The sequence below is a fragment of the Camellia sinensis genome, chromosome 3 (assembly GCF_055761805.1).
Source record: "Camellia sinensis isolate YWXY chromosome 3, ASM5576180v1, whole genome shotgun sequence".
NCBI lineage: Eukaryota > Viridiplantae > Streptophyta > Magnoliopsida > Ericales > Theaceae > Camellia > Camellia sinensis.
Genome location: NC_138963.1, coordinates 101,336,780 through 101,480,958, shown reverse-complemented (window position 1 = coordinate 101,480,958; position 144,179 = coordinate 101,336,780). Strand labels below are relative to the sequence as shown.

General features: G+C 40.5%; 3 protein-coding genes and 1 long non-coding RNA gene across 6 annotated transcripts; all 4 read right to left on the bottom strand.

The window, feature by feature from the left end:
- Positions 1-56,535: 56,535 nt before the first annotated feature.
- Positions 56,536-58,066, bottom strand: LOC145821082 (uncharacterized). The gene is made up of 3 exons (XM_082917675.1): positions 57,479-58,066; positions 57,298-57,396; positions 56,536-57,089 (listed from the first exon to the last, which is right to left on the bottom strand). Exons 1-3 carry the CDS (start codon positions 57,881-57,883, stop codon positions 56,673-56,675), a joined length of 921 nt encoding a protein of 306 aa, XP_082773801.1. The 5' UTR covers positions 57,884-58,066; the 3' UTR covers positions 56,536-56,672.
- Positions 58,067-83,127: 25,061 nt separating this feature from the next.
- LOC114280214 (ETO1-like protein 1) lies at positions 83,128-85,466 on the bottom strand. The gene is made up of 3 exons (XM_082917674.1): positions 85,225-85,466; positions 83,925-84,234; positions 83,128-83,358 (listed from the first exon to the last, which is right to left on the bottom strand). Exons 2-3 carry the CDS (start codon positions 84,073-84,075, stop codon positions 83,159-83,161), a joined length of 351 nt encoding a protein of 116 aa, XP_082773800.1. The 5' UTR covers positions 84,076-84,234; positions 85,225-85,466; the 3' UTR covers positions 83,128-83,158.
- Positions 85,467-86,141: 675 nt separating this feature from the next.
- LOC114318055 (uncharacterized) lies at positions 86,142-88,225 on the bottom strand. Of its 2 annotated transcripts, none has more exons than XR_014363127.1 (5): positions 87,927-88,225; positions 86,746-86,785; positions 86,570-86,607; positions 86,313-86,467; positions 86,142-86,206 (listed from the first exon to the last, which is right to left on the bottom strand). It is a non-coding gene; the product is annotated as an uncharacterized LOC114318055 (long non-coding RNA). The 2 variants fall into 2 exon arrangements; XR_014363126.1 differs by lacking the exon at positions 87,927-88,225 and adding an exon at positions 86,944-87,899.
- Positions 88,226-91,036: 2,811 nt separating this feature from the next.
- On the bottom strand, positions 91,037-135,511 carry LOC114279490 (uncharacterized). Of its 2 annotated transcripts, none has more exons than XR_014364359.1 (4): positions 112,917-114,217; positions 112,366-112,455; positions 112,161-112,228; positions 91,037-91,472 (listed from the first exon to the last, which is right to left on the bottom strand). XR_014364359.1 is itself a non-coding variant. In XM_028221737.2 (4 exons), exons 1-4 carry the CDS (start codon positions 135,426-135,428, stop codon positions 91,331-91,333), a joined length of 969 nt encoding a protein of 322 aa, XP_028077538.2. In that variant the 5' UTR covers positions 135,429-135,511; the 3' UTR covers positions 91,037-91,330. The 2 variants fall into 2 exon arrangements, 1 of the variants encoding a protein (XP_028077538.2); XM_028221737.2 differs by lacking the exon at positions 112,917-114,217 and adding an exon at positions 134,760-135,511.
- Positions 135,512-144,179: the final 8,668 nt, after the last annotated feature.

Genomic DNA, 144,179 nt, shown 5'->3' with positions numbered 1-144,179 from the left:
TATAGGTGATTCTTATTGTGAATATCTCCTTATACTCGTCTTGATTTTATGTATAAATCAAGATATAAGTAATCATTAAAGGCAAAGCTTATCCTTATATCCTTGCATACAACATATGTTGCAGATATCACTCTCACCATAGGAATGGGTAGAGAATTTTAATCTCTTGGTGATTTCTGGCGAGCCACACACAACTTAGTTGTCCCTTTGAACTTAGTTCTTGGGATTTCCAATCATATAAGTAGAGGTACCATTATGATGACTCTTATGTAATAGGCTTTAAGCCCATCCCCTTTGATGAACAATACACTTGCTCTTTTGTCAAACCTTTTGTTAACGAATCCATAATATTCTCTTTAGACTTTATATAATTTATTGAGATGATTCCATTTGAGAGCAATTTCCTTTCGGTATTATGTCGACAACAAATATGTTGTGATTTACTATTATGCATATGATTCTGTGCCCTGCCTATTGCAGATTGACTATTACAATGAATGCAAATAGCTGGCACAGGTTTTGGCCACATTAGAATGTCTTCTAAGAAGTGACGAAGCCATTCTACTTCTTCTCCTGCTTTGTCTAAAGCAATGAACTCATATTCCATTGTGGATCGTGCAACGCATGTTTGTTTCGTGGATTTCCAAGAAACAGCAGCGCCTCCCAAAGTAATGACATATCTACTAGTGAATTTTGAATCTTTAGTATCCAATATCCAATTGGCATCGCAATAACCTTCGAGTATCGCTGGATACCCAGTAAAGTTCAAACCATGATCACGGATAAATCTTAGATATCTAAGAACCCCGAATGATCGTTTTTCAATGGTTTTCTCTGGAGTTACTAGTGTACCTACTCAATTTACTGACTGTATAAGCTACGTTAGGACGAGTACAATTCATTATGTATATTAGGCTTCCAAAGATTTGGGAGTATTTTAACTGAGACACCGTATCACCTTTACTTTTTGATAAATAAAGACTGATGTCTACAGGTGTTCTAGTTACATTTATATCATCCTTGATAAAATTTCAAGAATTTTCTCAATATAATGTGATTGAGATAATGCATATCCGTCAGATGTTTTAGTAATTTTCATTCCTAATATAACATCTGCAAGCCCCATATCTTTCATATCAAATTTTCTATTAAGCATTTGCTTAGTTGATTTGATCATGTTTTGACTGCTTCCAATGATAAACATGCCATTCATATAAAGACAAACTATAACATATAATTGGTCAGTGTTTTTAACATAGACGCACTTGTCACATTCGTTTATCTTAAACCCATTACTAAGCATTGCATGATCAAATTTTTCATGTCATTTCTTAGGTGCTTGTTTTAATCCATAAAGAGATTTTACAAGCCGACAAACTTTCTTTTCTTGCCTCGGCATTATAAACCCTTCGGGTTGCTCCATATAGATCTCTTGATTTAGATTACCGTTTAAGAAAGCTGTCTTAACATCCATTTGATGTATTTCTAAATTATACAATGCTACTATAGCAAAAAGTATGCGAATGGAGGTTATTCTTGTCATAGGAGAATATGTGTCAAAATAATCCAGGTTTTCCTTTTGTCTGTAACCTTTTACTACAAGTCTTGCTTTATACTTGTCTATTGAACCATCTGTTTTCATTTTTCTCTTAAATATCCATTTATACCCAAGAGGTTTAGAACCAGGTGGAGGATTCACCAATTCCCAAGTATGATTTTGCATAATGGATTCAATTTCATTATTAAAAGCTTCTTTTCACAAAGGGGCTTCAGGACCTATCATTGCTTCCTTGAAGCTTTGAGGTTCATTTTCTAACAGGTATGTCAGAAAATCTAGACCAAAGGATTTTGATGTTCTTGCTCTCTTACTTCGTCTTCGTTCATCATCAGTTAAATCCTGTTGGTCGAGATCATTACTAGTCTCTTGTGTTTGATTGTCATTAGTCTCTTGACTTTGTGTACAAGCATAAGTTCTTTTCTATGAACTTAATTCTTGTCCTTTCTTGTAAGGAAGGACATGTTCAAAAAACACAGCATTCCTTGACTCTATAATAGTGTTTACATTTATATCAGATATTTCTGATCTATAAGTCAGAAACCGATATGCACTACTATTCTGAGCATAACCAATAAACACACAATCCACTGTTTTTGGTCCTATCTTAGTCTTTTTAGGAACATGAACTTCTACCTTTGCCAAACACCCCCACACTTTTAAGTATTTACAGGAAGGTGGTCGACTTTTCCATAATTCATAAGGAGTGTTGTTGATTTTCTTGTGGGGTATTCTATTAAGAACATAATTAGCAGACAATATTGCTTCCCCCCACAAGTTCTACGGTAAGCCTGAACTTAGTAACATGACATTCATTATTTCTTTAAGGATTCTATTCTTCCTTTTAGCAATTCCATTTTGCTGTGGAGAATAGGGTGTTGTAGTTTGATGAATAATGTCATGTTGTGCACAAAATTCATTTAATGGTGCATTATATTCACCACCCCTATCACTTCTAACCATTTTAATGGTTTTTCCAAGTTGATTTTCAATTTTGTAGAGTTTAAACATTTCTAAGGTTTCATCTTTACTTCTAAGTAAATAAACATAGCAATATCTTGTGCAATCATTGATAAATTTAAGATCACATAAATCTGTATGAATTAATTCTAGAGGTTCGGTTTTTCTTTCAATCGATTTAAATAGAGCCTTAGTTAGTTTCGCTTCTACACAAATCTCACATTTGTGATTAGGATCAATTTTAAACTTTGGTATATAATCCAAACCAATTAATCTACGCAAAGCATCAAAATTCACATGTCCTAATCTACCATGCCATAAATTTGACTCAAGAATATAAGCAAAAGATGCGTTATTCTTTTAATAGCAACTTTTGGTACAACCATCATTACATTCAATTGGAAGAGACCATCACTCATGTATCCCTTACCAACATACATACCACTCTTTGTTAATACAAATTTATCAAACTCAAAGACAAGTCTAAAGCCATTTTTACTTCACAGAGAACCAGAAACCAAATTCTTCCGGATGTCAGGTACATGCAGTACGTTGTTGAGGGTAAGTTCTTACCCTGATATCATCTTCAAGATCACCTTTCCTTGTCTAGCCACAGTAGAAGTAAAAGAACTTCCCATGAAAAGTTGTTCACTATTTGCAGCCTCATTGTAGGTTGTGAACATGTTCTTGTCTGCACAAACGTGACGAGTTGCCCTAGTGTCAACCCACCATTCCTTGAGATTTCCAACCAAATTAGCCTCAGACACCACAGCAGAGAGGTTGATGTCATTTACCCCGTCAGAGATGCAATCTAATTCTGTCACATTGGCTTGACTGGTAGTCTTCTTACTTGTGCTTCCACGATCCTTCTTAGGGCAGTGGCAATCAGAAGCTCGATGTCCAGTCTTGCCACAGTTATAGCATTTTCTTTTGAACTTCTTATTGCCCTTGTTGTCGCCTTGTTTTGGACCATCTCCAGTAAACTTCCTCTTTTTGTAATGTGGTTTGTGAATTTGTTTAACCACATTAGCCTTGGACTCAATGGGATTTTTTTTCATTCCTTTTTTCAGCCTTTCGGTTATCTTCCTTAATTCTCAATCTTACAATCAATTCATCCATGGTCATCTTCTTGCTTTTATGTTTTAAATAATTTTTGAAATCTTTCTAAGCTGGTGGTAACTTTTCCACTAAAGCAGCGAAAGACTCGCTAAGAGACATACCTTCAGAATGAATATCATGCAAAAGTATTTGAAAATTTTGAACTTGAGAAATTACCGTTTAGGAGTCTACCATAACGATGTCCAAAAATTTACCGACAACAAATTTCTTCGTGCCGGCATCCTCTGTCTTGTATTTTTTCTCCAAAGAATCCCACAATTCTTTTGCTGATTTCAAAGGGCAGTAAACATTATACAACATGTTGTCAAGGCCATTGAGGATGTAGTTTCTGCACAGGAAATTAGAATGCTTCCAAGCATCTACAGCGGCAACATCTTGCCCATCACTTCCACCCTCTCTCAATACTGGAGCCTCTTCGCGGAGAAGCGGGGCCAAATTTAGAGTTGTAAGATAGAACAATATTTTCTATTGCCATCTCTTAAACTCAGTGGCATTGAATTTTTTTGGTTTTTCTCCATGATTTATTGGAACTTGAACATGGTTCTGGATAGGGACCAAAGTTGCTGTAACAATTAGAGTATCACTTCCAGTTGCTGCTTCAGTTGCAGTAGCCGTCATATTTGATTACAAAAATAAAAAAAAATCAAAACAAAAATTAATTTTTTAGTTACTAAAACCAGAAAATAAATTATAACACAAAATAATTTTATTTTCCTTATTACTAAAACTAGAAAATAAAATACCATAATAATTTTTTGTAACACAAATTAATATTCTATAATTGTTAATGATACCAGTATATTACTATTAGTTGTCGAAGAAAATAGGCAGTATACTACTACTATCTGTCAAACAATATATTACTATTATTTGTTTTCCAACTAGAATATCACTTTTATGAAAACACAGAAAATTAAATATAATGAAGACACCAAGAAAATTTCTTTCTTAAGATTGTTGGACAATGTTCACTGTATTTAAAAAAATAAATTATGTTTGTGTACTAAACTACAAACAGAATACAAAAGAAAAATAAAGGAAAGGAGAGAGATCATTTGATTACAAAAATCAAACCAATAAATAAATAAAAATAGATTTTTATTTTGTTATAAAAAACAAAATCTAACAAAATCAAAATCTAATTTAAATAAATAAAATAGAAAATTAATTAACAATTTACTTGATTAATTTCTTGAACAATATTCTGATCAAGTCCAGTGTTTGACACTGTGTCCTTAAGACAGATTCGTCTTCTCTACGGTGCTTTCAGATTTTCGGACATCTATCTTCCATGATAAAATGATCAACAACGAATAAATGCAGCACTACAATTTATTCTCACAACGAACACACTAAGTGTTTACACTCTTTCTCACAAGAAAATAATGCAACAATATGCAGAGAATAGTTACAGAATTATTTGGACGAAAAAATTGAATAAAAACATCAAATGAGGGCCAGTCTATTTATAGTTGTAGTGGCACCCTTTTATTTTGAATTGAACAGATATTGAACCTGTTGGGTTTGAATTGGTATTGTTTGGGTTCAAATTAACAACCTGTACAGAATTCCAACCAGGTTTTTTTGAAATTTATCAGATTCAATTCTGTTCGGGTGGCCCAAAAAGATTAGTATTGGGCCGGAAAAACCTAACCCAACCTAACCTCACATCTGCGCCCAAGCCCAGCTCGCCCGACTGGACGGCAGTGACGTGCGTGGTGATTTTTGGGTCTAATGGGTCTAACTCATTTTGCTCATAACCTTTCTCTCTACAAAACTTGGGTGCCCCTTGGGGCCTACCCCAAGTTCCAACTCCAAGCCTTATAAACCCATTCAAAGTTTCCCACCAAATCAATGTGGGACAAGCCATTATTCAAACCTTTAAGGATTTTTCACTAAAATTACATTTCCATGGAGCACATTTTGGCTTCAATTTTTCATTCACCCGATAATAGTTTTGAACAACCAAATATACCACGTGAATCACAACGCGACATAGAACGCGTTACCACTTTGATTCGCGAAATTTGACGCATGGGTCCCACCTATAAATTAGACCAAAGTTTACCAAAAATTCTGTTTTCCAGAATTTCCAAAACCATTTCTAACAAAAACCGACACTCTAAACCATTCAAAGAAGAATTTGGCAGCCACAAAATGCAATTTGTGTTTCCTAGTAGATGAGTTGCAGCAAGTACAAGGGGCGCTCACATTGAGGGACATGATCATTCAGTTTGCCCCGCCGTCCATGGATTCAAGGATCAATGGAGGCAGTTTTTTCGACTCCGCATTGGAACAAACCGGATGTCACATTGAAAAGGGAACAATGATTTGTGACCATTGATATTTATATGTTGTTTTAGAAAATTTGGAATGTTCCAATATTGTACTGAAAATATCTTAAGCAAAGCAACTCGTGTTAGACCTTAAGATATTGGCATGATCCTAGCCATTGATGGGCTAAAGTGCCTATATATTTGGAGGAAGAGTCCCGATTGTGCGTCAATTATTCTTTAATTAATACAAACTTCTTATCTTCGATGCTATTTTAACATGCATTAGCAACATAAAAAAGTGGGTTCTTTTTTTTCTTGATACAAACATAATGATGCACGAGTGATGGTGCGTAATGCACATTTTATTTAAACATGAAATATTGCTATTAATTCGTGTGATTAATTTTCTTATTTATGTTTTTATATATTATGCCATACCTCTTTAATGAATGGTATAACAAGAGAGGCCAATGCTCTGCCATTAATAATGTTAGTTATACTTTATTGTTGGTAACGTAAGGGTGGTTGAGTTCTCGTAACGTTGATGTTGTGAGGTATATTGATGATAATTATTTATTGAGAACTTTTGATATGGCTCAATGTGTGTATATGAGGAGGTTTGGGCAGTGTTTGTGGAAGAGCTATGGATGTATTATATATAATTTTGTATTCAGTTTATACATAAATAATCATGCAGCCTATGAGGGTATTTTTTTTATGGTGGAGTTTTGAATTAACCTACATGTGCAGGATTGATTTAGTCAACATGATTATTAGTTGAGTTATTATATCTTGAGGGAGACAGACCAATATGAAACACACTACTGTACCAAGGAGTGGTGGTGTCTAAGTCCTAGATTTTCAAAAGTTAATATGAGGCAGAAACTAAATAATCTAAGCATGAAATTTTATAAAGAAATATCATTATTGTTCATTTAATTATCGGAAAATATATATATATTTTTAACAATATTCTTTACTTTTTCAAAATATAATATAATTCAAAGTGAAAGTGACAAAACCAATGGGAACAACAAACCCACTCTTCGTATTTTGCATTCCTTACATGCTTTCCATAATCAATAAAGCTTGAGGGCTCGAAAATTCCAAGGCTCGATTGCCCCGAAATTGAAAACGACGTCGTTTTTAAAACAAAAAAAAATTGCTCTCGTTAAACAGGGAGAAGAGAAAAGAGAGAAGAGAGAAGGGAGAAGGGAGAGAGAAGACGGAGGAAGAGAGAAGAGCAACGGCATGATGGCGTGATGGCGACGACCGGATGATGGGCTGCGTGATGGCGACGACGGGACGACGGGCTGTGTGTGTGTGTATACACAGATCTGTGTATACAAACAGAGCAATGGCGATGGGAGACGGAGACGGCTTCTTCATCCTCTCCTTCTTTCTCTATTCTTCTCTTTTCCCCTCATTTTTTTTTTGATTTTGATTTTGATTTTTTTTATTTGTGTATTTTTTTGAGTTTTTGAGAAGAATAGATTTATTGGTGATCTGTTCTTAGCTTTGGTGATCTGTTCTTCTCTATTTCTCTGCAAATTGGTGATCTGTTTTGGAGTATTTCTCTATTTCTCTATTTCTTAGATTTGGTGAAAAAACCCATAATTTTTTTGAGTTTGTTTGTTAAATTTTTCTGTTAATTTTTTTGAGTTGTTGATTTTGAGCTCCAGAGCAGCAGAGCAGAGAGGGGGAAGGAAGAAGAGAGTGAAGGAAGAAGAAAACGGGAAGAAAAAAAAAATCAAACGACGTCGTTTGAAAAATCGGAGTAGTCGAGCCCCTGTCCAATCGGGCTACGTAGCACGTCTGTTCCATAATATACATTATATAACACAAAAAAAATATTTTCAAAATACAATGCTCCCCCAGCTTAGAACAATATAATGGATATTTTTCAATTTTATTTATTTATTTATTTTTTTAAAAGGGCACTTGGCCAAATCAATAGATACGGTTCGAAATTGGACACAAGCAAATAAGAGCATTACCACTTATTATCACACATCTGGATATAACTAGCTGTCTAATCCTCAAATTCGAAAACATTTCCTATACACATGTACAGACAAATGGTGAACAAACCACTAACTCATCAAGCAATTTTATATAATTACTTTACAATACATGAGGATATGGTGATACAATATATATCCCTAAAATGAGATGTAATGCCAACTTTTAGATTTACTTGCTCAACCACTTTAAGACCAATTTATTTAATTGACTCCGATAAGTTAACTTTAAAAAAAATGGACAAATTACATTGACTTTCCCTAAAGTTTTGGTTTAATACAGATACCTTCCTCACATTTGAAAAATTACACTTATCTCTCTGTCATATTAAAATGACATATTTGTCCCTCACCATTTTTACTGAATTTTTTAATATTTTAGGTAATTTTATTTTTTATATTTTAGATACACATAATTTAGATGTACTTAAGAAGTATAATATTTTGTGATTTTATTTTTTAAATTCACCAAATACAAAAAAAAAAAAAAAAATACAAAAATTCAATGCATTATCTTATTTTGTTGTATTCAATGGATTTTTTTTAAAAAAATTTTATACAAATTTTATACTTTTTAAATATATCTAATGTAGGTATAATGGTGGAACTAAAAATAAAAAATTTATATTTATATATATAAATTTGTACAAAAAAATATCATAAAATGTTATTATAGTGATATTGTTGTAAATATAAATCATGTTTATGGATATTTTATTTTAAAGTGAAAGGTCATCATTAAGCTATATCTTGCTTGTTTGGTAACACTTAATTTCAGTTTAAATTAGCTTTTGGATTAAAATAAGCCATTTTGGAGTGTTTGGTTGAATTTATGAGAGATAGATTATAGTTTAAATTAATTGATTTTGAGCTAAAAGTTGTAAGCTGGGTTTGAGGTGCTTTTTTTTTTTTTTTTTTTTTTTCCAGCTTATGCGCGTAGTTGGTTGTGAAAGGGCGAAATGACTTAACTGCCCCTCCAAAACTTCAAAAATTACCAAAATACCGAAACACTGTTTACGTCCGGAGAGAGAGAGAGAGAGAGAGAGAGAGAGAGAGAGAGAGACGATTTTCGGTGGCCTGAGAGGCAGTTTGCGGTGACGATTTCTGGCTAGGATTTCGAGCTGTTCTCTCTCTATCTCTCTTTCTCCGGTGTTGGTTCGTTGCTCTGTTCTCTCTCTGTCTTTTTCTCTCCGGCATTGGTTTGTCGCTCTGTTCTCTCTTCGTCTCTTTCTCCGATGTTGGTTCATCGTTATCGCAATCTAAACCAATGTTGTTGTTGCAATTTATGTTGTTGTTGGTCTCTCTCTCTGTGCCTCCATCATCGTCCCCCATCCCCCATCGCGATTGGTCATGCGAGGTGATCTCAAACCCTAGTGCCGCCACGTCGCCGCCGTGTCTGCCGGAGATAGGGCTTTCAGCGTTTTTTTTTCTAGGAGGTTTTCAATGTTATTTTAATAATAATAAAAAATAATAATAATTAAGCATTTTAGCCATTAATGAAATAAATAGTAGGATAAATTGATACTAATTATTAATTTTGGTATTAATTGATGCTAATTAAGCCATTAATTGACACTAATTAATTTATAATGAAAAAATGAAATAATTTTATACTAATTGAAACTATTAGTGAAAATAATAATTTTTGTAATACTAATTATATTAACTTTTATTAATGAAATAATTTTTTTTAAATTAAAACTGAAAAAAATGACAAAAAAATCATTTTTATATCATATAAGGGCAAAAAGGACAATTACACAGTAAAAAGTTATTTTATAACTTATCAACCAAATACTACTCTGCTGCTTAAATTCATAATCCCACAGTTGCACCAAATAAGTTAACAGTTTATGTTCACAACTATAAGGTATAATCTGTTAAGTTATAATTTATAATCACTTTTCCACAGCTCTACCAAACGGGGCCATCATTGTGTTTGAAAATTCTATATAAAATTTATGTTTGTATATCATTACTCAATAAGAATATGTTCAAGTAGAATTTAATAATGAAAATTTGTAAAATGTAGTCATAATAATATGAAGAAGAAATTGTAAGAAAAATGACAAGATGGCCATTCAAAAAATTTTAAGACATGACATGAGCAATCTATGGGATAATTTGTAATGAGATTACAAACCTCACGAAGAGAAATGTATTCAAATATGAGAAGAGATTTGTATTAAAAAGAAACCTCAAAGGGTGTCAATGTAATTTATCTTAAAAAAATTAATAATTTATCCAAAAGATAATAACCACATATATCTTTTATAACGGGATCACAAGGTTGATTTATTTAATTAATTCACTATAGTTAAATAAATAATCCACAGCCACGAAATTACTACTCTAAAAGCTACACAGTATTTGGGATCTACTGTATCTCAAGCGGACTAGACCATCATACTGGCCATGAGCCTATCCGTACTCGTCACGTACCTGGTGCCCGAGCCAGAAAATAAACAATAACGGCCGAAACTCTGCAAATCAACAACACCGGCACAAAATCCGAAAATTAACTACACTGGCAAATCCGAAAATTAACTAAGTACAGTAAACACACACCCAGTTCTTACATATTTAAAGTTAAAAACCAAACACATACCAAAACTATTTTTCAAATATTTTCTAACAGTTATCCGATTATATCAAAATTCCCTTTTGACTATTGTACAGGAAAGAAATAAACCTTCTCGTATAATCCTGTTGACCAAGTCTGCGCTCCTCCGTACGACGTCGCCTTATCACCTGAAAGCACAAACATGAGCTAGCCGGCGGGTGTGTGCCGGAAACCTCTCCGATGCCTAAGTCAGCAAACTTGACAAATAGACAAAACTCTGTGAATTTAGAAAGCAAAGTTGTGTGTTACCTCTCCAAAGGTGATGTTTGTGAGCTTTTATAGATTTTGTGTGGCACAATCCTAGTAGGACTTCTATTCCTCCATGCAGAGTCCTCCTAGGATTCATACTCCTGAAAGATAATGCTTATCCTTCAACACCCCCCTCATTGCTTAAACCAAGTGAGATGGTTCTATCATGGCTGAACTCTAATATGACCGAAGTAAAACACGACTATGTAAAGCCGTAGAATGAGCCGAACTAGTTCTTCTTTTTACTTCTCTTACGTCAGCTTCTCATGCACAGCACATGGCATGGTCGGACCGAACTAACGAAATGTGACCGGTATAACTCCAAGACCGGTCTAACTCAAAGGTACCGTTAGACCGATCTAACTTCGTTCTTACGTCGGACCGGACTATCTCCGCAGCCTTACGACCGGAGTGACTTATATGGTCATTTTACTCGGCCCTTTGTACTGCGGCCCATAACAGCCCATTTACCTAACTCGGCCCAATTTTTCATATAAATTACCCTCTCAATTGCCCCATAATTCCATCTGCGTAGCTTGATAGGGATTACCTGTCTATAAACCGGGATAAAGTTTTAGCCTTTCCAGCCGAGCTAATACTCCAAGCATGTAGAGCCGGGCGAGCACTAAGCCGAACTATCCTTATCCGGTCAGAACGTCGCTTCAATCACAGAAACTGAATCGCTTCCTTTTCCAATGACACGTGGCACGCTCTGATTGCCTGAGGACGGCTGTCACGCCGTCTTCGTACTTCGTGTTTTTTGAACAGTCCCGCCCAATTTTTGGGCTTTCAAACAAAAACAAACCCTGAGGCCAGTCTCTTCACTTTTTGCCATCTATCTTCTTCCTTTCCTTCGAGCTCTTCCTTGTTCTTCGTTTTTTCTGAAAGAGCTCGTGAACTGCCGCTTTTTGCTTCCGTCTTCAGCTCTTGCTCCCTCATCTGGTTAGTATTATACATCTTACTTGCTCTGTTTGTTTTCGTATTTGTTCTATGCGTTTTGTTTTCTGTGTTTTTTGTAAAATACAAAACACATTTCTGTTTCTATTTTTCATGGGTCTTGTATCTTCTGGAAAAAATCTTCATAAGAAAACTATGAATATCCTGAAGCAACCTGTAGAACGTAGTTTTGATCCAGAAACTTGTCCCAACCGAACTAGGACACTGTTTGGGCTATATATATGTAGATCAATTTAGACAATAACCGAACTAGAACTCGTAGAAATAACAGTAGTTTCAGTAAGTTACCACCTCCTGATTCACTTTAGCTGAGATAAGCTCACCGAACGAAGTTTGAACTTAGTAAACTAGGAACCTCGGCCTTCAACCGAGCTAAGCCTTTGGGGCTAAGCCAGCTTCCTTAGTTTCTAAACCAAACTCAGAAAGCTGCCCCTAGAGGCTCAACCGAAGTAACAAAACCCATTGTTCAAACTGAGATAACCAACCTCATAAAAACCGATCTCGCGAACCCTATGCTCAATCCGAGCTACCAAGCATTTTGTTGAATCGAGATACAGCATCCTCCATAGGCCGAAGTAAGACTTTTTATCTTTGCTTTGATTTTGTAGCAAGGTCTGCGATCTGTGCTTAACACCTTTGTTTTCCACTTTGCAGATTTAGGTTGCCCATACATTCTTCTGCACGCTCAACCGAGCTACTGAGCACATTCTTCCGACCGAACTAATTTATTAATAACTTATACAATAAATAGGAAAGTATAGGTATCTAGTAGACACTCCGGGCGGCCTAGCCGAATTCAGAAAAGACTATAATATACCTGATGACGTTCACCTGATTTTAGCCGGAAAGGATGTCATTCCTTGGGGTAATGCAGGCTTTGTCCCCTTCACCCTCTTATCCATAATCGAAACCGGACTACGATTTCCAGTCCAACCTTTAATTTGTGAGTTTCTTAGGCAAACTAGACTATGCCCTGCCCAACTATCCACCAATTCATACCGCATAATAATGGGAATAGCCGAACTAAACCGGCAAGCTGGTCTCAACCTTGGTCTGGCCGAAATCTTTCACCAATACACCATTGGTTCGAAGGAAGACGGCTGGGTATACTACCTCAGAATACGCTGCCGACGTGAGAAAATAATAAAAAACACACCGGATAAGGACTTAAATGACGACGATTTTTTCTGGGTGTCTGGGAACTTTGAGGATCATCAAGCCCAGATTCCTAGCCGACGTATAAACTGGAAAAAAGGAGAGCCTGGTAAATTTACTTCGATTTTCTTGCTTGCTATTTTATACTTCGGTTTTTTAATCTTTCAGCCGGACTAACAGTTCTTCTTTTGCAGATTCTGCCCACCTTCATTCTTTATACAGCTACCCAAACCTTGCGACTTTGCGCGCCGCACTACGGTATCCAGAACGTAGTTGGGCTAAGCTGTTAAAGTTCGAGCCGACCTACAGATACAGCGGTCGCCGAAAGGCAAGAGTGACCGACTTTCTTCTTGAGGAGGCCCCAGAACCGGACCCAACCTTGCCAGAAATCAGACTAATCCCACTCACAGCTGAAGAGGAGATGGCTAAAAAGAACAGAGTAAGGGCCCTCTTGACCGAGACCAACAGGGCCGAAGTACCACCATCAAGTCAAACCCAAGAAACGGTGGTGGCCCTTCCTATTCAACAACCGTCCTCATCCCGCCGAACCAAATGCGCCCGGACTGCCGAAACTGAACAAAGTTTGGTTGATGAAGAAGAAACTGCTCTTCCACCAAGCCTGCCACCGAGCCCCCGACCGGAGCCTTCTTGCCGAACTACCACTAGCTGGGTACCAAAACTTACCTTCAACAACCGAGATATCCAAGACTCTGACTCGGTTGTTGCTGAGAAGGATCACCAGTTGGCCTTCAACCTGGCCAAGAGTGTGTGCCTCCCCAAAGATATGGAGCACCACCAAAAGCAACTAAACACCGAGCTGAAGGCCATCCGGTCTTCAACAAAATCCATGATCCTGGTAAGTAGCTCTGTCCGTTTTTCTGTCTAATTTTTTCAACTTTCACTTCAGCTCAAGGGAAGTCTATGTTTTGTCAGGCTATTCAGAAAAACAACATCACTCACAGGAAAGTGTTAGAGCTCAGAAAAACAACAAGGCAAGCCGTGGCAGAAGCCGAAGCAAAGACGGCCGAGCTAGAGGAGGCCAGAAAGCAAATGGCCGAGCTACGATCTGAGAACGGTCGACTGGCCGGACTAGTTAATTCGGCCGAAGCAGAAAAGCAGAAGGCCGCCATTGTGCTAAAGGATAAGTATCTGCACGAGCTGGTGAAGCTTGAAAAGAAGAAAGATACCGAGATAACCCAGCTGAAGGAGAGCGCAAAAGGAGCCGAAAAGCAAGGCTTCAAGAAGGCAGAGGATGCTTATATCAAGCAGTGCGAAGCTGCCAAGGAACTCTTCTTTAAGTGCGGCTGGAGGGCAGCTGTGGAGAAGGTCGGTCATGATCCACAGACCGAGGTTTTCAACCCTCCAGCCTACTTCATATCGAACTCCCTAGTGGAGTATGCTGATGCCATTCAGTAGCAATTTCTTGAAGGCTCAGACTTTGACGAAGACTCTGCCTCTGAGGATACTCCGGTTGTCAATGCGGACCAGTCAGTTCGGCTGGAGCCCATGGTGGAAGACCTGACTATTGAACTACCAGGTGAAACCGTGGTTCTGACCGAAACCACCCTTGTGACCGAGAGCAAGCTCTCGCCTGAAACCAGTCTTCGTGTTGATGCCGATGCTGCGTTTGATGCCGAAATTGATGATCTTTTCAACTGATTGTCTTTTTGCTTTTCTTTTTTTTTTTGCTACTTTTTTACTCTTGTAACCGGGCTACGGCCCCTCTTTTGTACTTGCTTCCTGATGAATGAAAATTTTCATTAACTTTTACTTCGGTTGATGTGTACGTTTGTACTTGTTATGATTTTTCCATGGTCTTTCTTAGTTTCAACTGTTATCTCGGTTTTAGCTGGTTAAACTAACTATGCTTACCAGCCAACCACTCCTTAGCCGACATAATTACTTTGGCTGAGGAGTACTCAGAGTTGGTTTAATCCAGCTAACCACTCTTCAGCCATACCCTTACTTCGGCTAAAGAGTACAAAGAGTTGGTTTAATCCAGCACACTCTTCAGCCATACCCGTACTTCGGCTGAAGAGTACAAAGAGTTGGTTTAATCCAGCTAACCACTCTTCAGCCATACCCTTACTTCGGCTAAAGAGTACAAAGAGTTAGTTTAATCCAGCCAACCACTCTTTACTACACCCGTACTTCGGCTGAAGAGTACAAAGAGTTGGTTTAATCCAGCCAACCACTCTTCAGCCATATCCTTACTTCGGCTGAAGAGTACAAAGAGTTGGTTTAATCCAGCCAACCACTCTTCAGCCATACCCTTACTTCGGCTGAAGAGTACAAAGAGTTGGTTTAATCCAGCCAACCACTCTTCAGCCATAACCTTACTTCGGCTGAAGAGTACAAAGAGTTGGTTTATTCCTGCCAACCATTCTTCAGCCATACCCTTACTTCGGCTGAAGAGTATAAAGAGTTGGTTTAATCCAGCCAACCACTCTTTAGCCATACCCTTACTTTGGCTGAAGAGTACAAAGAGTTGGTTTAATCCAGCCAACCTCTAAGTTAGTTTTTCCAGCCAACTTAGAATAATGTTTGGTTATTTCGACCAAACATCCTGCAGCCTGGATCCTTATCCTGGGCTTAGGAAGGGTGTTGGTTTAATCCAGCCAACCTCTAAGTTAGTTTTTCCAGCCAACTTAGAATAATGTTTGGTTATTTCGACCAAACGTCCTGCAGCCTGGATCCTTATCCTGGGCTTAGGAAGGGTGTTGGTTTAATCTAGCCAACCTCTAAGTTAGTTTTTCCAGCCAACTTAGAATAATGTTTGGTTATTCTGACCAAACGTCCTGCAGCTTGGATCCTTATCCTGGGCTTAGGAAGGGTGTTGGTTTAATCCAGCCAACCTCTAAGTTAGTTTTTCCAGCTAACTTAGAATAAAATGTTTGCAATATTCCTAACTTCACCAAAGCTATCTTTTACAGAGAACAACTCATGCTGAAAAGAATCGATTGTTTTATTGAAGAAAAAGAAATTACACATGTTTGAAAAGAGAAATGCTAAAAATAAAATAACTTGAGATTAGCCGTGTTCCATGGCCTAGGGATTGCTTTGCCGTCCTTGTCCTCTAGGTGGTATGCCCCTTTGCCTGCTAACCCAACCACTTTGTAAGGACCTTCCTAGTTTGGCCCTAGCTTGCCATCTCCTGGTATCAAGGTGTTTCCCATTACTTTGCGTAGTACCCAATCTCCGATCTTGAATTGTCTTGGATGCACCGTTTTGTTGTATTTCCTGGATAACTCTTGTTGATACGAGGCAATGTGGACTAGTGCTTTCTCTCTTCTTTCTTCCGTAAGGTCGAGTTCTAATGCTATGGCTTCTCCATTCAAGTCTGGATCGAAATTTTCGCTTCAAATTGTGGGGAGGCCAACTTCCAGTGGGATTACTGCTTCCATTCCGTAGGCTAAGGAGAATGGTGTTTCTCCTGTTGATCGTCGAGGTGTGGTGCGGTAAGCCCATAAAACGTGAGGAAGTTCATCCGCCCAGTTGCCTTTTGCCTTCTCTAACCTTTTCTTCAATCCATCCAAGACGACTTTATTTGATGCTTCTGCCTGACCATTTGCTTAGGGATATGCCGGTGTAGAATTGTAGAACTCTATCTTGTACTCTTCACAAAACCCTCTGAAGATTCTGTCGTCGAACTGAGTGCCGTTGTTTGAGATTAGGGCATTTGGTATGCCAAACCGAGTGATGATATTCTGCCAAACGAACTTCTTCACATCTTTTTCTTTGATTGATGCCAATGCTTCTACTTCCACCCACTTTGTGAAGTAGTCTGTTGCTGCGAGAAAGAACTTCTTGTTTCCGGGTGCTGTGGGAAGTGGTCCTACTATGTCCAAGCCCCACATTGTGAAAGGCCATGGGCTAGTCAATGGAAGGAGTTCTCTAGCTGGTTGATGTATTTGATGTGCGAATTTCTGGCATTTCTCGCACCTCTTCACATATTTCTCCGAATCTGCCTGCATGTATGGCCACCAGTATCCTTGCGAAATGGCCCTGTAAGCTAGCGATCTTCCTCCTTGATGGCTTCCGCACACCCCTTCGTGTATTTCAAACAAGAAGGCTTCCACTTTACTGGGATGAACACACTTTAGGTAAGGTCCTGAGAATGACTTTTTGTATAATGCCAAAGATGGGGAAAGCCAAAATCGCTGCGACTTCGCTCTTATTCTGTTGGCTTCTTTTTTCTCTTCTGGTAAGATGCCGTCTTTTAAGAACAGGATGATGGGATCCATCCAAGAGGGGCCTAGTTCTGTGCAGCATACTTCTTCTGCTTCTGGGTCTTCGATGCTTGGTCTTGGTAAGTAGTCGATGAGTAATGGATGAGGGATGGAGGTATCTGCCATTGAGGCGAAACCTGCTAGTTCGTCCGCTCTGTTGTTTTCCTCCCTGCCGATTTGTTCTATCCTTACTACTTCGAATTTCTTGATCTCTGTTCTGACCAATTCTTGGTACTTGGCCATTCTATCATCCTTTGCTTCATAGTCACCAGAAATTTGATTTACCACCAGCTATGAGTCGCTGTAGACCATTAGTTCGGTGGCCTTCATGTAATATGCTGATTTGAGTCCTGCGAGAAGCGCTTCATACTCCGCTTCGTTGTTTGATGCTGGGAAGCCAAGGTTGATTGCTTGCTCCACAACCAGGCCGTCTGGTGAGATGAGGACTATGCCAAGTCCTGCACCATGCCGGTTGGATGCCCCATCCACAAAGAGCTTCCACATCTCACCAACGAACAACTTCCAGCAAATGGAGGGGTCGGATGATGTCGTGGGGTCAAGAATGTTGCTGGTGTTTTCTTCAAGGTCCATGCTTGCTGTCTGTCCCTCGCTATCTGATTGAACCAAGTCTTTATTTGTTGGTGAGTCTTGGTTCGTTGAAGCTTGGTTTGTTTCTTCCTTGCTGTCTTTAGTCTGGTCTGCCTTGGAGTCTGACTGAGTACCTTCTGTTAGGGATTGCGCTATTCCGGCGTCATCTTCCATCCCTAGTTCGGTTGTGTCAGTTAGGTCGACTGGGCAGATATGATGACTTCCAGGAGTAAACTCTGCGACGAAGTCTGCCAAAGATTGGGCTTTTATTGCGGTCCTGGGTTGGAACTTGATGTCGAATTGTCCCAACTCTACTGCCCACTTCAAAATTCGCCCAGAAAAGTTCGCCCTCTCAAACAAAGCTTTTAGTGGGAAAGCTGTGAGGACGACTATGGTGTGGGCGTGAAAGTAGTGTGCCAATTTCCTTGAGGCCATCATCAAGGCTAATGCCAGTTTCTCCAGTGGCAAATACCTTGTTTCAGCTCCCAGCAATGTCTTGCTGACATAATAGATGGGCAGACGTTGAATTCCTTCTGCACGAACCAACACTGCGCTAACTGCGTGCTGAGAGACTGCCAGGTACAAGAAAAGTTCTTCACCAGGTACTAGGGTAACAAGCAGTGGTGGGGAAGACATATATTCCTTCAAGCTTTCCAGAGCTTGGTCGCATTCTTCATCCTACTCAAACTTGGCCTTTAAGGCATGAAAAAATAGTCGTAGTCTGTCTGACGACCGGCTGATAAATCGGTTGAGTGCAGCCGCCATGCCGGTGAGATGCTGCACTTCTTTTACTGAGTTTGGTCTCTCCAAATCCTGGATTGCTTTGATCTGAGAGGGGTCTGCTTCTATACCCCGGTTGGTCACAAGGAAGCCCAGGAATTTGCCAGATCCTACTCCGAAAGCACACTTGGACGCATTGAGGCGCAACTTGTGCTTCTTCAAGATCTCAAACATCTCGCCTAGGTCCTTGAGATGGTCATTCTCGTCCTTACTCTTGACCACCATGTCGTCGATGTAAGCCTCCATTGTTCTGCCTAACAATGGTTCAAACATCTTGGTGACCATCCGTTGGAATGTTGCCCCTGTGTTCTTCAGGCCAAAGGGTATGACCTTGTAACAGTATAGTCCTCTTGGAGTTGTAAAAGATGTGACCTCCTGATCTGGCTCATGCATGGCGATTTGGTGGTAGCCTCTGTATGCATGTAGAAAGCTAAGTCGGTTGTGCCCCGTCGTTAGGTCCACCAGTTGATCTATCCGTGGTAGAGGAAAGCTGTCTTTTGGGCACGCCTTGTTGACTGTTTTGCAGTCGACGCAGACACGCCATTTGCCGTTCTTCTTTGGCACTACGACTGTGTTGGAGATCCATTTTGGATAGTGTACCTCTCTAATTGCTCCTGCCTTCAGCAGGTTTCCTACTTCCTCTGCCACTATTTCGGCATGGTGAAGTGCCGATCTGCGTGCGCGTTGAATGACTGGTCTGGCGGATGGGTGGACATTAAGTTGGTGACAGATGAAGTTTGGGTCAATGCCTGGCATGTCGTAGGGTGTCCAGGCGAGCACTTCGATGTTAGAGGTTAAGAATTCCAAGACCTCTAATCTCTCAGTGCTGGACAACGACGAACCGAGCAAAAAGAACTTATCCGGGTTCCTTTCATCTATTTTTACCTCTACCAAGTCCTCCACTGCTTTCTGATCCGTCGCTTTGTCGACATCTGCAAATAGCTCATTACTCTTAGGTTCTTCTACCGAATGAACGTATCCTTTGGCAGCGCGGCTGCCATTCACCGTGACGAAGCATTTCTTTGACATGATCTGATCTCCATAGACTTTTTCAATTACTCCGGTGTCGTTGGGAAATCGCATCACTTGCTGGTAGGATGACGCCACCGATCGTATGGCATGCAGCCATGTTCTGCCCAAGATGATGTTGTAAGTGGAGGGGACCTTCAGTACCCAGAACTCCACTTGTTTCATCACGTTTCCTGCTCTAACTGGAAGAATTATTTTGCCGACGGGCCATTCTGGCATAGAGTTGAATCCAATTAGAGGTGATACAGCAGGCGCCAAGTCTTTGTCTTGTAGCTTCAGTTGTTTAAATGTTTCGTAGTACATGATTTCACATGAACTACCCTGGTCAATCAGAATCCGCTTGGCGTCAAAATCCTTGACTCGGAGAGTGACGACCAGGGCATCATTGTGAGGACAATATATCCGTTCCAAGTCTTTATCCGAAAAAGACATGACGTTTGCTGCCTCTGTCTTCCCCTTCTCGGTGGCAGGTTGGGCACTTAGCACCTCTCTTAAGTATTCAGCCTTTTTGATTGATCCTCTGAGCTCGCATACAAGCTCAGGTTCAAAGACCCCATGAATTACATTTATAATGCCTTGAGGCAGGGCGTCGATTGGCATCCCATTGGGGTTATTGTGATCCTGGGGGGCTGGTTGCGTTCCTCCTTCAATGTACTTATCCAAGTGTCCTGCTGCCACAAATTCTTCCAGGTGTTGCCTCAATGGTGTGCAATTCTCAGTGCGGTGTCCCTTTTTTTTATGGAAGGTGCACCGTGATCTTTCGTCATAGTCTTATTTCGCTCAGAATCCGATATATCAATTTTTTGAACACCGTGGTTATGGCAGTGCGGATTCTCAACCATCTTTTATCCAGGTCTTCTCCGTTATCTCGTTTGCCACGTCCGTTTCTGTTCTGACGATCTACTGCATTGACCTTTGCTGAGGTTTTCTTTTCTGGTACTGCGGTCGCACCAGATTTTGCTTTGGCACGTGCGCCATCCTCTTCTACCCTGATGTGCTGATGCACTCTTTCCATCAGGGCTTCCATGGTGAGGGGTGGCGTCATGGTGATCGAGTCCCTTAGTCTGTTCCCAACTGGAAGGCCTCTTTTATACTGTGCAATGGCGAGATTGGTGGGGCAGTCCCCAATTTGATTGAATGTCTCCTAGTAGCGACTATTGTAGGATCTTAGGGTCTCTTTATCGCCCATGTCGATAGAGAATAGCTGGTCGATCTCCACTGGGGTTTTGGTGTTTGTTCGGAACCTTGTTATGAAGGCTTCTGCCAATTGTGCCCAAGAGGCTATGCTGCCCTCTGGAAGTTTCTCAAACCAAGTCAAGCCTAGGTCACCAAGGCTTGATGGGAAGAGTATGCATATTAAGGCCTCGTTTCGCCTGTATACAGCCATGACTTGGCGAAAGTGGCTCAAGTGTGAGTAGGGATCTGTCTTCCCTTCATATGTAGTGAATTTTGGCTGAAGGAAGCCTGATGGTAGGGGCGCGTTTTCAATCGCCGGAACAAACGGCGAAGTCTGTAGTCTTGCTAATGCTTTGTTCGTTGGTTCGTAGGCAGGGCGCGGTATTGGCATTCCAACCTCGACGCTTCCATGCGTCCGAGGAGCCAACCGCTGTAAGGCAGAAACTTTGTGTGGATCCCGTGCCCTGGCATCCACCTTGCATCGTGCTTTTTCTTCGAGCACGGTTCGTAAGTCGGATGATCTGGGTAACTCTGTCTGTCTATATTTGGTTTGGTGCGTATGTAAGGGCCAATACGTGCTTCCTTCAGTGTATGATCTTTCAGATCTCGTCCTCTCAGACCTGGAGTGACGAGTTCTGGAAGACCAGGATTGAGTATCGCCTGTCCTGAGGCTTCTACTCTCTCCTTGCGAGGGTGTAGTATTCCTACTACGATTTTCTGAGTGGCGAGGGGGCGTCTTGTTTTTGTGCCCCTCTCCTGTCGCCACTTCTTTTCTCTTCATCTGGCTCTTCAAGGCCTCCATGTCCGCTGCCATCTTCCTTATTAATTCATCTTGCTCCTTCACGTGGTCCTCCAGAACTTGAGGATCAACCCTCCGCCTTTGCCTGTCAGGACTTTGAGAATGAGATTGACGGGGGCTGTGAGTCCGTCTCCCCCTTGTATCCTTCCTGGTGTTATGTCGTTGGGGCTCCAAATCTGCCATAGGAAGGATAGAAGGTAATCCTTCACGCCTTGCTCCCCCATCTGGAGTTTGCCCGTCGATGGCGGAATGTGGCAATTCTTCAATGTGCGCCATTGTTCTTTAAGAGGTAAATCTTGATCAAGAGGTTTTGTCCTGTCTGTTCTTCCCACAGACAGCGCCAATTGTACGGGAAAGAAATAAACCTTCTCGTATAATCCTGTTGACCAAGTTTGCGCTCCTCCGTACGACGTTGCCTTATCACCTGAAAGCACAAACGTGAGCTAGCCGGCGGGTGTGTGCCGGAAACCTCTCCGATGCCTAAGTCAGCAAACTTGACAAATAGACAAAGCTCTGTGAATTCAGAAAGCAAAGTTGTGTGTTACCTCTCCAAAGGTGATGTTTGTGAGCTTTTATAGATTTTGTGTGGTACAATCCTAGTAGGACTTCTATTCCTCCATGCAGAGTCCTCCTAGGATTCATACTCCTGAAAGATAATGCTTATCCTTCAACACCTCCCTCACTGCTTAAACCAAGTGAGATGGTTCTATCATGGCTGAACTCCAATACGACCGAAGTAAAACACGACTATGTAAAGCCGTAGAATGAGCCGAACTAGTTCTTCCTTTTACTTCTCTTACGTCAGCTTCTCATGCACAACACATGGCATGGTCGGACCGAACTAACGAAATGTGATCGGTATAACTCCAAGACCGGTCTAACTCAAAGGTACCGTTAGACCGATCTAACTTCGTTCTTACGTCGGACCAGACTATCTCCGCAGCCTTACGACTGGAGTGACTTATATGGCCATTTTACTCGGCCCTTCGTACTGCGGCCCATAACCGCCCATTTACCTAGCTCGGCCCAATTTTTCATATAAATTACCCTCTCAACTATAATTATGTAACATAACACAAATGTTCTTTTACCAATTCCTCATTTTTAACTTTTGTCAAGTTAAACCAAATAAATAATTATTATTATTTTTTTTAAATCATTCATTTGCTCCAAACTAGTTAAAATTATCATTTTTCTTTTCTTGTCAAAATCCACCAAACAATTCAAATATCTCAAATATGAATTTAAGGTATGAAAATATTACGATAACATAACTCAACTAAAACTAGTGACCAAAAACCAAATCACATCAAGTTAAAAGCTAATCTTAGCTCAACTTTATTTCACACTCAAATAACTTAATCTCATTTATTTTCCCCAAATCTCATGCTTGTTCAACTTTACCATTTTTAATCCCATAATATTAAATGTAACACTTGTGCTATAAAACTCAATGAGATGCGTTTAATTTCATTATTTTTATTATTGAAATCCTTTGGTTGGTGTATTATTGTATCAGTTGAGTAAAATCCAATTTAGACTTCGATAGGGATGTTCGTTTGTGCTCAAATCTGTCAGAAAAGTGCCCTAGAACTTTGAATTTCTGAACAAGGTGTCGACTCTGGCACTCATGGAGTCGACACTCACATTCCTGTTATTTCCTCTTAAAGCTTCCGCTTTCGAGTGTCGACACTACATCTTCCTGGTGTCAACACTGCTTGTTCTAAGTGATCTAGGTGCAACACTGCTTGGAGGTGTCAACACCTGGGCCTTCTGGTGTCGACACTCCACCTGTTTTAAACATGCTTGAACACACTATTGCACTAGGGTGTCGACACTCCTCCTTGAGGTGTCAACACCTAGCAAAAAAATTGGAAAATTTGCTACATTTTTGCCTTTTTAAAAGAAATTTTAATTTGCGTTTTTAATAATGTTAGGGCTAATAACCCACCTTTTTGCCCTAGTACTATATATAGACTCTCATACACCCTATTTCCTCACTTTTTCTTTCTCTCTCTTTCTTCCTCTACTTCGTAACCCACCACTTTCTTAAAAAAAAAACTCTCCAATCTACCTCACTTTGAATTGTCTACTCATCTTGCTCCTTTGAGATTGATTGTAGATCTAGTCAAGGGCTTCATTGTACTAGGAGCAAATCATTGTTTCAGCATTTTTGACTTTTAGGGCTTTTCTCCTCTTCTTCTCTAGTTGAGGTAGGGATTACTATTACTATAATATGTTTGTATTCTCATGGATATGTGGTATTTTGTAGCTATGGATTTTGGGACCTATTGGGTTTTGACATAGTTATATGGTATAAAAGCTAGCACTTGTTCTCTTTGGTTTAAAACATCGAAGTTTATATTTCTAAGTAGAAAATAATGCAAAACTAATTTATATGACGCTTAAATCAGACAATATGCATGCAAAAATGGTGACTAAATTAACCTAAACATACTATTTATTTAATTTAAATAGAACATGCAAAGGAAAGCTGAAAGTCATACAAATCTAAGAACCTACACGATGAATATGCTATGTTAACACCCTAATATATTAAACACTAAAATAAAAGACTAAAGGCTATTGAAAATAAATAAAAACAGTAGACTTACCTGCTGTTTTGAAGAAAACGCAAGAAAGGGTGAGAAAACTTTATTTTCTTGCATGCAAGCCTCCTTCAAGCATAGATTTCTGATTATAGTTCAACTATTCCAAGCCTTGAGTTGTTTTTGAGTGCTTAGAGTTGCTACAGGGAGGGTATTTTCGGAGCTAAGGCAAACAAAGAAAAGAAGGTAGTGGTTTGCCCTCAAAATCTCACAAAAAGATCTAAAAAATTCTTAATTTTCTATCCTTTATGAAAGAGGGAGTGGGGGTGGGGGTGGGAGTTGGGGGGGAAGGGGGTTTATAGGCACACTAGACTTAGGGAGAAAACTAGAAGAGACTGCTAGGGTTAGCCATCAGTTTCTCCTTAATGCTTCCCTTCAAAACCGTATTGACGACCTTGCAAAATTTTCATTTATGTCTGTCAAGGGAAAGTATGGCCGCACATAGAAAGTGCGGTTGCACGAACAAGCTGCGGTAACACAAGGCACGTGCAGGCAAACGTCCAGCCGAGGGTCCAAGTATCAACTTGTATGCCTAGGTGCTAGTTTGCATGGCTAGGTGCGGTTTTGCATGGCTTTTGTCTACCCCAAATTGCCTCTCGATCAATGTTTTTGATAAAAACCAGTCATAATTTTGTAAAATGCCATCAACCTAGATGCAATTGGGCTTCTTCGTTTCTTTCGGGATCAGAAAGTTGGTTTTTAGCTGAAAGCACGTTCAGGGGTAAAATGGTCATTTTCATAAAAATGTTAGTTTAGCCTGACTTTCCGTGCTCCTTTCGGAAGATGATAAGCCCTACAGTATCGGACTCCCGCAGTTCTGAATCTGATCTCACAAGTGCAATGTGAAATAGATAAACACCAAAGAGTCCAAATCCGAAAAATCTTTTGAAAAATCAATTTTAAATCAAATTGCCAAAAATAGACTGCTTTGCCAGATACAGAGTCGCAAATATTTTTGAGAAATTTAGGAAACCCATGACTTGTGCCAAAGGCCACGTGTCCGTCATCACCAAGATTGTCTTGGCTCGGGAACTTAGGTACGAGAGGGGAATGTCATGAATTGAGCACCCCCGCTCGCCCGATCAAAGATTAGCCTCTACTAATCATGATGTGAATCTTATTTACATTATATGCTCTTGTTCCAAATTATTAGACTAACTTTACTATATGATGCGCACACAAGTATAGACTAATTTGTAAAAATTGGAACGTTTGATTTCATGTTTGTTTTTTAAAAGAGTTTGTGGATGTGCCACTTGAAAAAGTGGGCTTAAATGTACATTAATCAAACTATTTCAATTCAAGCAACTAGCTTTCATCCACAGGCATCCAAACAGTTTATGACTTAAGCAATTAGCCTCATAGTGAACATGCTTTGACATGGCAACACTAACATACAAAGCAATATGCTAAAACAAACAAATGCTTACCTAGTACTCTAAGCCAAAAAAAGATAATAGAGTTAGATTAATGCATGATCCTAACTATGCAATATGACTGATACAACGCATGCGATATGCAATTATTAGGCTCGGCTACTAATATGGCATATGAATTAATTTGATAGCATGCGGTCTAAGCACGTATTCAAAGAAGTGTTAACTAATAGTGCAAATTAGAAAGATGCGCCGAGCTCAATGCATGCAAGACAATGGATGCAAGGCATGAGAGATGCTAAAGGAAACATAATGCTCTAAACTAACCATCATAAGCAAGTAAATAAAAGGAGAAAGACGTGGGGTTGGAAGACATACACATTATTACAACTGTGCCCTGGCACAGGAGGGTCCGAATAAACTAACTAGCTAAGCTAATTGACTAGCTATTACAAAACGAATTAACCAACTATTACAACAATAAATAAACTAACTATGCTAGCTAGTTATTACAAAACCAATTAATTAATTAACTATCCTATGGAACTAACTAATTAATTACACTAATTAATTAATTAAAAATAACTAATTAATTACAACATGAATACGACATGAAATAAATAATTAAGCTAACTAATCAGCCCTCGGGAAGTGAGGAATGCTCATGCATGTGCGGATTTCCACTCGAAAAGCCTATTGTTCTGCTGCCAGAATGCTTCTATTGCACACTAGAACATCTTTTCACCTCAACCTCTGCTCTGTTCTGTTCCAAAAAGTTGCTGCTCAATTTGACAAAAGTGGCCGACAGGCCAGAGGTGGTGGTCGGCCGACCACAAATGCCGTCCAAAAAAGGTGGCATGCCGGCCACTGAAGAATGGTTCCCCTAACTACAACAGAAGGCATACAGAGCACAAACAAGGTATTTCTCAAGGTATGTTTGTACACCTTATCATCAAAACAGTTCAAAGAAGTGGCAAGCTCAATTCACAAGCCATCAATCGATGCAATTTTATTGCATGATGGCCTATGAACCAAGATGTACAATTTCAATAAATGCAACAAGAAAGACTCCCAAACCTTTTCCATATCATGAATTGATCAAGGGAAGTGGTTAACTTTGGGAACTTGAATCATTTCATTACTAGCAAGTATGAAATGCCTCAAGTTTCCATGTGTTCAATTAACATCCGATTGAACACCTAATTACTTATTATCTTGCATCATTTTTTAGTCCCCATTTTATTACTCCATTTTAATTACCAACCATTCCCTAGTCAAGTAAAAGTGAGCTTTAAGTCCTTTAATGGAAAGGAGCACCAAACCAAGAGTTGTTTTAGGCATGAGAGAAGTGTCATGCCGGTCGTAATGAACCCCCAAAGGGATTAAACCATTAAGCATAAGACCTCAATCTCAAACTTAAACAAATAACTAGTTTGAAACAACTTTCAAAGCAAAGAAAAATCCAAGAAAGGAGGAGGTTGCATAGGTGTTTAAACATGAAAACAAGTATGGAAAGTTTGAAATAAATTCTATCAACTCAAATAAGTTGGTGGCTAAGGCCTAAACCACCAAGCCTATGAGGACAATTACACTACAAGCATGCTATACAAAGCTCAAATGCAATGAACAACTAAAAATATTCCTAAAACAGTGCTAATTAGTTCTAAAACATGCTAGAATTAAGACAAAAATAGCTAGAACAATAAACTAAAACAAGAAGTATGTTAAGCTAGTAAACAAACACATGGAAGGGAGGCTACCCCCTCCATTTTTGGGACAAAAAAATATGGATTTAGCCACTAAAAAAGCTCTGAGATTCAGTGTTAAAAAGCTCAAAAAAAGTGGACAAAGAGGTGGGAAACACAAGGGCAAAGGCCGAAAAAATGAGGTACAAAGAAGGGTGATCCACCCCTCCACCCTAAAAGGCCTTACACCACAAGTTTCAGCCCAAAAATACAGAGTATAAAGAGCACAAACATAGTCTAAAAAAAGTATGCAAAATAGCAAATAAAGTAATGAAATAAGCCAAGGCTTATTGTAGCACGTCCGCGAGGGACCCCGCGCTACAGCTCGGACTCGATTTTGTGTCACGGTTCTTAATCTGAACCAAAGAGTCCAAATCTGGCAAATCGTTTTGAGAAGACAATTTTTTTTTAGAAAAAGAAGTGCCAAACATGGACTGCTTTGCCAGATACAGAGTCGCCACCTAAATATTTTAAAGTGGGAGAATTTAGGAAACCCTAACTCGGTGCCAAAGGCCACGTGTCCGTCATCACCAAAGTTGCCTCGGCTCGGGAACTTGGGTACGATTGGGGAAGGTCAGCTATGAGCACCACCTCTCGTCCGATCCGAAGATCGGCCTCTACTAATCATGATATCCGTTTTTGAAAACGTTATGTGTTCTTATTCCATTTATTAGCCTAGAATTACTATGTTATGCGCACAGCACACAAGTATAGACTAGATTGCCTAATTTGGAAATAAGCCTTGCATACCCGTTTGTCTTAAAAAAATACTTTGGAATTTGCTACTCGCAAGTAGGCTAAAATACAGATTTCAATGAGCCAATCCAACTCAGACAATCCAACCTTCACCCACAGGCATTCAAACAGTTTATCACGTAAGCATCTAGCCACATGGTAAGCATGCCGTCATAATAGCATTCACACGCATGCGGTATGCTAAAGCATAAAATACTTACATCGTACTCCGTGCCAAAACAATAAACTAGTTAGTCAACATGCATGGTCCTAGGTCATGTCAAATTGACTAATGCAATACATACAGGATGCAATTTAGAGTAGGCTCGGCTGACCTAAATATGGCATGTGAAATGCAATCAGTTGATACACGTATTCAATTTGGAATTGAAGTACAAATGCAGTTAGCATGATGTACCGAGCCTGGTGCATGTAAGACAAATGTATGGATGCACGCATGCGTAGCATGAGGTATGCTAATTTAAACATGCCCTAATCTACCTTCATAAGCAGGTAAATGAAAGGGAAGAAAGAAGTGGGGATTGGAAGACACGCACCCACACGCACCCACACTTATTACAGATTTGCCCTCGCTCGGAGGGGCCAAATAAATATTACAGATAATTAACCTACAAGCTAATTAATTATTACAAATCACCTAATTAATTAGAAAATTAGCTAAGCATAAGAAAAGCAATAACAGGGGCCTCGGGAAGAGGGTTCGATGCACGCGTGTTTGGTCCTGCTCGGAAGTGCACTGTCATGCGCAAGCTGCCTTTGTTTTCCCTGTTATCCTCCTCTGAAGGCTGCCAAAGTCTCAGGATTGCTTCCCTGGACATTGGGAGACACCACCGGCTGAGTAGAATGGCCACCGGCAATGGTATATGATCACCGGCTGTTGGTGAGGCTATCGGCCCAGAAAGGATTGCCGGTCGGCACCATATGTAGTCGATCGACAGAAAGTGCTTGCAGAACCTGCAATTGACAGCAGCAGAGGGCAAGGCAGAGCATGGCAATACAATTCAAGCAATGTATGCACCAAACCTATCCCTTATCATGTGTATGACTCAAAGGGACATGGTCCTTGGTTCTCGGACCATCAATCGCGCATTTCAATGCGTGATGGCCCAAGAGACCAAGTGTGCACATTTTGATATGGAATGCAATGCACATAAACAAACCAATGGGACTCAACCTCTATCACAAGCATTTGAAGGGGCCAAGCATGCATGCAAATGGAATGCAATCCTAAGCATGTGAACTAAGGATGCGACATAGGAATGCAAGGATGCTACCAACACGCATGCGATGTGTAGTGCCAATGTGCACACATGTGAGGCATACAACAAGTTAGACAACTTGGCAAGGAATACATGCTAAATGTAATACCACCATAGAATGTAACAACATACCAAAGGGGCCAAATGTATTACAACATGCAAGGTAAGCATGCTACAACATATAAGAGTGGCCTTAGACTAAGTTAGGCAGCCCTAACTATGCCCAAAAACAGTGGCCAAAAACTTAAGAAATGGGACCAAACACACTTGCACACATGCACATGTTAATGGGCCTATACTTAAGCAAACAAAGGCAACTTTCAAGCACATTGAAAAGAGGCTAAGCATGGACTAATGACATGCAATGTGAGCTTTGGAATCATGTTAAGATGGTGCCAAACCAAGCAAACAAGATAGGCTAAGCATGCAACATGGTCCAAAACTTAAGGCTAACAAACCAAAAATGCAAAGGAGCTATGTAATACATAGCAAATATGACTCAAGCAATTTAAAACAGAGCTAAAGCATACAAAAACATGCACTAAAGCTTCACAAAGCTAAGCCTAAAATATGTTAGAACAAGGGCTTACAACCTAGGGCATATTAAGGCCTACACATGGCATTACAAGGTAGGTATGCTAAGCATGCATGGTGTACCAAAACCAATTAAAAACAGATGCATATTATGACATAATAGGTGCAAAAATCAGCTAAGGCATGGTAAACATAAAGCTTAGCTAGGTGCTCCCTCAAGAGGCAAAAATGGTCCATTTCAAGGACAACAAGGAGAGGGGGTGGCCCTCTCCTCCCTAGGACCTCAAGGCACCATCCTCACCTCTGAAATCCCTCAAGATTTCAGTGGTGAGGAGGCCCAAACACCAAGGTCCCGGAGCTCACTCAAAATAGCACAAAATGGGGCCTCTCAAGGCCTAAGAGGGGTCAAACACCTCCAAATTAACCACAAAACACTCTAAAAAAACTATTTAGAGGGCCCAAAAAAATAAATTTTTTACATTATACACTAAGCTCAAAAATAGTTCTAAGATAGGCAAAAATACAATGCAAGAAAGGGGTAAAAGGGGGTAAGATTGTTACCCTTGAAGACCTCTTCAACAATGGTGGAGCAGCTACTCCTCCAAGCTCAAAATCACCCAAGAACCTCAAGAACAACCTCTTAGAACCTCAATAGCCAAGGGAAGGTGTAACACTATGTGTTTGTGTGGAATAGTAAGACACAAATGCACTTATACACACGCAAAGGTAAAAAGAAAGAGAGAAATGGAGATAGGTGAGACACAAACCCTAACCCTAATCCAGAGCTCTCCTCTGCATCTTTTCTAACCTTTTTGTCCAACCCTCAGGCCAAGAGAGGAGGGCTCCTCTTATAGAGAAGCCAATCTTGTAAAGCTTACAAGGTAAGCTAACAAGAAGGCCATCCCTCCATACACGTGTATAGAGGGGAACAAAATGCCATACAGCTGTATTAAAATATCTGCAAAAGCAGATGAACAGTAGTCGGCTGCCCAAAATTTCCATTTTGACAAAATGGACTACTGACCGGCAACAAAGAGTGCTGACCGGCAATACACATTGTCGATGGCAACAAAACACCATCCAGTGGCCTCTGGCCGTGGCCGGTGATGTGTGGGGATGCCTCACAGGGCATTCCCTGCCCCTCCAAGGCAAAACACAAGTGTTTGGTGCAAAACTAGACACTAAACAGTCGAGTCGAGAGATCCTGAGGCAAGGCGCGCAAGCCGAGACCTCTGGGAACTCAAGACGAACACAAACATGGATGATCACCGAGTGTTCAAATGGTGACATCCAAGTCTTGAGGACGGTCAAAAATGGGGTGTCTACAGTTGCCCCTCTTTGACAGAACTCGAAAGTCATAACAATGACGGGAGTGAATGTCAAAGCCCAGAGACGACCCATTTTTGACAAGGCCGAAGACTCAGACAATCATGCAAGACAAACAAGGTATGCGCCCAAAGGCAGGGGCAAAATGCAAGACAATGCACAGAGCCAAACATAACTTATGATCATGCAAAGAAAGCTGTAATGAAGCATACATGCGACAACTTTAAGCTAGCGTACACCGACGCAACTACATTACAAATGTAGAAAGGATGTAAGAGAATTATGTAATTCTCGATACGTCTCACTCGGAGGATACAATACCTGTGCGGTTCGTCTGGTTGCACCAACCTCAAATGAACCGTACATACAATATCGTGCCTGCGAAGAAAACAACTCAACAGGTACGATGTTATTAGCAACATGCATGACAATGCAAAAATGGATGCAAAATGATATGCAACATATACAAAACAATGTATAAACAATGCAAATAAAGAAACAATGCAAACTATATGCAAAGCAATTGAATCATGATCCAATCATGAGCGGTTCGAAACCACACCTACGTCAAATAGATTGATGGAGGTAACAAGTCCTGTCTACCATAGAACGGTCCACTGAACTATGAGTAATGTAGACGGACACAAGAACAAGTATTTGGGGGGGGGAATGACATAAGTGGGAAAACGACCCGCTGGGGAAAGGACTACGATCCTAATGCCGGATGCAAAAATTACACTACAATGTAATATATATGGATATGCTGGGGAAATGGCAATGGATATGGCACGCGGGCCAAACCAAATTTTGCCTAGGCAAGGCATGTACGCATACAAGCCACATCTAACATAGAACGGTCCACTGAACTATGCTTCGACACGAGAAGTATGGGCACATACCAGACCAAGCTTATCATGGAAAGGCGCAAGCCATAGGCGGAGGTGATGTAATGAATGCATGCGATCTTCAATGCAATAGAAATGGCACGCGGGCCAAACCAAATCTTGCCTAGGAAAGACATGTACACAAACAAGCCGCGGCTAACATAGAACGGTCCACTGAACTATGTTTCGACATGAGAAGTATGGGCACATACCAGACCAAGCTCAACATGGAAAGGCGCAAGCCATAGATGGAGGGTGATGCAATGAATGCATGCAATCTAAAATGCAATATGCACTATATTCTAATGATGCATGACAATGCAACTATTTACGATGATGCATGACAATGCGCGTTTTTTTTTTTTTGAGATGCAGATGCATGATGATGCATGATTTCGAAGTGCGCGACAACATGCGGCTTTTGAGATGCACGTGAACTTGAATATGCGACGACGCGAGTCGCTTGAAATACATATATAATGCAACTTATCGAAAGTCGTTCGGGCACGACAAACACCGAAGGACTTGCACCTTTAGAGGATTTAGGGTCTCCTAGACCGTCAATATTCTCGATATGTCTCACTCGGAGTACATCATACCTGTCCGGTTCGTTTGGTTGCACCAGCCTTAAATGAACCGTACATACAATATCGTGCCTACAAAGAAAACAAACTTAACAGGTACAATGTGGTTAACAATATGCACGTTAACGTACTTGAAGATGCGTGACAACGCAAAGCAAGTGGGAAGCATAACAATGCCGTGAAGGCACAATGATGTAATTGGAGCACGCGGTCTATGCAGGCAACGAAATTGATCATAAGCATGCGGTCTACGCAAGCGATGAAATTGAACATAAGAATGCGGTCTACGCAAGCAGAGCATGCGGTCTACGCAAGTAATGGAATTGATTACAAACATGCGGTCTACACAAGCAAAACATGCGGTCTACGCAAGTAATGAATTTGAACAAACATGCGGTCTATGCAAGCAAAACATGCGGTCTACGCAAGTAATGAAATTGAACAAACTTGCGATTTACTCAAGCAAAACATGCGGTCTACGCAAGTAATGAATTTGAACAAACATGCGGTCTACGCAAGCAAAACATGCGGTCTACGCAAGTAATGAAATTTGAACAAACATGCAGTCTACGCAAGCAAAACATGCGGTCTACGCAAGTAATGAAATTGAACAAACATGCGGTCTACGCAAGCAAAACATGCGGTCTACGCAGGTAATGAAATTTGAACAAACATGCGGTCTACGCAGGTAACGAATTTGAATGCACGTGCAGTCTACGCAAGCAAAACATGCGGTCTACGCAGGTAATGAAATTGAACAAACATGCAAAATGCAATGAGATGCGCAAAACCGCGCGATGCGTTTTAGACAACGCGAGCGCACAAGACAGTGCGATTGATGTGCGATACGCATGGGGCAACCTTTGAGTTTTGTAAAAGCCAAAAGGATACGAAAAGGATACACCTTGCACGAATTCGAGTGCCACGCAGAGAAGACACGACTTGAGGTCAAAACGGAGGCCGGTTGAGCGTCGGGAATGCACTGTTTTGCACTGTTTTGAGCAATGAAGGCCCTGAACCACAGATATAACCCAAACAAGGATGTAGGAGGATCAAAAACCATTGTAGGAGACCATCGGATGCCCACCGGCCATCAGAATGCATCACCGGCCGTCCATCGGCCTTCATAAAATTCCATCGGCACAATATATTGCCGACCGGCAAAGAGTGTGGCCGACCGGCAAAAACTCCCTGTATCGGGACAGTTCTGTCATTTCGCTACGGGTTTTTTAAAATAGGGCTTCTAGCCCTATTTTGTTCACTTCCTTTTGGTCGAAAATCCTCTCCTTCTCTCTCTAGAGTGTTCTCCTCCTTCGATTCTCCCTTTTTCTTGTGTTCTAGCTCCCATTTCGTTGTTCGATTCGCGATCTCCTTCGCGTTTCGGACATTTTCAACCGAACGAAACTTCGTTTCGGTGTTTGTTTTTTGATTTCCGTGACTCGGGGCTTGTTTCCCTCGTGTTTTCCTCGATACTCGTACCTTTTCCATACTCTGACTTTTCCGGCCTTTTCCGACCCTCTCGGGGTTTGACTTTTTGTTGACTTTTCGCCTTCTTGCCCGGTTTTTCGTCTTCCGGCCATTTTCACATTCTCTTTGAGATGGCGAACGATCTTCCACAGGGCGGGGCTCCTCCAGAGCTCGAGATGGATCCTGAGGCCGACCCCTTGCCACTTCATATCCGGCCGTTCGATCCGGAGACCTACAGGCTTGCGGTTCATGTGATGCTCCTCGATGGACTACGCCAGTTCCGGAGCTTCGAGAAGGGCGTGGCACGCGAGCTCCTCCTGCGTGAGCCTACTTCCCATCTGTCCTTCGGCGCTTCCGAGGTAACTTTCCTTCTCTGCTTTACTTTCTACAATGTAGGATGCAAAACTGCCGTAGCTGGTTATGCTCTTTAACTGCTTAATTCTGATATACTGTATACTGTAGTTGATTGTAAACATACGTGCAACTGATATCTGTTTGAGACTGACACATGCACACACACTGCACTGACCCCGAATCACCCGAACACACGGTGCGCACTATATTTCACTGCGTACACACTGGTACCCGGTATCTGCTTGAGTCTGAAAACATGCACGCATGCTACGTTTGCACTGAACCATTCGAACACACTGACGCATCACATGTTGTAGTTCACTGTAAGCACACCGGCACCCAGTATTTGTTTGAATCTGTTAAAACTTGCACACATGCTACATCTGCCCTGAACCACCCAAACATGCTGACACATCACACGTTGTAGTTCACTGTATGCTTCTTAGAACTGCATTTTGAATATTGCCTTGCAATTGTTGTTTTTGATTACAGGGAGATTCCCATACCATCCGCGGGTATGGGAACACCGTTGCTCGGGACTGGTACCTAGAGTTGCTAGACACGGTTCGTGACATCGTCGACGAGGCTGGTTTTGGCATCTTCTGCAGGGGGCTCTCTCGACTGACTACCTGCAGGCCCTTGCTTGCTGCTCTAGTGGAGAGGTGGTGGGATACCACCAACTCCTTCCACTTCTCCGTCGCAGGGGACATGATGATGACCCCTTACGACTTCTCGATGCTTACTGGCATTGGGGTAGGGGATGATCCGATCCCCTTCGACACGGATATGGATGAGTGGGACGATGCCCAGCTATACCTGCTCGGCACGCAGCCTCCCCTCGCTCGAGCGGGGTTCGTCAGGTATTCCTGGTTCGAGAGCCACTTTCGGGTCCAGCCGGCCTTGGCAGAGGAGGCGCAGATGTCCCCAGAGGAGGTGGACCAGTATGCGCGAGGCTTCATCATGTTCCTCTTCGGGACGACTCTCTTCGCCGATCGGGCAAACACCGTGCCCTTATGCCTGTTGAGCGCGTTGGTGGACGTCAGGCAGATCCGCCATTATGACTGGGGTGGCGCCGCTCTGGCCACTTTGTATGGTTACATGAGCTCTTCTTCCCGCCTCAGCGGACAGCTTCTCGGTGGCTACTGGCGAGCCTGGGAGGTACGTCCTCTTCCTTTTTTACATTTCTGCTTCCTGCTTTCTGTATTCTGCACACTGCACATATACTGTACACTGCCCCACACTGATTGTACACTGCACACCCGGCACACACATACTCTGCTTTACACTGACTGTATACTGCACACACTGTACACTCCGCACAACACACGGTTCTGCTATTTCTGCTTTATTCTGTATTCTGCCTTATCTGATAGTCATACTGATATCTGTTTTGCAGTTGTGGGTGTATGCCTACTTTCCTAGGCTTGCCCCAGTACCCGATGAGGAGATCCCACTCGGCGTCCCTTTCTCTCATCGCTTCGATGTGCGATGCGTGCGGAGACCACGGGAGCCTCTTATTTTCTTCCGCCGATACTTCGACACCATCACCGCCACGGAGGTATGTTCAACTTTAGAGTTTATTATTATTTTGGCTTTGCTTCGCACCGTATATTTTCAATAACGGTAGATAATAAACTGCATATTATTTTCAGATCACCTGGCAGCCTTGGGCTCCGTTGCCGGCTGTGGTGAGGGATCACTATGAGGGCGCAGAGGAGACTGCCCGTTGCCGGATTCTGTTGGAGGGCCCGGTCTGTCGGGCTTGGTACCTGGGCGAGCGTTTCTTACATCAGACCCTGGGTTTACCGGAGCAGATAGTTTCGGGTCCGCCTCCTACACATATGAGGCATACAGAGGGGTTCTCTCTTGAGCAGATGAGGGACTACACCGTCGGCTGGGGTACAGAGCATCACAGAGGCGAGGGCGACTACGCAGAGTACGTCCGGACCTACATTATGCGACCCTTGAGCGGTGGTCGCCGAGCTGAGGGGGAGAGGCCAGCGGCGCCGGCAGCTGGAGCGGGAGCGGGGGCTGGAGCAGGAGTGTCGAGGAGAGCTCGAGTGCATGGCAGGAGCGGAGCTCGGGGAGGACGGGGGACTGGCTGGCTGGCCCTGCCCACTGTACTGTCATATAGAGGGCAGGATGGGGCGACTTACCAGATCCCCTTTGCTCCTCCCCCGGCTGATCATGAGCTAGCCGGTATCCCCGACTTGCCTCCGGTATGTATTACTTCATTTTGCATCTTGCATTGACATTTTATTTCAGTTTATTTGATATTTCGCAGAATACTGATATATCTTACTCTTGTAGGCGTCCTCCGAGTACACCCGATAGTCCGTGGAGTTGAATGCCTCCATGATGGGGATGCTACAGCGGACCTTTGACCTCTTGGCCCTCTATAGTATTCCGGTATGTTCTTCTGACAATGGCCTCAAACCATTCATACACTGCTTCACATAACCTGATGCACGACACAACACCTGACACACTGATCTCACAGCATCTGATACACTGCATACACTGCATTTATACACTGTACTCTGCAATGATGAACTGCCCACGGCATTCACACAGTGTATACTGTATTCTGCACTGATACACTGCTCTCGGCATCCACACACCGCACTCATACACTGCATTCTGCACTGATACACTGCATTCTGCACTGACACACTGCTCTCGGCATTCTCACACTGTACACTACATTCTGCACTGATACACCGCTCACAGTATTCTGATGTATTTGCCTTTTGTGCTTTTCAGCCTCCCTTCCAGATTCCTCCGGTGGGTGGTGCTCCGGCTGGGCCCTCTATTCCTGCTCGAGGAGGGCGTGGAGATGTTGTACGTCCCCGTACCAGGGGGGGACGTGTTCATGTCGGGAGTAGTTCTCGGGCGCCGACCCCTGATGATGATGATGATGACGATGATGAGTCCGAGGCAGAGGCAGAGGCCGGGTCATCTGAGAAGGCTGGAGATGACTCAGACTCAGGCTCAAACAGCGACGCTGATGACGATGCCCCTGGACCTTCGTCCAGGAAGAGGGCGAGGGCAGATCCCCGGGCCCAAGACTACTGATGATGACCCAGATTGCTGCTTTTCTTCCTTTTGTACTTTTTTTCTTCTCTTTTTTTTTTCTCTTTGCTGGTAGTTAGATTACCTTGTACTGCCGCAGGCAGATTTTTGTTTTCCTCAAAACTTTGTACTTGAAAAAGATTATGAAATGAAACGAAATTTTTATCTAAAAAAAAGTGTTACATTTACATATCTCATGTATTGCATCATGTTACACCTGAATGTAAATGAAATTGATCTGTGGTTTGAATCTTGAACACTTGTATTATAATAATCAGATAACCAAACGGCCTCATAGCAAAACAGCCCAGGCAACACACTGCTCAAACTGAACGCACAGCCTATACTCTGTTGGGGATTAGTCTGCATATAGCCTCTAACGCCACACTCGGTTCATTCTGCACACAGCAAATCCTGAGCAAACGGCCCAATCTAACAAGACGTCCTTCAAAGGTGAAACCTGCTGGGGCTGAAACATGCTCGGATGCCCCAAATTTTCCCTTCCTTCTTTCGGTTCGCCCAAATGTAGAGAATGGCACGGCATTCCGAGCCTAAACGATTAACTTTTGGAAAAGGGGTTTTCTTAACCTGGGTATCGAGCCTACAACTGGATACAGCAAAAAAGGACTCAACAAAGGTACATGACCTAAACACAACAAGGCACGCTCGGAAGAGACCTAAAACAAAGGTTGAGGTAAACAAAACAAAAGACACGACATACAGACGCGTTAACGAAGACGGGGGACCTCAGATCACTTGGAGCCAGTTTCTCTGGGTATTGTTTCCCACCCTTTTCTGATTTGTGATTCTCACGTCACTTGACCCTTAGGCTCGGTTTTTCTTTCAAAAACCCTTTTCCTCACTTTTCTCTCAATTTACACCTCTCTATTCTTTATTCTCTCATTTTTCATCCCTCCCAGGGTGATTGATGGATAAATAGGAAGGTGTGGGTTCATTCTCAACACCGCTAGCTCACAGCTATTTCTTCTGGTGGATAGAGTGCCCTCCTGGCAAGTACGCGGATGACGGGGGAAAGACAGAACACCTGACTCAACTGTGCCCCTAGTTCATCATTTTGACCATTTTTGTTTTGGTTTTCTACTAAAACAGTTTTGATCAAGATGAGAGTCGGATTAACGTACTTGTTCGATTTTTGATTTGAAAACCATGCAAGTCAGGCTATAAGCACTGAAAATTTTCCTTTTGGGTCCAAGAAAATGGTCCAGTTTTGGAAAATGGAATAGTTTTCGAGAAAATAGCCAACCTCAGTAAAAATTTTCAAAAACTATTTTGCAAACAGTCAGTGCTCAACGAGCACAGAACTTACTCTTTGAGATGCGCAACCTCGGATCGGAGGCAATGGAAAATTGCCCCTGGCTTGAAAAGGGTGGATGGCAACGGAAAGTTGCCCCTGGTTTGAATGGCGTCTTGCGACGACTCGTGGCAACGGAAAGTTGCCCCTTGTTTGGATGATGCCGCAGCAGTCCGCAAACAGTCTTCACTAGTGATGATCATGACCGAACTCCCTCGGACACAGAGAAGACGAAGATGGTCAAAACCAATATATGGACACAGTCACTTTGAAGGTGTTGGCGACTGGACTTTGGGATGAAATCGAAACCATTACATAGACCGAGACGCTATGAAAGCGTTGGGGGCTGGACTTCAAGATGACGTTGCCTACGTATCCCAAACATGGGAATCAAGCCTTACGTAGTTCTGGTTAAGGTACACTCGGGTATTTTAACCTTCACTTTTCAGGCTCTAACTTTTGCCAAGGTGCCCGATGCGGGTTTTCGACCTTGCGAGCTTCTTTTCATTTTCTTTTTTTTTTTTACCTCTTTTTTCTTTTCTTTTGCATTATTATTTTTTGTTCTTCTTTTTTTTTTTTTTGTATTTTTCTCTTGCTCTAACTTTTGCCTAGGTCGCCCTTCCGGGTTTTCGGCCCAGCGAGCCTCTCGAAGGGTAAAAGTGTAACAAGTCTATCCCAAAAGGTTTTTGAAGTTGAAGCCTCTCTATATCTAGGAGAACGGCTGTTGCAATGATTTGTAGGAGAATCCATCATGGCAGATGGCAAACACGGTGTCCTAGGCGCACCAATGCACATGCAATGCAAAGAGACACATGAATGAAATCAAAACAGGATATCACGAGTTCGAGTCAAGCTCTCTAAATCCCCAGCAGAGTCGCCAGAAACTGTAGCACGTCCGCGAGGGACCCCGCACTACCGCTCGGACTCGATTTTGTGTCACGGTTCTTAATCTGAACCAAAGAGTCCAAATCTGGCAAATCGTTTTGAGAAGACAGTTTTTTTTAGAAAAAGAAGTGCCAAACATGGACTGCTTTGCCAGATACAGAGTCGCCACCTAAATATTTTAAAGTGGGAGAATTTAGGAAACCCTGACTCGGTGCCAAAGGCCACGTGTCCGTCATCACCAAAGTTGCCTCGGCTCGGGAACTTGGGTACGATTGGCGAAGGTCAGCTATGAGCACCCCCTCTCGCCCGATCCGAAGATCGGCCTCTACTAACCATGATATCCGTTTTTGAAAACGTTATGTGTTCTTATTCCATTTATTAGCCTAGAATTACTATGTTATGCACACAGCACACAAGTATAGACTAGATTGCCTAATTTGGAAATAAGCCTTGCATACCCGTTTGTCTTAAAAAAACACTTTGGAATTTGCTACTCGCAAGTAGGCTAAAATACAGATTTCAATGAGCCAATCCAACTCAGACAATCCAACCTTCACCCACAGGCATTCAAACAGTTTATCACGTAAGCATCTAGCCACATGGTAAGCATGCCGTCATAATAGCATTCACATGCATGCGGTATGCTAAAGCATAAAATACTTACATCGTACTCCGTGCCAAAACAATAAACTAGTTAGTCAACATGCATGGTCCTAGGTCATGTCCAATTGACTAATGCAACACATACAAGATGCAATTTAGAGTAGGCTCGGCTGACCTAAATATGGAATGTGAAATGCAATCAGTTGATACACGTATTCAATTTGGAATTGAAGTACAAATGCAGTTAGCATGATGTACCGAGCCTGGTGCATGTAAGACAAATGTATGGATGCACGCATGCGTAGCATGATGTATGCTAATTTAAACATGCCCTAATCTACCTACATACGCAGGTAAATGAAAGGGAAGAAAGAAGTGGGGATTGGAAGACATGCACACACACGCACCCACACTTATTACAGATTCGCCCTCGCTCGGAGGGGCCAAATAAATATTACAGATAATTAACCTACAAGCTAATTAATTATTACAAATCACCTAATTAATTAGCAAATTAACTAAGCATAAGAAAAGCAATAACAGGGGCCTCGGGAAGAGGGTTTGATGCGCGCGTGCTTGGTCCTGCTCGGAAGTGCACTGCCATGCGCAAGCTGCCTCTGTTTTCCCTGCTATCCTCCTCTAAAGGCTGCCAAAGTCTCAGGATTGCTTCCTTGGACATTGGGAGACACCACCGGCTGAGTAGAATGGCCACTGGCAGTGGTATATGATCACCGGCTGTTGGTGAGGCTATCGGCCCCGAAAGGATTGCCGGTCGGCACCATATGCAGTCGATCGGCAGAAAGTGCCTGCAGAACCTGCAATTGACAGCAGCAGAGGGCAAGATAGAGCATGGCAATACAATTCAAGCAATGTATGCACCAAACCTATCCCTTATCATGTGTATGACTCAAAGGGACATGGTCCTTGGTTCTCGGACCATCAATCGTGCATTTCAATGCGTGATGGCCCAAAAGACCAAGTGTGCATATTTTGATATGGAATGCAATGTACATAAACAAACCAATGGGACTCAACCTCTATCACAAGCATTTCAAGGGGCCAAGCGTGCATGCAAATGGAATGCAATCCTAAGCATGTGAACTAAGGATGCGACATAGGAATGCAAGGATGCTACCAACACGCATGCGATGTGTAGTGCCAATGTGCACACTGTAGACACCCCATTTTTGACCGACCTTAAGACTCAGACGTCACCGATTGAGCGCTTGGTGATGTTGCATAATGTGCTTGTTCAGAAGTTTCAGAGTCGCGGCCGTGAGCCCTGCCTCCGGACTCCCGAACCCTTTTCTGTGCCTTGTCTCGGTTTGCGAACCAGACTCGGTTTTCTCTGTTTCTTTTCCTGAGGGGAGAGAGAGGTCCCGTAGACCATCTCTCAATATCCGTAGGCTACATTTGGTGGCCGTAGGCCATTTTGCCCATTTCGGAGTCCGGTTCCCGGTTTTCGGAGCCGTCAGGCTGTGTGCCTCGGTTCGGGACCGCTTAACCATCTCCTATTGCTCTGATTTTTGGCATACATCTTATTTCATACATTTTGAGGGACACTGGGGGCTGAGAAACCCACTTCGAGGTCAAATACAATTTTCGGTGCTTAACAGCCCATTTCCGGGACCCCGAACTGCGTGTTTTGGCTCCGGAACATTCGTTTTGCAACGGTTTTCGCTCATTTTTGGCAGGTACCTCTGTTTTATCACAGGGAAGGTCACTGAAGGGTGGGAGGCCAGCAATTGTTGCGACAGCCAGTTATCTCTCCTCCCGAGCCTCCCGGCGCCCGTTTTTCGCACTTCCGGGCTAATGTTGAATACCTTAGAGCTAGCGTTGCCAACTTTCGACCACATATCTGTGATCTACACATCAGAGAGGCCCCTAAAAGTTCATGGCCGGCCATTAAGGTCACCTGACCCTTTTGACCCCTTTCTTCCGGGCTAATGTTGAACCCCTTGGACCTTTTTTCTCGAACTTTGAACCACATATCTGTGATATACACACCTGAGAGGCCCCTAAAAGTTCATGGCCGGCCAGTAAGTCAACTTGACCCTTTTGACCCCCTCTTTCCGAGCCATTGTTGAACCCCTTGGGCCCACTTTCTTGGATTTTCAATTACATGGTTGTGTTGTACACACATAGGGCTACCTCCCCAATACCTGGCCGGCCAGAAAATATGGTTGACCCTTTTGACCCCTAGCCGGCCGGCTAGGGGGTGTGGCCGGCCGGCCACCTCCGGCCAAAGTGAGCGGCCGGCCGTGCTCTCCTCACTGTGCCCCTTCCAGCTGTGAGGCAATATCCCCCAGATATTTTCTATATCCGGGGGATATTTTGGGAGAGAGTTTTGCTCTCCTTTGCACCCCCCTTTTACACCCCCTTTCTTGACCTTATAACCAGCTGAGGACCTTCTTCTAGGGGGTTAGAAAATTTGATCTTAAGAACTCCATAGCCAACTCCATCTTCATCTTCTTCAATTCTTCAAAAACCCTAAGTCCATTAACCTCCATTCCTTCTATACCACCAAGCTCTACCACCACTATCTCATTTCCAGCAGCTAGGAAGGGTTCTTGAAGGCCAAAGGAGCAGCAAATCCATCCAAGAAGCAACCAAAGTCTAGATCTTCAAGGGTAAGTTCCACTTTGATCCTTTTGACCCTTTCCTTTGATCTATTTCTAAGCCTCATTTCTTTTTGGTTTCAAGCTTCGGTCCTAACTGAAAAGGACCATATTTTGAGCTCACCATCACTTCTCATTAAGGGCTCAACCTTGTTTGAGCTCTCCATAATATACTTGCTTCATTGACCATCTTGTATGTCATAGATTTGCATGCTATTTTTGACCCATGGGAAATTTATTTTCGAGCATGTTATAAACTGATATTAGGCTTATTTTGAGCCCCTCTTCAACATTGGAGAAGGGCTCAACATTGTTTGGTGTTTCCATATGTCACTTGTAGTTATATCCCCTATTTTAGCCCCATTTTTGCATAAATTAATAGCTCTCTTTGCTTCTGTTTTTGGACCTTGGTCCGAACTGAAAGTGGCCTTATTTTGGCCTATACTTCATGTTTCATTCACACTTTTTTTCTGTTTGGTGATTATTTTATACACTTCATGTTTTAGCACCTTTTGAGCCTTATTTTGCATCATATTTTTAGCATGTTTGTATACTGATTTTGAGGCTGCCATATACTGTAAATGTTCATATTTTTGGTCCATATTCAGTGTTGTAGAAGGAAATTTTTCAGTTTGAGTTTTGCTTATACCACTTGCTTCTTTACCCCTCTTTTGGCCCCCATTCTTGCATGCTATGCTTCCCTTACCTGTGCTTGCTGTTTGGCCATGTTCATAACTACGAAAGTGCATCTTTTGGGACTGTCTAGCTTCTGTCTTTGCATCGCATGTCCATATTGTGTATGTTTGGCATAGCTATAGGCCATTTCGGGTGCCTAATGTTGCATTTCGGGACATTTCCTTGCATTTCATGTCATTTCGCTTCATTTCGGGGCTGTTTTCCCCCATATTTTAGTGCTGAAATTCCATTAGTAGGCTTGCATATCATTTTTGTCATATTTCATCACATTTTTGCATCGCCTCGGTTTGCGTGCCCGTGTGCGCGCACTTCGAGGCACCTTTTTTTTATCCGCCGGCATCTTATGTGAGTGTGGCTGAGGCTCTCTCATGTTGGTATAAGCCCACTTGTCATTTTCCATGTCATTTGCATTGCGTATGCGCTGTCTCGGTTTGCGTGCCCGCGTGCACGCATTTCGAGGCACTTCATTTTCTGCCATCGGCATCCGATGTGAGTGTGGCTGAGGCTCACTCATGTTGGTGTAAGCCCATTTGTCATTTCCATGTCATTTTATCACTGTCTCGGTTTGCGCGCCCGCGTGCACGCATTTCGAGGCACTTCATTTTCTGCCATCGGCATCCGATGTGAGTGTGGCTGAGGCCCACTTCATGTTGGTATAAGCCCACTTGTCATTTCCATGCCATTTCATTGCATTTTGTCATCGCCTCGGTTTGCGTGCCCGTGTGCACGTACTTCGAGGCACCTCATTTTCATCATTCTGTCATCGCCTCGGTTTGCGTGCCCGCGTGCACGCATTTCAAGGCATCTCATTTTCATTGCATCTATCATCGCCTCGGTTTGCGTGCCCGTGTGCACGTACTTCGAGGCACCTCATTTTCATCATTCTGTCATCGCCTCGGTTTGCGTGCCCGCGTGCACGCATTTCGAGGCATCTCATTTTCATTACATTTTATCGTTGCCTCGGTTCGCGTGCCCGTGTGCACGCACTTCGAGGCATCTCATTTTCACCATATCTGTCATCGCCTCGGTTTACGTGCCCGTGTGCACGTACTTCGAGGCATCTTATTTTCATTGTATCTGCCATTACCTCGGTTTGCGTGCCTGTGTGCACGCATTTCGAGGCACCTCATTTTTTAGCACTGTGTATGTTAGGATCGCATCTTAGTTACATTTCATGCATATCATGCATATTGCATCGTGTCCGGAATAGGAGTTAGTCCGGGCACGGGAATCGAGGTACATTTCGTACTCCGAGTGACGGAATGTGTCTCAATTCCCCAGTCACCGACACTCCGGATTATCCATGATGGAGTTAGGTTTTAGCTGTAGTCTCATGTGCATTCATCCTATATTGAGTTGTGCATTTCGACTCCTCGGTCATCATGCCTCGGTATGCGTGATTGGTGGCACGAGGATCGAGGCATGCATATATTTGTGCAAATACATTGCTATGCCCCTTTCCTGCTCTCTGTTGCAGCAAAACCAGGAATCAGCAACTTTCCGGGACTTGGCACACTTTTCAAGAATAACAGGTGTAAACAGAGGCTAATTGGGGCATTCCGGTGGATTTCCGCGCAAGACAATCCGGACATGCATCATCCATCAGAAGCAAGGCAGTCCCTGGCTTGCACGCCAGTTTATTTGCTTTCTAGTTAATTTATTAATTAGAATTTTGTAATATTTTTGGACTGTAATATTCTTTTATTTGGGGACTGTAATATTTGGACTGTATGTTTATTCGGACCCTCCGAGTGAGGGCACAACCGTAATAAGTGTGGGTGAGTGTGATGTATGTCTTCCAACCCCACGTCTTTCTCCCTTTTATTTATCCGCTTATGATGGTTAGATTAGGGCATATTTAAATTAGCATACAGTATGACAGCATGTTTGCATCATCCATCTGTATTGCATGCACCGGACTCGGCACATCATACTAACTGCATTGTGCTTTCAATTCTAAATTGAATACATGATAGTTGTAGCATTTCATATACCATCTTAGAATAGCCGAGCCTGCTATAGTTGCATTTTGCATGTGTTGCATTAGGCATGTTTGTATACTTAGGATCATGCATGATTTCTAATTAACTTCCTTTTTTTTGGCTTGGAGTACTCGGTAAGTTTTATGCTTTAGCATCCTTGCATGCGTGTGAGTGACTGCCATGAATAGCATGCTTACCATGAGGCTAATTGCTAATGTGATATAACTGCCTGAATGCCTGTGGGTGAAGGTTGGGTTATTTGAATTGGAATAATTCATTAAATGTGTGTTTTAAGCCCACTAGATAGTGGCAAAATCATGTTTTCTAAGCCCACCTGAGGGTGGCAAATCCACGTCTTAGCCTACTTGCGAGTAGCATCATCAAACCATTTTCAAATAAACAAGCATGAAATGTTTTGTTCCAATTCGGGCGATCCAGTCTATATTTATATGCTGTGAGCATCACATAGTAATCTAGGCTAATAACCGGAATAAGAACTCACAATGTTTTCAAAAATTGATATCATGGTTAGTAGAGGCCGGTCTATGACCGGGCGAGCGGGGGTGCTCACGAAGTGACCTTCCCCAATCGTACCCAAGTTCCCGAACCGAGGCAACTTTGGTGATGACGGACACGTGGCCTTTTGGCACCGAGTCAGGGTTTCCTAAATTTCCCAAAATAAAATATTTAGGTGGCGACTCTGTATCTGGCAAAGCAGTCCATGTTTGGCACTTCTTTCAAAAATCTGTTTTCTTAAAAACGATTTGCCGGATTTGGACTCTTTGGTTCAGATTTAGAACCGTGACTGCAAAAGTCGAGTCCGAGCTGTAGCGAGGTCCCCCGCGGGCTTGTTACAGTTTCTGGCGACTCTGCTGGGGAATTAGAGAACTTGACTCGAACTCATGATATCTGTTTTTGACTACACTTGTGTGTTTCTTTGCATTGCATTTGCATTGGTGCGCCTAGGACACCGTGTTTGCCATCTGCTATTCCTGAACGGTTTGCCGGAGGCTTGTCTTGTCAAGGCATGACCATAAGGCTGACCGGTTGTGGGCTCTGCCAGTATGGGAACACAAACCCCGGTTTTACCGGGGCACCCTTTTTGACCATTCGACCTAGTGCATATTCGGATCCATAGTGACTATTCCAAATTAGGACAGGTTGCTTACCCGTTTATAGGTTGTTTTGAAACCGCTGTGTGCATAGTGAAACCCTAGCTCCTGACAAAATAGGACAGGGAAACCCTACCCCAAACATAGGGGTGTTTTGGCTCTCACTTATCTGTTATGTGCTTTAGAGTGCGTCTCTACAGGGAATGCATGTATCAGGTATATGAGTTTGGGCATCAGGCCTGCGGGCTTCAGTTCAAGTATCGGCAGTATCAGGCCTGCGGACATCAGATCAGTATATGAGTTTGAGTATCAAGCCTGCGGGCATCAGTTCAGTATTGACAGTATCAGGCCTACGGGCATCAGTTCAGCATTGTCAACATCAGGCCTGCGGGCATCAGTTTTCTATTACGGGTATCAGGCCTGCAGGCGTCAGCCAGTATTTGAGGAATATTTATCTGCGGATATCAGATTCTGTTTTAGGGAACAATGATACAGGGATGATAATCAGTGTTTGAGGACAGTGTATACTTCAGCTTATTGACTGTGTGTTGATTATGCCCGACTAGGTGTCTTGCATTTTATTTTAAGCTGTTATGCTGCCCGTTTATCTGTTTATTTATTTCCTTTTCGCTTTATTTATCTTTTGCTAGGTCAGTTTTAGCACGATTGCTTCCGACCCAACAGGCATTCCCCAAGCACCTTGGACGCGAGGTCGTCGACTCCACCGATCTGAGGATCTAATCGACGGACAGCCAGTGTTCCATTCTTTACCCCCTGTTACAAGAAGGAAACAAAGGAAGCGCAGTACATCTGAATTGAGAGCACCAGAACAGTGGTATCCCCCACCAGTGAACAGTTGGACTGAGATCCCCCTTAAGACGAATCTGTCAGTAGTTCAGACAAATCAAGACAGTATGGCGGCACCAACAGGAATTGAGGAGATGATGCGCCAAATGCAAGAAACTATGCAGGCCATGCAGCAAGATGCCGTTCGCCGGGATGAACTCGCTAAGCAACAATCTGAAATTATGACCCATCAGGCTGAGCTGATTACCAGACTGCAACAGCAGAATGAGGCATCTGCTTCGCAACAAGTCCCTCCCCCGACAAGGCCCCCATTACCTGAGAAGGCTCCTGCCATTCATGACGTTCCTCCGAACACCCAGAATACCGTACCAACCATCCAGACTCTGCAAGAGGACACAAGTCTTCCAACGGGGCCAACTCCGCCCCCGATTCCACCACAACTGTCCAAGGTCCATACACCCAATCACCCGGACTCTCCATCCGAGCTCGAGGTTGATCAAACAGCTCTGAAATTGAGCAAACTGGAGAAGCTTTTCAAAAAATCCCAAGGGGCTAAGGCTATGCCGGATATCGGAGATGGATATACCGAGGAGGCCGTGACGCTCCCCGATAGATTCAAAATGCCACAAATAGACCGTTTTGACGGGACTGGTGACCCCATGGTTCATATCCGACTGTTTGCGGATGTCTTGCGGCCAATGGGCCTCACACGACAACAGAAGCTCTCATTATTCGGCCGAACCCTGTCGGGTGTGGCCTCCCATTGGTACACAAGATTATCGGATGAGGTAAAGAAGAACTGGGATGAGATGGCCGAGGCCTTTGTCACACAATATTCCTATAATACTCAGATCGAGATCACAACTCGTGATCTTGAAACGACGAGGCAAGAGCCTAAGGAATCTTTCTCGGACTTTGTGGTCCGATGGAGGGCGAAGGCGTCAACAATGACTCTAAGACCCACAGACAGAGATCAAATCCGGATGATTGTGCGCAATCTCCACCCGAAGCTGATGCAAAGAATGATCGTAGTCCCCTTTCCTACTTTTGCAGATTTGCATGATATGGGGGTCCAAATTGAAGACGCTATGAGACAAGGTCTGTTTGACCAGGACAGAGAACAACCGAGGAGGACGTTCAATCGCAACAACAACGCAGGCCCGAGCGGCGCTGCAAACGCGAGAGCCTCGGAAGTCGGTATGGTCACCACCACTCTCCCTCCCCCTCCAAGACCCATGACTGCCACACCATTCTCCGGCGCGTCCGGAAGTAACTCACAAAACAGCCGATTCCAACCCCGAGGCCAAAGAACCTTTACTCCACTATACATGCCTCTGACCAAAGTTCTAGGAATACTGATCAGAAAGAATCATTTAAAACCCCTAGAACCAAAGCCATTACCAAATCCACTTCCCCCCTCATATGACCCGTCAAAATACTGTGCATACCACCAACAACACGGTCACGACACCGACCGTTGTTACAGACTACGTCATGAGATCCAAGATCTTATTGACAAACAGGTGATCGCACCTCCTGACCAACCCAATGTTACGACCAACCCTCTCCCATCACATAACCAAGCTCCTCCTCCCAAAAGAATTAACTTCATCCAGACTGGGGTCGTGTCTTACGATCCTAGCATCTATATTACGCCCACCCACCTACCCAAGCCGGAGGTGCTCCTCCCCGCTTGCACTGACCTTTTGTGCATGGTGGACGTCTCCAAAACCCAACCGGAGCCGGTGGTGGTGACCATCGAAGACAAGGCAGGGCAGATTTTGGGAGAGACCGAGTCTGTTAAATCTGGGACTGGGCAGAATTTTGCTGAGGGAGCTTATGATCCGAGCAGGCACATCCTATCAACGAGCCGAAGTGGGCTAATTGTAGAATTTCCCGAGACAGGAGAATTGTGCATGATCCGAGAGGATGGATCTAGGCTATGGGCAGATGAGCCGACAACCATAGAAGAGGACTTTGCTAACTTACAATTTCGCGATGATCAGGAGTTGGAGGACGCGTCCATTAACTGGAATGATTATGAGGGATCAGAGGAGGCCACCGGATGGCTTGAAGATCAACCGGATGCAGTGGGGGAAGCCCAATCAGAACAGAGCCCGGCAGAGGCAGAAATATCAGTTGTGGCCGGAACGGCCGAAAACCAAGTTGTACCACCGGAGAGCGCCGGTGTTAAGAATTCCGCTCAGGACATGGGCATTACGGATGTCGGAACTGTTGAACAAACAACTGTACTGACGCAGTTGGAACAAGGAAAGTTTGAGGAAGCTGAGAGAGCCAGAAAGGCGAAGGGCCCTGAGGGGACCGAAAGTGCTGTGTGCACAAAGACAGACAACGCTGCGAGCATTTGGACAGAGAGCACTGAAAGTGCGGGTAGATTGGAGCCGGACAGATGTCTGTTGGCTGCCAGCGGAATGTGGTGGGAAGATGACGATTTGTGTCTTGCCCACACCGATGAAGACTGGGGAAATGGCCAACCAGATGATACTTGGTATCTTGACGAAGTGGACCACATGACAAGAAGTGGGCGGTACTTCAAGCCCCCACACTTAGACCAACCCGAAGCATCTAGGAAAGACAGAGAAGCGGAGAGACAGAAAGAGAAGCAGATCGAGGATGAAGCGGTGCTGAAACAGTTAAAGAAAATACAAGCAGACATCTCTATCTGGGGACTGCTAATGGCATCACGAGTGCACAGGGAAGCTGTCCTATCTGCCATGGACAAGTCGAAACTTTCTATAGACACCACGCCTGAACAGCTGGTTGGGCTGGTTTTTCCGGGAGGAGGTTCCCCGGCATTAACTTTTTCAGACAAGGAGCTACCGCCTGAGGGCGCAAATCATAATAAGCCTCTCTACATCTCTGTGGAATGTAGAGATAAGTGGATACCGGTGGTACTTGTTGATACCGGGTCTGCGATTAATGTCTGCCCAACCAGAACGGCATATGCAATCGGGTTGAAGCCCGTAGATTTCGTCCCAACCACCCAAGTGATCAGGGCATATGACAATACCAGCAGAGAGGTGATGGGGACTGTTAAAATTCAAACTAAGGTTGGTCCAGGACAACACAGTATCGAATTTCATATCTTGGACGTTCCCGCAACCTTTAACTTACTTTTGGGGCGACCGTGGTTGCACCAGGTCAAAGCAGTCTCTTCCACTCTTCATCAAATGCTGAAATACCCTCACGGGAAAGGGGTAGCAATCGTTTTTGGAAATTCATCGATCCACCCCCCGCCGGAGGTGTCTACACCCGTCTTGGAGATCGAACACGGCACGGAGGATGTGTTTTTGTCGGGGTTCACTTTGGCCGAAGCTCAAGTAGTGCAGAATGTCATGGCTGCGAATGAAGGCATGTATGTTAGTGCACAATCCATATACCTCATGAACAAGCTGAAGCATACCCCTGGGATGGGATTAGGGAGAAGCGGCCGGAAGGGCGTCTCAGTATTGGCCGAAGTGCCACACAACCCCCACGCCTTTGGACTGGGTTATCTGCCCACCAAGGAGGATTGGGTGAGAAAAGGGAAAGAAATGGCCGAAAGGGCCAAAGCAAAGAAGGCCGGGAAGCCATTTGATTTAATGCACAGGCCCATCTGGGGTACCCTAAACGGACGTTTCGTCCGGGAGGGGGAAGATTTTCCATTCTGCGGCTTCCCGGAGCCATGGCTAAACGCGAAGGGGGAGCGCGTGCCTGGTTTTGAAATCTTCTTCGACATACAACTATCTGGGGATGAAGTTGCCGAAGCGCAGACAGACCCACCAATTGAGGTTGAAAAATGTGAGGCAGTGGATCCTGAGAGCACAGAGCTTGAAATGGGGGTAGCACTGGCGAGTCTACTATCAGATCCTCCGATCGGCCAAGAGTGCTTGGGGGATAACTCTTCGGTTTCTGTGATTGGAGATGAAATAGCTGCGGGCTTTCCAGCGTCGATCTTGGATGCATCTATCGCACCTTCTCTCATCTGGCAATATGAAGAAGGCTTTTTATCTAGCAGTTTCGGGTCAGGTAGTGAGCCGGAATCTGATTCTACCGAATCTTCTGCGTCGGAATCAGATTCCAGCTCGACTGAGTCTGAGTCCGGTATTCCTGGGGGTAATAACCCGGATACCACAGTCCTGTCTAAGTCGTCTTTTTCATTTTCTTTTGAGTCTGTTGTAACAGAAGAATCTGACGGCTTGGAAGTATTTAATGAGAATGATGTGGATGTGGTTTCTGAGTATTTTTCTGTGCCTTTAATTTATTGCTTAAATCAGGATTTTCAAAATTTTGATGAAAATAGTGAGGAAGAAATTCCTCCAGTTTTGCAACGATTAATCGATCAAGAGCAAGAAAGATTTGTTAAACCTTTAATCGATGAAATCACTACTGTGAATGTTGGTACTGAGAAGGACCCGCGGCTGGTCCAGATCGGGTCCACGTTGTCTTCAGAGGAGCGCGAGCGCTTAGTCGCTTTATTAAAAGATTTCAAAGAAGTTTTCGCGTGGTCCTATGAAGACATGCCTGGAATCGATCCTGAGATTGTACAGCACCGGATCCCTCTTGATCCAGAGGCCCGCCCTGTCAAACAGAAGCTCAGAAGGATTCGCCCGGACTGGGCCCTCAAGATTAAGGAAGAGGTCACCAAGCAAATTGACGCAGGATTCCTGCTAGTATCTGAATATCCAACTTGGTTGGCCAACATAGTTCCGGTGCCAAAGAAGGACGGCAGGATTCGGGTCTGTGTAGACTTCAGAGATTTGAACAAGGCCAGTCCGAAGGACGACTTCCCCTTGCCACACATCGATGAATTGGTGGATTTCACGGCAGGACACGCCTTGCTTTCATTTATGGATGGTTTCTCAGGCTATAATCAGATAGTGATGGCACCCGAAGATCGGGAGAAGACTGCGTTCACTACCCCGTGGGGGACATATTGTTATAGAGTGATGCCATTCGGGCTGAAGAATGCTGGAGCTACGTATCAACGGGCAGCAACTACAATATTGCATGATATGATCCACAAGGAGGTCGAGGTGTACGTGGACGACATGATTGTCAAGTCCAAAGATAGAGAGGGCCACTACACCGCCTTACAAAAATTCTTTCAAAGGATCAAGGAGTTTCGGCTGCGACTGAATCCCCAGAAATGCACGTTTGGTGTTACAGCAGGGAAGATGTTAGGGTTTCTGATCACACAAAGGGGCATCGAGGTCGACCCTTCCAAAATCAAGGCCATCTTAGAAATGCCACCACCAAGGACTGAAAAGGAGGTGCGAGGCTTTCTGGGTAAAGTGCAATTCATAAGACGGTTTATTTCTAAATTAACCTTGACTTGTGAACCACTTTTTGGTCTCCTGAAGAAAGGAAAGAAATTCCAATGGGACGGCCGATGTCAAGCAGCTTTTGAGCAGATCAAAGAATATCTACAGAACCCACCCGTGTTGTCACCGCCAGAGCCGGGGAGACCGTTGATACTGTACCTTTCGGTAACTGAGACTACCATGGGCTGCATGCTCGCGCAGGAGTCAGAAGACAAAGTGGAAAGAGCCATTTACTATCTGAGCAAAAAGATGCTGGATTACGAGACCCGCTATACACCGCTGGAGAAGGCTTGTTTGGCCTTGGTATGGGCAACCAGGAAGCTGCGGCACTACCTGTTAGCCCACTCTGTAATGTTGGTTTCGCGTTTGGATCCCATCAAATATCTCTTCGAGAAACCAGCACTTACGGGTAGGCTAGCTCGATGGCTGCTGTTGCTCTCCGAATTTGATTTGAAGTATGTAACGCGCAAGTCAGTAAAAGGCAGAGCGGTAGCGGAGTTCCTTGCCGACCACCCGGTTGAGGGGGATGAAGCGGTTGAGTATCTATTCCCAGATGAAGCCATTCTGCACGTCGAAGATGAAACCTGGACAATGTACTTTGACGGAGCGTCAAACCAGTATGGGTATGGGATAGGGGTGTTGCTGATAGCGCCTGATGATTCCCGTATCCCTCTAGCATTCAAACTCCGGTTCAAGGTTTCCAACAATGAAGCAGAGTATGAAGCATGTATTGCTGGCCTAGAAGCAGCCCTAGAACTAGGGGCGAGACGAGTGGACGTCATTGGGGACTCGAACCTCGTTGTGTCTCAAGCAAAAGGAGATTGGAAGGTCAAAGAGGAAAGGATGATAACCTACCACCAAACCTTGGATCTGTTAATTCCTCGGTTTGAGAAGCTAAATTTCACCCACCTCGTAAGAGAGAACAACAGGTTTGCAGATTCACTAGCAACTCTATCTTCTATGATAGACATCCCGTCCGGAGTCCGGATGCGTCCAGTCATTATTGATCAGAAGTTTGCGCCAGCGTACGAGTCGATTTCCGCCATAGATGAGGTTCAAGACGGCAACCCCTGGTACTACGACATCTGGAACTTCTTGGAAAAGGAGATATATCCACTAGGGGCAAATGCCAAGGATAAGAGGGCTGTCAGAAGAATGGCTGCTCAGTTCGTTATCTGCGGGGGAAAGCTGTACAAAAGGGGTCATCTGGGAATGCATAAGCTCTGTGTAGAAGCTGAAGAGTCAAAACGCCTGATGGAAGCCATCCATGGGGGGGAGTGCGGTGCACACATGAATGGAGTAATGCTGGCCAGAAAGATCCTCAGGCAAGGCTACTACTGGTCAACCATGGAGGAGGATTGTATTAGCTTTGTTCGGCGATGCCACAAATGTCAAATTCATGCAAATCGCATGAACATCCCGCCGTCAAAACTTTACAACATGACTTCGCCGTGGCCTTTTTCGGTCTGGGGAATTGATGTGATCGGAGCTGTTACCCCGAAGGGGTCCAACGGGCATGAGTTTATCCTGGTAGCGATAGATTATTTCACAAAGTGGGTCGAGGCCCAATCATACGCGGTGTTGAAGGCGTCGCATGTCGCAAAGTTCATCAGGAACAACATCATCTGTCGCTACGGGGTGCCAAATGAGATAATTTCAGATAATGGTTCCCACTTCAAGAAAGAAGTGATAGACTTGTTGGAGAAATACAATGTGGCTTTTCATAAGTCATCTACATACCGGCCGCAGACCAATGGAGCGGTTGAGGCCGCCAACAAGAATATCAAGCATATACTACAGAAGATGGTGGAAACCTATCGAGATTGGCCAGACAAGCTGCCATTTGCTCTGTGGGGCTACAGGACTTCAATCAGAACTTCTACTGGAGCGACTCCATATTCATTGGTCTATGGAATGGAGGCTGTTCTACCCATTGAGATTGAGGTCCCATCATTACGAGTATTGGCTGAATGCCAAATAGCCGAAGCAGATTGGCAGCAAAGCAGATTCGAAGAACTCATGCTCTTTGATGAAAGAAGACTGAAAGCGCTGTACCACATCCAAGGTTATCAACGCAGAATTGCCCGGGCTTTCAACAAGAAGGTTAAGTCCAGGAATCTGAAAGAAGGAGATTTGGTGCTCAAGGACAACCGAGCTCCCATCCACGACCCAAGGGGCAAGTTCAAACCTAATTGGACTGGTCCTTACATCATCAAAGCTATCTGGTCAGGTGGGGCTGTGGTTCTGATGGATCTAGATGGCTTGGAGTTCTCACAACCGATCAATATGGACAAGTTGAAGAAATACTATCCTTGAGAGGCTCGCTAGGCCGAAAACCCGAAAGGGCGACCTAGGCAAGATTCAGAGCACAAAAAATTAGAAAATATGAAAACTGAGCTCGCAAGGTTGAAAACCCGCAAAGGGCGGCCTTGGCAAAAGTTAGAGCGCAAAAGGAGAGTGAAAATACTCGAGCGAACCTAAGCCTGAACTACGTAAGACTTGATTCCCATCTTTGGGATACGTAGGCAGCTTCGTCTTGAAGTTCAGTCATAAACTTTTCCCCGATCAACTTTGTCCAATTCGATCATCTCAGTCATCTTTATCTATCAGCATTTACCGTGATCTCCGGTACAGTGCTGTTCAAACTAGGGGCAACTTTCCGTTGCCGCGACGGTGCAGAGTTATTCAGACAAGGGGCAACTTTCCGTTGCTTTGGAGTGCCGCATTGTTCTTCAGACTAGGGGCAACTTTCCAGTTGCAAGGATCTGGGGTTGTGTATCTCAGTGACAGATTTTCGGCATGCCCAGTTCTGATCCACATCGAAAATGGTTTTGAAAAGTTTTAATAAAAGTTGACTTTGTTCAAATCAATCTTTTTATGACTTAGACCATTTTTGGACCAAAAGTGGAAAATTTTCAGTACCATAACTTTCAATTTCATTGATTTCAAAATAGAGTTCTCCTGCTCTTGCATTACAATCGAGGTTGCTTATTTTAGTACAGTCATAAAGAAAACTTGAAAATACTAATAAGCAATAAATTTGGGGCATAGTTGAATCAAGTATCTCTGTGTCCCCCTCCAGAGCTGGACGGGATATCTGATGCCAAGCTGGGCCCAACTTGTACCTCCTTTTTTTTTGAGCCAATCCACATATTCATCTAACAAAGCGCAACTGAAGGTTGAAACAGGGGCCAGAAACTCTCTAGTCCTCCATGCCGTGGCATATCTCTGGCCGGCCAGCTCCCATGGATGACCGGCAATGTTGCAGTGTGTCCCCTCGGCCTTGTCTTGCCCTTCGAAGGAGAACTCCAAGCATTTCCATGCAACGGGAAACTCAAAGGCCTTCATCCCGGATGCGTTCCGATGCCCAGATCGTCAGAAGTACACCTTTTGTTTTTGAGCTTTTTGCTTATCGAGTTGTTGTACTTTGTTTATCGAGTTGTTTGTCGAGCGGACGTGTTTTGTGTTTTGAGTCCTTGCTCTCTGTTTAAGCAAATTTTGTTAAAGTCTTGTTTGTTTGCATTGTTGCTTTTTGCTTATCGAGTTGTAAACTTGCTAAAGATTCTGTTATATCTTAGTAAGTTGGGTTGTTTAGTTTGTTGCGTCGGTTCACTACCTGATTTGGTGATTACAATACGCATTACCATTCAAATTCATTTCTTGTGCAAAACAAATTGATGCGATACGATATTAAAAGTTCAAAATACAAACACCTTTTCGAAAGCTATTTCATTTCATCATGCTTTACAACAAATAAAGGTACAAGTTTTACAAAAAACAAAACTGCCTAACAATGAGCAAAAGTGCTACAAACTACTAGTAAAAGAAAAATAAAGCAGGAAATAGCAACATCAAAATCCTCGGGAACGGGAACGAGAAGCCCGCCTGGTCCTCTTTTGTGGAACAACCTCCACACCATCATCAGAGTCGGAGCTGTCGTCCTCAGGATCCTCCTCAGCCTCGCCTCTGTTCCCCGAGCCAAAACCGGAGCCTCCCTCCTCGACAGATGTCTCGAACTGACGGTCGGTAGCCTCCTCCTCCTCCTCCTCATCAGACTCCACCTCCACAACATGAGCCCTGCGTCTGCGGACAGGCCCCCCTCGAGCTCCTCGAAATGGCCTAGATGGCCCGGCTCCTCGGGAAGGCCGAGATGACCCCTCCCCCTGATGAGGCCCGGATGGCCCAGCTCCCTGATAAGGCCCAGATGGCCCAGCTCCCCAATGAGGCCCAGGTGGCCTGGTCTGTGGCTGACCGGACCATGAAGGCATCTGAAAACAAAGAGCTCAATTCAAATACATCAGTCCGAATATATACATCAGATGCAGATACAAGCAAAAGCTACGTAAAGTGGGTGCATGTAAATACAGTGTACAAGTGAGGTGCGTGTCAGGTGTGCTCTACACAAGTAGTCTATCGATGCAGTAGAAATCAGCATGTCATCAGAAGTATGATAAATGCCAAAAAACTGAAGGGTACCTGGATGCCCGCAACAGACAACTGTGCCTCCCTGCGTAGGACCATACCCTCGAGTGTGGCCACCAGCTCAACCATCTCCTCCATGTACCCTCGCGATGGCTGCAAAAATGAGTTCATAATCATCAGTGAACAAATGAGTATTTAAACATCTGAAATGATGAATGACGAAAGTGGAGCGTACCGGCGGTGAGTCCGGATCAATGGCATATCGATCACTGGGCATCCGAGGCTCTAGTGGAACTGGAATCGGAGAGCTAGTCCCATACTGCCACGCCATCAACTCAGTAGGCATATCTGGCCATCCCAGATGAGGATGAATCGACGGGTTCGGAGGAAACGGTCTACTCTCACCTCTAGATGCGCCAGCCCTGCTAGAAGAAGGGATGTCTGTAGCCCGAGCCTGAGCCTGATCCGAGGATGACGTACCGGCAGGTCTCATCATCGGAATACGAGCCTCTGTCAATGGAGGCATCAAATATATGTGACGATAGGTGGCGTAGCCCCCCTCCGCAACATATAACAAAGCATCGCTGCCTAGCATGGCGCCGACTACCTCTGAGTAAGAGAGCCCGTCAGCGGTCCGCATACTAGCCGGAGGTACCGCGGGAACATCCTGGGAAAGATACCCTCGTACCTGGCACAGAAAGCGCTCCCCCAGGAACCAGACTCTGCCGACTGGCCCTTCGAGCAGGACCCTATACCGGGAGATGCCTGATGCTCCGGTATACTGAAGTAAGAGATCATCACCCAGAGGTGCCCAAGGCTGCCAAGTAATCTGTGGATGATAAATGTATAAACCAATCAGAGAACGAGAATATACAGAGCAAATCAAAGATGAAAATGAAAAGGACTGAAACTTCTGAAGTACCTCTGAGTGTCGCACGGTGTCGAAGTACTGTCGCAGGCGAACCAAGGTCTCTCGAGGCCTCGCCCGGTGCGGGCCCTCAAATATCAATGAATATGGGGTCACGGGAATCCCCACCACCTCCAGCACTGGGGCTAACGATGGGAAATATACATAAGCCCATAACTGAGAAGAGCAGTGCAGAATGTAAATGCGAAATGCTGAGAGCAAGATGCAGACTGTAAAAGTACGATGTGTGTGCAATGTACAAGTAATGAAGAGCAGAAATGTAAATCGAGGGGACAGAAAGTACCTCCCAAGCTCTCCAGTAGCCGCCAAGCAAATCACCCCGCCCGCGGGAGGTCGCGCTCATGTAAAAGTAGAGGGTAGCCAGGCCAGCGCCACCCCAATCATATCTACTGACCTGTGATAGGTCAACCAGAGCGCTCAACAGGTATAGCCCAATGGTGTTCCCTCTGTCGGCGAACAGGGTAGTCCCGAAGAGGAACATCAGGAAGCCACGAGTATACTGCTCTGTCTCCTCAGGAGTCTCGGGCATCATCTCAGCCCGCCGAAAATGGGAGGAAAACCAAGTATAGCGGACTCTCCCAGAGACCCTGTCAACAGGTGGGCGAGCCCCCAACAAATACATCCAGGCGGCCTCCCACTCGCCCATATCCTCATCGTATGGGATGGCCCAACCTCCGACATCAAGGCCGGTCAATACCGCAAAGTCAAAAGGGGTCATGGTCATGTCCCCGGTAGCAGAAAAATGGAAGGAATTGGTGGTGTCCCACCATCTCTCTACTAGGGCTGCCATCAAGGTCCTCCTAGCAGGACAGCGTGACAACCCGGCGCAGAAGGGCCCAAACCCTGCCAAGTCTACCAAACCCCTGACGCCCTCCGGGAGCTCAGCATACCAATCCCGCGCCATGGTAGAACCATATCCTCGCACACTGCGGGAGCCACCCTGCATTCAGAATGAATATATGTGTCAATAATGAAGTAAATGGGCTGTGTGCCAATAAGATGAAATGGGCTGTGTGCCGACAAAGTAAAATAAACTACATGCAAATTCTATCTACCTGGGCTGCGTGTTCAGAGAATTTGAATTTTGGGCTGCGTGTTCAACTTTCAGTTAATTTGTGGGCTGCGTGTTCACTATCTACCTGGGCTGCGTGTTCAGAGAATTTGAATTTTGGGCTGCGTGTTCAACTTTCAGTTAATTTGTGGGCTGCGTGTTCACTATCTACCTGGGCTGCGTGTTCAGAGAATTTGAATTTTGGGCTGCGTGTTCAACTTTCAGTTAATTTGTGGGCTGCGTGTTCACTATCTACCTGGGCTGCGTGTTCAGAGAATTTGAATTTTGGGCTGCGTGTTCAACTTTCAGTTAATTTGTGGGCTGCGTGTTCACTATCTACCTGGGCTGCGTGTTCAGAGAATTTGAATTTTGGGCTGCGTGTTCAACTTTCAGTTAATTTGTGGGCTGCGTGTTCACTATCTACCTGGGCTGCGTGTTCAGAGAATTTGAATTTTGGGCTGCGTGTTCAACTTTCAGTTAATTTGTGGGCTGCGTGTTCACTATCTACCTGGGCTGCGTGTTCAGAGAATTTGAATTTTGGGCTGCGTGTTCAACTTTCAGTTAATTTGTGGGCTGCGTGTTCACTATCTACCTGGGCTGCGTGTTCAGAGAATTTGAATTTTGGGCTGCGTGTTCAACTTTCAGTTAATTTGTGGGCTGCGTGTTCACTATCTACCTGGGCTGCGTGTTCAGAGAATTTGAATTTTGGGCTGCGTGTTCAACTTTCAGTTAATTTGTGGGCTGCGTGTTCACTATCTACCTGGGCTGCGTGTTCAGAGAATTTGAATTTTGGGCTGCGTGTTCAACTTTCAGTTAATTTGTGGGCTGCGTGTTCACTATCTACCTGGGCTGCGTGTTCAGAGAATTTGAATTTTGGGCTGCGTGTTCAACTTTCAGTTAATTTGTGGGCTGCGTGTTCACTATCTACCTGGGCTGCGTGTTCAGAGAATTTGAATTTTGGGCTGCGTGTTCAACTTTCAGTTAATTTGTGGGCTGCGTGTTCACTATCTACCTGGGCTGCGTGTTCAGAGAATTTGAATTTTGGGCTGCGTGTTCAACTTTCAGTTAATTTGTGGGCTGCGTGTTCACTATCTACCTGGGCTGCGTGTTCAGAGAATTTGAATTTTGGGCTGCGTGTTCAACTTTCAGTTAATTTGTGGGCTGCGTGTTCACTATCTACCTGGGCTGCGTGTTCAGAGAATTTGAATCTTGGGCTGCGTGTTCAACTTTCAGTTAATTTGTGGGCTGCGTGTTCACTATCTACCTGGGCTGCGTGTTCAGAGATTTGAATTTTGGGCTGCGTGTTCAACTTTCAGTTAATTATGGGCTGCGTGTTCACTATCTACCTGGGCTGCGTGTTCAGAAAATTTGAATTGTGGGCTGCGTGTTCACTATCTACCTGGGCTGCGTGTTCAGAGAATTTGAATTTTGGGCTGCGTGTTCAACTTTCAGTTAATTGTGGGCTGCGTGTTCACTATCTACCTGGGCTGAGTGTTCAGAGATTTTGAATTTTGGGCTGCGTGTTCAACTTTCAGTTAATTGTGGGCTGCGTGTTCACTATCTACTTGGGCTGCGTGTTCAGAAAATTTGAATTGTGGGCTGCGTGTTCACTATCTATCTGGGCTGTGTGTTCAGAAAATTTGACTCATTGGGCTGCGTGTTCAAACTTCCATTTAAAGTGTGGGCTGTGTGTTCACCTTCGAATTTGGGCTGTGTGTTTAACAAATCAGTGTTTGAGCCATGTGTTTTAATGTGGGCTGTGTGTTCGCAATTAATTAATGAACCGAGTGTTCGGGAGTTTGAATGATTGAAACTACATGTTCAAAGATGTAAGGAAAGTACTATGTCACAAGCTGAATGTTTAAACATGGCAAGGGTGCGAAATGTAAAATACAGAAGATGAGGTAAATACCTCTCGGGCCTCATGAGAGAGATGCTGCTCCGGCTCTCTGAGAAGCAGATCCGCGGGTGCTCTCTCGTCAAAACTGGTAAAATGACGGAAAACGGCACGAGGGAGGGCATGCACTGGTGGACGATACCTCCCGGGAATAAAAGGTCGAGTCCTCGGAGGAAGAGTCATAGGATCGAAATCATCCCCAACGCCCAAAAAACCTCCACCGTGAGAAGAAGTACCCGCCATTTTCAAGAATCTGCAAAAGGGGAGCAAAAATGAACAAAATGCGCAAAAATTGGAAAAAGTCAACAAAAGTCAACTCTCGGGAAATAAAAAGTCAACAAAAGTCAACTCCCGAGAAAATATTCTGAATTTTAAGATGAACTTACCTCAAGTGTTGAAAATGCAAAAAGAAGCTCCGAAGCCGGAATTTAATCGCTCCAAAGTGTTTAAAACTAAGTGTTTTTACGAAAACAATTTGCGCGAGGCGTTGGAAAACGCGCGTAAAACTCAAAACTGGAGAGAAAAGTGTTGAAAGAGGCAAGGAATGAAATGGGGTTCGGCTGCTATTTATAGACTTCAAGCCTTGGATGACATGCATGCAAAAAGGAGGCAAAAAGACGAAAATACCCCTGGGAAAAGGGCACGGCCGGCCGGCCTCTAAAAATAGCTGGCCAGCCATCTGCTTTTTGCAGAAATGGCCGGCCAGCCATTAGCTTTTTTAGAAAACGGTTGGACACTCCCCCTTGGGAAGATAAACGGCCGGCCATGCTCCCCACATACTCACCTAGCTCTCTGCAAATTTTGAGGAAGATCGGAGTTCCCGGGACCTGAAAAAGTTCAAGAAACGTACACTTCCGGTCGCAAAATTGCTCCGTCCGGACTTCGGTTTCAAGTTCTGATGTGTGTTTCATCATCATCCATCGAAATCAACGTGTATCCTTTTTTGAATGGGTTATAACCTTTCAGAGAAGTGGATCAGAGGTCGTGATCAAGTTACCTTCGCCGAAACACGCGTTTCCGTACTCGTTGTTTCATGACAAATGAGCACCCTGTTTCATGCTCGTTTTGTACTATCTCGCATTCTCATAGACATACTCGCATTGTCATGTACATTTCTCGATATTTGTATACCTCTGTGTTTGAGCATGCGTCGTCACACATATCTCATTCTTGCATTACGATGCATCCACTCACCAGCACTGCGTGTGTCAAACTTTCGGAATCACATCGAATATATGTTGTTAGCATATTGTGCTTGTTGCAATTTCTCTCTCTTGCAGGCACGATATTGTATGTACGGTTCAATTGAGACTGGTGCGATCAGACGAATCGCGCAGGTATCGTATCTTCTCCGTGTGAGACGTGGCGAGGATTGAATAATCCTCCACATTCTTAACTGCATGAAATGTAGTTATTGCTTTGCATTCCTGCTTAGAACTGTTGCATCTATTTGCGAATACTTGCTTCATTACAGCATGCCGCATTTGCATGATCTTTGGGTTACCTTCGGCTTCTCGCGTGTCATTTGCATTTTGCCCCCTGCCTGCGGGCATGCCTGCGGGCACATCTCTGTCTATCCTGTATGTTTGTCTAAGTCTTCGGCCTTGTCAAAAATGGGTCGTCTTTTGGCTTTGACATTCACTCCCGTCACCTGTGACTTCCGAGTTCTGTCAAAGAGGGGCAACTGTAGACACCCCATTTTTGACCGACCTTAAGACTCAGACGTCACCGATTGAGCGCTTGGTGATGTTGCATAATGTGCTTGTTCAGAAGTTTCAGAGTCGCGGCCGTGAGCCCTGCCTCCGGACTCCCGAACCCTTTTCTGTGCCTTGTCTCGGTTTGCGAACCAGACTCGGTTTTCTCTGTTTCTTTTCCTGAGGGGAGAGAGAGGTCCCGTAGACCATCTCTCAATATCCGTAGGCTACATTTGGTGGCCGTAGGCCATTTTGCCCATTTCGGAGTCCGGTTCCCGGTTTTCGGAGCCGTCAGGCTGTGTGCCTCGGTTCGGGACCGCTTAACCATCTCCTATTGCTCTGATTTTTGGCATACATCTTATTTCATACATTTTGAGGGACACTGGGGGCTGAGAAACCCACTTCGAGGTCAAATACAATTTTCGGTGCTTAACAGCCCATTTCCGGGACCCCGAACTGCGTGTTTTGGCTCCGGAACATTCGTTTTGCAACGGTTTTCGCTCATTTTTGGCAGGTACCTCTGTTTTATCACAGGGAAGGTCACTGAAGGGTGGGAGGCCAGCAATTGTTGCGACAGCCAGTTATCTCTCCTCCCGAGCCTCCCGGCGCCCGTTTTTCGCACTTCCGGGCTAATGTTGAATACCTTAGAGCTAGCGTTGCCAACTTTCGACCACATATCTGTGATCTACACATCAGAGAGGCCCCTAAAAGTTCATGGCCGGCCATTAAGGTCACCTGACCCTTTTGACCCCTTTCTTCCGGGCTAATGTTGCACCCCTTGGACCTTTTTTCTCGAACTTTGAACCACATATCTGTGATATACACACCTGAGAGGCCCCTAAAAGTTCATGGCCGGCCAGTAAGTCAACTTGACCCTTTTGACCCCCTCTTTCCGAGCCATTGTTGAACCCCTTGGGCCCACTTTCTTGGATTTTCAATTACATGGTTGTGTTGTACACACATAGGGCTACCTCCCCAATACCTGGCCGGCCAGAAAATATGGTTGACCCTTTTGACCCCTAGCCGGCCGGCTAGGGGGTGTGGCCGGCCGGCCACCTCCGGCCAAAGTGAGCGGCCGGCCGTGCTCTCCTCACTGTGCCCCTTCCAGCTGTGAGGCAATATCCCCCAGATATTTTCTGTATCCGGGGGATATTTTGGGAGAGAGTTTTGCTCTCCTTTGCACCCCCCTTTTACACCCCCTTTCTTGACCTTATAACCAGCTGAGGACCTTCTTCTAGGGGGTTAGAAAATTTGATCTTAAGAACTCCATAGCCAACTCCATCTTCATCTTCTTCAATTCTTCAAAAACCCTAAGTCCATTAACCTCCATTCCTTCTATACCACCAAGCTCTACCACCACTATCTCATTTCCAGCAGCTAGGAAGGGTTCTTGAAGGCCAAAGGAGCAGCAAATCCATCCAAGAAGCAACCAAAGTCTAGATCTTCAAGGGTAAGTTCCACTTTGATCCTTTTGACCCTTTCCTTTGATCTATTTCTAAGCCTCATTTCTTTTTGGTTTCAAGCTTCGGTCCTAACTGAAAAGGACCATATTTTGAGCTCACCATCACTTCTCATTAAGGGCTCAACCTTGTTTGAGCTCTCCATAATATACTTGCTTCATTGACCATCTTGTATGTCATAGATTTGCATGCTATTTTTGACCCATGGGCAATTTATTTTCGAGCATGTTATAAACTGATATTAGGCTTATTTTGAGCCCCTCTTCAACATTGGAGAAGGGCTCAACATTGTTTGGTGTTTCCATATGTCACTTGTAGTTATATCCCCTATTTTAGCCCCATTTTTGCATAAATTAATAGCTCTCTTTGCTTCTGTTTTTGGACCTTGGTCCGAACTGAAAGTGGCCTTATTTTGGCCTATACTTCATGTTTCATTCACACTTTTTTTCTGTTTGGTGATTATTTTATACACTTCATGTTTTAGCACCTTTTGAGCCTTATTTTGCATCATATTTTTAGCATGTTTGTATACTGATTTTGAGGCTGCCATATACTGTAAATGTTCATATTTTTGGTCCATCTTCAGTGTTGTAGAAGGAAATTTTTCAGTTTGAGTTTTGCTTATACCACTTGCTTCTTTACCCCTCTTTTGGCCCCCATTCTTGCATGCTATGCTTCCCTTACCTGTGCTTGCTGTTTGGCCATGTTCATAACTACGAAAGTGCATCTTTTGGGACTGTCTAGCTTCTGTCTTTGCATCGCATGTCCATATTGTGTATGTTTGGCATAGCTATAGGCCATTTCGGGTGCCTAATGTTGCATTTCGGGACATTTCCTTGCATTTCATGTCATTTCGCTTCATTTCGGGGCTGTTTTCCCCCATATTTTAGTGCTGAAATTCCATTAGTAGGCTTGCATATCATTTTTGTCATATTTCATCACATTTTTGCATCGCCTCGGTTTGCGTGCCCGTGTGCGCGCACTTCGAGGCACCTTTTTTTTATCCGCCGGCATCTTATGTGAGTGTGGCTGAGGCTCTCTCATGTTGGTATAAGCCCACTTGTCATTTTCCATGTCATTTGCATTGCGTATGCGCTGTCTCGGTTTGCGTGCCCGCGTGCACGCATTTCGAGGCACTTCATTTTCTGCCATCGGCATCCGATGTGAGTGTGGCTGAGGCTCACTCATGTTGGTGTAAGCCCATTTGTCATTTCCATGTCATTTTATCACTGTCTCGGTTTGCGCGCCCGCGTGCACGCATTTCGAGGCACTTCATTTTCTGCCATCGGCATCCGATGTGAGTGTGGCTGAGGCCCACTTCATGTTGGTATAAGCCCACTTGTCATTTCCATGCCATTTCATTGCATTTTGTCATCGCCTCGGTTTGCGTGCCCGTGTGCACGTACTTCGAGGCACCTCATTTTCATCATTCTGTCATCGCCTCGGTTTGCGTGCCCGCGTGCACGCATTTCAAGGCATCTCATTTTCATTGCATCTATCATCGCCTCGGTTTGCGTGCCCGTGTGCACGTACTTCGAGGCACCTCATTTTCATCATTCTGTCATCGCCTCGGTTTGCGTGCCCGCGTGCACGCATTTCGAGGCATCTCATTTTCATTACATTTTATCGTTGCCTCGGTTCGCGTGCCCGTGTGCACGCACTTCGAGGCATCTCATTTTCACCATATCTGTCATCGCCTCGGTTTACGTGCCCGTGTGCACGTACTTCGAGGCATCTTATTTTCATTGTATCTGCCATTACCTCGGTTTGCGTGCCTGTGTGCACGCATTTCGAGGCACCTCATTTTTTAGCACTGTGTATGTTAGGATCGCATCTTAGTTACATTTCATGCATATCATGCATATTGCATCGTGTCCGGAATAGGAGTTAGTCCGGGCACGGGAATCGAGGTACATTTCGTACTCCGAGTGACGGAATGTGTCTCAATTCCCCAGTCACCGACACTCCGGATTATCCATGATGGAGTTAGGTTTTAGCTGTAGTCTCATGTGCATTCATCCTATATTGAGTTGTGCATTTCGACTCCTCGGTCATCATGCCTCGGTATGCGTGATTGGTGGCACGAGGATCGAGGCATGCATATATTTGTGCAAATACATTGCTATGCCCCTTTCCTGCTCTCTGTTGCAGCAAAACCAGGAATCAGCAACTTTCCGGGACTTGGCACACTTTTCAAGAATAACAGGTGTAAACAGAGGCTAATTGGGGCATTCCGGTGGATTTCCGCGCAAGACAATCCGGACATGCATCATCCATCAGAAGCAAGGCAGTCCCTGGCTTGCACGCCAGTTTATTTGCTTTCTAGTTAATTTATTAATTAGAATTTTGTAATATTTTTGGACTGTAATATTCTTTTATTTGGGGACTGTAATATTTGGACTGTATGTTTATTCGGACCCTCCGAGTGAGGGCACAACCGTAATAAGTGTGGGTGAGTGTGATGTATGTCTTCCAACCCCACGTCTTTCTCCCTTTTATTTATCCGCTTATGATGGTTAGATTAGGGCATATTTAAATTAGCATACAGTATGACAGCATGTTTGCATCATCCATCTGTATTGCATGCACCGGACTCGGCACATCATACTAACTGCATTGTGCTTTCAATTCTAAATTGAATACATGATAGTTGTAGCATTTCATATACCATCTTAGAATAGCCGAGCCTGCTATAGTTGCATTTTGCATGTGTTGCATTAGGCATGTTTGTATACTTAGGATCATGCATGATTTCTAATTAACTTCCTTTTTTTTTGCTTGGAGTACTCGGTAAGTTTTATGCTTTAGCATCCTTGCATGCGTGTGAGTGACTGCCATGAATAGCATGCTTACCATGAGGCTAATTGCTAATGTGATATAACTGCCTGAATGCCTGTGGGTGAAGGTTGGGTTATTTGAATTGGAATAATTCATTAAATGTGTGTTTTAAGCCCACTAGATAGTGGCAAAATCATGTTTTCTAAGCCCACCTGAGGGTGGCAAATCCACGTCTTAGCCTACTTGCGAGTAGCATCATCAAACCATTTTCAAATAAACAAGCATGAAATGTTTTGTTCCAATTCGGGCGATCCAGTCTATATTTATATGCTGTGAGCATCACATAGTAATCTAGGCTAATAACCGGAATAAGAACTCACAATGTTTTCAAAAATTGATATCATGGTTAGTAGAGGCCGGTCTATGACCGGGCGAGCGGGGGTGCTCACGAAGTGACCTTCCCCAATCGTACCCAAGTTCCCGAACCGAGGCAACTTTGGTGATGACGGACACGTGGCCTTTTGGCACCGAGTCAGGGTTTCCTAAATTTCCCAAAATAAAATATTTAGGTGGCGACTCTGTATCTGGCAAAGCAGTCCATGTTTGGCACTTCTTTCAAAAATCTGTTTTCTTAAAAACGATTTGCCGGATTTGGACTCTTTGGTTCAGATTTAGAACCGTGACTGCAAAAGTCGAGTCCGAGCTGTAGCGAGGTCCCCCGCGGGCTTGTTACACACACATGTGAGGCATACAACAAGTTAGACAACTTGGCAAGGAATACATGCTAAATGTAATACCACCATAGAATGTAACAACATACCAAAGGGGCCAAATGTATTACAACATGCAAGGTAAGCATGCTACAACATATAAGAGTGGCCTTAGACTAAGTTAGGCAACCCTAACTAGGCCCAAAAACAATGGCCAAAAACTTAAGAAATGGGACCAAACACACTTGCACACATGCACTTGTTAATGGGCCTATACTTAAGCAAACAAAGGCAACTTTCAAGCACATTGAAAAGAGGCTAAGCATGGACTAATGACATGCAATGTAAGCTCTGGAATCATGTTAAGATGGTGCCAAACCAAGCAAACAAGATAGGCTAAGCATGCAACATGGTCCAAAACTTAAGGCTAACAAACAAAAAATGCAAAGGAGCTATGCAATACATAGCAAATATGACTCAAGCAATTTAAAACAGAGCTAAATCATACAAAAACATGCACTAAAGCTTCACAAAGCTAGGCCTAAAATATGCTAGAACAAGGGCTTACAACCTAGGGCATATTAAGGCCTACACATGGCATTACAAGGTAGGTATGCTAAGCATGCATGGTGTACCAAAACCAATTAAAAACAGAAGCATATTATGACATAATAGGCGCAAAAATCAGCTAAGGCATGGTAAACATGATGCTTAGCTAGGTGCTCCCTCAAGAGGCAAAAATGGCCCATTTCAAGGACAACAAGGAGAGGGGGTGGCCCTCTCCTCCCTAGGACCTCAAGGCACCATCCCCACCTCTGAAATCCCTCAAGATTTCAGTGGTGAGGAGGACCAAACACCAAGGTCCCGGAGCTCACTCAAAATAGCACAAAATGGGGCCTCTCAAGGCCTAAGAGGGGTCAAACACCTCCAAACCACAAAACACTCTAAACAAACTATTTAGAGGGCCCAAAAACAGAACTTTTTTATATTATACACTAAGCTCAAAAATAGTTCTAAGATATGCAAAAATACAATGCAAGAAAGGGGTAAAAAGGGGGAAGATTGTTACCCTTGAAGACCTCTTCAACAATGGTGGACCAGCTGCTCCTCCAAGCTCAAAATCACCCAAGAACCTCAAGAACAACCTATTAGAACCTCAGTAGCCAAGGGAAGGTGTAACACTATGTGTTTGTGTGCAATAGTAAGACACAAATGCACTTATACACACGCAAAGGTAAAAGGAAAGAGAGAAATGGAGATAGGTGAGACACAAACCCTAACCCTAATCCAGAGCTCTCCTCTGTATCTTTTCTAACCTTTTTGTCCAACCCTAAGACCAAGAGAGGAGGGCTCCTCTTATAGAGAAGCCAATCTTGTAAAGCTTACAAGGTAAGCTAACAAGAAGGCCATCCCTCCATACACGTGTATGGAGGGGAACAAAATGCCATACAGCTGTATTAAAATATCTACAAAAGCAGATGAACAGTAGTCAACTGCCCAAAATTTCCATTTTGACAAAATGGACTGCCGACCGGCAACAAAGAGTGCTGACCGGCAATACACATTGCCGATGGCAACAAAACACCAGCCAGTGGCCTCTGGCCATGGCCGGTGATGTGTGGGGATGCCTCACAGGGCATTCCCTGCCCCTCCAAGGCAAAACACAAGTGTTTGGTGCAAAACCAGACACTAAACAGTCGAGTCGAGAGATCCTGAGGCAAGGCGCGCAAGCCGAGACCTCCGGGAACTCAAGACGAACACAAACATGGATGGTCACCGAGTGTTCAAACGGTGATGTTCAAGTCTTGAGGATGGTCGAAAATGAGGTGTCTACACTTATACCTCTTGAAAAGGAGAACCCTTTCTAGGTGTTAAACCAACACTTGCACACCCTCAAGAGCTCAAAGTAAGCTTAAAAGTACCTCAGCTCAAAGACCACAAGGTTTGGTTTAGAGTGTATAGGCAAAAGTTTAAGAATTTGCAAGAGAGAGAGAGAATTTTGCTCTAAAATGTTCAACCTCCTAAAATGGAAGGGAATGTCTCTCATATATAGAAAACATTGAAACTCCCTCAGAAATATCAGTACATACACATATAGGCAAGTGCGTGCATCTGTTCAAACAGCTGGCATAGCTGGTCAAAATATCTACCAAAACACATAAGTGGCCGGTAGCCCACATTTATGGCCGGTAACCAACAGTGGTGGCTGGTAGGTCCTAAGGTTTTTTAAGCTTGAAAAACCATGGTTTTGGTCCAAAAACAAGGCAAAAGATGTATAGGGTTTGAAGGCTCAAAGATGTGGCATTCTGCTGAGGATTTCGAGTACTTTGACAAGCATATACAAATTCATCATTGGGTGCGCAAGTGGTGATGCCCAAATCGTGAGGGCAGTCAAAAATGGGGCGTCTACATTTGCTGAAACAGGGTGTAATAACAACTTTAAGCAATTTCCAGCATTTCAATGGTGGAGATATTACCATTTCATCATCGGTGTAATGCCCCAATATTTCACCACCATTCATAATGCTAACACAAGAGTATCATGACCAATTGCGATAATTCAAAGCATTAAATAACCTGTAAAGCATGACAAAGTCATCTTTTCTCCCTTAAACTATTCATATGGTTACATCATTCTTTAAACACATTATCAAAATAATCAATAGTTCAAAGCATAAGAGAGGATATAACAAAATACCCTAAGTGCTTACATCTTTTCAAGGATTTTCCTTGAGTACACAAAAGATGGAGCTCTAACTCCACACAAAAGTAGCCTAAGGCTTCATCACATGACATAAAAAGGAGCATCTACACTCCCATCCACATTACTACTCAATCCACAACTACTACTCAATCCACAACATCTCCTAAAAGGTTGTTAGTTTTGGGGTGAGCAATTGCCTAGTAGGAAATAGATTAACAAATTATATAATTAATTGAGATACATATGATCATGTAGTGCAATGAATGAGAAAACCCATGTTCGTTCCTTTGTAAAACCACAGAGATCAATTTAAACAATGTTCCTAACAAATTTATTTCTTTTCAAAATCATGGGGAATAAATACGCTATGACGTTCAGATACAAGAGCCATAAACTGTAAGTACAAAAATATATATATACAAATAAGTATATAGAAGTACAATCCCACATTGTCGACTTTAGAAATGGCAAGACATTAGGCACCCAAGACCTCATCCCTCCACATTTGCTGACTCCAAAAACGGTAGGCTCGTGGACACCCAAAATCATGTTTTCCACATTCACCGACTCTAAAAATGGCAGGCTCGTGGACACCCTAAAACCTTTGCCACATTCATTCGGCGATATGCACAAAACAGGGCAATTGAGCACCTCGACTCCCCACGTACGTACTAATATAAATAACACAACACAAACCATGACCCAACTCATAACCCGGACTTATACGCTATATATCCCCCTCCATATATTCCAAACATCAACAATTCCAAGCCACAAGTATCATTAATGAATGCATATAATGCATGAGTTTATAAATCTCAATTTTCCTAAGGTCGTTTTCAATTCACAACAATCCAACAATTTAACATTTCCAATTAAGGTAATTTCTCAAGTTATACCCATCATCATCTCAAGATTTTGTGAGAAAAGTTCCCAATATTTTATAATCTCCACTTAATAATCAAGTCAATACATTCAATTTCATGATTGGAAGGTCAATTGAAACAATTCCCTTTATATTTAGCAATTGAAAGCTAAGGTTTTCAAGAAAATTGGATTTTTCCCCTTTCCAAGCTTTTAAAGGTCAATTCTTATCACCCATAACATTATCATCAACACAAAACATAAACTCTTTAAGTATTTCATAAGAGATGACCCTTTTTGATCAAACCCATTAAAGAACACATCACTCTTCACACTACTATATATCTATATAGATACAATGAAAATACCACATATTTATCCCAAATCAAAGATATAATGAGTTAAAAGTACCCCTACCTCAACATCAAAGGCAAAAGATGAATACCCTACTTTAAACTTCAAGAAATAAGAAAACAATAGGTAGGACTTTTGATCTAGGCTTGTTCTTCAATCCTCTTCGAAGATCTAAGGTGGATCTTGGTAGAAATCAAGGAAAATCAAGTGTTTAGGGACTAGGGTTTCGGAAATGGGTGTGTGTGTGTGTGTGTGTGTGTGTGTGTGTGTGAAAGAGAGAGAGAGAGAGAGAGAGAGAGAGAGGGAGGAGTTATGGAAACAGTGAGAGAAAAGGTGTTTGGATTGACTTTTAAGTGTGCTGTCCTAAATAGACCACTTGAGCAAACTTTTCATCACTCGAGCGAAGTGCAAAATATAAAGAGATCGCTCGAGCGAACTTTCCAATGCTCAAGCAATAAATGCATGGTTCAGAAGTTTTACAGAGCTACAGTGAAAATACTATGGATCTTATTTCTACGCTCAAGCGACCACTTTACCGCTCGAGCGGTCTCGCCTACAAACTGGCAAGATACTAGAAGCCTCACATCTTCGCTCAAGCGACCGATTGACCGCTTAAGTGGTCACCTAGACAAATTATTACAATCGGGAGGCTTACAAGAGCCCAAAGTCTTAGGATCAGTCAAAATGGGATGTCTACACATGCTAGACATAGTAAAGAAAAATATACACACAATATGCAAAGACAAAAGAAACTCACCTAGTACTTATTCGCACCAAGCCAAGCGCAAAAGGATTAACAAATTGCATGATCTTATATACAAAGTACTAATGCAATGACATGCATAAAAATGAACCTAGTGAGCTTGTTTGCTACTATATGTCATGTGAACCATCTCAAGCACGGGAGTGTGGACAAACCACATAAAAGTAACTAAAATCATAAATTACAATGAATTGAGCTCAATATGCATAAAAAATGGTTGCAGGGCATGAATAATGATGATAAAGAAAACATGATGCTAAGAGTAATATGGAAAGCTTAAAGTAACTAAAAGGGAGAGGAAGAGGGAGAGGGAGAGAGAGAGAGAGGTATACATAAGTAAAGAAAAAGATAAAGAGAAACATATGAATCAAAGCTATGAAAGAAGAAGCTATTCTAACAAAACTATCAAAGAAAAGAAGTAATAACTAAAATAAATGGAAGCTCTATGAAAGAAGAATTTTAATGAAAACTATCAATGAAGCAATAATCAAGACGAATAGAAGCTAAGAATCATAAAAATATAGGAAGCTACCTATTTACCAATTTAAAGAAGCTACCACTAAAATAAGTAGAAGCTAGAAAATAAAGAAAGGGGTGAGTCTACTCTCTTCATCATAAAAGCTAACATGAGAGAATAAACTTCTCCAAGCAAAGTAAAAGAGATAAACAAATGAGATGAGCTCAACTTCTCAATCATGACAATGGATATAAGAAGCATAAACTCCCTCCAAACATTAAGTAAAAATGGAAGTAATCAAGGAACAAATTCATTCTCTTATTAAGAAATGAATGATGAAAGAATGGAATTCGTCATGATCATACAAGCTCTCAACTACAAAGATGAGTTCTCTTCTCATAACCATGAGAGTAAAGATAAGAGAAGGCAGAATCAAGCATGAATAACCAAGAGATAAAGAATGAACTCACCCTCATCATCATGAGAATAATCATGAGAGGATGAGTTCCTTTAATCATCAAGTGATAAGAATAATGGAATGGGTTCACTCCCTTCATCATAGCAATGAACATGAGAGAATGCACCCTTTCCATCAATCACATGATAATCGTGGAAGCTAAACAAAGCACAAAACTAAAGTTAACGAATGAAAAACAAAGAAACATGAAAGAATCTACACCTTTTACTCATGGAAATGAGCATATTAATGCTCTAATCCATGTCAAAGTAGATGGAGATAGTAGATTACAATCAATTTCTAAGAGGAAGCCATGTTTGACGTCCAAGAAAATGACAAGAAATTGAAGGAAAGTGCTAGAAAAGAAAAGAGAAGCAATCTACAACTATAACTATGGAATTAAAACAATGAAACTCAATGAAAATAAGAGAAAGCTCATTCTCTACATCATGGAAAATATATATAAATGCCTAAATCCATGTTCAAATGGATTGAGAGAATAGCTTTATCCCTTTTCAAAGAAGAAGCACATGTTTGGCTTCTAGGAAAATAAGAGAGAGAGTGAAAAGAAAATGCAATAAAGTAATGAAATCAAACCATTAATCAAAGAACTAGCTAATTAACCACTACACAATCCTATTACTCCACTAAGAAAGCAAGAAAACACATCAATAGCTAGTGTTTGGAAAGTGAGAAAATAAGAAAGAAAATGCGCGAAAGGTGAAGGAAAATGAAGCAATCAATGCAAAATTGAATGGATTGGTCTAGAATCCACAAAGCCATCTAATCAATTAAGAAAGCAAGATTTTACAGTAATATATAGTGTTTGGAAAGCGAGAAGATGAAACAAAAAGTGCCAGAAAGTAGAGAATTACATTACTATTTGAAACCCATGGAGAGGTAGCAAGTCTTTCTTCTATCTTTATGCTCAATTCACATTCAAAACACTATAATCTCAACAAATAAATGATGTTTTTGGAGAGAGAGAAAGGAAAGGAAAATAAAAGAAAATGAGAGAGAAAAATGAAAGAAAGTGTTGAGAATACCTCTAACAATGGAGAAAGGGCTTAATTGATTTCAATTCCCTCCTTCAAGCTCCTCTCATGGCTTTGAGATTGCATCTAAATCTCTATAATTGAAGCCATGGATGAGAGATTTAAGATATATGTTTAGGTGTGTATCTATACAAGAGAGAAAGAGAACTAAGTAAGAGTCCAAGAGTCTAAGCCTAAAAAAAAAAAGCCTCTCCCTTGAATTGGGAAGGGGGGTATTCATAGAGCAATAGGCTTAGGAAGGTGCCATGGGGGGCAATTTCTCGAGAATTACAGAGAAGGCATCTTTTAAGATGCTTGGGGGACCATCTTCTAGAAACCGTTTTGTGTGTCACCAATATTGTACAACTAGACAACTTTCTTGTAGCTGGATAACTTTTCCACGAACGTGGCTTTAAGCTGCGGCCGTGGGAAAGAAAATGAGTAATTGTTTTGTTCAGCTTTGTGAGTTTCTAGAAGATGCTCCCTCTTTCTACTCTTTTTTATTTTGTTCTTGCTCATGTTTTGGAAGATATAAGATTTTATAAAGCTAGGAGCTTGAACATTGCCGAATGTTTGGAATCAACATCTCAAAAATCATTTTGAAAATGGTTTTACGGGTCTAAAAAATCATTTTTGGCCAAAATAGGTATAAGGTTTTAAGGGTCTAAAAAATCTTCATCCATGGTTATACTATAGACATCGAAGCCATACATATTTGTTTTCATTATCGGGAAGTTTCAAAGAAGTGCCCAAGTCTTAATGGTAGTCAACATGGGTGTCTACAGGTATACATTAGTAGAGTTAGTTTGTTACTTGTTAGTAAGGAAATAGGGCGATACAAAGAGTATCAAACTTCTTCTCTCCATAGGATTTAAACTCATAATCTCACATCAGAAAGTGGTGTTATACAACCACTAGGCCAATGGCTTTGGTTGTCATTTTGATTAAAATGAGTAAATGGTCATGTTGGCAGTAGTGTAGCCAGGAATACCATTTGATGGGGTCATTCAACAAATTGTTGTAAACACTCCATTTTTTACTGCCTTTAAGACTTGGGCGCTTTATTCTAAACACCCGATAATGAAAGTTACACTGTGCAATCTTTTGAATTCTCAAGGAAGAAATTTAGATTCAAGCTCTAATCCCAAAACCTTCCTACTTGTCTTATTCTTACCTCAGTGGTTCATTTTTTACCATTGTGCCACCTTATACTGAGTTTGAAACAGGGGAATGGGACAGCACATTAGGGCCCAGTCGTGCCCCATTGGGAGCTGGCCGTGGCTATTTGGACCCGGCTATGCTTCGCTGGCGATACACACTGTTTTGGGCGAGAGCCCGCCAACTATCTTTTTTTGAAGATATTTTCGACTTGTTTTGCTCAAATTCTATAAAAACGAGGTTATACCTCTGTTTTGAGGGCTGAAAATTTTCAAAAGAACATATACACACAAGAGAGGGCTCTTTCTTCCTATACGAGTCACCTTTGACCCAACCTATTACTCTTGATCAATATCCATACAACACCTTAGATCATAACCATAGAACTTTGGTTGGGGCTTGGGCATCACAATTCAAGCTTGAGAGTGTGCTTGAACCAAGTTTGTGTTACCAACAAGAGCTTACTTCCTTAAGAGGTATAAGCTTACCACCTTCTCTTTTACTTATTTTTTCTATCTCTTGTTAGCTACTTCTTGTGTTTTTGTGCTGTTTTGAATCCATTTCAAGTATTTAAACTTGGATTGGATAGCCACCAAAGGGTAGAGAAGGTTAACACCTTCTCTTGCACCTTGTTTCATAGCTCAAGCCTTTGTTTTTACACTCTCTTGTTTGCCTTTTAAATTGATTTTTAGAGCTTGGAAAATGTTAAAAAAATATGGTTTGAAGTCTCAAAAATGGAGAGGTTAGCCACCTCTCCTTGCTTTTTGTTCACTAGCTTTGCTTTGCCTCGCCTTATTCTTTCCTACCTTTTTCATGCTCTCCAACATGATTTTTGGTTTTTAGCATATTAGGGGTTGTTTTAGGGTTGTTGCAATTTATCTAATTAGTATATTCTTGGATATCAAAACTTGTTGCATTGTAAGTCTTCACATCTAGCTTGTTATGTTGTGTTATGCATGTTTCGGTAGCTTTTCTACGATTAATTAAGAATCAATCTCGTAATCATGTCTGCAATCTCTCTCCTTTCTTCTTTTCTTCTTGTTTGAGAGTTATTTCAATTGGTTGATGGTTATTCAAAATATGAGCTAGAGACCTATGCTCAATGGCTTAATCTCTACAGAGGTTCATCGTCAAAGGCATGGTCTCTCCTTTATATTTAGGAGTACCTCTCGCTTGGCGTTCTTTTCGTTTAGCGGACTTAACCATCACCTTGGACAAATGGATTAAAGAATGGACAAGACTAATAAAATTGGCTTAAAATTGGATCAACCTACGTAAAGAAAATGAATAAGGTTGCTTGGGCTCGGCCGGATGTTACACCGAGTCTATTGTTTTAAGAGTCATCACATGTCAATTCATGGTGTTTTGACGACCCTTGAAGCGTCTTTACTTCCCCCTTTGAGCTCACTCCATGATAAAGGGGAGGGGTTGGTGTTGATTCATTACATTCATTGATTTTTTTTCCAAATCGTGGCCGAAATCATCAAGCAAGCAACTTGCTCATTGATGGTTTTGAAAACGACTTCATCTTTCTCTTGAGGCTTTCCATGGCAGAGAAGTGAAAGAGGGACAATCAGAGCTCATAAAATTCTGTCTGCACTGTTTTCACCTTAGAGCACAAAAACGGAGCTTTGCATAAAATTAGGGCACGACCGACCCTATTTGGGCCCGGCCGGGCTTCATTGAGGGCTGGTCGGGCCCCAATGTTTGGTAAATAGAGTATTTTGCAGAAACAAAGGGCAGTGGCTAAAGGTGAAATAGGGCAAATTCCAAGAAAGGCAGACAGAGTTGCTTCTGAAAACCGTCACGTGCATGCCATCCTTGTACTTCTTGGTTCTATCAAATGTTGTAAATTAATGCTCTCATTATCGTTGTAATTAAATATAATTGGCATTATTGTAATTATTATGAATGTTTATTGTTAAGTAACTTAGGTAGTTAGTTTTATTGTTCATCCTTGTTGTAATATATTAGGTAGTTAGCTTATTTCTTATTATTAGTCTTCATTGTAATAGCTTAGCTAATTAGTTGTTTATTCATTCATTTGGTTTTGTAATTGTTAGTTTAATTCGAACACTTGGACATTCATTCAAACCCTCTTGCATGAGGGCAAAATTGTAATAAGTCTGTATGTCTTCCAACCCCCATTTCTTTCTCCCTTTTATTTACCCGCTTATAATGGTAGTGTAGAGCATCATGTTTCTTAGCATTTCTCATGTTCCCATACACTCGTCTCACATGCATTTAGGTTCAGCTCACTTTCATTGTTTGAATACGTGATTTATCACATGTCTTGGAATTGGATCATATACCATGCTCATAGTCGAGCCAATAAAAGTGGCATAAATGTGTGCGTTGCATTAGTCACGTTGTATGGTTTAGGGACATGCATGTCTTCTAATCATTTTTCTCTATTTGGCTTGCCTTGGAATACTAAGTGAGCACTTATTGTTTTAGCATATCACATAGTATGTTTGTGTTACCATATCAAGCATACTTTCCATGAGGCTACTTGCTTAAATGATATACCTGTTTGAATGCCTGTGGATGAAGGCTAATTGCTAAAATTGGGACAAGTTGATCAATGTACATACAAGCTCGCTTCTTTTTTTTAAGTGACGAGTATCAAAAATAATTTTCAAACAAACACGAAATCAAAGCATTCCAACTTTTGCAAATTGGTTTATACTTGTGTGCAACACATAGTAATGTTAGTCTGATAAATCAGAATAAGAGCATATAATATAAATAAGAATCACATCATGATTACTAGAGGTTGATCTTTGATCGGGCGAATGGGGTGCTCAATTCATGACCTTCCCCTCTTGTGCCTAAGTTCCCGTGCTGAGACACTTTAGTGATGATAGATAAGTGGCCTTTGGCACGAGTCTCGGGTTTTCTAGATTTCTTAAAAATATTTAGGTGGCAACTCTAAAATCTGACAATGCAGCCCATTTTTGGCATTTTTGATTCAAATCGATTTTTCAAAAGAATTGTCGGATTTGGACTCTTTTTGTGTTTTCACTGTTTCACATTGCACTTGTGAAATCAGATTCAGAACTACGAGAGTCCGAACTATAAGGCTAGTCGTATCCAAAAGAAGTATGAAAAGCAAGCTACAATTGTCATCAATGATTTCATGTCATAATCTTAGTTCTACACAACTTATTAACATTAACATTCACATGATACTTCATAAATTTCACATATTCCCAATTAAGTTGACAAAAGAAATTCAAACTAATCAAATTACAAGTAAAACAAAATATTAGGACATTAATATTATTTAATTAAAAAAAAAAACAAGCAATTTTTCACACTTCTACAATTGTCTATGATGAATTTTCATTTTCTGAAATTGATCACCATTTTTATACATATTTGTAGACACCCTCTTTTGACCGGCCTTAAGATTTGGGTGCTTTATTCCGAACAACTGATGATGAAAGTCGCAATGTGCAATCTTTTGAATTCCTCAACAGGAAAGCCAAAACTCCAACTTTAATCCCAGCCTAATATATGTTTTGGCCAAGCTATTTTTTACCCTCTTAAAACCCTTCTTCAAAATGTTTTGGTTGCGTGGTTCCAAACATTTCTATAATGTTCCAACGCTCGCGTTTCCAAACACTCGATGATGAAAGTCACAATGTGCAATCTTTTGAATTCCTCAATAAGAAAGCCAAAACTCCAACTTTAATCCCAACCTAATATCTGTTTTGCCCAAGCTATTTTTTACCCTCTTAAAACCCTTTTTCAAAATGTTTTGGTTGCGTGGCTCCAAACATTTCTACAATGTTCCAACACTCACGTTTTCGAACTCTAAATATTTTCTTTTCAGTAGACCAAGCAAAGGATAGAGTGGGAGTGAATGGAAGGGGTGAAATTATCTGAAAATACATGTTTTTCCTTTCAAGTTATGCTAGCCATACACTATTGATCTAACGGTATATTTTTCTCACTGGCCGTATAACAACTTATGGTAGGATGAAAAATGTGGATGGCCAGATGAATAATTGTACGGTCAGATTAATTGCCCGGGTACAAAGTATTTTCAAAAAATTCAACTTTTTCTACAAGTTTTACACAAATATCTTAGATATTTTCGACCAAAAGTCTATATAAACACATTTTTTATTCATTTTCAAGGGTTACAAAATTTCCAAAGATCGAGAGACTTGTTGAAGAGCCATATCCTCTTATTTCATCTTCAACCTCTTTTCTTCTTGCTTACATCACCTAAACACTATGAAAACCTTGGGTTAAAGCTCTTGGCTGAGAATTCTAGGACACACTCAAGAACTTTGAAGGTGCTAGAGTAGAGTTTGACAATAAGGAATCTCATTCTCTCTTTAAGAAGTGAAATTTTACACTCTCTCTCACTTACTCACTTACTCACTCACTCTCTCTCTCTCTCTCTCTCTCTCTTTCTCTCTCTCTCTCTCTCTCTCTCTCTCTCTCTCTCTCTCTCTCTTTCTCTTCATTATCAAGCCTTGTGCTTCATTATTATTGTATTCTAATCATATGTTAGATCCTCATGGATATGGGGGGAACTAGGATATAGCTACCCATCCATTGAGTTGATTGAGTTCTTTACTTTTTTACACCCTTACACTTATTTCTTGCTTTTTAGTGCTATGATTTGCTGTTGTTGTATGTGGATGTGTGAATTAGAACCTTATGGGTGTGGAGGGAGTTAGGAATTAGTCACCTATCCACAAGTTTGATTATGCCATGTAGTTTTCTTCATTTTGCTTACATTTTCTTAGAAGCCAAGTAAGAGATCCCTTGTAAAAAATGTTGAAAACTCTGTTCTCAATTACTTTTGAGCATGGAAAAGGATGTGACATCCCTATTCCATGAGTAGGAAGAGGAGTCTTCAATAATCTTTGATAAGTCTCTTACTTTCAAAGAAAGACTTTCACCAAGAAATGGTGGCAATCTACTTTCTCTAATTAATAGTATAGATTTAGGTATTAATTTACCCATATTCACAAAGAGATGAATGTAGGTTTCCATTTATTTAATGGTTTTGATTTCTTCTAACTCCAATTTCTATGCTTGTTCACCTTTTCATTTGATAATTGTTGTAAATATCATGTTGTACATAGCTTCTTGTGTTGTTGAATGATGGGTGAAGGCTCTCTACCTCTTCCTTGAAACATCTTAGTGATAAAAATGGGTAGCAAGGAGAACATCCATTGGAAAATGTGTTGTTTGTTCTGTTTTGGTTATGCTGCTCAAAAACAGAGTTCTTCCAGATTTTATGTATGGCCGTCCAGATAAACTATATGGCCATTAGCTTTTTCATTCGGCTAGATCATTTATTTGGCTGGCCAAATGATTTTTCCAAGCAAAATAGGGCAATTTCCGGTGGGTGATCTCCTAGGCATTTGCAGTTATTATTTAAGCTTTGTTTTATATTTTCTCATAATTTGTTAGATTCAGTTTCTATTTGGCTGAATTGATTCATTGTTGTAACCACACGTCTTTCTATTCAATTCATTGTTGTAATAATTTTTAACCCCATATCTTTCTATTAATTCATTGTTGTAATAACTTCCAACCCCCATTTCTTTCTATCCCTTTTATTTTCCTGCTTTCCATATCTATGTATAGGATCATGTTTTTATTTGTCATATTCATGCTTTGCATCCATTTATCATGCATTCAGATTCGCTTCATTTGCATTTATGGGATTTATCATTTGAAACGTGATTCTGTGCACTACCTCATGCCATGAGATAATTTAGATGTCACATCTCAGTAGCCGGATCTTTAGTGGCATCTTTGTCTGTGTTGCATTAGCTACTTGCATATAGGATCACACATATGTTTCTAACGTATTCTTTTAGCTTGTCATGGATGAGTACGAAGTGAACGTTTCCAGTTTTAGCACCTTGGTTGTGTATGTTATTCCTGCTATGTCCGGCATTATACCATGCGGCTACTTATTTAATTGATATAAATCTATGATTGCCAGTGGATAGAGGTTGTGTTGCTTAAATTGGAATGATGTTGATTCTTATGCATGTGAGCTTTGTTCGCTTTGAGTTGTACATTTATCTAAACGGTCTTTCAAAATGCATGAAATCAAAGCATACCAAAATGAATGACACAATCTATACTTAATTACTTCACATAGTAAACCTTAGCATTAATAATAATCAGAACATGAGCATATATTGTTTACAAAACTCATGCCATGGTTTAGTAGAGGCTGATCCTTTGATCGAGTGAGCGAGTATGCTCAATTCATGCCCTTCCTCCTTCATACCTTGGTTCCCAAACGAAGACATTTCTAGTTGTGACGGATAGTGGCCTTTGGCAAGAGTCAAAGGGCTTCCTAGTTTTTCCAAAAGATTAGGTGGTGATTCTGAGATCTGGTGATCTATTTATGGCATATTTTGCAATTAATAGATTTTTTATAGATTCATCATTTTCTATTTAACATTGCACTAGTGAAATCAGATTTGAGATCGAGAGTCTGAACTATCAGGCGCGCTCGGGTACCCTCGGGACAACTACAATATTCAATTATTTATGAATTTGATCACAGAGAAAGATTTTTTCACAGTTAATCTCTCTCTCTTTTTTTTTTTTTTTTTTGTCTCTATTAACTTTTTTGCAAGGTCAGTATCATTTAATTTGGAAAACTTCTTGTTTGAGAGCACATCAACAATGTAATTTTCAAGTCAATTAGGAGAAGTTTGATTTTATTGTTTAACTTTACTAGGTTCAATTTGTAAAATTACAAACTTTTAGTTTCTTATTTCTAAGTTCAATGGGTCAATTTGCAAAATCTTAAAATTTTTGGATAAAATTTACATTTACTCCACAAAATTTTAGAAGTTCAGTGGTGTTACTAAGGGGTTGTTTGGGATGATCTAAATAAGTGCATTTTTTGACTTTTTATGAAATATGGGTTGGGTTTGGGTTGGATTTGAAGTCACTACTGGAAAAATGACTTTTAGCGGCCGTTTTAAAAACGCCGCTATATGTATAAAAAACGCCGCTAATTCCTTTAGTGACGCTTACCACCAAACGTCGAGGACGCGGCCATCGCTATAAGTTTATGACGCTTTAAAAACGTCGTAAAATTAGTATAGGCAGCGTTTATAAAAACGCCGCTAAATGTGGCAGCCAACGGTAATATGACGTCACACAGGCATTCAACGACGCTTCAAAACGTCATAATAGCTTTTTTGTTATTTTAAAAATATAACTATAGTGACGTTTTGAAAAACGCCGCAATAGATTTTTTTCCTTTTTTTTTAAACTACTAATTTTGTAAGATTTAACTTTAAAAATATACCTGTAAAATAGCAATAATGAATAAAACTTTGTACAGACATATTTCTGTGAGATTACTATTCCCTCACATCTATAAGTTCAATCCATGCAGTAGCTGATCCGTTCCTAAATAAATTAACACTCACTCTACCGTAGTTTTAAGTGTTGATTCTTGATGAATCCATGCCATTTGGAAAAGTATGAAGGAAACAGTGGTGACAGTCCATGATATTGATTACCAAAAAATTATAAAGAAGATAAACATGGACAGTCCATGATATTTTATTCTATTTTGTGTTTTGGGGGTTCATGGCTCTCAACTGCTGTGAAGTTCCAGCATCTCATGGCTTGGGTCAACAGAGACAGCAACTCGATAGTCTCGCAAGGCACCCATAACATCACCAATATGCTCGTGAAATGCTGCCCTCAAGTGTAGCAGGTTGAGGTCCGCTTTGAATGCAATCGCTCTTGACAATTCCGGTATCGCTTCTTTTTCCTTGTGGTTGTCCATCAACACTAACCAAACCCAAAAACAAAAAAACACAATCCGGTTCAATACCAAATAACATGAAAACAACTTTACACGACAATAATGTTAAGAAAAATGTTTGGTAACTTGAATTTGTGTCGTCCAAATGGCTCGAATGTATCAAAACGACGTCGTTTTATCCCCAAAACGATGTTGTTTTAAAACGACGTCGTTTTGAGACATTCGAGCTATTCGGGCTATGAAAATTCGGACTACCAAGCTTTGGCGAAGAAAAAGAATCATTTTTTTTTAAATATCTGATCGCTCTCAAAAAGTGAGGGATGTGATCTTCAAATCAAAGGGTCCAAAATTATTTGAAATACAACAAACAAAATTCATGACTTCTGATTCCAACCAAAATCATTTTCCTTGCAGAGAGAACACACACACGCAAACACACACACACACACACACACACACACACACACACGCACACACACACATCAAAACCTACGGTGTTGAGGAACTAACAGGTACTTTTGAGCTTGCTTCATGGCAACATCAAATAGAAAGCCTTAAAATTTACTAAAGAAACTGTAGGAAAATGTCTAACCTGCAGCCCGATATCTATAAGGATAGACGCGGAGGGGATCTAAATGAGTGACCATCTCTAGATCAGCCTTTGTGAGTTCACGTTCACTGTATTCTGACCTCTTCTCATAGGCAGACACATTGTTCCGAGCCTTCTCAATCAGTTTAGTCATTTCCTCATATGCAGCGGTCTTATTGTTTCTGAGAAAGTGGACCCGAGCAAGACCCTGGTGGGCTCGGGTGTGCCGGATTTTAAGGGCATCGATGTAGCAATCAGCTGCCAAGTCTAGTTTCCCACAGTCAACATAAACACTTCCAAGATTGTTCAGAGCCTGAAAATTTCAACAATCAGACAAGGATTAGCCAATATTAGAAATTTTGGTTTTTTTATTTTTTATTTTTATTATTTTATGCTATGCTACAGGAACAGATTGAAGTCAAGAAAAAATCTCTAAATCAGCAATGTACTTGTTAGTTGATAATTGTGCAGCTTGGATTTTAGTCTTACTCAAGTTTAATCAATCCAGATATTTGTCAATAGTCAAAATCTATGTAGTTTGAATCTAAATTTGATGAGACTAGAATTATTTTTTTCTCAAATTTGCTTTGAACATGCTCAAAGTTGAAAATCTCCCATAATCCCCTCTTTCTAACAAATGATTACCTTTTTCACAGAACTTTTCTTGAAAGAATGTTACTTTGTTGCCTTGTTATGCTATTTTAGTGGATGAATCCTTTAGTTTTTTATCGTCGGCTAAATTCTGATTACCAGTTACCATATGACTTCCTCAAATCCTAGTCCTGTCACTCAACTCTTACTCTGTTATTCCATTCCATCTAATTACAGATTAAAATCTATTTTGTAGTGTCTTCATATATGTTTTGCCTTTCTCCCCCACATAACCGAGTTCTAGTTTCATTCCTGCTGTGATGTTTCCAATTAAAGCTCAGTGGAATTTTTTTTTTCAAATCTGTAGAAAACATTTTCCAATGTCTGGTTGATAGTGGTAGTGGTGAGGTTAGGGTTGCAGTTGTGGTGGAGGTGGTAGCAGCAGTAGTGTGGTGACATTGGTAAGACTGTAGTTTAGAAAACATTTCCCACCTTTCAACAGTGGAAAACATTTTTCCACTCAAAAGTTTGTTTTCTATTGACTTTCATTTTCCATCGTACAAATGCCAGAAAATATGGAAAAAGTTTTCCAAAAAATACTTTCCACCCAAACAAACGGAGCGTAACTACTATTCTAGATGACTATTCCATAATGATTAATTGTATTGCAAGTTGCAGCCTCGATGAAATATAGGGTAAGAGAAAACCATACCTGACCCTTTCGAAGCCGATCTCAGGGGCACTTCAAGGCATCTTGAAGAAGTGATATGACAGTAGAAGAACAAGATGAATCATGGCTAGAATCTTCCAATGCATAGGCTTTCAAAAAGAAGGCCTCAAAAGATCTCATAAGACTTATAGAGTCCTCTGCTTTCCGTAGCCCTTCCTCACAATGACCCATATCATATAAGATCCATCCCTCATAAACTAGACATTCATGTTCTCTTGATGCGTGTTGGCGAGCCAACTGTAAACTTTGCATGATTGCTTCTGGACAATTTAATCCGATCAAGAGTAATCATGAGATTAGTTCCTTTAACAATATATGTACTAGAGTGTATAAGTTCGAGGAAATTGATTCTTTATGGGATATTTGTCCTCCTTTTAGGCTTCGATTTCTCCTCCTTTTAAGGGGATTCCGCTTTTTATTTTCTTTAATAAAATTTCATTTGTTACCAATAAAGGAAAAAAATAAACAAACAATATATGTACTAGAGTAGTAGTATTTTCCTTCTGTTTATTGGACAAATCATAAAAAAATAGTCAATGTTCTCAATTGAAAAATCAAAGGAGAAATTAATATCAAATAAATAGGAACTTAGGATCAAAATAGAAGGATTATCAGCTGCTAAAAATAACCCAGGATTCATCGTTCGCTTGAGAAAATTGTAAGTCAGGATTAATAAAGGTAACTTTAAATAAAGGCATTTCTTTCTCTTGTATTCATGGATTGAAATAAAGAAGTTGTCTATCGTACCGAAGGAGTCTATGTCTCCAATCTAAAATAAGGTTTAGTGACAGAGATGTGGATGAGATGTTTGGTGGAAAATATCCATTACTTGCAGCTACTGTATGTATATAGGGTTTTGCCAAGCAAGAAAACAGAAAAAAATAATAAAAGAAATACGGACAATTTACCCATTTGCAGTGATATAAAGGGATAAGCTCTTCTCCTCTGAATCCCAACCTTTGCACTACAGTAAAAAGAAAAGCAAAACATAAATAAACATTTATACTGGAAGAAAAAAGAATGATCCAATCCACTTTTCTTCTGTTTTAATAAACAAATATATAACACACCATGTTTAATGTACTTTTAACTAATTGGGCAAATTAAGTGGTAGTACTGCCCTGCTTTACAGAGATTGCTATCTCCTCCATTTTCCTCCTCAAAACCTTCATTTCTGCCAAGTCAATACCATTCTCTTCTAGGATCTCCCCATAAAGTCGAGAAACTAAAGCAATTCATAACACCATACTCTCAATAACCCTTCAAACAAAAATATATACATAAAAACACAAAGAGACGCATATATGTGGATTTAAATGGGAAAAACCTGGTGTGTGGATATTGGCATCAAAAACAGAGGAACACCTGTGATTTTTAAGAGAGAAAAGGTGAATCTTTGATACGGGTTTAGAAGGAAAAGTAGAGAACATGAATCTTTTGGTGTGGACAAGGTACAACAATAAAAAAAATATACAGGTAACAACATTATCTAGAAAAGAGTACCTCAATAACTGATAACCGATGCTCTGTTTGAATTCTTGACCTAAACACACGTTAGCAACAGAATAATTAAACACAAGAAATAGTGGAATAAACCAATTTATGGAAAGTAGCAAAAGAACCCAAATGCGCAAACTACAGGGCCAGACAGATCATAAGCAAGGTAAGGAAGGAGGGCCAGACAGATCATAATATACTCACTTGCCAAGTTTTTGCCATTCCACTGCAAAGGATCTCCGGACATATGAAATAGAAGTCTTCATTATTCAAAGATCGCATAGTCATCATCGACAACCTTGGTAATTGACTTTTGGGGTTTAAGCAACCAATTCTTATGGGCCACGATCCTCTTCCTAATCCAAATCTCACTAAATGCCAGTATCCAATTCTAAAGCACCCCATATAAAAGCAATAAACATATTTATGGAAAAATTAAGGTGCAAGACCTCACCTTTGTTCCACATGAAATCAATACCTTCCTCTTCACTCACATCTGCAGGTGAAGGGATACATCCCAACTGAATCCAAGTATTAATTATAATCTCAAGCCTATCTTGACAACGAGAAATGGATAATAAGAAGCAATACTACAAAGCATTCTAAAGAGAATACAGACATTTCCTTCATCCCTGAAACAATGGAGCATTGTTGGAGAATATGTACTCCAACGGGGACTCATTTCCAAGAACATCACACAAAGGAGTTGGGGAATTTGTTTCTGTGGGTGGCTTGAAGCAAGCAATGGCACAGTAAAAATCATGTGGTTTGTTGCAGGCAATGGCACAGTAATTACTGATTATCCATTGAAACTGGTTTTGAATTTTGATAGCAAGACAACCAAAAAAAAAAAGGGTTGATTAATGAAGGAAAAAAAAAATCAAGAGAATGTAATGCATAAACAAGTTATCTAATGGAGGCATGATATCCAAACATTTTTAGGAATCTATCAATAAAACATTTTTTGAGCATTGGCTTGTCAGGCACAACTTACCTATGGGAGACTAAAGCCAAAAACTTGAGATAGTACATGAGGGGAACTCATCAAATAGGGAGCAAAATTTACATTCTTTAAAAACACAAAGTAGTCTCAATATGTGAGCAACACCTTTATTGAAGTTCTCATATACACACCCAATAATGTCAATAGAATGACTGTTAGTGTAGTACAAGCATAAAAGGCCAACCTTAGTTAATGTCTGCAGATGAACATGCTTCAAACCTTGATAAACTCCAATGAGGTCGATTGCTGAGAAGATTGGGCACACAACAAAAGGCAAACTTGCTTGCAACCTTTCATATTAATGAAAAATTATCAGTTAGGGAGCCAAGTAAAGCATAAGTGCCATAATCACATCAGCAAATTGGATACATCACATCAGTTAAAAAGTCATAAATTTTTTATACCTTTCAATCACATATTCATGGGGAGCACAGGTTATATAAAATAGAAATTTTTAGCAAACTAATCAATATTAAACATATTGCAATATAATGTAAACAGGGGAAAAGAATTCTACAATGTTGAATTGCAACAGTAAGATGTACAATATGGTCAACTTAGCTATCACAAAAGGCTGGGACGATCATAGAGGCCGATCATGACAGCGAGCCAAATCGGGACTGAGGAGAGTAAAGCGTCAAGGAATGTCTCGGCGAGGCCTGGGCAGTGTAGAAAATAGATCAAATCGAAGAAGCTCTGCTCCATTATCGATCGGTGTCTATACAGATACGTGGATGTACATGAGAGAATCGATAAATATACATATATGTATATGTATATACAAAGTGGAAGAGATAAGAAGATGAGGTGCTAAGCCATGGAAGCTTGCATAGATGGTGGTGGCGGTGGAGCTTTGAAATTGAGAGAGAAGAGAAATCAAAATCGCTCTGAGATGAAATCAAAGATGAATCTCTGAGAGAGAGATCTAGAGAGAGAATCGAAATCGGGGTGGCAGTGCTGACCGATCTGAATCGAAATCGCGGTGGCGGTACAAATCGATCTGAAATCGGTGAATCTGTGAGATTTGAATCGGTGAATCTATGAAATCGGTGAATCGATGAATCTCGCTACCTCGCCGGTGCAGATGGCGGTGGAGGTAGAGCTTTGAAATTGGTGAATCTGTGAGATTTGAATGTGAGATTCAATGTTTAGAGAGGATTGAGAGAGAGGCGACGTGAGGTTAAGGGTTTAGAGAGGGTTGAGAGGTCTGAAGACCTAAGGGTTTACAAAGGCTTTATTATCAAATTCAAAATAGGCGCGTGTGACGTATCGCATTTGAAGGCGTTTTTAAACGCCTTTGATCATAAAACGGTGTCGTTTTAATTAAACAAATATGCGACGTTTTTAAAACGTCGTTAAATATTAATAAAAATGACGTTTAAGAAAACGCCGTTAAAAAAACGTCGCCAAAACCCTTATTTCTTGTAGTGAGTGATGTGTAAGAGAGTTGATGTGACTTAAATAAGATGATGTGACTTAAATAGAATAGTGACTTTTTGACTTTTTGTCTTTTTCAAAACATGCCAAACCTAACCTAAATATAGATTCGCCCATTCTTTTCGGCCATTTTGTGAGTTGTAAGACTTTTCGATTATAGTAATTGTAGAGTTAAAAATATAAGGCTAGGACAAATCAATAGACCCAGAACAAAAACCAATATGAGCCCAAAAATAATTAGGCCCAAAAGGAGCACATTACTTAGAAAGGATAATTGGGTTAGGTCCATATTGCCTCATAAGCAAAGATATCTTTCTAGAAGGAAATCTTCAGAAATAATGAGGACCATTGAATTAGCACTTATCCAATGGACAAGGGGAGTAGCAAGCAAGGCTATGTCCTAGATTGGCACTAACAAGAAAAGCACCGTCCGATCAGTTTCCATCTAACGACCAGTATACAATACAACTTGGCCACTCTAGCCTAACATCATCCTGGCCGTTCAATAAGCAGATGTCCAACGATCTACAACAAAGACAACTTGGCCACAAGGACAAGTGGTTCTTGATAAAAGGAGAACCCTCCGATCAAAAATATAACGGACAATCATGATGAGAGCTAAACAACCACAAAAAGAGAATTGGGTAAACCAAGAAAGATAGACTAAGGTAATTCAAAACACTTATTTAACACATTCATTTTCTATTGTCAATCAGTATATTGGCTTGATCGTCGAAGAGTCTTCTTGATCTACCTATGTTAGGGGTGATCTCTGCCTTTGGTTTTCTTGCAGAACCAAGGAGTGGGGACATCATCTCACTTTTCCTTGTGGAGATAATTTCACCATCCACAGTAAGTATTTTTGAATAAATTATTGGACAAAATCTATTTTCCCCCCCTTGTGGACAAAATCTAATTTCACCTCATGTCTTTTAAAAATAGCAACATATCTCATACATTGTTTTGAACTAAAATGCTACAGTTACATTTTCCATTCAAATTAACAGAGATTGTGTCTCAACATGCCTATTTTTAGAGTGGGAAAAGAAAAAGAATTATTCAAAGTTAAATTTCAATATATGAAGATAAAATTAGTCTTGTTTTACCTTTTTTCTATCTTCTACCCGCCTTAAAGTTCTAACCCAAACTCACCTCTTCTCGGCACACAGCGAATATATAAAATTATATACACACTATAATTTATTATCATAAAATTATTTTAATCAAATTTAAAATTTTAGAATTTTAACCCAATTTCGTATTTAATAATATTTTAAATTATGACAAATTAAATCTTAAATTAACCTATATAACATTTTAAATTAAACATGTACATATACATATATATATATATATATATATATATTTAACAAATTAAACCAAAAAAATAATTACAATATCTATATATTTACACAGTGTTAATTATGTATAATATCAAATTAAAATTAAAATTAAAAATTAGGTTTGTTAAAAAAAATAGTTGCAAAACATTGGTTTCTTAAATGATTTTTGTGTTATGTTTTATATTATTATTATTATTATTATTATTTTTTTTGCTTAGTCATGGAGATAAATTTATTTATTTATTTAAAAAAAAAAGCCAAAAATAGAAAAAGAAGACGTAAAAGAGTATAATTTCCTTTTTATTGTTAAGATTAATAGAGTTAAAGTTTCATTTTAATCCAAAACTATATAGGAGGTATAATGACTACTTTTAAAAGATAGAAAGATACAATGTTATCGAGCTATATGACAGGGAGTAAATTGGATTTTTATTTATACAAAAAAATTAAATTAATTAAATACTTCTAATCATATAACTGGATCATATTATCTTCAAAAAATTAAATTCGCAAGTTAATACTTAAATCCAGACATTAAACTTCATAGCCCAAGAAAAATAATGCATGTTTCAAAGATCCCACAAGACATGAATCAATTGAAAAATATTACAAATACCAACTACCAAGCACTAAGAAGCCTGTGAGACCTCGTGTCTATATTGCATAATATAAGATCACTGATCACAAGGTTTGAAAATGAAAGAATTCCAAAGAACAAATTGAACTCATATCTAAACTACATGGTATTGGGCTTTTAGAACGAACAAAAGAATGACGATAGAGTGAAAGTGATAAGTTCATTAATTAATTAATGGTGCTTGGGCTTCCCATCTCCATGGATGGATGCAAGAATTTTCTTGAGATGTTTGTTGTAAGCAAAGGGTCGTTCTAGTTGAAGAAGGTTCCCTGCATTCGGTATATATTCCAAGGTGGCTTTCTCTCCTATTCGCCTGTAATCATTATTAAAAAAAAAAAAAAAAAAATCCAATTTTAATAGCTGATGATCAACACACAGGAAAAACTACATAAATATAACAAAATATCATGGACCCATATCGCCTTCTCAATCATCAACATGAAAGGGTGGACCTACTATATGAAGGGACCTACTATTTCTATATCAATTACAATAATTTTGAGACACCATCTTGTTATGCCCATGTGGCATGGGGTGAGCATCGTGTCGTGTCGTATTAGATCGTATTTGTGTTATGTCATTTCGGATTCGTGTCATGATTATTTCATTATCAATTCTATTCATTTATTATTTTGTATTATCGTAGCATGTCATTTTCGATCCATATCTGGTTCACGTCGTATTAACGTGTTATGTCAACAAATTTTACTGTTAACTAAAAATATCAAATATATGAAAAAAGTTTTAAAATTTCTTCACAAGTTAAATTTAATGAAACTAATCTTCATTAAATGAAAATATTTATAAAACTATTTAGAATAAATTACACATTGCATCAATTCTCACTTTGGCCCTTACACAGGAAATCATGACAATCAACCTCCTGCACTTTTGGTCAAATCTCACTTTGATCCTTACATATGAAACCATGATAGTCAATCCCCTGTACTTTTGCTCAAATCTCACTTTAGTATTTACGCAAGTGTCAATATCTCTATTCTGTTACTTCATTTTTAAATTTTTAACAAAATCCAATCGTGTCACCAAAATGTAATTACAAATGAGAGTTTCGTGATTCCAATTTATATAAAACTGTAGTTTATCTTCTTAATCATTCACAATCTGTATTTTGTTTTACCTTAATACAGTCATAATTTGATATAAATTGTAGGACAAAATGTGTATTGGTGAAAAATGTTTATGATTTTCTTTTTTTACCCTCGTGTTGTAGTTACATTCTTGTCACATAATTAGATTTTGTTAAAGATTTAAACAATTAAGTAACAGAAATAGGACATTGACACTTTTGTAGGGACTAAAGTAAGATTTGACCAAAAGTATAGGAGGTTGACTGTCACAATTTCATATGTAAGGACTAAAGTGAGATTTGACCAGAAATGTAGGAGGTTGACTGTCATGATTTCATGTATATGAGACAAAGTGAAATTTAGTACAAAGTGCAGGGGTGTAATGTGTAATTTACCCAAATATTTAATTTTAACTTAATTTAATTTTCTTAATTTATAAAAATTATACTTTATTATTATATTTTTTTATTAGATTAACTCAAATAATAGATAATAAAAAAAACATTAAATTCAATTAAAAGCAAAACAAAACCTATATTAAACTTAAAATCGTATTTTATATACTTTTTAATAAATTAGATGTAATTACGTAATAGATTAAAAAATGAGATGATACTCTTTAGTGGAAAGAATATTAGAATATGTAACTAACTGTTTGTTATACGGGTTATTCGTGCCAGTTTCGTGTTATACAGATTTAATATTAACCCAACTTATTTAATATTCATGTTATCGGGTCATGTTATATGTATGTTTGTGTTAAGAAATTGTCAACCCCAAAACGCTAATTTCGTGTACGATTCGAATCGTGTTATCGTGTCATGTCATAAATTTTCACCACTCACTACAACAAAAAGCACTTTTGGCGACCAAAACTGCATTTTTCGTCGCTGAAAGTAGTAGAATTGGCGACTAAAATGGAATTAGTCGCCAAAATTGATCACTTTTGCCGACTAAAAGAGTTTAGTCGCCAAATATAAGGGTATTAGCGACTAAAAGGCAGTTTAGTCGCCGAATGTAGGGTTTTTAGCGACTAAAGGTTGTTTAGTAGCCAAAAGTCACTGTTTTTGGCGACTAAAAATGATTTAGTAGCCAAAAGTGATGGTTTTGGCGACTAAACGGCAATTTGATCGCTGATTATAGGTGTTTTGCCGACTAAAAATAGTTTAGTCGCTGAAAGTAAAGCTTTTTGGCTACAAAAAAAAAATAGTAGCTAAAGGTCAAGAATTGCCGACTAAAATGCAGTTTAGTCGCCCAAAGTAGAGGTTTTGGCGACTAAAATTCAGTTTAGTCGCCAAAAGTGCTATCCTTAGGTGAGATTTAATTCTTTTAGCGACAGAAAACAAATTAGTAGCCAAAAAATGGAGAATTGGTGCTATCCTGATGCCCAGACTTGCAAACTGATACATGCATTCCTATAGAGACGCACTCTAAAGCACATAGCAGACAAGTGAGAGCCAAAACACCCCTATGTTGGGGTAGGGTTTCCCTGTCCTATTTCGTCAGGAACTAGGGTTTCACTACGCACGCAGCGGTTTCAAACAACCTATAAACGGGTAAGCAACCTGTCCTAGTTTGGAATGGTCACTATGGATCCGAATATGCACTAGGTCGAATGGTCAAAGAGGGTGCCCCGGTAAAACTGGGGTTTGTGTTCCCATACTGGCAGAGCCCACAACCGGTCAGCCTTATGGTCATGTCTTGACAAGACAAGCCTCCGGCAAACCGTTCAGGAATAGCAGATGGCAAACACGGTGTCCTAGGCGCACCAATGCAAATGCAATGCAAAGAAAAACACAAGTGTAGTCAAAAACAGATATCATGAGTTCGAGTCAAGTTCTCTAAATCCCCAGCAGAGTCGCCAGAAACGGTAGACGTCCCCGAACGCCCCGGGAGGAACGAGCTCCCGTTCCGTTCATTTTGGGGTCACTACAGCTCAGGACTCTCAAATTGTCACGGTTCTAAGTCTGAACCAAAGAGTCCAAATCCGGCAAATCGTTTTGAGAAACAGATTTTTGAAAAGAAGTGCCAAACATGGACTGCTTTGCCAGATACAGAGTCGCCACCTAAATTTTTTTTTAATGGGAAATTTAGGAAACCCTGACTCGTTGCCAAAGGCCACGTGTCCGTCATTACCAAAGTTGCCTCGGCTCGGGAACTTGGGTACGATTGGGGAAGGTCACTTCATGAGCACCCCCGCTCGCTCGGTCATAGACCGGCCTCTACTAACCATGATATCTATTTTTGGAAACTTTGTGTGTTCTTATTCCGGTTATTAGCCTAGGTTACTATGTGATGCGCACAACATACAAGTATAGACTGGGTCGCCTGAATTGGAACAAAACATCTCATGTTTGTTTATTTGAAAGGTGGTTTGCTACTCGCAAGTAGGCTTAAAATACAGATTTTACCACCCGCGGGTGGGCTTAGAAAAGATGGTTTTGCCACTATCTAGTGGGCTTAAAACTCACAGTCAATGATTTGTTCCAATTTAAACAACCCAACCTTCACCCACAGGCATTCAGGCAGTTATATCACATAAGCAATTAGCCTCATGGTAAGCATGCTATTCATGGCAGTCACTCACACGCATGCAAGGATGCTAAAGCATAAAGCTCACCGGGTACTCCAAGCCAAAAAAGCGACTACATTAGAAATCATGCATGATCCTAAGTATACAGAAATGCCTAATGCAACACATGCAAAATGTAACTATAGTAGGCTCGACTATTCTAAACATGGCATATGGAATGCTACAGCTAACATGTATTCAACTTGGATTTGAAATACAAATGCAGTTAGTATGATGCGCCGAGCCCGGTGCATGCAAAACAGATGAATGATGCAAACATGCTGTCATACTGTATGCTAATTGAAACATGCCCTAGTCTAACCATCATAAGCAGGTAAATAAAAGGGAAGAAAGACGTGGGGTTGGAAGACATACATCACACTCACCCACACTTATTACAGCATTGCCCTCGCGCAGAGGGTCCGAATAAATAATACAGTCCCAAATGAAAGAATAGTACAGTCCAAATAATACAGTCCAAATAATGTACAAATTCCTAATTAATTTACAAATTAAATAAGAAAGCTGTAAAACTGGCGTGCAAGCCAGGGACTGCCTTGACTCTGATGAATGATATATGTCTGGGTTGTCTTGCGCGGAAATCCACCGGGATGCCCCAATTAGCCTCTGTTTAGCAGTTTATTCTTAGAAAGCGCGCCGAGCCCCGAAAGACTGCTGATTCTTGATTTTGCTGCAACAGAGAGCAGGAAAGGGGCATAGCAGTGTATTTTCACAAATATATGCATGCCTCGATCCTCGTGCCACCAATCACGCATACTGAGGCATGATGGCCGAGGAGTCGAAATGCACAATTCAATATAGGATGAATGCACATGAAAACACAGCTAAAACCTAACTCCATCATGGATAATCCGGAGTGTCGGTGACTAGGGAATTGAGACGCATTCCGTCACTCAGAGTACGAAATGCACCTCGTTTCCCGTGCCCGGGCTAACTCCTATCCCGGATACGATGCAATATGCATGATATGCATGAAATGCGACTAAGATACAATCCTAACATACACAATGCTATGAAAATGAGATGCCTCAAAATACGTGCACATGGGCACGCAAACCGAGAAAATGACAGAATGCGATCTAAGATACAACCTAGTATGCACTATGCTGTAAAAATGAGATGCCTCGAAATGCGTGCACATGGGCACGCAAACCGAGGCGATGGCATACGCAATGCAAATGATAGAGAAATATGATATGGGCTTACACTAACATGAGAGAGCCTCAGCCACACTCACATAAGAGGCCGATGGATGAAAAAGAAGTGCCTCGAAATGCGTGCACACGGGCACGCAAACCGAGGCAATGGCATATGCAATGCAAATGCATGGAAATGATATGAAAACATGCTAATGGATTTCAGCAATGAAATGTGGGGGCAAACAGCCCCGGAATGAGGCGAAAACACACCCGATACATGGGATCTCTCCCGAAATGCAAAATTAGGCGCATAGAATGAACTACAGCTATACAAAGCATGCATAATTGGTACATGGAATGAAAAGAAAGAAGCAATGCAGCCTCAAAATAAGCATTTTTCCAGTACAAATCATGGCCAAACAGCAAGCAAAGATAGGGCAACAATGGCATGCAAAAATGGCCCTAAACATGAGGTTATGAAGTAACTCACATCTGCTGACCTCAAACAGGTTAGGGCCCTTTAACAACATTGAAGAGGGGCCAAAAATAAGCCACTTTAAAGAACTTTAAAAACCTCAAAAACAAACACAAGTATGGCTGCACTCCCATGCAAGAAAAAGGGCCAAAAGGTGGCCAAAGAGGTAAGTGGTATATGCAAAGCCCAAACTGAAAAATTCCCTTCTACAACATTGAAGAGGGACCAAAAATATGACTATTTTCAGAACTGTAAAAAATCCAAAACAATATACAAACATGCTAGAAATGCAATGCAAAAATGAGGCTCAAAAGTGGCTATAACACAAAGTATGCAAAATATTCATCAAACAGCCAAAGACCCTTAATGAAACATGTTAAGAAGGTCAAAATAAGACTATTTCTGGGCCTGTAAAAAGACCAAAAATAGAAGCATGATAGGCTGCCAAAGCATGCAAGAAAATAGCATTCAAGGAGGATATTGAAGCAAGTGCAATATGGAGGGCTCAAACCAGGTTGAGCCCTAAATGAAACAAGAAAATGAGCTCAAAAAAATGACCTTTTCAGTTTTGGTCGGAGCTCAAATCAATAAGCATGTATGGCTTACAAAAGGTGCAAGAAATGGACCAAAAAGGGGGAAATGCTACTCACCCTTGAAGACCAATGCTTTTGTTGCTTCTTGGACCAACTTTGATGACTTTAAGCTTCTGGAATTCCTCCCCTTGCTGCTGGAATGGAGTGGTGATGGTAGAGCTTGAAGATGATGAAGAAATGGAGCCCAAAACTTGAAGGAAATGGGGTGATATGTATGTATATGCTCCAACCAATCCTTCTAACCCTCTTTCTAGAGTTGGGAGGCCAGCAATCTATGCAAGAGAGGGAGAGAAGACTCTAGGCCAAAGTGGAGGGAATTGAGGCCTCTTGTTCCCCCACAAAATATCCCCCGGATATAGATTTTTTCTGGGGGAAACAGCTGTACAGCTGTAAAGTGTGCATTGCAAGGATCATGGCCGGCCCATTATTTTTGTTGCAGGTGGGTGGCCGGCCGGCCACCACCCCGAGCCGGCCGGCCAAGGGTCAAAAAGGCCAAGTGGCTTTAGTGGCCGGCCACCACATATTGGTGGCCTCCCAGGTCCCCTCTTCACAACCCTGTGGTTCGAATTTGGAAACTCTAAAACAGGAGAGAGAACAAGCCATTTTGAGGAGGGGTTCAAAAGGTTCAAATGGAATTAATGGCCGGCCATAAACTTTTAGGGTCCTCCCATGTGTGTACATCACAAATATGTGGTTCAAAGTTCAAGAAAGTAGCCCAAGGGTGTTCAACATTGGCTCGGAAGGAGGGGTTCAAAAGGGTCAAGAAACATTAGTGGCCGGCCATGAACTTTTAGGGTCCTCCCATGTGTGTACATCACAAATATGTGGTTTGGGTTTGAAGAAAATGGCTCCAAGGTGTTCAACATTGGCCCGGAAGTGCGAAAAACGGGTGTCGGAGGGCGAAAATGGAACATAATTGGTTGCCAAGATAATTGCTGGCCTCCCACCCTCCAGTGACCTCCCTAGTGATGAAACAGAGGCACCTGCCAAAAATGAACGAAAAGCAATGCAAAACGAATGCTCGGTGGCCAAAACACGCAGTTCGGGGTCCCGAAAATGGGCCGCCAAGCACCGAAAGTGGCGTTCGATCACGAAGTGGGTTTCTCAGGCCCCAGTGTCCCTTGAAAGGGAGAAAATAAGATGTATGCCAAAATTTAGAACAAACGGAGATGGTTAAGCGGTCCCGAACCGAGGCACACGCCCAACGGTCCCGAAAAACCGGAAACCGGGCTCCGAAATGGGAAAAATGGCCTACGGCCACAAAATGTAGCCCACGGCCACTGAGAGATGGTCTACAGGACCTCTCCCTCCCCTCAGGAAAAGAAACAGAGAAAACTGAGTCTGGTTCGCAAACCGAGGCAAGGCACAGAAAAGGGTTCGGAAGTCCGGAGGCAGGGCTCGCAGCCAAGACTCTGAAACTTCTGAACGAGCACATTATGCAATATCACCAAGTGCTCAACTGGTGACGTCTGAGTCTCAAGGTCGGTCAAAAATGGGGTGTCTACAGTCACCAAAAGTGTTTTTTCTTGTAGTGACTATATAGAATATATGCTCGAATATAATGGCAATTGGTATTGAGTTGAGCTGTGAAAATGATGCCCAAGCTCCATACGGGCATTTCCTTTGATTGGTCGAGTCGGGGACCAAATTTTAAACCCAAACACTACCTAATAGGCTTGGCCTAGACAGATCAGGCTGACTGGACAATTTACGAGCCTAGCTCAATAAGTGATGCAAGGAAGCGTATCGGAAAGATAAAGCAAACAACGAAATCGAACTGCGAACGAATTTGAACTAGAGATATTCTCTCTAAGAATGAACTATATTGAGAAAATTTTCTAATTTTATTAATCAAATATCAATCTCAATTCCGCTTGTCCTTACGCTTATATATTTATTTATACTAAAATAATCATTGTTAATCAAGAAAATCTAGAAAGGAAAATATATATTATTGCTAGTCAAGACTATTAAAAAAGGAAAACATTAATTCTTGTCAACAGAAAAATAAACTAAATAGGCAACCTAAATAAACAGGAAACTAAATATTTTAGCCTTAAAAAACAATTATAACTATATACTAAAATAACAAAATAAAATATGTAATTTTTAAATTCTAATCTGCATCATTCTCCTCCGCTTGAAAAAACTCACCCTCGAGTTTCCATTGCTTGAAATAATTTTTTACTCGACACCTATCTGCATCCACCTTGTATTTAAGATTGATTTTCTCAAACCTAAATTTTGAATAGCAATCCTCCAGAATGAAAGGAACAACTTTCTTTAGTAAATTTAACCCATCTTCATTGAAGCCCAAATCTCAATATTTGAAATTCAAATTTGCAAAGTCTTGAGCAAATTATCCTTTCGTACTCTCTTTCTCTTTGTAGATATCAAATGACACAATTCCACCTAAATTCGTAAGAGTTCCCATTTCTTTATTTGTTTCAATAAATTGTAATAACTCCATTGTAAAAGTGTGATCTCGAATGAATTGGTGACTGTGAATCTTATCCACAATCATATTATCATTCAACAATTGTTTAGGCAACACTATTTGAAGTTGGATCCTTTTTGTTCAACATTAAATAATTTTTCGTTACCTGTATCTTCTAAATTGATTTCAACGATCTCATTTTCCTGAACTTCATCATCTTTCTTAAAATAATCATCATATTTTGGAAGTAAATCCCAATTAATATGTGACCTTAATGATGAAGATTTTATGTCCGAAAATATTTCATTGGATTCTTTTCTACTACAACACAATCCAAAATTCTTTATGTTGTAAACAAACCTTGAATCCTGGTATGTCAAGTTTAAAGCCCGACTCTCATTAATTGAATGCACTGTTCGCCACATGATGCCTCCTCTGTGGTCTGTATGCACCGAACGGGTTCTCATCTTCATTCTTGACATTATATACATCATCTTCCGCCAAAAACCATGGATTTGGTTGATGGTTTGGAGGTCAGTTTCTAACATTCAGGGCCTCGAAACACTGTAACAAGGTAAACATCATTTCAAGGCACTCTAAACGTTGCAATCGCTTCTCTATTCAGGATTCTCGTGCCGCATCAACTATTTCATACCTCTCTTCAACATCATATTGACCACCATGTACTTTTTGTCGTGCCATAGTCAGAATCGAGCCTAGGCTTTGATATCAACTTATACATGAAAGCATATCAGAAAGATAAGCAGATAACGAAATCAAACCACGAACGAATTTGAATTAAAGATACTCTCTCTATGAATGAATTATATTAAGAAAATTCTCTATTCTTATTAATCAAATGTCCACCTCAATTGCGCTTGTCCTTAGGCTTACATCTTTATTCATACTAAAATAATTCTTACTAATAAAGAAAACCTAGAAAGGAAAATATATGTTCTTGCTAGTCAATAATATTTAAAAAGAAAAATATTAATTCTTGTCAACAAGAAAATAAACTAATTATGTAACCTAAATAAACTAGAAACTTAAAATTTTAGTCTTAAAGAATAATTATAATTATACACTAAAGTAATAAAATAAAATATGTAAATTTTGAATCCTAATTTGCACCAACAAGTCTATATTTTTGAGTTTTTTTTTCTTATTTCCCTCCCTCCTTCCCTTTCCATCAATTTTTTTTTTTCTCACCATATTTCCGATAGGCTCGTGAGATAGGCTAGTTGGCTACCTATCACAAGCCAATGGATCAGGCTGGCTAGAAGGACTGGTATACAAACCTTAAGCTCAAGCTCAATCCAAGACTCACTCAAGTACGCTTGGCCTACACAAGGATACGCGCTTGGGCCGAGTAATGTTTCCCTCTTATGAGATATACTGATGATGCAGTTCGTTCCAAGTGGAACGGGTCGGACTGATCCACGCTCCTCTGGCCAGTGTCCAAGCGACCAAGCCCACGCGAAGACCTGCACAAGAGTTCAACGGGGAACGGGGAGTCCCCCAGCAAACCCTCCGACGAGCAAGTTAGAGAGAGAAATGGAGAATAGAGATGAATTAGAGATAGAAAGCTTAACCTTCTTTCTGTCTTTGACCTTTGCTTATATCTTGTGGTAATCATTTCGTTGTCCCTTCTGACCTGTCACCTTGGTCGAAAGTCTATGCTCTAGCTTACCTTGTTCATGGTGAAGGCGTTCTGTTCCGACGGAAAGGGGTTATCGCAATAAATGTTGTAAGGGGCCTCATTAATGGCGATGTGCCGTGGCAATAATTTTACAGATCTTTGTCTGCTGATGTGGCTTGCCCTTCTCTCACCATGTGTCTTGATGTCATTGGTTCTTATTGCTACATGGGGCTTCAGCAGTGTTGGGCTTCAGCAGTGTTGGGCTTTAGCATTTGAGTTATGTATTGGGCCCCCAATGGTGGGCTATAATCTTTATGGGCTTACCCATGTCAGTAGTCCCCCATTCCCAAGTGCAGCTTTAGTCCAACGAATGAAATAATGAAGAAAATGAGGGTTGTGAGAGGGTTGACCGACCATGAGGAGGGCCGACCGCGCAGGGTGGCCGAGTGGAAGGACCGACCATGAGGAGGGGCGAGCATGAAGGGTGGCTGAGTGGAGAGACCGACCATGGGAAGGGCCAACCGCGAAGGGTGGCCGAGTGGAGAGACCGACCATGAGAAGGGCCGACCACGAAGGGTAGTGCGGCGCAGGGCTCGAGAGACGGCGGGGCACGTGGTGAAGTGAAGTAGAATAAACAGGGAAGGGGAAAAAAGGCAGTGGATCGTGGTCGTACATGTGGCAGAATCTCGTCGCGAGGGAGGTTAGGCGTTGGGCAATAAGTGAAACGATAGGTCATTGTAGGGTGTTGAAAAGACAGTTTTGGCAGATTTTTGAAAATTTTCAAACTGGCAAAATTTAATTACGACCCTTGGAATACAAGCAAGCCTTGGGCCTTTGGTATTATTCGCTTTACCTACCTTTGTGCAAAAAATCAAAACATTCCAAGTGTAGACTCCTTCGTTGCAAGCGATACACCCCTGCAACACTTTGTGAATTTTCTTGCACCCGCATCCGAAGCTATTCGCAGACATACGAGAGAGATGGCCCAAGAGGAAACAAGAGTTGATCCATTGGGTGACGATGATGCGGTAGAGTTGGCGGAACAATACCGTATGGAGCGTAGGGAGGGGGAAGAAGCGAGTCAGGCTGTGCGGGCTCGCCCCAAGACAATGATTTCTGCCGCGAGACTTATTAGCCAGGTAGAGCCGGACCATTGGCACACCAAACCGGACAGATCCGTGCTAACAATGAGGAGTTAGAGGGCAATGTCAGTGGACGAGTTCTTCTCTTGCAACAAGGCCTTCAATCAACAGGAGACCTGGGTGACTCAGCAAGTAGTGGCAGGGCGAGGGCTGGTGGCGGGTCTTCCATCTTCGGTGAAGGGGTGGAGGCCGAAATGGTTCTTCGTGACGATGAATGGTGGAGTTAGGGTTTGCACGACGTGGAAGGTGCCCACCAAATCGATCGAGCCCAAGTTGGACAAGGCGGTGGAGGACCGTGTAAAGAGGGTGAGAGAATGGAAGGAAGAGAAGGGGGTGAGGTGGGACGAGCTGGTCCTGTCTTCAAAGTTGTTTGCCCTGAAATTGGGGTCGTAGCCGCTGGAAGAGGATCCGGCAAGGGAGGAGTTAGAGAGGCAACGAAAGGCAGAGGAGGAAGAGGAGAGAAGGTTGCTCGCCCGAGTGAACAAATACAAGGAGACCCAACTGGGGCCTGCTCCGAAGCCGATCGTGAGGGAGCAAATCCTGCCCCAAGCCGTTGGGGGAAAAGGACTTGGGCAGTTTTGAGCCACGACCGTCCCCAGTTGATCCAGTAAAGGAAAGGGCAAACAAGGAGGGGGAGGCTTTGAAGAAGAAGAAGAAGAAGAGAAGGGGTGCCCCTGAGGGGGCTACAGATGCGTCTGGATCAAAGAAGGCAAGGGTCGGTGGGGAGGACACTCCTATGGCGGAGAAGGTAGGGAAGAAGGGAGCGGGGGCTACCCCAGAAAGGGTGGTTGTCCCAGAGGTGCAGGGGGACAAAGGTTAGGGGGGCCAAGAGGAAGAAGAGCACATGAGTGCCATGCCCAAGATGCAAGTGGAGAGTGGGTCAGCTAGTCCTAAAGATAGGGTGGAGCAGTAGCCTAAGGGGGGTCCTGCGCCCTAAGGAGAGGGGGTCAGGCTGATGGCTACCATCTATCATGCTCGCGCAGTGCCTGGGTGACTAGAGGGAGAAGAAGTCCCAGCTAGGGCAGCTGCAAATCGTCTTTTGGGGGTAGTGGACGAAGCAGCCGTGCGCTCGGTGGCCAGGTTCAATGAGGCTAAGCTACTAAGGGAGCTGTGCTCTGCCCAAATGGAGGCGACCACCTTAGCAGGGGCTCTGTTGAGAAAGGCGGCGGCTGCAAAAGGTGAAGTGAAACCTCTGAAGGCAAAGTTAGAGGAGGCGAAGGCCCAACTTGCAAGTTTGAGTAGAGAAACTGCTGGATGAAGGGAGACTGCGCGAAGTGTGTGCGCTAGGGGATTGGAAGAGGCCCAGAAGGCCAAGAAGATGCAAGTGTTGGCAATAGTGCAGGGGTACTCAGCCGAGCGAGCCAATGCTGAACTGCTCACGACCAAGTTAGAACTGGAAGCGAAACGCCGCAAGGTGGTGTTGCTCGAGTTCCAATTAGGGAACGAGTAGAAGAAGCTAGAAGAGGCCCAGACAGCCTGCACCGTCGCCAATGATCGGTGGGAGGAGGCCATTTCTAGTAGCGAAAATCTTCGAGCTCAGTCAATCAAAGAGAAAGAAGAGTTAGATCTGAAGATTGCTGAGCTGGAAAGGACGTTGGCAGACGACCGGGCCAAGTCAATGGAGGAGAAGGCGAGGTTAGAGAAGGAGTTAGGGGAAGAGAAGACCAAGGCAGCCTCTGAGAGGGCAGCATACCCCAACTTGTGCGTCGCTACAGTAGAGCAGTTCAAGGGGTCTGCTGACTTCCAAATGGCGATCGATGCTGCGATCGCCAGTAACTTGGCACGAGAGGCGTCTGGGGGGCTGGTCCGTCGGGAGCGACCGTTGGGAGCAGGAGTGAAGAAGAAGTAATCTAGAGCTTCCAGCGGTCGAACTTCTACAAACATGAGATGGCTGAGTACTGGGACAGTAGCTAGAAGATGTTTAAACACAAAACAGAAGAGCTGTTCCCAGACTTAGACTTCAGCAGTGTAAAGATTGATGAAGACGACGTGGCCCAGACCCCCCTAGACGAGGGTGTTGAAGAGGAAAACCTCGTCTCAAGTGAGGAAGAGTAAATGGTTTGGACAAAATTTGTGCTTGGAGGTTGGGTTGTTGTTTTTGTTTGCTCCTTTTTTTTTTCTTTTTTTTTTTGGAATTTCTGTAATAGACTTATGTATAAACTTGTGAATAAATAAAATTGTGAATTGTGTTTGGCACATTGTTGTTTTCATGTTTGTAATTCTGTAAATGAATGTGAATAAATGAGAATGGTGACTTGCACAGGGTTTGTGTATAAATCATTGTGAAGTATAAGATGTAAGAAAACCTCAATGCAGAGTGAAGTTTAAAATGTAAGAAAACCTCAATGCAAAGTGAAGTTGTGAATCATGACCCAACAAGGAGCCAGCCTGACATGGAAAATGTTGAACCGGAATTTGACTAAGTATGGCAACTATGCCACGATCATAAAGTTGTAATGGTGGCTTAGACTGGTTGAGGCTTTAAGTAACTCAGTCTGGCTGAGCTCTTCATGCTCAGTCTGGCTGAGGTTTTACATGACTCAGTCTGGCCGAGCTCTTCATGCTCAATCTGGTTGAGGCTTTAAGTAACTCGGTCTGGCCGAGCTCTTCATGCTTAGTCTGGCTAAGGCTTTACGTGACTCGGTCTGGCCGAGCTCTTCATGCTCAGTCTGGCTAAGGCTTTAAGTAACTCAGTCTGGCCGAGCTCTTCATGCTCAGACTGGCTGACGCTTTAAGTAACTCGGTCTAGCCGAGCTCTTCATGCTCAGTCTGGCTGAGGCTTTACGTAACTCGGTCTGGCCGAGCTCTTCATGCTCAGTCTAGCTGAGGCTTTAAGTAACTCGGTCTAGCCGACCTCTTCATGCTCAGTCTGGCTGAGACTTTAATTAACTCGGTTTAGCCGAGCTCTTCATGCTCAGTCTGGTTGAGGCTTTAAGTATCTCGGTCTGGCCGAGCTCTTCATGCTCAGTCTGGCTGAGGGTGCAATCAAGGCGTTATTGAAACACCGCACAAATAACTGAGATAGAAGCTTGTTGTCATACAAAGTGCAGCCTATTTGATCATATATTTACACCATATGAGAAGAGAATGAGAGCATGCAAGTACGTAGATTGTCAAAAAGAAAATACAGCGATTGATCAATGCAAAAATACAACTTTTATTGAAAATAACGCTTCAAATGCTCAGCATTCCAAGGATAGGGAAGGTCTCGACCTTCCATATCCTGAAGTCGGTAAGTACCCGGACGAGGTCTGGCTTTCACAACGTAAGGTCCTTCCCACTTGGCTGCCAGTTTACCCTCAGTCGGATTTTTTGTGGCAAAAGTTGCTTCTCACAAAACAAGATCCCCCAGTGCGAATTCCCTAGGTCGGACTTTGCGATTGTAGTGTGTTCTCATTTTCTATTGGTATGAGGCCCGTCTGACTATAGTGGTTTCTCGGAGCTCTTCAATTAGGTCCAGTCTGCCCGACGCAGCTCTTCAGTTAGTTCTGGATTCGGATGTAGAACCCTTAGGGTAGGAAAACCGATTTCCACTGGGATGACCACCTCAGCGCCGTATGTTAAGCGGAAGGGGGTCTCCCCAGTGGGAGTTCGAGCGGTAGTGTGGTAGGCCCAGAGTACATTCGGTAGTTCCTCAGCCCAGAGTCCCTTAGCAGCTTCCAACTTGGTTTTGATGATCTTCAAAAGAGAACGGTTGGTGACCTCAACTTGGCCATTGGCTTGGGGATGACCTGGGGAAGAGAAACATGGCTGGATTCAAAGCTCTGCACAAAATTTCCTGAACTTGGTATTGTCGAATTGTTTGCCGTTATCGAAGACGATGGCTTGAGGGATGCCAAATCTGCATACGATCAACTGCCAAATGAATCTGATTGTGTCCCACTCACTAATTGTGGCAAGGGGTTCTGCGTCCACCCATTTAGTGAAGTAATCAATGGCGACAATGGCAAATTTGGTTTGGCCTCGGCCAGTGGGCAATGGGCCAACTAGGTCGATCCCCCATTTGGCGAATGGGTAGGGGCTACAAAGTGTGATTAATTCTGTAGGAGGAGCATGGGGAATGTTGGCAAAACGCTGGCACTTATCACATTTGAGCACGAAGTCTGTCGCATCCTGATTAAGAGCAGGCCATAAATAACCAGTGCGAAGTATTTTGTGGGCTAGGGACCGGGCGCCTGAATGATTACCACAGATACCCTCATGGATTTCCCTCATCACGTAAGTTGCTTGAGCAGGATTGAGGAATCTGAGGTATGGGCGTGAAAAACCACGTTTGTACAAGAGGTCGCCGATAAGAATGTAGTTGGACAACCAGGCCTTGACTTTGGCGGCTTGCTGTTTGTCGACTAGCAGTTCCCCCGTTGTCAAGAATAGAGAGATATCGGCCGCCTAGGGGATAGGTTCGTTTTGGAGAAAGTAGACTTGCTGTTGGTTTGGGGAAATGGAAGGGTGAGTCAGGTACACGAGGCGGACACCGTGGCTGAGGTCTGACTGGTCTGCCGAAGCCAACTGAGCCATTTCATCTGCCTTGGAGTTTTCGGTCCGAGAGATGTGCTTGATATGGAAACTGGTGAAGAGGCGAGCGAGAGGAAGTGCAATATCCTTATAAGCCCGCATTGTGTCATCTTTGGCATCGAATTCCCCCGTGATTTGATCGACAATGAGCTGGGAATCGTTGAACACTTGGATATGGCTGACACCAATGTCTCTGGTGAGGCAGAGACCTGCAATCAACGCCTTATACTCAGCTTCATTATTGCTTGCATCAAACAAGAAACGGAAGGCATATTTGAAATAACCACCCTCAGGGGCGGTGAGGATGAGACCAGCCCCACTGCCTTCCTTGTGGGATGATCCGTCGACATTGAGGCTCCAGGAGTGGAGGTCTTCTAGTTCGGTAGGGATTGGTAGGGGTGGAGGAGCTGTGGTTAGGATGAGATTAGTGAATTCCATGATGAAATCGGCAACAGCCTGCCCCTTAATCGCTGTCCGAGGCTGGTAGGAGATATTAAACTGGTTGAGTTCGACCGACCATTGCATAAATCTACCGGAGAGCTCTGGTTGTTGTATGATCTTTTTCAATGGTTGGTCAGTGAGGACCACTATGGAATGGGCTTGGAAGTAAGGACGGAGTCGTCTAGAGGCGGTGACCAAAGCAAAAGACATTTTTTCCAACAATGGGTAATTCTGTTCCGCTTTCCTGAGAGCCCGACTGATGTAGTAGATCGGCCGTTGGACGGAGTTGTCTTCCCTGATGAGAGCTGCACTGACTGCGGTGTTTGACACGGCTAAATAGAGGAAGAGAAGTTCGCCCGTGATTGCCTGAGAAATGAGGGGGGGATTGGCCATGCACTGTTTCAATTGTTGAAAGGCCTTTTCGGACTCGGCCGGCCACTCAAAAGTTTGCCAAAGAACTTTGAAGAAGGGGAGGCACTTGTCCGTTGCGCGAGAAATGAAGCGGTTGAGGGCGACAACTCGGCCAGTAAGTCTCTGAACCTTCTTAACCGTTCTGGGTGACTGCATTTCAATCAAGGCCTTGATCTTTTCTGGGTTAGCTTCAATGCCTCGCTGACTGACCATGAAACCCAGAAACTTCCCAAATCCTACGCGGAAGGCGCATTTCTCTAGATTGAGCTTCATTTGGTACTTTCGTAGGGTGGCGAAGGTCTCTTGTAGGTCGGCCAGATGATCAGTGGAGAGCTTGCTCTTGACTAGCATGTCGTCGACATATACTTCTATGTTCCGGCCTATTTGATAATGAAAGACAGCATTGACCAACCATTGGTAGGTGGCCCCAACATTCTTCAACCCAAATGGCATCGCACGATAGTGGTAGGTACCACGGTCGGTGATGAAGGATGTGTGTTCCCGATCAGGCGGGTGCATTAGAATTTGGTTATACCCAGAGAAGGCATCCATGAAGCTGAGCATTTGATGACCGGCTGTGGCGTCAACCAGCAGATCTATACGAGGAAGGGGATAGCTGTCTTTGGGGCAAGCTCGGTTGAGGTCGGAGTAGTTGACACAGAGTCGCCATTTATCGTTGTTCTTACGGACTAGGACCACGTTTGACAACCATCTAGGGTAGTCCACGTTCTTGATGAATTGTGCCTCAAGGAGCTTATCTACTTCCGCGGCAATGAGAGTGTTGCGATCTGGATAAAAGATGCGCTGCTTTTGGAGGAAGGATCGGAAATGGGGTTCATTGCTAAGGCGATAGGTTATGAAGGAGAGATCGATACTCGGCATATCAGAGTGGGTCCAGGCAAATACATCTTTGTGCTTGATCAGGAGGGCGGTAAGGTCGGCTTTTGCCTGGGTGGATAGTTGGCTGCCGATCTTGGCTATTTTTGCTGGATTGGTGGGATCGATGAGGACCTCGACAAGTTCTTCCACTGGTTCCCCCCTAACCAGCTCATCCTCGTCTCTGACATCGAGTCCTTCAATGATCATAGCCTCCTTCAGTTTGACTTCTTTAAGTGAGGCGACATAACATTCTCTGGCCACGGTCTGCTCTTTCCTTACTGTGCCGACCCCAAGACCGGTGGGGAACTTGATGGCAAGGTGGTAAGTGGATGTGATAGCTTGGAAAGCATTTAGGGCGGTGCGGCCAAGGATGATGTTGTAGGCAGAGGGGCAGTCAACAACAAGGAAGGTGAGTAACTTTGTGGTTTGCCACGGGTACTCGCTGATTGTGATGGGAAGATCGATGGAGCCAATGGAGGTCACCCGGTCGCCAATAAAATCGACCAAAGGGGTTTGGAGAGGAGACAAACTTTTTTCCCCGATCTTGAGTTGGCAGAAGCAATTGAGGAAAATGATGTCTGAAGAACTGCCATTGTCGACGAGAACCCGTCTGACCTTGTAATTAGAGAGGAGAACGGAAATGACGAGAGGGTCGTCATGGGGGTAATGGATGCTTGTGCAGTCGGTGTCCGTAAAGGCGATAGGCTCGGTCCACTACCGGGGCTGTTTGGGGGGTCGGTCTAATGTGGCAACTTCTTTTCTGAGCCCTGCTTTTTTTTTCTGAGTTCTGCCAACTGAGCCGAGCGGGATGGTCCTCCACAAGCAAGCCCACCGGAAATAACTCTGATTTCTTCAACAGGCGAGGCAAGGTTGCCTTGTGCCCGAGGTTGTTGTGGAGGGCGATCATGACCTTGGTTAGGTTGTGCTGGTTGTCGGGGAGGGGTGTGCCGACAGTTGTTTCTGATGGGTTCAGTCCGTGGCCTCTGCTGAGGGCAAGTATCCGCGAATCGACTGAGACGTCCTTAACGAATCATGCCCTCGACCTGATCTTTGAGGTTAACACACTCTTCGGTATTATGGCCGTGGTCCTGGTGAAAACGGCAATATTTGGACTAGTCTCTCCGACTGGAAGGAGTCTGTGATGGTTGGGGCCATTTTAGGGGGTAGTCCCGTTGAATCTGATTGAGGACTTGCTCCATGGAGGAATTGAGGGGTGTGTGTCGGTCGAACCACCAGGGCAGTCGGGCTGGTGCCGATCGGTCGGCTCGGGGGGGGGGGGTCGGTCGGTATACTGACTTGTTGGGTTATTATACTGGGTATTTCTGGTTTTTGAGTCTTTTCGCTTTTCTCGGAGGGTTGGGTTTTTTGCTGTAGGGTCTTGGCGAGCGGCTAGGGAATCTTCGGCATTCATGTATTTTTGGGCTTTGGAAAGTAGGGTTGCCATGGAGGTTGGGGGGTTTTTAGAGAAGGAGAAAAGGAAGTCTGACGACCGTAGACCGACCATGAAAGTCGTAAGGATGACCTTGTCATCGTTTTTCACTACCTGTAAGGCTTCGGTGTTGAAGTAGGTAAAGAAACTGCGCAGCGACTCCCCCTCGGTCTGACGGATGTTGAGGAGTTGGGTTGCTGGACGCCGCTGGCGCTAGGCTCCAATGAAATGGCTGAGGAATGAGTCACTGAGGTGCTGGAAAGTGGAGACAGAGTCTGTTGGCAATTGACTAAACCAAAGTCGAGCTGACCCCTTGAGTGTCACGGGGAAAGCTCGACACCTGATTTCGTCAGGGAATGCATGGAGGATCATGAGGGTTCTGTAGGTCTCCAAGTGGTCGACTGGATCCGTCGTACTGTCAAAAGAGTCGATGGTGGGCATTTTGAACTTGGGGGGTAGAGGTTTGTCCCGGATGGAGGCGACAAATGGTGAGTTGGCTGTAGTGGAGGGTTTATGTTGTATGTTCTGCATGACTCCTTGGAGTTGGAGCTTCATAGTTCGGAGTTCTGCATCCCAGAGAGGAATGTTGTCACCACCAGAGGGCAGCAGGGGCTGGACGTTGCTGGCCTCTCCTTCAGGGGTTGGTGCCAGGACCGATAGATGTGGGGCGCGGAGTGGTGGATTTATATCTGGGGGAGGGGGTCGCCAGCCTTCCAAGTTGGGTGGATTAGACTGTTGGATAGTATGGCTCAGGGCTCGCTCTTGGTTGGGTGGAATAGCTGGAGGTGGTGGAGGAGGCATAGGAAGGTTTCTTTGGAGTAAAGCATTAATCAGGGCTTGGTTTTGCTCGGCCTGGCGGTTAATGCTATTGGTGAGCTCGGTGAAATACTGTTGTGTGTTGTTTGGATTGGGAGGGTCGGCTTGATGGTCAGCAACATTGGGGTGAGAAGCCATAGATCTAGTTGTGACCATCCACCTTCACAGGTGGTAGGAGGGGGTTACAGGGAGAGGTTCTCCGGCGACAATGAACACAACTAACGCGCGAAAGAAAACTTTCCCACAAACGGCGCCAACTGATGATGCAATTCGTTCCAAGTAGAACGGGTCGGACTGATCCACGCTCCTCTGGCTAGTGTCCGAGCGACCAAGCCCACTCGAAGACCTGCACAAGAGTTCAATGGGTAATGGGGAGTCCCCCAGCGAACCCTCCGACGAGCAAGTTAGAGAGAGAAGTGGAGTATAGAGATGAATTAGAGATAGAAAGCTTAACATTCTTTCTGTCTTCGACCTTTGCTTATATCCTATGGTAATCATTTCGTTGTCCCTTCCGACCTATCACCTTGGCCGAAAGTCTATGCTCTAGATTACCTTGTTCATGGTGAAGGCGTTTTGTTTCGACGGAGAGGGGTTATCGCAATAAATGCTGTAAAGGGCCTCATTAATGGCGATGTGCCCTGGTAATAACTTTGCAGATCTTTGTCTGCTGATGTGGCTTGCCCTTCTTTCGTCATGTGTCTTGATGTCATTAGTTTTTATTGCTACATGGGGTTTCAGCAGTGTTGGGCTTTAGCATTTGAGTTATGTATTGGGCCCCAAATGGTGGACCATAATCTTTATGGGCTTACCCATGTCATATACAATTAAGGCAAATTACACCTGTTTACTTCTAGTGTCAGGTTTTATAGTTTCAATTGTAACAATTTAAATTTTAAATTTTTACATAATATTAATTTCTCTAATTTATTACACCTATTAAGAAACTGAATGGAAACTAAGGGCAAAATTGATATGATGGGAGGGGAGGTATGCTAGGGAGAAGATGAATGTAAGAAATAAAATTAATAAATAGACTATTTTACACTTAATTTTTGTTCAACTTCTTAATGATCGTTGTTAATTGAAATAAATTGACATGATGTGAAAATTAACTAGCGAATTGATTCAAATGAAACTACACGATCAAATTAGACAGACTATTTATGTAAATTTTTGTCACAATTAATTAAATTTTTAATGAAGCAGTGTGTTTCTGTAATTAATAAATAAATAAATAAAAATAATACCCAATTAGTACATATCAATGACTAATTAAAATTAAATAAATAAATAAAATTATTTCAAATGCAACCAACATTGTATTCATTTTGAAATGTTGCCAACAATGCATTTTGTGTATTTTAATGAAACAAAATTGTCTAGTGAAGTTGAAATAGGACATACCCTTTCATGGTGTGGGCAAGTTCTAAATTGAAAATCTTGTCGTCGTCTGCCCACAAGAAGTGAATCCTCTGCAACATTATTCAAATTAAAATTAAAAAAATATGAAATTTAAGTTAAATTATAAAAAGTAAAACGTGTAAATAAAATATTAATAAGATATGGATGGAATAATCTTAAAAGAGCAGTCAAAAACAAAATTGGAAACCTGGGGGTAGGTCGGGGTGGTTGAGTCCTTGTCACTGACCACTAAAGCTTCTAAAAGTTGAGCTTTCTCCTTTCTGTTGATAAACATCACCTGCGATACCATGATGACTCCATTAATTCAATTATAGTTTTTCAAATTTGCAGAAAAATAAATAAATATGATAGCATCCATTTCAAAATCAAAATCTATTAGAATGCGTGTTTCATGTCAGGCACGGCACGATAGTCTTCTGTATTGATTGACAAAGGCAACATAACTTGGTGAGGGTGAGTTGAAGCATAAAAACAATTGTGGCGTATAAAACCAACATGAAAATTGTGTTTCTGTACTTTTCGTTGTTTTTTTTGAACAGGCAAAAGAATTTTATTGATAATTATCAAGAAAGATACATCAGTAAAGAAAAGAGGGTGCATAAAATATCAATACTAACGCTATGATCCCAATTAAGTTAACACACCTCAAAGTTGATGAGCAACCAACCAACGCAAACAACCCACTCAAAAAGCAATAAAAACCAAATAGCAAACCCAAAGGCAAGGGACCACACTCACATTCATACCCAAAGACCATCAAACTATACAGCCACCACCACCCTATGCCTAAGACGTACCCTGATATGCCTGAAGTTAAACACATAATCATTGATTGTGAAGTGGTGAGCTTTGAATTTCAGATTAACCCACATATCTATTCTAATCTTGATTAATTCAGAGACTTCAGCCAAGATGGGGGTAGAGTCCCTGAACAAACAATCATTCTTGAGCTTCCACAAAGACCAGAGCACAGCCAAAGGGGATGCACACCAGATCAGTTTGTCCTTCTTCTTAACACAACCCCCAGACCACCAATGCAGCAACTCTTCAACTGAACCTGGCAAGGCTCCTTGGACATCCCACCATCTAAGAATATCCATCCAAACTTGCCAGGAGAAATGGCAGAAGATGAGTACATGATTTAGAGTTTCAATCTCTGCCTTACAAAACACACACAAGCCAGGTTCATTGCCTTGAATGACTCCAATTCTATGCAGATACTCAGCAGTCTTGACCCTATTCTTCCATGCCAGCCATCTGAAAAATTGGATTTTTGGAGGGATGTGCTTGATCCATACCAACCTGCTAGTACTGCGCTTGGGGCCAAGGTAATCCTCTTCAACTTTATAAGCAAAGGCCACAGAGAACACACCTGAGGAAGAGGTTGAAGGACTCCACACAGCTTTGTCATTCTGGTTATTCCTAATAACAGATGCATTTTCAATCAGGGTGGATAACCTGAGGACCTCCTGGGACTCCCATTCATACAAGTCTCTTCTAAACTGAAACTCCCACTCCCCTAATATACTTTTTTTCTCCTGAATCAATTTCAAAGAGACATTCTTTTCCACAGAAAGCCTAAACAGACTTGGAAACTCATCTTTCAACAATGTGAATCCACACCACCTGTCATTCCAAAAATTAATGCTACTACCATCCCCAACACTAAGCTGAAAGTTATTCAAATACAAATTATACAATCTAGGCCTCTGTTCTGCAATTGCAACAATTCCATTCCACACTTTTGAATACCTGCTATTAGGGCTGAAAGAAGGTACCCAGCTACCCATATCAAGCTTATACCTACTACAAATAATTCTTCTCCACAATGCCTCTCTTTCACACCCAAGCCTCCACCACCACTTCATTAACAGACAAGCATTCACATTCCTAATTCTTCTAATGCCTAAGCCCCCTTGATCCACTCTTTTTGTAACCTCAGCCCATTTAACCAAATGAACTTTCTTCCTCAGGTCAGACCCTCCCCATAGAAATGAAGCTTGAATTTTTTCAATTTCTTTTGCCACCTCTTCAGGCATCTTAAACAGAGCAGATAATAAATTGGCAAAGAGAACAGCACAGATTTTATCAATGTAAGCCTACCTGCAAAGGAAAGAAACCTTCTCTTCCAACCTGCTAGTTTACTTTTCACACTATCCAACACAGGTTTCCAAGTTGCCTTCCTACTTGAATTAGCTCCTAATGGGAAACCAAGATATTTGAGAGGGAGGCCATGAGTTTTGCAATTGAGTTTGGATGCAAATTCAGCCAGAGTATCCTCAAGCACACCCACTCCACACACTACGCTCTTGTGGTAATTAATCTTGAGGCCAGACTAAACTTCAAAACATCTTAAGATCCTTTTTAGTTTCACCACTTCATTATGCTCTGCATCACAAAACAATATAGAATCATCAGCCAATTGCAAGCGTGTTGTCCTAGTTCCATTCACCCCAATCTTCACTCCCTTGATAAGCCCCAACTCAGATGCTCTGGACAGTAGGATATTGAGTCCTTCAGCAACTATATTGAACAAAATGGGTGATATGGGATCACCTTGCCTAAGGCCTCTTTGTGGGTTGAACTCCTCAGTTGGGGATCCATTAACTAAAATGGACAATCTAGCTGTTGTAATACATTCTTCAATCCATGCAATCCAATTAGCACCAAAGCCAAAATTTGACATCATTGATAGAAGAAAATCCAAATTAATGGAATCATAGGCATTTTCAAAATCTAGTTTAATGATCACACCCTTCTTTTTGGCTTTCTTCCACGCATCAACAACCTCATTAGCTATTAGCACTCCATCAAGTATGTTCCTTCCTCTCAAAAATGCTAATTGGGCCTCACCAATTACTTCTGATAAGACACCTTTTAATCTTCCAGCCAAAACCTTAGCAACTATTTTATACAGTGATCCAACTAGACTAATTGGCCTATAATCAGACAATCCAAGTGGATGCAGCTTCTTTGGGATCAAGGTAATGATAGCACTATTAATCCCAGTGACCAACCTGCAATTTCTATGGAACTCATTCATAAACTGAACCACCCCATCTTTCATAATCTTCCAAAACTTCTGAAAACAGGCCATATTGAAGCCATCAGGTCCAGGAGCTTTGTTTCCATCACAATCAAACACTGCAGCCTTATTCTCCTCTTTTGAGAATGCATCTTCAAGTTGATTGAACACTTAACTGCTCCTCACTGATTTGAAACTCCCACCCAGTTTAGGTCTTGACTTCCATGATTCTGAGAAGTGATTATACACCCCAATCTTAACATCACTAGGCACATCATGCACTACATCACCAATCTTAATTGAGTTAATCTCATTTCTGCCCTGTCTGCTTCGAACCATAACATGGAAGAACCTAGTATTCTTGTCTCCATTTAAAGACCAGTTTAGCCTGGATTTTTGCAACCAAACCCCCTCTGTTATCCTATTTAGCCTCCACACATCCCCCCTGACCTCTCTTCTTCTTGCTTTCTCAGCATCATCAAGATCCCTTTCCACAGCCAATAGATCAAAATTATGTAACTCCAGTTCAGCTTGTTTCAATTTATGAGTAATATTACCAAAAATCTCTCTATTCCACTTTTTTAGAGCAACTTTCAGAGCCTTCAATTTACTAAACAGCACAAATCCAGCCCAGCCCTCCACTGCTGACTTATTCCAGATTTTTTCTATGAAAGATAGGAACTTTGGGTGAAACATCCAAGCATTAACCCAGTCTCTTACATCCTCCAGAAGTAAAAAGCGGCAAAGATCTGATATCATTCTAGGTGGACCCCACAACTTCAAATTAAACTTCTCTACCCATTCTGGATTCACCAAGAACCTATCAATTATGCTCCATTTCTCCCTCTCCCTTTCATTGAACCAAGTAAATTTCCTGCCTAATAGTGGTACATCAATTACTTCACACTTATCAATAAACTCATTAAACTCTGAAAAATCTCAAAATCCGGAGATATTCATTTGTGATTATGTATTAATTTTAACCAGTAGATAGCAATTCCAATCAAAGAATCAAAGAATCAAAGACAAATCGACACAATGATTTTAACGTGGAAAAACCACAATTGGAGTGCCTCCAATTGTGATAGAACACCACGGGCCAAAGTCACAAAACAATCCACTAAGGAGACCAAAAGGAATTACATAAGTGTAATCTCAATTACCTAGTGAATCTACACCCAAATTGAACCAACCCCAATGTGCCTTTTCCACCACTGTCTTTACCTCGGAATTGTCTTGCCTAACGTTGAATCCATAACGCTGAAGTCGAATCTACGATGATGAGCCACTTTGGAATCCACCAAAGCTTCAAGCCCAAATTCTAAGGAATCCACCGAAGAACAACTCTTTCTTTTGTGAATAAAACAAAACAAACAAACTCTTTGATATAATTCACTCAACTCATGATATAAACTCTCACAGATATCAAAGGAAACAAGCAAAGAAGTTCCAAATGAAAACCTTAATACCCAAGAAGAAGATCTGGAAGCCGTACCCTAAAACCTGACTAAACCGCAACTTTTATAACAAATAGATCCGTGATCTCTGCTCGAGAGCAAGAATGGCCGCTCGAGCAGAGTGACTAAAACGCTGGTGACTAAACAGGGTCTACGCTTGAGTGCAGGAATAGCTACTTGAGCGGAAAAAAATAGCTTCCAATACTTTTGTAGGCAAGTGAAACCTCTGAGCGGATTGTATCTCTGCTCAAGCGCAGGACCCCCGCAAGCTGACCGGGCAGCTTGATTCCGAACATAGTCAGCGAAGTGGAAAACACAAATAGGATTAAGACCACAAACTCCTCCGCAAGGCACAATTCGGGTTAAATTCGCATCTAAATACTCATAACCTCACTAAAATAATAGCCTCACTAAAATAAAACAACAAATATTTTACAATTGAAAGGAGTTTTGTCAAACGGAGATTGCCAATAACAAAAACCTAACAAACTCCTTCGTCCCTCTATCCCTTTTGGAATACCATCTCCTTTCCCTTGTGTTCCTTATTTCATTAAAATCACCACCCAAACACCAAGGTTTGGAAAACTCCTTAAGATTAAATAAACAGTTCAAGAACTCACCCTTTCTACCAACCTCATTAGGAGCATACACATTTAAAATCACACAATCAAATGAGTAAAAACAGTATTTGATATCAATATAAACCTTCTATTATAGCAGCATTCTAATAATTGTAGTACCTTTGGATCCCAAATACACAATAGCCCACCAGTTGAGCCTTCAGCATCTACTACCAGGAACTCCATTTTGCTCCTTGACCACATTGATCTTACCTCCTCTTCAGAAACAGAGGCTTTCTTAGTTTCCTGAAGCATAGCAATATCAACATTTCTTTCCTTTGATAGCTTTCTCACTTTACCTCTTTTTTTCAGACCTCCCTAATCCTCTAACATTCCATGATATCATCTTCATAAGCAACATTTTGACACCCTTAACCACCTAGCAATACCCTTCTACACTGCTGCTTCTGACTCCCTCCAATTCTTTCCATGTCTTTCACCTCCATATCCACAATTTTGTAACAATCTCATCCTCCTTCCCATTAAACTTTATACCAGATATTTCCTCCATTTGCACTGATGCTTGTGCTTCATTAAGAATATATCTACCTCTACTGTGTCCACTTCTTATTGATGTAGACAAAGAAATTGCTGTCACTGCTGCCCTAAAGATTGCACCTATATTGGACCTGGTTTGAGCATTAAAACTCCCTTATGCCCATATCTTCTTGCTAACTTGGCATAACTCATATCCAGTTCCTCTTGCTTCTTTCTCCTTTTCTTGCTCAACTTCATCTTTCCCTTAATCTTCATTTTACTAGAATCAATCAAATATCTTTTTTTAACTTATACTAGATGGACCTGGGCCTCCCTTTACTGGCCCAGACCCTTCAATCCCTTCAGTCTCAACAAACCCTTTGCACACTAGACCCATTTACTCACTATTCAGCCCACTCAACTGGTTGTTTTCCTGAGTAGGCACAATAAAACTTCTAAATTAAGCCCAGACCTTTCTAGGCTAGAACCACTAGCACTCCTAATAAAACCAGGAACAAATATCTAATCATCTACCTTCTGACACCCTTTCATCAAGCCGTTATTTAGATTTCCCATCACCTTTATTACCTCGCACACACCCCCCTCAATTGTCTTCCCCACTCCATTCCTTGTCTGTTCAACTTCTGTGTTATTATCACAGCTCAATACATTCTCCCCTAGCTCAACGACCCATCTCCTACATGACTTATCCCCTGATGCTAGCTTATTCCTCCACCTCATCAGCTGATTCATCTGCCCTGTCATCATCATTATCATCTTCCTCTCCTCTACAACTATTCTCTTCATCTTGAGAATTTTGTGTGTTGGAACTACCTTCCTCATTCTTGCCATAATGTTTTTGGCAGCAACATCCTTCCTTTATTGTTGTCGATACAACAATTTGTTCTTCACACACTCGCACTAGGTGTTCCTGACCTCTATATACCAGATTAATAGTTTTGTTGATTGCCTCCATGCATTTTGTTCCTATCTTACTTTGCCACAATTGAAAGATGCCAGTTGACACATGTCCCCTTCAAAACGTAGCACTTCCCCCCAGAAGTTTCCAATCCTAGTTATATTGGTTCTATTCCATAGATTTAATGGAATTCCATAACAGCTGATCCACACACATTGTTCTTGTTCAAGACTCAGTCCTACCTTCCATTCTGTGATGAACTCACACCAGTTATTTATCCACTCCTTATCACCTTTAGTTCCAGAACCAACTCCTCTTTGGATTGAAACGTTAAGATAGCATCACGACCGCCACCATGTCTAACCATGATGTTAGACATTCCTCTTGCTTCCAATTCCACCTTCAAATTAACACTAGCATACTCTGCTTTAAACCTTATAATTGCACTTTCATTGAGCCAACCATTACTAATCTCATCCGTCTTTACAGAGATTATGCCTCCTCCCATCGAGCCTCTACTTTCCACAGAACCAGTACCTCTCACCACTTCCACATAAGATACGTGCTCTGCTTGAGGTCTTCGCCCTCTCATATCACTACAAGAAAACACATTTTTGCCGACTATTTTTGGCTACCAAAACAAATTTAGTCGCCAAAAGTGTGGGAATTGGCTACCAAAATTAATTTTAGTCGGCAAAAGTCAACCTTTTAGCTACTAATTTTTTTTAGTAGGGGAATGTTGATTATTGGCGACTAAAAAAAAATTAGTAGCTAAAAAAAATACAATTGGCGACTAAAAAATTTTTTAGTAGCTAAACATATCACAATTGGCGACCAAATTACTTTTTAGTCGCCAAAGGCCTACTTTTGGCTACTAAATAGTTTGGTAGCCGAATGAAAACGGGGGATTCACCGACTAAATTACTTTTTAGTCGCCAAAGGCCTACTTTTGGCTACTAAATATTTTGGTAGCCGATTGTTTAATAATGGTAAAGTGTTCCTTTAGGTAATGGTAATTTCTGTAGGGTTGTAATGAAAAATTAATATTATTAAAATGTAATGAATATTTTTAAAATGTAATAATTTATCATTTAAATAAATTTTTCAATATCATTATCAAAACGAGGTCTAAGTGTGTAAAATGTAAGACTTATTGATATTATTTCAGATTTTAAAATTTTTCTTAATTTTTTAATAATTAATTTTTTCAACTTTTTAAAATATTTTAAGCAAATTTTAGTCGCTGTAGACTTACTTTTGGCTACTAAATTGTTTGGTAGCCGAATGAAAATAAAAAAATTAAAAAAATAGTATTTTATTTTATTAACAACAATACCATTAGTCTCCACTGGAAAATTTAACTAAACAAAATAGTTGTTTTATTTTATTTTTATTTTTATTTTTATGAAGAGGTTGTACACCCACCATCCAAAAATATTAATATCTTATTTTATTTTTTATTATCTCAAAATATTAATTTTTTTAAAAAATTGATTATTAAAATAATATGAATTTCTTATTTTGTCCTTTTTTTAAATCCATTAATAATACAAAAAGTACAATTATGACAATTGATATTTCTAAAAAAATATACTATCAAAAGGTAATTTTGATAAATTAATATTTTTAAAATGTAATAATTGTATTATAAAAAGAAATTAAATTCTAAAATGGGCAACTTGTTATTGTCTGTTTGTCGATAGTTTTACATTGCAAAAATTTAAAGGCATAGTTACAGGTTAGTCTGATAAATTTAATTTTTAATAATAAATTTATTATTTTTAAAAAGTACAATTAAACTATTTATACTTTTTACATCATCATATTTCAATAACACTAATAAATTAAGAATAAATCAAAATTCACAAATAAAAGACAAAATATCCCAATTATTTACCATTTTAATAAATTTTTCAATATTATTACTAGTACTAATGAAATAATCATTTCACAGACACAAAACATATATTTAAAAAGTTTTAAAAAAATTTCATTATCAAAACGAGGGCTAAGTGTGTAAAAAAAATTCACTCATGACTTATGAGTAAATAAATCTGATTTGTAGGACTTATTGATATTATTTCAAATTTTAAAAATTTTCTTAATTTTTTAATAATTAATTTTTTCAGCTTTTAAAATTATTTTTACGTTATACACGGTTAACAATAATCAAACACTATTGTTAATTTAAATTTGGAGGGAGACATTTCTAATTTAAATTTGAGGGATTTATAAAAGTAATTGGCGACTAAAAAAACACGGGTTGAGCTGGCTCAAAAAAAATTTAAAAAAATTTTTTCCTTCTTTTTTTTTTTTTTAATTTTCTTTCTTATTATATATATATATATAATATAAGAATATAAGAATATAAATGAAAATATATATATATATATATTGTGGCTTTAAGACAGCTTCATATATATATGGTCATAAAATGGTTTAAATAAATGCAACGGTATTTTTCTGTTACAAAAAATAAATAAAAAAATAAAAATGACGTTGTTTTACTCTTTCGAACATTTCTCTTTTCACCAATTTTTTCATCTTTCTATCTCTCTGTCTCTGTCTCTATCTCTGTCTCTGTCTCTCTTCTCTTTCTCTCTCTCACTCATAACTCTTCTCTGTCTGTCTGTCTCTCTCTTTCTCTATGTGTCTCTGTCTCTCTTGTCTCTCTCTTTCTCACTCATCACTCTTCTTTGTCTGTCTGTCTCTTTCTTTCTCTCTATGTCTCTGTCTTTCTTCTCTTTCTCTCTCTCACTCATCACTTTTTCTGTCTGTCTGTCTGTCTCTGTCTCTCTCTCTCTCTGCGTCTCTCGTCCATCTTTCTTCTCTTTATCTCTCTCATCTCTCATCTCTCTTCTCTCTCTGTCTGTCTTCTCTTTATCTCTCTCGCTCATCTCTCTCTGTCTCTCACTCATCTCTCTCTGTCTCTCTCTCGTCTATCTCTTTTCGCTCTCTCTCTCTCTCTCTTTGTCTATATCTTTTCATTCATTTTTTCATCTTTCTTTCTCTCTTCTCTTTCTCTCTCTCACTCATCACTCTTCTCTTTCTGTCTGTCTGTCTGTCTATCTGTCTCTCTCTCTCACTCATCTATCTCTTCTCTCATCTCTTTTCTCTCTTTGTCTCTTTCGCTCATCTCTCTTCTCTTTGTCTCTCTCGCTCATCTCTCATCTTTCTCTGTCTCTCTCGTTCATCTCTCTTCTCTCTATCTTTCTTTCTGTCTCTCTCGTTCATCTCTCTTCTCTCTATCTCTCTGTCTCTCTCGTCTATCTCTCTTCTCTCTATGTCTCTTTTCTGTCTCTCACTCTCACTCTCTATCTCTTTCTTTCTCTCTCTCTCTTCCATTATGTTTGCGTTGCTCACTCTCTCACTTTCATCCTCTCTATTTTGAGCTCCCTCTTGATTTATCGATCCACTACAAGAAAATGCACTTTTAGCGACCACTTTGTCTCTCTCTTGCTCATCACTCTCTCTCACTCTCTCTCTCTCTCTCCTCTATCTGTCTCTCACTCATTTCTCTCTCTCACCATCCATCTCCACTACCACCTTCACCACTACTACAAACGCCATTCCACCCCACCACTACTTCCACTATCGCCACTTCACCTCTACAACTACTATTACTACTATCATCACCACCACTTCACTACCACCACTACCACTACTACTACCATTATCTCTCTTTCATCCCTGCCACTCCATTTACACTACCACTACCACAACTTCACCACTAATCTCTTTCGCCATCCCCATCACCACCACTATCATCTCTTATCCACCATCTTCACTACTACTGCCGCTTCCTTTCCTCTACCACAAAAAATTAGTTCATGATTTTTAGTAACAAAAAAAAAATAGGCCTCAGAAAAATATTTTTCATTGACTACAGAAAATTAACTTTTATTTTAGTGAAGAATATTTTTCATTAAAATATTACCCCTACTTCTACCAAATAAAAAATAATAATATTTTTTTTCATTAAAATAAAAATGAAACAAATAATAATATTTTTTGACGATGTCAACCCCCGCAGCAAAAAAAAAAAAAAAATAGACGACATTATTTTATTATTTAAATTTCATTTGTGACTAAAAAAAAAAGATTTTTATTCCTCCTCTTTTTTTTCCCATTCCCGCTCTCTCCCCCCCCCCTCTTTTTCCCATTCCCGCCAAAAAAATCCCTAATCTCAAACCCAAAAATCCCCAATCTCTACTTACCCCTCTCTCTCTCTCTCTCTCTCTCTCTCTCTCTCTCTCTCTCTCTCTTGTGATCGACGGGCGTCGAAGCAGCGTCGTCAATTACCCTATCCCTCAATTACCCTTATTTTTCTACTCACCCCAAACCCATTTCATCACTCAGGTCTCTAAGCTTCTCTTCCACCACTTCTCACAATGTCTTCTCCACAGGTACTACTCAAAAACCCATTTCTCTGTATTTGCCTTTTCTCAGCTCAAATCACAAAACCCTTGTTCTTAAATAGTTTTAAAAAATTGTTTTTTGGTAATATTTTCAGGTTTGATTTCGATGAGCCCTGTTGTGAGGCCGACTCGTCACTCGATTATTTGTGAGGCTGCTCCGAATAAGAAGGCCGATTCGGCTGCGAAGAGAGCTCGTCAAGCAGAGAAGAGGCATGTCTACAACAAAGCTCGGAAATCCGAGGTCAACACTCGGATGAAGAAGGTATTTTATTTGTGGGTTTGCACTCTTTGGTTAGTTTGTTTGATGTATAAAAGCAGTATGGTCTTGATGCTTTTTAAATACAATAACTTATCAAAATATTTTCTTTGGAGCTGGGCCTTTGGGAGGGGGGGGAGGTGTTGTTGAAGTTTTCTATTGGCTTCTCAAAAAAAGCTTTGGATCTTTAATAAAAGAAGGTTTGTATGTAGAGAAAATAAGATTAAATTTTAGATTGAGGTATTGCTCTACCATAGCTTGAATTTTGAAGCATTGCAAACTTGGTTTTGAGGACTCAAATTTGTGGTGCCTTCTGCCCTGCCCTCTCTACCACTGCATATCATGCTCGAGGCTAGGTATTTGCCCCTGATTTGTGTGCAGTCTAGATCTGGAAAATACCAGATGTAGAGTTTTTCCTTATATTATGAAGAAACTTGATCTCTGTGCCTTGCTACCTGTTCCATGTTAGAATCTTCTGTTTTGTTTTATTTTATACTTTTCCCTTGTACTTTTGGTGAACTCAATGATAATTAACTGCAAACTTCTGCCTGTAACATTTTAATATTCTTCAACTTTAATTTGAGTTGCATGGGACCTTAATAAACTATATAATGTCAAAATCGAAAGGATTCATAAATGTATGTTGATCCCAACCTACGGTTTAGTCTGCAGTTGTCTATTTGCTACTTAAATTTGCTGTTGACTAGGTGGACGGACAAATTATCTACCTAGAGGCTCAAGAAACTGCTGTTGTTGTTAACTTTTGTATGCGTTTGCTTCAGCTTTACTCTTCTCACAAGAAACTGCTGTGAATGATTCATTCAATTGATGATTATGCCTAATTTTGTGAGTTTGTTCTTCTTTTGAATTTGGGAAAATTACTACATGAATCGATTTGGATTTGAAATTTTATTTCTTTATTTCTCAAGTATATTCGTTATAGAATATGATTAGTCAACATTCAATTCGTGATTAATAGGTATAAACTTCACTAAAATTGTAAACAGTTTTGGGAGTTTGAGTGCTTTGGCTCTGAAATGGAGGTCCTTGGAGTGCTTTAACTTGAACTACCTGACATATTATTTCTTTCCTTTCCATTGCACCTGTGTTACATGGACCATTATCCCTTGGTGGACAAGTATATATATATATATCTACTGTGTTGCTCTTATATAATAACCTTGGTGGACAGGGTGTTTGATGAAATGCCTCAAAGAAGAATTCATCTTAATTGCAAATCAACTTTACATAGTGTTAGTATGATTTGACATCAAACCTTCCAGACTAGAGTCAGTCCATTAGATCATGTCAAATATTTGGGACACTAAACAAGCTTAGTTATAGATTAATTGAGAGAGAGAGAGAGAGCATGGCTTCAAACTTGGTCTTTTGTTTTAATTAATGTTTTTAGAGTCTGCTTTTAGGTTTCCATATATTCTTGGATTTTTTGCATTTATAATTGTCATTATGTTGATATGCCTCCATGGTTATTTGCATTATTTTGAAATGTATTTACTTCGCTGAATTGTTATGCTCATGGGTCATGGCATTGGTATAGTTATTTTGAATTGCTTTGTATAATCTCTTTCATGGTTAGTCAATTGTTGTTATTATTATTATTTGTAGTTCATTTGCATCTGTTCAGGTTTTCCTTAATTTCTTTTCCCATGTCTTTCATTTGCATCTGTGATTAATGACCTTAATAAATAAAGGTTCCAATTTAATTGCATCTGTTATCAACAGTGTTTGGATGAGGACAACTGAATGTCTCAGTATATTAATGTTGCAACTTGTTTATTTTGTTTTTAGGAGTATGAATTAGATGGAATTGATTGGACAAAAGTAGATTTTGAAGACAACCAAGAGTGTTTGGATCTCTTTGAGAAGGTAGTTCTGTTTTTAACACACACACACACGCACACACACTCACATGTTCATTGTCGAGTTTTTCAGAGTTCCTTGTGCTGATCTATGTGAGCATTGGACTATATTTCATATACATATGATGCCATACCACATAGGTCGTCCTAGGTCTCTGACTATTTTTGTTAGCCTTTCATGCATAATTCAAACCATGTTCTTATTGTAATATTGTTTCTTATAAACTGAAGTTGTAAAGAAAATAAAAGATTGAATATATTGCTTCCTAAGCATAATTATACACCAAGTTCTCATCTTTTTGATCATACCATGTTATATGAAACCTAATTATAGGTTTTCATATTTAAATTCACTCCTTCATGTGTGGTGGATTGTGTGTTAATGGCTTCACTGCTATGCATTTTGCAGAAACCTATTTGCTAAATGCTTCCGCTGATTGGGAGGTTGATTATTATTTTGCAGTTGGTGTCTTCAGAAAGAAAGGTACCAAACTATATGAAGCAAGCTTGAAGGATGAGAAGCCTTTAGATCAATGGCTTCATTGTTAAATTAAGCAAGTGCTTTAGTAAATAAATTTAATTTTCCCATCATGTTTACACCTTCAAAATATTCTGTAAATGACATTTGATGTATAATTTTTTGTACAGAGGACATCTTTTTTGTATGATTTTGTGTTTGTATGGAATTAATATTTTGGGATGGATTGTATTTGATTTGTACAAAATTTGATGTTAATTGATCAAATTTTTGTATTGTTGAAACGAAATAGAAATAGATATATGTATGATTATTGTTTATATATAGGGTGCAGGTTGCACGAAATAAATACAGGTTGTGAAGAAATTAATTATAATAAAAAAAACACTAAATAAAGTTTTTGGCAATTAAATGTTTAGTAGCGAAAAAAAAAAGAAGTGAATTTGTTAGTGACTAACCAATTGGTAGCCAAAAAGGAAATCAATATTTTTAGTGACTAAATATTTGGTAGCCATAAAGAATCCAAAGACTTTTGGTGACTAAAAATTTAGTAGCTAAAAATAAATGAAGACTTTCGGCTACCAAATGGTTAGTAGCCAAAAGTTTAATAAAATGAAAAATAATATTTTTGGCGACTAAATTCTTTAGTCCCTAAATGTAGTAATGTTGTGACTAAAACTTATTCCCGACAAAAAGTTTTAGTCGCTGAAAATTTAATTTAATTTATTTGAACACTTTTGGCGACTAAATATTTAGTCGCCAAAATATACCCTTTCCCGACTACTCAGAGTTTGGTAGCCGAATGTTCACTTTTGGCGACTAATTTTTTAGTCGCCAAAAGATAACCTTTGCCAACTAACCAGAGTTTAGTAGCCAAAACATTCACTTTCAGCGACCAAAAATAGTTTAGTCGCCAATACTATCGCCGACAGGCTATAGGCGACGACTTTGGCGACAAAAAATATTAGTCGCTAATTTGTTTCGGCGACCAAAAATGGGGCTTTTGGCGACCAATATTTTGGTCGCCAAAAGTGACATTTCCTGTAGTGTATCCCCTATCATTTTACAAGGTGGTTGAATCTTTTGTGCTGATGGTACATTCATCTTTCCCCTTTGTTCCTCACCTAGTATTACTCTTCTTCTTTTGGACGGTATGAAGAAATCTTTTACTACTCCAAACTTCGTAAAAAGGTTAAACAAACCTTTAAGAGACATCATATATGGTTGGTTGTCAACAAACACTGTATAAAGACCTGCCTCCACCTCCTTGCTCCATGCTTGTCTCCCTCGCTGCTTCACTCCAGGGATCCACCCTCCTTTGCTCTTTTCACCTTCATCTTCACCTTCACCTCTTTGCCTCTCTCTCTCTCTCTCTCTCTCTCTCTAAACGCCATTATGACAGTCCAAGGAAATTCTATACTTTTCATTGTTTTTATTGTCAAAACAGGAAAACAAAAACGAGAAAAATAAAACGATAATTTATATTAAGATCTTGGGAAAATTATTTATAAGTCCTATTAGGGAGACTTATACTATATATAGTCCTACTAAAAAACTTATGTTCCCATAAGTCCTGTGGAAAGTTTGTTGGCATATTTACCCTCAATATTAGTTGTTAATATCATAAATAATAGTAAAACCATATATAGGAAATTGAATGTTACCATATATCATATCTATATAGACGTAACGTAACGTGATACCTCCATAAATATAACGTGATACCTATACGTTACGTGATGCCTACATAAACGTAACGTGACGCCTATGATCTATGGTAATATGCAATTTCTTATTGTATGTTACCATAGATCATATCTACATAAACATAACGTAACGTGATACCTACATAAACGTAACGTGATACCTACATAAACGTAAGGTGACACCTATGATCTATGACAACATTCAATTTCCTATATAAGAAATTGAATGTTACCATAGATCATATCTATATAAACGTAACGTAACGTGACATCTACATAAACGTAACGTGACACCTATGATCTATGACAACATTCAATATAGAAAATTGAATGTTACCATACATCATATTTATATGAAACGTAATGTGACACCAACATAAACCAGCAACATTTTCACGTTCAATTTAAAAAAATAAAAACTCATTAAGTTTGCGAAATGCAACGTGACACGTTACATTACGTTTATGTAAGTGTCACGTTATATTTATATACATGTCACGTTACGTTATATTTATATAGGTGTCACGTTGTGTTATATTTATGTAAGTGTCACGTCATGTTACGTTTATGTAGGATCTTGTGGAATACATTCCTATCTAAATAGGACTTGAGACTCTATAAGAAATTACACAGGACTTAGCCTACCATAAGTGCCTGAAAAAGGACTTATAAATAAATCTCCCTAAAATCTTCTCAATTATTAATAAATATTATCATTTTATTCATTATTTATGAGCTTGTATGTTTGGATTCTCTCGATTATAAAAATGTATCATTTTTACACTTACAGTCTCTTATGAGTTTCATAATGGAGTGAGTCAATATGTATGGGTTCATACAAAAAGATATAATATGATACTAAAAATTGAGTGAATTTTAACAATTGATATTTTTTTAATGACTTTTTAATATTTTAATTAAAATTTTAACTTTTCAAAATAGTCTTTAGTGTAATTAACTCAAAATAAAAACAAAACCAAATTGCTTATGGCATTCTTGTAATATGTAGTCATGCGTGTTACGTTCTATAAATTCTAGTGATTCCATTAGAACATGCGATATATCTTCAGCTGATGCCTTGTTTTGGAAGAAAGAAAAAAAAGTCAAACTCAGCTCAAAATTGTTGAATAAATAGAATGAATTGCTTTTCCAATACATATTCAACTGATGCCTTGTTTTAAAAAATAAAAAATAAGAAGTCAAACTTGTTAACATAAATTTCAGAACATAAACCTTACACTTTGGATCATTTACCATGTGTATTATCAAGAAATCAAGACAAAATGACATACCTGAATCCATTGATGAACGGTTAAACGGAAGCGTGATTATCAATGAACTCTTTGTTATTGATTATGTTATTGCCTTCTAATCCTTTCCCCTTTGGTGCCTTATGTTTCTCCTTGAGAGGATTTAGAAAGAAACATGGCAGTGTTCTTATTTTTTTTTTTCCCACTTGGGAAGGAATAGGGATCATAACCTTTTAAAGGTTGTAATTGGTTTTCAAAACTGAAAGGTTGTGGAAGTTCAAAAGGAATGAAAACCAACTTTAACCATTATTGGTTTTAATTTCTATTTATTGGTTTTCAAAACTGAAAGGTTGTGGAAGTTCAAAAGGCATGAAAACTAACTTTAACCAATATGTTTTAATTTCTATTTCTGCCCCTCATAGAAATAGAAATTATACAACTAGTATCTACACATTAGGTCCATAACACATATACCCTTAAGCCTATTAACTAAATTGAATCACTTAAATTGTAGGCTTCTTATAAATGATAACACCACATTTAATTATGTGGTCCCATTGAGATATTATCTAACAATCTCCCACTGGACCACATATGTATCCTGAAAAATGTGCTTAACTTTAGTGAGCTCAGAAATTTGTTATCATAACTTGAGGGTATCCAAACAATCTTGTCCATTAACTATATTAATATAGGATCAAAGCGGTCTTCGTTACATCAATTGTAACTCGACCCACCAATGGTCACGTATACTAATACAGCTAAATGACATAGATCAATCATGGATGCGTAGCATGGAAATTACATGTGATGTGATCCATACACGCCTATTTCCAACTGGTCCTACTTAACTTTATTGAGATCAATACTTCACAATACATAACAGAGCGTAATAAACTGAATATTTCATTTCTGCAGAAATTAATCTAATTACATAGATAAAACTCAAGGCTGACATAAAGCAGTAATATAAATACAAACTCCCACTAAACCAGAATGTTCTCAAATAGAACAACACCCATCTGAGCAGTGTGCTCATGAAAGACCTTGGGTGGTAGTCCCTTCGTAAGTGGATCCGCTATCATGGAGTTTGTCCCAATGTGCTCTATGAAAATCTGTCCACTCTGCACTCTTTCTTTTACAACTAGGAACTTGATATCAATATGCTTTGATTTTGTCGAGCTTCTGTTGTTATTGGAATATAAAACTACAGACTTATTGTCACAATATAACTTAAGTGGTCTTGCAGTGCCTTCCAAAATACGCAACATAGTGACAAAATTCCGCAGCCATATCCCTTGGTTTGATAATTTAATGACAATATCTCAAGATACTTAGCACAACATTAATACCAAGCCTTTGGGCAGTGATATTAACTGTAAGTGGTATTCTTGTTGTAATGATCAAACATCGTCAATAAGTTATGTCAAATAACAAATCTATCTTTTGATGAAATTATTATTCACATTAGGTTTTCTTGACAATTGGCACATATTTATCACCACAAAATGTGTGTGTAATTCTGCCAAGTCTTAATCATGTCTTTGGACCGATAAATACCCGCATTAGATACACAGACATGAACTTCAAAACATTTCATATAAAACAATTTAGACAAGAGAGATCACTTTTGTGACATCTTATTTGAATTGACTTATCTTGTTAGGTCCATAACACATATACCCTTAAGCCTATTAACTAAATTGAATCACTTAAATTATAGGCTTCTTATAAATGATAAAACCACATTTAATTATGTGGTCCCATTGAGACATTATCTAACAATACTTAGCTCAAAATTGTCGAATAAACACAACGAATTGCTTCCAATATATCTTCAGCTGATGCCTTGTTTTGAAAAAAAAAGAAAAAAGAAGTCAAACTCAGCTCAAAATTGTTGAATAAATAGAATGATTTGCTTCCAATATATCTTCAACTGATGCCTTGTTTTGAAAAAATAAAAATAAATAAGAAGTCAAACTCAGCCCAAAATCGTTGAATAAATACAATGAATTGCTTCCAATTTGCACAGACCAACTTTAAAACTTTGAGGTAGATTTTTTTTGGGAGAGAAGACTCGCATGTGACACTAAACAATAGAGATGACGACACAATAAACCGGACACAACGTTTGTTTATTTTCTAAAATTGTCTAAAATATAAATTATTTTTTATAGTTTGGAAAGCTACAAATATCATCTTAATAATTTTTTTTATTTAACAGTATTAATTAAAAAAATAAAATAAAATTTCTAATTGCTATTCTATACAATGATAAAATTACGTGTATTATTAATTGAAATAAATTTATGACATTATTTAAAACTATTAATTGACTTAATAATTTATAAATAAAAGGAATCATTTGTTATGAAATTTTTCAAGAAAGATATAATTTTTTGACTCATAAAGGGTAAAGCATATTTTAAACAAAACTCAAAAGGTATATGTGTAATTTACCCAAAAAATTAAGATACAAACATCTGACACCTTGTTAGCGCTGATGTACAAAATGAAAACAATTTGAAAGCATAAAATTGAAACGATATAAAAACAATGTGTCTGTGTTTTAAGAAAACATATAAATAATAATAACGAAAACAAAAACAAACAATTTTCGTGACTTAAGTTCTATAAATCCTAGTTGTTAGGTTTTAATTCTTGGCAATCCCGTTTGACAAAACTCCTTTGAGTTGTAATTTTATTCGCATTTTTATTTCAGTAAGGCTATGAGTTGTTAGATGCGAATCCAACCCGAATCAAGCATTTCAGAGAAGTTTGTGATGATAAAGCTTTCAAGATTGCCACTTCGCTGATTATGACGGGGATCGAGGGTCCAGGGGGCAGCGCCCCTTGGCGGGTCCGGGGCAGCGCCACGGCGGGGTCGAGGGGCAGCGCCCCCGAAGCAAAATGCAAAAATGCATTCAAAGTTGCCTGTCCGAGCATGATATATTTTTCCAGTTTTTCCATTTTTGGCCTTCCCGCTCGAGCGGGGAAAGTGACGCTCGAGCGGGGATTGGAAGCTCTCAGCATCTCTGCAGTCACCTGTAAAAATACTGGAAGGTGTGATTTTACGCTCGAGCGGATGCTCCTACGCTCGAGCGCATCTCAGTTTGTTCGCACGCAGTTTTTGGTCAGTCCGCTCGAGCGGGCTGTGTTGAGCTCGAGCGGAGATCGCGAGACAGATTCTATAAATTCGCGTGTTGAGACAGATTTTAGGAGAACTTCTCCAGATCTTCTTTTTGGTTTCTAGGGTTTATATCTGGGGATACTTTGGGAGTTTTCTTTGATGTTTTTATTGAGTATTCAACTCATGATCTAAAGGGAGTACATCAAAGGTTTGTTTGTTATACACAAAAGAGAGAGTTATTCTTCAGTTGTGGATTCTGAAGAATTCGAGCCTGAAGCTTTGGTGGAATCCGGAGTGGCTCATCAGAAAGACAATTCCGTGGTGAAGATGGGGTTGGAAGAGGCACATAGAGGTTGGTTCAATTAGGCGTTGTGGATTCGCTAGGTAATTGAGAGTATACCTGTGTAATTCCTTTAATTCTTCTTAGTGGATTGTTCTTGTGGCTGTTGCCCGTGGTTTTTTTATCACAGTTGGAGGTGTCCAATTGTGGTTTTTTCCACGTAAAATCGTTGTGTTTCTTTGTCTTGATTGTTTGATTGGGATTGTTATATTCTGCTTAAAATTGATACATAATCACAAATCAACATCTAGGGGATTTCTAGATTTTTCACTAGTGATTTCATTAGAACATGGAGCGTATATCTTGAACTTTGACGTATCGGATAGTCAACGACTCAGCTTAAAATTGTTGAATTTTAGTAGGATGAATTGCTTTCCATTTGCAAAGAGCAACCAAATGTGTAACTTTGAGGTAGTTTTTTTTTTTTTTTTTTAACTAAAACATCAAGTGAATAAAGCTGTGAAAAAGTATAAAAATGTTGATTAGAAATGAAAAGTGCTTTTGATTTCCGTTGGGTTACATGTACCATTAATATATTAATTAGTATACCAACTAATATTACGATATTATTACTGACTCTTTTATTATATAAATTATAAATATTCAAAACCTCTAAAATGATGTCACGTCATTTATTAATACACTAATTAGTACACTAACTGATACATAATTATTCTTTGCTTTTGGTGGAAACAAGGTGTGGAGCATGCGTGTCTTTGTATTGGGTTTTGTGGGGTAATTTTGTGGGGTTTCATGTATTTTACTTGTTAAGTTAAATTCTTCTTAACCTTTGTCATTATTATTATTATTTTTGTTTAAAAAAAAAGGGGGATTTGGTCATGGCCCCCCCACTATCTAATTTTTCTTTCAAAAGGACAAGAATTATATAAGTACTTTCAAAACCTCCTGATATTTTAAAACTTGTTTCTTTTATTATATTACCCTTATATCTATCAGCTCTCCTATTAAGACATTTTCACTATGTATTTCAGAGTAAAATTTTACTCTGTATGAAAGTAAAATTTTACTCTGAATGAGAGTAAAATTTTACACTCTGAAACTAAAAGTAAAATTTTACTCTGAAAAATAAGTAAACTGTAAGACTCTGAAGCTAAAAGTAAAATTTTACTCAGTATAAAAGTAAAATTTTACTCTGGTTCTGTCAAATGAAAAAAACAGAGCAATAGAACCAGAGTAAAATTTTACTCTGGTTCTATCAAATGAAATTTGATGTTTACTCTGAAAAATCGATAGAACTTTGAGCTTTGAATCAGGTTTATAATCCTTGAATCAATCGATGTTTACTTTGAAAAATATTGAATCATGCCTATAATCCTTGAATCAGGCCTATAATCTGAAAATTTTAGAGAAATCTCAATTTTTCATACCCCGGTGCTTCAAATTTTTCAGATTTTACAGATTTTTTAGATTTTTAAAACTTTGAGCTTTCAAAAATCTATATATTCGAATTCAAATATCAAAACACACAAACACACACATATATATATATGTATATATATATATATATATTACAGATCGGAATATGTAGATATATATATATATTCGAATTCAAATATCAAAACATATATATATTCGAATTCAAATCTCAAAACACACAAACACACACACACACAAACACACACACACACACATATATATATATATATATATATGTATCAGCGCGATTTTCAAGTTCTCCACAGCTCCGGCCATGGGGGAAGCTAGGATTAGAAGAGAGAGACGAGATAGAAGATGAACAGTTGAAGGAGAGTTGAAGGAGGAGAGTTGAGAAGATGCAGAGAGAGATCGTCGGAGCTTATGAATGACACAGCTCTGGCCATGGAGGAAGCTAGGGTTAGAAGTGAGAGACGAGAGATAAGATAAATTTTGTATCTGGATTGTGTATATGTGAGGGTATAATAGTCTGATAAAATATTTAAATAATAAATTTTGTCCTTTATGCAAGATTTTATAATTATGAGGGGGTTTAGAAAGTATAATTTTTTTCTTAGTACTTCTAACAATGAAAGGAAGGTAAAGAGAGTTTATAGCCAAATTTCCCAAAAAAAAAATGCGTGAGGCTGAGGGGTTGATTATATAGGTGCAAGTAGCAGTAGTAGTATGGTAATTTGTACTTTTTGAATATCTCTCGATACACGTCACCTTCTTGTATTTTTAATTTTATGTTGTTAATAAAATTTTTCTTTATTGATCCAAAAAAAAAAAAAAAAAAAGACAAAACAAAACATATATATGGTTCCACCATTTAGTATAGTCCTACTTAATATTATATCTAATTAATATATTAGTTACTATTCTAATAGTGTTCCTATCATTATTGTATTTAAAATGTGAACAAAACATAAGGTCATTATAATATTATTCTAATGAGAGAGCCAAAAGATATCAAAAGAAGATGCGGAAAAAAAAAAAAAAAATTATAATTCGAATTCAATTACAAAATCAAAAACAATTGCCTTATGGGTTTTTAATTGTGTTTGATTTTATTATTTAATCTTGTGCATGTAATGAAATCTTTTGTGTTATGCTAACATTTTTGCATCTATATGGTTGTTAGAAAGCAGAGATCGATCAAGATTCAACAGTAACTCAACATGAACATACCTCGAGAAAGTCTCTGTAAAGAAAATCAGGCAACCACGGCAACTTGTGATTCCCAATCGAGAAAAGCAACTTCACACCCTCCACCGTCTCCGGTAACAGAAGCTCCGACCAGCTCGAAAAGCCAAGCCTATCCAAACACTCACCTGTAATCGACTCCGTCAATTCAATGACAGTACTTGACACCACCATAGCGTCCACCAAGTCCGGGTACAACTTGGCCATCTTGAACCCAACCATGCCACCGTAGCTCAGCCCCACTAGCGTGCACTTGTCAACCCCCACCTTCCTCAACCCCTTTGCTAAGCACTCCGCCTGAAACGTCGCTGACCGATTGGCGGTGTTGGTGGTGGAGCCACCGAAGAAGAGGAAGTCCGGCACGTAGACTGAGTACTTGCTTGTCAAAGATAGGGCTTGGAAGAACCACATTAGAATTCCATCGGCAGAGAATGGATGAGCGAGTACTACTACGGGCTTGTTTGGTTTGTTCCATTTTTGGGTCTGGTTTTTTGGCTGGGTGTTTGTGTTGTTGTTGTTGATGATGATGGTTTGTTTTGGGACCCATATGGTCATTACAGTACCTGCCTCCAGCTCGACCCTTTGGGAGGTTAGCCCGGCTATGTTTATCAGGCCATGCAACAATGGCTTTAGGGTTGCAATCACGTTCACCATGCTTGATGAAGAAAGAGACTCTTGTTGTATTATATGTATATATTGGTATAATAATTCAACGGTGAGACTATATATATATATAGGAAAATGTTCCGTAGCTCGAGAAAGTGAGTCTTGAATGGCTCGAATGGTACGGAAAATATTATCTTACCGGTAAGAGAATCAAAAAACATCTTAAAACGACGCCGTTTTGGAATTTTGAGCCACTCGAGCCACAGAAAATTCAAGCTACGAATCGGAACCGATATATATATTGGTTTAACAATACTTGTAGGAATTGAAAACTTGTTTATTAATGGGAATGAAATGGAATTGCAGGTGTCATTCTTTGATTATTTTTACTAGGCTTGACCAAAATGAGATTGTCTGTGATCTGGTGTTGGGGCCCATGTGAGCTGGTTGCCATTGACCTTTGATTTTAAGATAAGATAATTACATACAAATTTATTTTTTACATATATTTTTTAAATTTAATAATATACAAGTAATATGATTAGTTAATAATTAGAGAAGATAGGAAAGAGAATATTATTTTTAATATCCTAATTAATTGTCACATTATTAGACTTAAAAATTAGGCTTAATTTTTTTTATCTTGAATAGTAATGCTCTTAAAATAAATCACAAACTTATCATAATTATCATTTTTTTTTTCATTTTAAAAGATATGTTTGAGAATTGAAAAATTAGTTTTAAAAAAAAAAGAGTAAATTACACTTACACCCCTTGAGGTTTGGGTTTAATACATATCACCTCCTGACGTTTGGAAAATTACACTAACCCCCCTGTCATTGTAATTATTTAGATGGAATGAACACATTGAACTCATGCACTATTTCTTTTTTTGCTTTGCTTTGCTTTACTCTCTCTTTTTTTCTCCCTTTCCTTTACTTTTTTTTTTAATGTATTTTCCTCTGTTTTTCTGCTAGGAATTGTTATCTTTTCTATAAGCAGAGAGATTTGTGAAATGAGACTATTAACCACAGGGGTGAGAATGCAAATATAATTTTCAAAACGTCAGGGGGTGAGTAGTAATTAGACCAAACCTCAAGGGGTGTCAATGTAATTTACCCTAAAAATCACTAAAAAGGTCAAAACAATTAAAAAATCATATTAAAAAAATTTTAAAAATATTTCAAAATATTTTATTTTTTTACTTAATATTTTAATTAAAAAATCACTAAAAAATTTATTTTTCAAACCAACCGTAAGTCTAGTAATGATACACATATGAATGAAAAAAAAAATTAAAAAAAAAACTGATGTGGTAGAACAAGGGTAGGGTGGTACAAAAGGATGAGTTGGGCCAAGCACAATCATAAAGAGTTAATTATCAACTAGTCTATTAAGTTCTATTATTAACTTTTTGAATATATCAATAAATCATATAATACCTATATTGCCCTCATCAAACTTATTCCATCATTAAATTTTCCTTTTTTTGTATTATTTATTATCTTATTTCTCTTTCTCCCATTTCTCTAGAAATTTTCCATCTTATTCTCTCTCTCTCTCTGTCTCTTATTTTTCTAAAGAGTCTCACCACACCACCATCATCCACCACCACTGTCGTCATGTCGTCCACTCACCAGGCCACCGTCATCGTTTGGCCGCCACCGCCACCACCGTTCACCAATCACCTCAATTGTTGTTGATCTATACTCACCGTCATTAATCTACATACCACCACCTTCCTCTATCACCTCCAAAGCTGTACACTTCTCACTATCGTCTTCATCCTTTGTTGTTATCACTTGTGACTTTTAGATCTAGCCATTTTCAACTCAGATCTTCACCGGTGATTTCAGATCTGGCCATTTTTGAATGCCAATTTGATCATGACATGATTGTCGAAGCTCTTACCAATGAGATCGAGTCTCTCTCTCTCTCTCTCTCTCTCTATGTATATATATATATATTAATATATGTGTGTGTATGTACATATAGATGGATCTCCATCAATCTATTTGTAAAGATCTAGTTAAACAAGATATGTTATTTGTAAAATCTAAATATTAATGAATAAATTTATTAGTCTTACTTTTGTATGTATTTGTGTATATTTAAGTGTATTGATATGTTTTTGTGAATAAATGAACGAGTATGTATGTATGTAAGTGTGAATGTTAGAGTGAGAGGTAGTAATTGATAAAGTGGTCCGGAAAAAAAAAATTGATGAGTGTTCTTATCACCACCAGATTTGAAGAAATAGTGTGTGTAGTGACGTATTGGAAAATGACATTGTTTTGCCTAAAAATGGTCAGATAATTATGAAAAATCATTGCTGGAGGTCGGAGACGACGGTTGAAGATTTGCCGACGGCCAGAGATAGTGGCCGGAAATGGTCGCTGGTGATTGAAGCCGATAGCTGGACATGGTTACTGGAGAAGGGGTGAACTCATTGTAGTATTAATAATTGATGAAGAATGAGAAGGGATTTTGGGTATATTAATAGGTACAAAAGGAGCATATTTATAGGTGAATAAGTCTAGTCAATAAGAACAACCCGCAAGTGGACTATTTATAAACACATGATTAATCATGAAGATAACTATATATTCCAAAGCTACATAGTAGATTAGTCTAAGCCAACTCATTTTGGACCATGCTCTCACAGTAGCAGCAATTTTGACAGGAGAACCTGATTTAAGATTAGGGCAGAGCATCTATGTGTATTAGATACATATAGAGCACTTGTGAAGAAGTATAAATCACTAAAAGCCCCAAATACTTAATGAGTTCATATTAGGAAGGATCTTCTATAACTTGGAGAAACAAATTGCTCTCATAAAAGTTAGGTGTGATATCTCGAGCTTTCTTTAAAAAGAAAAAAAAACAACTTAACAATGTTAATTCAAAATTCCTATTACATATTGGAATCCTTACCACTTTTGAACTTTGAATTACGTGTTGTTACATACTCTTCTCCTTATTATTATTCATTCTTGTCCAAAATTGTATTTTGAGACGTCAACTTGGGTCTTTGGGCCTTGGGCCTTGGAACGAGTCCGGGAACAGTGAGAATACTTTGAGATTGATTTTAGCCTTATTTGAAATATATATATATATATATTGAGTCCACTCGAGCGGTCCTTTGGTCGCTTGAGTGGTAAATATGCCGATCCAATTCTATGTTTTGAAGTCTGAAATACTAGGAGTGTGATTTCACAGCTCGAGAGAGATTCTTGGAGTTTGAATTAAACACTCGAGCGCATAATCCATTGCTCGAGCGGTTTGTCTGGAATCAGGTTCTTTAAATGTGTCCAATCACTTAAAATCTGAGGCAATAACCCTCTATATTCACTTTTTTATTCTTCTCTCTCTCTCTCTCTCTCTCTCTCCCCCTACACTTCACTCTATTCTCTTTACTCTCATCTCTCTCTAGGAAACACCCACCAACTCTCTTAAATTCTTGATCTCTCCAAATCTATTGGAGATTTGGCACTAGTTCCTTCACCAATCTTGGAGAGGTCCTTAAGTGATACATCTTGTGCGGTGGTGATCAACTTTTTACACCGATGAAATCTTAGGGTTTTTCTCATCTTTCTTGTCCAAACTTAAGGTAGGGAGTTTCTTAAAGTTATATATATATATATATATATATGATTTTAGCAAGTCTTGGCCTATTTTGAAGTGATTATTGTGTTGGAAGTTTGGGAGTTAGAGTGTTGAGTTTTGAAAGTGTTTGAAAAAGTGATTTCTCTCATGATTTTGCTCAAATTGATTGTTCTATAAACTTATGAGACTCTTGGAAGTCCATGAAAATGAGAGAAAGTTGTTTTTGGAGAAAAACCTTAGATTTTGGAAATTGGGAAAAAGTTGATTTTGTGAAAACCTCATGCAAATGTTAAGATTTTCATTGAGAAAAATGATGAACTTCTATAACTGATATATTGTTACTCATGAGATGGATGGGTTGTGTCGTTAAGAAATTACCCTTGATAGCATGATTGAAATATGCTTGGATTATGAAAATTTGATATTAATTGTGAATATGTAATATTGTCATATATCACACACACACACACACACACACACACACACACACACACACACACACACACATATATATAGATTGATATTGTTAGATGATTTTGAGAAATATCGGTTAATGCGATGATTTTGAGAGATGTTGAACATTATGTTACATTATGAGAATGTTGTAAATTTTGAGAAATTGCTTAATGAGAATGTACTCAATTACATTTCATTTCATTCATTGCATAGCTTTTGAGTTATATTTTATTAAAGTTACAATTTTTGAAAAATAGAATTATGGTTTTGAGAAAACTTTGAACTTGAAATGTTTGGAGTAAATACGTTTGGTAAGTCCGAATAGAGGGTGTGGTTTGGTATATGTTAAATTGGTTTGAGATACTTGGTAAAAGACCAGAAACTTGCGTGATAGATTCCAAATTTCATTCTGGTTAGGAGTCGGTAAAGTGGCGATTGGTCGTACTTGATATGTCTGCATGTAGACGTCAGCATGGCATTGCATCCATATTATAAGACTACTTAAAACATATATATATATATATATATATATATATATATATATTGTTAAGACCTTTCTTACAACGGTTCCGGTCTAGACCCGATCCATTTCATGCTCTTAAATCCAGGATTTCGTGTCTTTAATTGTTGTTTGTGCCCTTTTATCATCTTGTTGGCAGTTAAGTTGAGTTTTTGGTTGTGTTTGAAATAGGTTGGGAGTTAGTTTTTCAAAAGAGTTGCTATCATATTTTCTTCTTGTTCGCTCGAGCAATGTATTAGTTACTTGAGCAGTCTTTGAGATCTCCTAGTATTTTTGCAGGTCTGCAAAACTTTTGAGAATAAGGTATCTTCGCTCGAGCGGTCTCTGCTATCCGCGAAACTTCTGGAAGGGGGTCATTTTGTGTTTGAGCAGTGCTTTGGTCGGTCGAGCGATCTCACTTATTATGTCTAACGCTTAAGCGATGTTTTGGTCGCTCGAGCTGTCTGTGCGCATATCAGTTCGGGAGAAAGGGGTTTTTTTTTTATCACTTTTTCACTCCATCTCTTCTGTAAAACACCCAAATCCTAATTTCTTCACTTTCTCTCTCTAGTTCTTGCTTAAAACCTCAAATACCCCTTCACCCATTGATTTCTCTACTATAGTTCCTTGTAAAAAAAGGTAGAGCTTGTCGAAAGTTTCCTTTTAATGGAAAATGGTCTTGTTTTTGGCTTGATCAAACCTCAACTCGTATTTTCTTCCTCTTCTAAACTTGAGGCAAGGATTTCTTCAATCTTTAATATGATTCTTAGCATAGTTATTTGCGCTTTAAACAGATTTTGTGATTTAGGGGTTTTGGGTTGAATCTAGAGTTTGATTGTGAAAGGTAAAGAGGGGTTTCTTTTCAAATAAGTTCTTCAGAATGATAGTGGAAGTATGTATGTTATTGGGTTGTGTTGGAAATTTCTCATTTAAATGTAATTTTGAAAATAAAAGAGGTTTTGTTTGAGAAATCATTGATATTTGATTTATGAAAGAAAAGAAAAGAATGTTGGGTTTTGAAAAAATATAGGGAATGTATTTGTTGAGAGTGGAGTTGGATGTTTATTAGCGCTCACATTTTTTAATTTATGAGATTTATACTTGTTGAAAATTTATTTGTTGAATAGAGATATCTGTTTTGGGTTATCAATGGAGGATAGTCTTGTTTGTTGTAGAAATTATATGTGGATTAGGTTAATTGAAACTAATTACTCATACATTTTGTATTGAACATTGTTTCATACTTAAACAGTTAAAATGTATTGTTTTTGAGAAAGAAAAAGAAAAGGTGTATACCTTGCTAAATTTGGTTAGGGGTGTGGTTGTGGTTTATATTGTTTGCATGTGTATCCTTAGTGAAAGTTTAGAAACCCACACAGTTAGGTGTCGATCCTTCTAATTAGTACTAGTAAAATGGCTTTGGTAATGCTTGTATAACCTACTGGCAAACACGTATCTAGAGATTGCCAGTATTTTGTATCCACTGCCTTATTTTCTTATATAAAAGAGTATTTTCATGAATTGAAATATAATATTGATGACATTGCATTATTTTGATATGAAAAATTATAATGTATAGCAAATGACATGCATTTGCATTCACTTCATGACTTCATTAAGTTTCATAGTGTTAAAGTATCTTTACTGGACTTTGGATCACCTTATGTGGAAAACAACTTTTAGGTGCTGATAATATGCCTCCACTAAGGACTTAGCTTGGGAGGATCGTGAAGCTGAAGGCTCACTTTTGTTTCATTATTGTAATTATCTTTTGTATAAGCCTCGGGCTTTTTAATTATTTTGGATTTGATCCATTTTGTTGTAACCAAGTAATATCTTAGAAATATGTAGCCATTAGGACATAAACTTATCTATAATGCCTTTTATTTCAGTTCACTCATATATTGCATATGCTATAAATTCAGGATCTAGAATTTATAAATGCATACTCACAAATGTCATCTTTTATAAAGAAAAAAGAATATAAATGCAAGGTTACTAGTTCACGTGTTTATCTTTTCTATTGGATATCATGATATGGGTTGTCGTTATTATTTCGAAGCGTTACATTCCTACTCGATTTTGTGCTCATCCTTAGTAGATTTGTGTAGGAAAGGATGTGGTGATTGTACATCAGTAAAGGCAAGTGGATGTTTTTTAGAGCGCAAGGCTCTTTTGCTTATTTGTTATCCTTTTGACAAGACAAGGGCTTAGGTGTTTGGGTTTGTATACCATTTACTTGTAACTGGTCTTAAGCCTTAGAACTTGTGGCTTGAGGGGCTTATTTTGTGTATGTTTCTTTTGTTATATTATCTATCTCACATGCTATATATTCATACCTTAGAGAAGATTAAATGTATAATTGCATGTGGATCTCTTCTCTAAATCTCTCTTGTAAATCTCTCATATATTAGGAAATACAACAATAGAGATTTAATTAGTATAATGATGATTGAAGTTTCATGATTATTTAACTAAAAATAATTAAATCAGGATTATTCTATGTTAATTATTTGGGGGTGCTACATTAGGCCTATAACAAAATAGTTGGTCTTCTTTCTCTAGGCATGAAGATGACCTGAGTAAGGGCGTGTCATGACCCAAAACCACCCCTGTAGGTTTAGCATCGTAACCGGCCAGTAATCATTGGATTACCAAAGGCCTCTGAACAGATTACCATATGTAGAGGCTGCGGAAACAAATATAAATTATACATAGTCCATTGAGCTGTATAGACGTACATGTGACAAAAATTATAAAAACTTTATATACATAGGTGTGACGTCACAATACAGAAATCCACATCACATAACGGATATAACAGAAGAGAGCTTAGCCCAATATATATATATATATATATATATAAACAGAAAACTTGTTCTTATTCCAAAAGAAAGCAAGGTCTCAACATGTGCATCACAAAAGGGAACCTCCACGGGAGGCACAACAGCTGGCTGACACGACTGAGACTCCAGGTCATCAACTCTGATGTCCAGCTTCGTATCATATCAATCAAAGAGATAAGCATTATCATAACTAAACAGAGTCATGTTCATAATCGTATTCGAATCATGTGTGGTATATCCATTAGCATTAACATATCATGATTGGTCAAGCATATCAAGTTCCATAATGGAACCTCCGGTACCGGGTGTCTCACCACATACGTAGGCCATAGTATTATTTCTCTCGGGTAAGGGCCTGTGTGTAGACACCCCATTTTTCACCGCCCTTAAGACTTGGGTGCCACCGATAGATCACCCAATGATGAATTTACACGCTTGTCAAAATGCTCGATTTCCTCAGCAGGAAACCTTAGTTTTGAGCCTTAGAAAACTACAAACCTTGTGCCTTGTTTTTGGACTAAAATAGCAATTTTTCAAGCCTGACCATCCAGAGACCTGCAAACCCACTAGTGGCCTACCGGCCACAAATTGTGCACGACCATTCCCTTTTAGTGACCGGCCAGCCACTTGTGTAAAAACACAGATCTTTTTGCCAGTTGTCCCAGCTGTCTTTATAGATGCATGTCTGTATGGATATTTCTGAGATAGTCTCATATATTTCTATATATAGATGACTCCCTCTCATAATTTAGGGTTAGAAAAAATTTGTGGGGCCAAGTCTTAGAAAATATTTCTCTCTCTTTCTTGCAACTTCTATTCCCTTTGCCTAGACACTGTAAGCCAAACCTTGAGGGTTCTTTGCTAAGGCGTTTGAGCTTGCATTTTAGCTCTTAAGGGTGTGAAATTGGTGGTTTGTAATTCAAAGGATCACTCATCGTCAAGAGGTATACATCCTAGCTCTTTTGTACCATTTCTTTCCTATCTTTTCTTACAGTTTTTGGGCTGTTTTTTCACCTATATTTGTGGTGTAAAGCCATTAAGGGTAGCGGAGTGGACCACCCCTCTTTGAACCTTATCTTCTAGGCTTTTACCCTTGTGTTTCCCACATTTTTATTATCTTTTTTTGAATTTTTTACCACTGATTTTTAGAGGTTTTTCAGAGGCTAAAATGTGGTTTTGAAGTCCCAAAAATGGAGGGGTTAGCCTCCCATTCTTTGGCTTGTTTACTAGCTTAATTGCTCCATTATTTTAGCTTGCTTTTGTAGATATTTTTACCTTAATTTCAGTGTTATTTTAGCCTATTTTAGGACTGTTTTAAGTTGTTTATGTCATTTATGCTTTGTATTGCATGCTTGTAGTGTAACGGTCCTCATAGATTTGGTGTTTTAGGCA

Coding starts and splice junctions, on each gene's coding strand:
- LOC114280214 (XM_082917674.1), bottom strand. CDS start 84,075: ATGACTAAACTGATTGAGAAGGCTCGGAACAATGTGTCTGCCTATGAG. Junction 83,359..83,924: donor TTATAGATATCGGGCTGCAG/GTTAGACATTTT, acceptor GGGTTTGGTTAG/TGTTGATGGACAACCACAAG.
- LOC145821082 (XM_082917675.1), bottom strand. CDS start 57,883: ATGCGGACCGCTGACGGGCTCTCTTACTCAGAGGTAGTCGGCGCCATG. Junction 57,397..57,478: donor TTGATCCGGACTCACCGCCG/GTACGCTCCACT, acceptor TCATTTTTGCAG/CCATCGCGAGGGTACATGGA. Junction 57,090..57,297: donor TGTCTGTTGCGGGCATCCAG/GTACCCTTCAGT, acceptor CTTTGTTTTCAG/ATGCCTTCATGGTCCGGTCA.
- LOC114279490 (XM_028221737.2), bottom strand. CDS start 135,428: ATGGTGAACGTGATTGCAACCCTAAAGCCATTGTTGCATGGCCTGATA. Junction 112,456..134,759: donor TTTACAGAGACTTTCTCGAG/GTATGTTCATGT, acceptor ATGGTATCGCAG/GTGATGTTTATCAACAGAAA. Junction 112,229..112,365: donor CCACCCCGACCTACCCCCAG/GTTTCCAATTTT, acceptor ATAATGTTGCAG/AGGATTCACTTCTTGTGGGC.